Below are 144,179 nucleotides of genomic sequence, written 5' to 3' on the forward strand. Positions count from 1 at the left end.
GGAGGGGGGATCATTACTGTACAGCCTTTACGTTACTGAACCTCATTTTCTCGATCTCTAAAGGACTGGAAAAGACTACTTTCATTATGTTGTTCTGAAACTAAAAAGCAAACTGAACACAGTGAAATAAAATATATGAAAATACTTCATAAACTAACATAAAGCAATATTGAAACAAAAACTTATTATTTAAAAATACAAATGAAACAAATCCTTCAGTAGATTCCTACTGCCAGCCTTAGCCTCTCCACCTTATAATTAACCAGTTTTAATCAGGGCAAACCGGTTTTCAACACAGATTGCCTGGAAGGGCATAGTCAATTATCTTTTTTAATATGAGCAATACCTAAATACTCTACTTACCATTCAGGATTTCTTTTTTTCTTTTTTTTTTTTTTTTTTGCAGTATGCGGGTCTCTCACTGTTGTGGCCTCTCCCGCTGCGGAGCACAGGCTCCGGACGCGCAGGCCCAGCGGCCATGGCTCATGGGCCCAGCCTCTCCGCGGCATGTGGGATCCTCCCGGACCGGGGCACGAACCCGTGTCCCCCGCATCGGCAGGCGGACTCTCAACCACTGCGCCACCAGGGAAGCCCACCATTCAGGATTTCTGTTGCGTCCTCTGATCCAACAACTGCACAAACCTACTTTTCCAAAGTAATGACACTGAATCACTGTTTATAAAGCATGCTTTCCTTTTAAAAAATTTTTATTTTCCAGGAAGACCAATGGGTTATGATGAGTTACCAACTCTTATGTTTACAGAGTCTGGTATTAGGAAAAATGTGTCTTCATGCGAAATGAACCTAATCCCCAGGGAACCACACCCAAATAGAGTAATGTTCAAGTTACTGGAGCATTCTGAAGTTGATTTTGACTCCTGATACCCATAAGGGATGGTTTGTCCCTTTCCACCTCAGCTGAACCATGGCCCAATAGTTATTCCAAAAACTCTCCTCTTATAAAAGCCAAATGTGCTCAATAGACGTCCCTTAAACTACTTGATGCAAAGAAATGCAGGCCGTTGACTGAATCAACCATGATTAACCTTCAACATGTTTCCTTTCCAGACAAATGTTTATTATGTGTAAAATACACGTCTATTAGTATAAAATTTTCTTACATGAATCAGCAATTCAAAATGTTGTAGATCAAGCAATACCAATAATATCCTAAACGGAAGTTCTCAAAACTCACTATGGTCTTTAATTTTCAGAAGACCTGGATTCTATGTAATAGTATTTTTCAAGGTGACTGAATATTTTATATATTCCCCAGGGGAATATCATTCATGAATCTTTAGTTTTAAATATTCACTTTTTCTAGCCAAATAAACCACTTATTTTAAAAAGGCTGGTGGTATTTGGATAGCTATCCAAAATCGGTTTAACGATTTCATACATTAACTAGACAAGAAAGCAATTTTGTGAGCTGTAATAGGTAACCTATATAAACGAACAAGCTTTCAAACTACTAAAGGGCTCCAAGGCTTAAAAATAAGTACAGTCACAGAAAAATGTCACTTTTTACAGAAAGGTTTTTTCTATTTTGTAAAAAGTAATGTTTTGAGTATATTTACTTTACTCTTTTAAACCAGTACAAGTACAATGATAAGCACTGAGTAAAAAGTACCCTGCTTTATGAACTTATTTTTAACACACTGACGGCATACTGCTCACTGAAGACAGAAACATGTGATCCAATTATAAAACATAACATGTACGTGTAAACACATACAACTGAATAGTTGTGAAAAAATAGAAGATTAATCAAAATTCTCTGTTTTAAAATATTAAATTCAAGTTATGTGGAAATTTTATGCATAAAAAATCATACTGTATAATCAGAATAACTCTTTAATGGTCATTTCTGAAAAAAATATTAACTTTAGTTAAAAAGTTAAACTTTTCTCTTCAAAGTACTTTCAAAACTTCACTACTCAAATGAAAAATAAAATATTTTAACAATTAATTACATGACATGTTATATAGTTCTTATTCCAAGAAATCTTCTTGCAAGGTATAACTAAATCTGCTAACGGAAAAGAGTAAGAAAAGCCAATCTAGGAAAGAAAATTGTTCCATTAAGTGAAAGTCAAAGTGTGATCTCAAATTATTATCTTTTTTTCCCCCTCCCCATCATTTCTTTTCATGTTACCTTTTGAGACTGAGAGTGCCCTGCAGGGAGTTCACCTTGATCTACATTTTCTCTCAAATCTCCTCCCATCTGGGACACAGCACAGGGAAGCACTAATATCACCCTCTCTATTTCACCAGACTGAAAGCTAAGCCCAAACCTCACTCCTATCCCTGGGCTGCAATGAGTAACATTAAATAAATGCCTAAAATCTATAATTATTTCAGCAACAAAGTGGACTTGCTAGGGATGATTTTGCTCTACTGTTTTGTTGCCTTAATACCAATTAAACATTAAAAAAAAAAAAGCCCACACACATTAAAAAACCTGAAATTAAAACCATCCCTAGACAAATAATTTAAACGTTGGGAAAATGAGAAGTATAGGCCCAACCACTTATAGTCTCCCTCCTCCATTCCTACTTCACACAATTCACCCTAAATAGAAAGAAACAAGTTTTCATCCCAACTGCATCGGGAAACAGTGCCGCTTATTTGTATTAAACGGGTTGTAAGCTCGGAGAGGCAAACGGGACACCCTGAGTCCCCGTTTCCATCAATCGGTCTGGCCCTGCCCGTTCTCAGTCCGCGCGCCCAGGGCGCTGGGGGCGTCGGGGGTCGGCTCTGGGGGCCCCGCCGGCCTGGCCGCGGTGCAGGCGGGCGGGGAAGGCCCCGCAGCGCACAAGGGAGTCCGCTTCAGTTTTATCACTCGGTGCGGGGTGGCCTTTTTGTCGGAGAGCAGAACCTTAGCTGGAGGTGGGTGCGTGGCCCCGTTCTCAGCACCCTCGGTCCCGTGGGCAGCCTGATGCCCGGGCAGGCCTGTGCCCACCGGGGACGGGGCTTTCGACGGTGCAGAGCGCTGAGCTGCCCTTCCTCCTGCATCCGGGTTCACGGATGCCCGGGACCAGGGCTGCGGGGCACTGGCCGGAGGCACCCTGACGGAAGCCGAGTTCTTGACTTTAATTTGGGTGCTGGTGGAAGGCCCCAAAAATCGGACTGGCTTAGGACCAGTCTTACAGTTCACGCCTTCTTCTTCCTCCTCATTGGGCACTAGCAGTCGCCTGTAAATAGAGAAACAGGTTCTTGTCAACCAGCTGGTCCTGTAAACCAGCATTTACAGGTTTAGTAACTAAGGAAAACGTCTCCAAAGTCTACCTTCAGGGTGAATAAAAAGGTTTTCGTCAAGAATTTGAGCCAAGAGGTATCAACCTACCTCATCTCTCATCTCCCACCAAGGTCAATAAGTAAATTAGCAAGTTTACAAAAGATTGTTTCAACTGGAATACACTCTTTCAAACTCACACATAATGTTAATACCAGCAAGTTAAAATTTGGAGTGTCACACTGGAATTACACAACACATTACTCAGTTCTCACAAATTCTGATGTGATCCAGAGGATAACCAGGAGTATCCCAAGTTGTTTTTCCCAGAATAGCAGTTTCAAGAGATTTACTGAGGAAAAAAGGGTTTCACAAATAAACTTGAGAAATGCTACTGCATATTTTATTCTCCCCCTAAAGCTTTAAATTCTATATTAACAAATTAAAGATTCTATAGTAAAGACACCTATTTAGCTTTGTTGAATCCATATTTCCCAATCATTCTGTAATGCACCCTTTGGCACCCAGTAAAATTAGCATGCTATGGAACACATTTTGGGAACTGCTAGAATAGTCGAACTCATGGTACAGTTAGATGTATTTTGAATTTGAAAAGTATTGGACAAACCTTCAAAGATTCCTCAGCTGAGCTGCCATTCACTATAAAAAGCCTGAAGTGGAAACACTGTTTTACCTTATTTTATTTTTTATTCATTTTGTTTAAACTAAAACAAACAAACAAAAAACAGTTCACCCATTTCTCCCACTGCCCCCCCCCCCACCTCTGGCAAATACCAATCAGTTCCCTGTTTTTTTGCTTTGGATTTTGTTTGTTTGTTTGTTGTTTGTTTTTAAGATTCCACATAAAAGACAGCTCATATCGTATTTGTCTTTCTCTGTCTGACTTACTTCACTTAGCATAATATCCTCAAGGTCCATTTGTTGCAAATATATATATATACACACACATACCACAATTTCTTTATACCATCATCCATCAATGGACACTTAGGTTGTTTTTATATCTTGGCTATTGTAAATAATGCTTCAGTGAACATGGGGATACATATATCTTTATGAGCAGTGTTTTTGCTTTCTTTGGATAGACACCCAGAAGTAGAATTGCTGGATCATATGTTAGTCCTACTTAGAATTTTTTGAAGAACTTTTACATTATTTTCCATAGTGGCTACACCAATTTACATTCCCACTAACAGTGCACAACGGTTCCTTTTTTTCCACATCCTTGCCAACATTTATTTCCTGTCTTATTGATGACAGCCATTCTAACAAGCATGAGGTGATATCTCATTGTGGTTTTGATTTGCATTTCCCTGATGATTAATGATGTTGAGCATCTTTTCATGTACCCATTGGTCATCTATATGTCTTCTTTGGAAAAATGTTTATTCAGATCTTCTGTCCATTTTTGAATCAGATTGTTTGTTTTTCTGCTATTGAGCTGTATGAGTTCTTTATATATTTTGGATATTAGCCCCTTATCAGATATATGATTTGCAGATATTTTCTACCATCCAGTAGTTTGCCTTTTCATTTTGTTGATGGTTTCCTTTGCTGTGCAGAAGCTTTTTTAGTTTGATGTAGTCCCACTTGTTTATTTTTGCTTCTGTTGCTTTTCATGTCAGATTAAAAGATCATCACTAAGACCCGTGTCAAGGAGCTTACCACCTATTTTTTCTTCTAGGAGTTTTATGGTTTACATTCAAGGCTTTAATCCATTTTGAGTTAATTTTTGTGTAGTATGGTGTAAGATAGTGGTCCAGTTTCATTCTTTTGCATGTGGATATCCAATTTTCCCAACACCGTTTATTGAAGACACCTTTCTCCATCGTATATTTTTGGCTCCTTTGCCGTAAATCAGTTGGCCTATATGTATGGGTTTATTTCTGGTCTCTCTCTTCTGTTCCACTGATCTGTGTGTCTGTTTTTATGCCAATTCCATACCATTTAAATTACTATAGCTTTGTAATATAGTTTGAAATCAGGGAGCATGATGCCTTAAGCTTTGTTCTTCTTTCTCAAGACTGCTTTGGCTATTTAGGGTCTTTTGTGGCTCCATACATATTTTAGGGTTGTTCGTCCTACTTCTGTGAACAACGTCATTGGAATTTTGATAGGGATCGCACTGAATCTGTATATTGCTTTGGGGAATACAGGCATTTTAATAATATTAATTCTTCCAATTCATGAATAGGGACTATCTTCCCATTTATTTGTGTCTTCTTCAATTGCTTTCATTAACGTCTTACAGTTTTCAACATACAGGTTTTTTATTATCTCCTTGGTTAAATTTATTCCTAGGCATTTTATTCTTTTTGATGCAACCATAAACTGGATTTTCTTAATTCCTCTTTCTAATAGTTCATTATTAGCACATAGAAATGCAACAGAATTTTGTGTATGGATTTTGTTTATTAGTTCTAACAGTTTTTTGATGGAGTATTTACGGTTTTCTATATATAATATCATGTCATCTGCAAAGAGTGACAGTTTTACTTCTTCCTTTCCAATATGGATATTTTTAATTTACTTTTCTTGCCTAATTGCTCTGGCTGGGACTTCCAATACTATGTTTAGTAAAAGTAGTGAGAGTGGGGGTCCTTATTTTGTTCCTGATCTTAGAGGAAACGCTTTGAGCTTCTCACCACTGAGTATGTTTGCTGTAGGCTTGTCATATAAGGCTTTATTATGTTGAGGTACATCCTCACTATACCTGCTCTGTTAAGAATTTTTATCGAAAATGGATGCTGAATTTTGTCAAATACCTTTTCTGCGTCTATTGAGATGATCGTATGATTTTTGATATGATATAAAAACCATTTGATAGATTGTTTCCAGTTCAAGATGACAATATAGGAAGATACTGAACTCACCTCCTCCAATGGACACACTGAGTTTACAGTTATATATGGAACAATTTCCTCTTAAATAAAACCTAAAGGCCGGCTGAGTGACAACTACATATTGAGCAAATGAGAAGAAAACAACATTGAAGCAGGTAGGAGAAGCTGGAACACAATCTTGCCATAAACCCGTCCCCCAATGCAGTAATCCGCAACCAGGAAGAAAGTCAAAACCTGCATCTTCTCCCTGAGGAGGGAAAGATTCAAACCCCACATCAGGCTCCCCAGTTTTTAAGACATGCACTTGAGAGATGAGCCCCTAAAACATTTAGCTTTGAAAATCAACAGGGTTCAAGTCCTGAGGCCCACAAGACTATAGCAATCTGATAAACAGCTCTTCAAGGGTCCACATGCTCAGATTCACCCACCCCAGGGCCCAGTTCAAAGGCGGCCAATTGCACCCAGACTTAAATAGTAAAGTAGCTCACCTGCTGACAGAAAAGTGCTGGCCTGAGGGGCAGGTGTCTAATTTAACACACACATCTAGAAGCCCGCTGGAACACTCTCTGGGAATGAAGACTAGCAGGTACCATCTTCATGCTCTCCCTTTGCTGTGCTCCAGAGCACCAGTATTTCCTGGAAGAGAGCTTTTACACTCGTCTGGAACCCTCACTTTTTATGGCTCTTAGCCAGGGGACACCTCCTGATTGCCTGGCTCTGGAGGCCAGTGGAGCTTGCATTCCTGGTCCCATGGGACTGTAACAATTGGTGTTACCCAGAGAGGAGCTCATAGCCTTGTCTGGTACCCCAATTTTTGCAAATGCTGCCAAGAGACACCTCTACATTGCATGGCTCTGGTGGCCAGTAGGGCTTATGCTTGTGGGTCCCACAGGACTGTAACCAATGGAGAAAGAGTTCTTAAACAGCCATCACCCCAGGACACAACAAGAGGCAACAGACCCAGAAGCTCAGTCTTTCCGTGAAGGAGGTCTGTTAGCTGATCATCCTGACTGCAGCCTGAGGGGCAGACTTCTAATTAAACATGCATCTAGGGGCTGACTATAATCTTTCACAGAGACCTCGTAGGGTGGGTGCTATCTTCGCACCCACCTTCTGCCACACTCCAAAGTGCCAGTGTCTCCTGAAGGGGAAATTTACATGCATCTGGTGCCCTGGTTTTTGTATTTGCCACCCACAGCATGCCCCTTGATCCCTTGATCCCCTGGCTCTGGTGGCTGGTGGGGCTTGCATTCCTGAGTCCCATGGGACTGTGGCAATCAGAGAGATGGTTCCTGGCGGGCTAACATCTACAGGACACTGCACAGACAACAGACTGAGGAACATCCCCCAGTCTTTCTGCAAAGGAGGCCTTTTTGCTTGTCCTAGTGCTTTGGCCTGAGGGGCAGGCCTCAGGTTTGGCACATATGTATTGCCAAACAGAGCTGCTCTCAAGGAACATAGGCTGTGAATGCCATCTTGGTGCTCTCTCTCTCTGCCTTGATCCAGCTCCTCAGAATCTTTCTGAAAAGAGCTTATACACTCAGCTGGAACCCCGATTTTTGCAGGTGCCACCAAGGGGGCATCTTCAGATTGCCTGGCTCTGTTGGCCAGCAGAGCTTACACTTGCAGTCCCACAGGACTGTATATATTTGTAAAGCTCTAAAAGCTGCTGCCTGAGGGTCTGGCTTCCAAGCAGCCTCAATCTAGGTGATGAGATCCTCCCCTTTGGGACACTGACAGGTCTTGGCTCATCCTCAACTACTGGGAGCTATTAAAAATATAATAGGCTGCTTGGACAGTCGCAAAGGTTTGACAGTCAACTAAGAGCTGGGGCAGGGCCAAACAATAAGGTTCATCCTCTGCACAAGGCTACTCTTTCAAAACTGAGTGAGGTGGTTGTTTCATCTACTGTATAGAAACCAACACAGAGAGTCAAGTAAAATGAAGAAACTGAGGAATATGTTCCAAATGAAAGAACAAGATAAAATCTCAGGAAAAAACCTTAATTAAACAAAGATAAGTAATTTAGCTGAGAAGGAATTCAATAATGGTCATAAAAATGCTCACCAAACTGGGGAGAAGAATGAATGGACACAGTGAGAACTTCAACAAAGAGATGAAAAATATAAGAAAGTACCAAATAGAAGTCACAGAACTGTAGAATACAACAACTGAACTGATAAACACACTAGAGGGGTTCAACAGCAGACCAGATGAAGCAGAAGAAAGGATCAGTCAACTCAAAGGCAGGGCAGTGGAATTCACCCAATCAGAGCAGGAATAAAGAAAAAGAATGGAAAAAAGTGAAGATAATTTAAGGGACTTACGGGACAACATCAAATGGACTAACATTCACATTATAGGGCTCCCAGAAGAAGAGAGAGAGAGAAAGGAGAAGAAATCTTATTTGAATAAATAATAGCTGAAAACTATATAGCTGAGAAAGGAAAGAGACATCCAGATCCAGGAAGTCCAGAGAATTCCAAAAAAGATGAACCCAAAGAGACCCACACTAAGACACATTATAATTAAAATGTCAAAAGTGAAAGACAAGGAGAAAATCTTAAAAACAGCGAGAGAAAAATAACTTGTTATATACAAAGGAACCCCCATAAGACCATCAGGAGATTTTCAGCAGAAATTTTGCAGGCCAGAAAGGAGTGGCATGATATATTCAAAGTAGTAAAAGAAAAAAATCCAACCAAGAATACTCTACCCAATAAAATTACCATTCAGAATTGAAGGAATAATAAAGAGTTTTCCAGACAAACAAAAGCTAAAGGAGCTCATCACCACTAAACTGGCCTTACAAGAAATGTTAAAGGGACTTCTTTAAGCTGAAAAGAAAGGGCACTAATTAGTAACAACACATATGAAAGAATAAATCTCACTGGAAAGGTAAATATATAGTAAAGGTAGTATATTAATCACTTATAAAGCTAGTATAAAGGTTAAAAGAAAAAAGTAATAAAAATGACTATGATTACAATAATTAGTTATGGAATACACAATATAAAAAGATATAAAATATGACACCAAAAACCTAAAACGTGGCAGGGGATAGTATAATGTTGAGCTTTACAATGGAATCAAACTTAAGTTGTTATCAACTTAAAACAGACTGTTATAGATATAAGTTATTATATGTAAGCCTCATGGTAACCACAAAGCAAAAACTTATAGTAAATACACAAAAGATAAAGAGAAAGGAATATAATCATACCACTAAAGGAAGTATCAAACCATAAAGGAAGAGAGCAGGAGAAGAAAGGAACAGAGAGGAACTATAAGAACAATAAGAAAACAATCAACAAAATGGAAATAAGTACATACCTATCAATAATTACTTTAAATGCAAATGGACAAAATTCACAGAGTGGCTAAACAGATCAAAAAATAAGACCCATCTATATGCTGCCCACAAAAGACTCACTTAAGTGTAAGGACACATACAGACTGAAAGTGAAGGGATGGGAAAAGATATTCCATGCAAACCACAAGAAACCAAAAGAAAGCTGGAGTAGCTATACTTATATCAGATAAAACAGACTTTAAAACAAAGACTGTAATAAGAGACAGAAAAGGTATTACATAATCTTAAAAAGGTCAATCCAACAAGAGGATATAACATTTGTAAATATTAATGCACCCAAAATAGGAGCACCTAAAAAATAAGGCAAATATTAACAGAACTAAAGGAAGAAACAGAGAGCAATACGATAATAGTGGGGAACTTCAGTACCCCACTTACATCAATGGATAGATCCTACAGATAGAAAATCAATAAGGAAACATTGGCCTTAAATGACATGTTAGGCCAGATGGACTTAACAGATATTTACAGAACATTCCATCCAAAAATAACATAGTACACAATCTTCTCAGGTGCACATGGAACATTTTCCATGATAGATCATGTGTTAGGCTACAATACGAGTCTCAGTAAGTTTAAGACAACTGAAATCATATCAAGCTCCTTTTCTGACCACAATGGTATGAAACTAGAAATTAATTACACAAAGAAAACTGGAAAATTCACAAATACATAGAGGTTAAACAACATGTTACTGAACAACCAATGGGTCAAAGAAGAAATCAAAAGAGAAATCAAAAAATACCTTGAGACAAATAAAAATGGAAATGTAACATACCAAAATTTGTGGGATGCAGTGAAAGCAGTTCTAAGAGAGTTCATAGCAATGTTTACCTCAAGAAATAGGATAAATCTCAAATAAACAACCTAACTTTACACCTCAAGGAACTAGAAAAAGATCAAACAAAAGTTAGTAGAAGGAAGGAAATAACAAAGATTAGAATAGAAATGAATGAAATAGAGACTAAAAAGACAATAGGAAAGATCAATAAAACAGCTGATTTTTTTAAAAAGATAAACAAAACTGACAAACCTTTAGCTAGATTCACCAAGAAAAAAAGAGAGAACTCAAAATCAGAAATGAAAGAGGAGATGGTGAAACTGATGCCATAGACATACAAAGGATAATAAGAGGCTACTATGAACAATTACATGCCAACAAATTGGACAACCTAGAAGAAATGGATTAATTCCTAAAAGCATACAACCTACCAAGACTAAATCATGATGAAATAGAAAATCTGAACAGACCAATGACTACTAAGGAGATTGAAATCTCCTAACAAACAAAAGTTCAGGACCAGACAGCTTCACTGGTGAATTCTACCAAACCAATTCTTCAAAGAATTAACACCAGTCCCTCTCAAACACTTCCAAAAAATAAAAGAGGAGGGAACTCTCAAATTCATTAAGGCCAGTAGTACCCTGATACCAAAACCAGACAAGGATGCCACAAGAAAATTACACACCAATATCCCTGATGAACATAAATGCAAAAAATCCTCAAAAAAAAAAATACTAGCAAACTGAATTCAACAATACATTAAAAGGAACACACATGATGATTTACTCCAGGGATGCAAGGATGGTTCAACATCCACAAATCAGTCAATATGATACACTATATCAACAAAATGAAGGAAAAAAATCGCATGGAACATTATTTTAAATGACCTTAAAACTGTCAAACTGTCAAGCAGCCACTGTCAAAAGCCTGCCTGCTCTTTCCACTGCTTCCATCAGTTTCACTTCAGGAAGATCACCTTCTGAACATGTGTAATGGCAATCCTCCAAGTCTTCTCCCTCTGACTCAGCACTGTTGTGTTTTCAGAGGCAAATATAAGATACTGAACTCTGATTTTTGGAAATGGGATCATAATAGCATAGTGATTTGAAATATAATATAATATATTCAACCTCAAAACTCTACTGAACATAACTAAAATTTTGTAGGTGAGAAATGGTTCTTTGGGACCTCACAAGTGCTTCTAAGTCACCATTACCTGGTCCGTGAATCAAAAATGATGCTTAATAAAATCCCAGAGGAAAAAGACAACTAACACAGAGGAGAGTTTCCATAAAACCATTTCTGCTTGCTTTATATTTTGTACACATCTTCCACTGGACTCTAGTCCAAGGCTGCTCCACCTGAGCACTATTGCCATTTGGGATTCAACAATTCTTTGTCATGGGGGGGCTGCCCTCTGCATTCTAGGACGTTTAGAAGCAACCCTGGCCTCTACCCTCTGGATGCCAGCAACATCCCCCACCTGACAGTGTCTCCAAACGTTACCAAATATATCCCCTGGGGAACAAAACTGCCCCCAATGGAGAACTACTGCTCTAGACCCAAATAATATTTGCTAACTATAAGTCCGAACACCAAAATAAATAATGATAATAAAATGAGAGCCTTTAAGCAAAAAGATCTGCTTTAACATATGATTTACTACTAAAAACTGAATAAAATTCTCTGCACCTCTGTGAAAGATCTAGAGGGCAAAAGTAAGAAAGCAGTCTGAAATTTCATACGGGCACTGAATCAAATTCTAGAATAGATGATCAAGAAATCAGAATGTCTGAAAGTCATGAATACTACCCAGACAATGAAAATGAAATATAACTTTAAATGTATTTAAACCACAGTGAAAGACACAGATGTGGAGTGAATTCAGTGCTAATGATTTCATAGAACACAAGATAATACTGCTAAATAAAAATGTTATTTGTGGTAACAGGAAGGAGAAAGGGATTCAGAATAAATCACAGGAAATTTCAAATATTAAGTCTAATAAATTTCTTGACTATTGCCAGTAAAGTCTGGGATTTCACTTTAGTGGGGAAAAACACTTACCACAGCATTCCCACTGTGTCCAGTAGTATTTTTTTTTTTTTTTTTTTTTTGCGGTATGCGGGCCTCTCACTGTTGTGGCCTCTCCCGTTGCGGAGCACAGGCTCCGGATGCGCAGGCTCAGCGGCCATGGCTCACAGGCCCAGCCGCTCCACGGCATGTGGGGTCTTCCCGGACCGGGGCACGAACCCGTGTCCCCTGCATCGGCAGACGGACTCTCAACCACTGCGCCACCAGGGAAGCCCAGTATTTTTAAAATCATACTCTCCCCAAAAGAACATACCACATAACTCAGTTTTAAAGAATTACTTCCACTTTTTACATAGTTCTGGTAACTTTGCATTTAATTTTTTTTTTCTGGCCATGCCACACGGCTTGTGGGATTTTAGTTCCCCGACCAGGGATTGAACCCGGGCTCTCGGCAGTGAGAGCGCAGAGTCCTAACCACTGACTGCCAGGGTATTCCCTCAAGATTTACATTTTGGGGCTTGCCTGGTGATGCAGTGGTTCAGAATCCACCTGCCAGTGCAGGGGACACAGGTTCAAGCCCTGGTCTGGGAAGATTCCACATGCCGTGGAGCAACTAGGCCCGTGCACCACAACTACTGAGCCTGCGCTCTAGAGCCCGCAAGCCACAACTACTGAGCCCATGTGCCACAACTACTGAAGCCCGCACACCTAGAGCCCGTGCTCCGCAACAAGAGAAGCCACCGCAGAGAAGCCTGTGCACCGCAGCGAAGAGTAGCCCCCGCTCACTGCAACTAGAGAAAGCCCGCACTCAGCAACAAAGACCCAATGCAGCCAAAAATAAATAAATAAATAAAGATTTATACTTTGATGGTAAGGCAGAATATTCACCTAGGTGATTAATAAGCTCAATGAAGTCAAGAACCATTATTCACTCCCCCAGTAGAGGCAGTAAAAATATAGGTCATAGATTAATTTTTTAAAAAATCAACAAAGAACAGATAACCTCTTTCGAATTGGGGCCATGTGACGCAGGCTTCCATGTAAAGGCCGCTCTTCCAGAGTCCAACATTCTATCAGTTCATGAGGCACCCGCCAGTAGCTAACACCTGGAAGATAAAAAGACAATTTAGAGAACCACTGTCCACTGCCAAAGCCTCAGCAACACTTTTGTATAAGACCAGCCAGATAAAGTTTAAGGTTCATGACTCCCATTTGATGAAGAGAAATATAAGCAGGAAGTGCTCCCAAGAAGAGCCAGGGCAATAGTGGCACAGCTCATGATCTGGGTCCAGAAAGAGCTGGCTACCAGCCGCCCCAGCTCTGCCACTGATAACCAGAGGTGGCTATACAGACCTTGGGCAACTGAGTGTATGCTGGTTAAGGGCACAGGCACTGGAGCCAAAACTGCCTAGGTCTGGATCCCATTTCTGTCATTCACTAATCATATCACCTTGGGAAAATTTTCTCATCTGTGAAATGATGACAATAATAGTACATACCTTGCTGCGATGATTAAATGAGAAAATAAAAACAAAATGCCTAGAACAGGGCCTGGCACAGACTTAGCACTCAAGAGATGTTAGGTGCCTTTATTATAAGTCATAGTGTTGGTAGTAATGTGAAAGGATTGGACAGTAGGGGTTCTAACACTTGCCCTGTCTACCTCACTAGGTTGCTGCAATCATCAAATCAGATAAATTTTGTGAACCACTCTGTAAGAGGCAACCACTATATGAATATGAGGTATCAATACCTTATAGGCATCTTTTCAAACAAGAATAATCTGTGTTAATGTGGCAGGCCAAGATTCCAGTCAAATTCACTTAATTTTTAAATCTGATATGTTTCTTTGTTTAAATTTATTCTATTGAAGTATAGTTGATTTACAATGTTTTGTTAATTTCTGCTGTACAGCAAAGTGATTCAGTTATACATACATACATATGTGTATATATATATTTTTTCATATTCTTTTCCATTATGGTTTATCACAGGATATTGAATACAGTTCCCTGTGCTATACAATAGGACCTTGTTGTTTATCCATTCTATATATAATAGTTTGATATGTTTCTGATTGAAACCTGAAAACGTATTCCTTTTTTTTTTTTTATTTATTTTTGGCTGTGTTGGGTCTTCGTTGCTGTGCGTGGGCTTTCTGTGGTTGCAGCGAGCAGGGGCTGCTCTTCGTGGTGCTGCGTGGGCTTCTCAGTGCAGTGGCTTCTCTTGTTGTGGAGCACAGGCTCTAGGTGCGTGGGCTACAGTAGCTGTGGCACGTGGGCTCAGTAGTTGTGGCTCGCGGGCTCTAGAGCGCAGGCTCAGTAGTTGCGGCGCACAGGCTTAGCTGCTCCGCGGCATGTGGGATCTTCCCGGACCAGGGAACGAACCTGTGTCCCCTGCATTGGCAGGTGGATTCTTAACCACTGTGCCACCAGGGAAGTCCCTGAAAATGTATTCTTATGAAGCTTAAAAACCTTTGGCTAAGTGAAAGAAGCCAGACACAAAAGGTTATATATTGTATGATTCCATTTATATAAATATCCAGAATACACAAATCCACTGAGACAGAGAGCAGACTGGTAGTTGCCAGGGGCTGAGGGGAGAGGGAAATGCAGAGTAACTGCTTAATGGATACTGGGTTTCCTTTTGGGGTGACAGAAGTGTTTTGGAACTAAATAGAGGTGCTGGTTACACACACTGTTAATGTAGCAAATGTCACTGAAATGTATACTGTAATTAATTCTATGTTGTATGAATTTCACCTCATTTTTTAAAAAAAGAACCATAAAAATTATATATAGACACATTAAAAAAGGCTTAAAGAATGATGCTAAGTAAAAACTGCTTGGTATTAAAAACAACAGTAACCTTTAAGTCCCAAGAAGGAACTTGGTGTCTTCTTTTTTAATCATTAAAGGGCTAGTAATAACAAACAACTTAGCAAGCTGGGCACATATATTATTATATATAATAGACATGTCCAAATACTCGAAGTCTATGAACCTCATTTTAAGACAACAACTTTCTAGAACTGCTTGATCATACTCCCAAACCTACTTATGCTACAAAAACATCACCAAATCTCATCCATTAACTTTTATTTTAAAGTCAGGTTTATTGAGATATAATTTACATAAAATAAAATTCACTCTTTTTAAGTACACTGAGTTTTGACAGATGTATACAGTCATGTAACTATGGCCACAATCAAGATACAGAACATTTCTATCATCCCCCAAAAGTTCCCTCCTACCCTTCTACAGTTGATGCCCTGCCCTCCATTCCTTAGTTTTGCCTTTTCCAAAGTATCATATAAATGGAATCATACACCACATAGCCTTTTGTGTCTGGCTTCTTTACCATGATGTTTTGAAGATTCATCCATGTTGATATATGTATCAATAATCATCTCTTTTTATTTCTGAGTATTCCATTAAATGGATATACTGCAACTTGTTTTTAAGACTTTCATTTTTTTTCCTGCCTATAATTCACATTCATTGTACAAAACTTGGAAAATATAGAAAAGTATATATAAAAAAAAATAAAAATCACTTCTAATCCTAAAACTAGGAATCATGGCTCATGACATTTTGATGTATCTCATTCCAGTATTTTTTCTATTTGTATGATATGCACATAATTGAAAACACATTGTATTTAATTTTGTTTCCTGCTTTTGACCATTTCTTACTTTATCACGGGCACTCATCAACGTAAAAAGTTTTTCAAAATTATTTTATTTTATTTTATCATTATTATTTTTTCAGCCATGCAGCATGCGGGATCTTAGTTCCTCAACCAGGGATTGAACCCATGTTCCCTGCAGTGGATGCGTGGAGTCCTAACCAAAAGACCACCCAGGAATTCCCTCAAAATAATTTTAATAGCTATACTCATCTATAACCTGTGGATGTGCCAATATGTATTTAACCCTGTATTATAGACATTTAGATTGCTTTTATTTTTTCCCTATTATGAATAATGTTTAGTTGAACATCTCTGTTCACAAGCGTTTGTCTGCATTTGATTATGTCTTTAAGGTAGACTTCTAGAAGTAGAATTATTGGCTCAAAGAATATGAACAATTTTGATGCTATTGATACATACTGATAAATTATTTCCAAAAAAAGTAATATGAATTTTATTCCTGCCAAGAATTCATGAGATCTTTACTAATCTGGTATATAAAAAAATAGTTCTCATTTAATGTATAGTTCATTGATAATGAGTTTGAACCTCTGCCACGTTTATTTCCTTTTCTGGGAATTTTATGGCCATGAACCTTATACATTTATTTGTAGTAGGGTTGAGCTGGTTTTCTAATCAATTTAAATAAATCCTCTTTATTATAAGGATAATCTTTGTCCAGTTAATGCAACACTTTTATCCAAGTTTTTTTATTAGTTTCTAAATTTTATTTATAATGTTTTATGTTTTAAAGTTAATATATTAAATATTATGTAATCAAATTTGTCTTTACGTTTTATTTTATGCTTATAATTTCTTCCCCTATTAAGAAATCAGTTATTTGCTTACATTTCATTATAGTCTATAATAGTTTCATTTTTCATTCATAAATCTACCTGGGATTATTTTCATAAATGATGTGAGGTTAAAGTTCTGTTTTTCTCCCAAGCATATTTCTCAAATAATCTATCCTTTTTAATTGGCATTTAATGCTTTCTTATCACATAGTAATTTTATTCTTATAAATTTAATGGATTTTATTCCTGATCTCTGCATCTATTCTTGTACCAGAGAGACATGGTTTTATTAGTATAGAGCTACATATAGTATTTTTACCATCAAACAGAGTTAAACTCATCTCTCTAATGACTTCTACTTCCCAAAATGCTTTTGGGTATTTCACATGTTTATTCTTTCAAAGGAATTCTAGAATCATTTCCTCAAGATTCCCAAAGAGGTCCATTGATATTTTGGTAGGAATTGTGTTAAACCTATAATTTAATCTGAGAAACACTGACATCTTTATAATATTCAGATTTCCCATTCAGGATCATGGTATGTCTCACAGTAATCTTCATCTCTTCTTTTTTATAGATGGATGGATGGATGGATGGACAGATAAATACATTTTAGCAGTTTTCTTCATAAAGGACCCAAGCATTTCTTGGTGGGGCAGCCTAGTTATTTCATTTTGTTTATTGCTATTGTGAATGGGATTTTCTCCTATAATTTCTAATTAATTTACCATAAGTAAGCTGCTAATCTTTATTTATATTGTATCTAGCTAGTTTAGTCTACTAAACTCATCATTTGAAATACCTTTAGTCGATTCTTTTCCGGTTTTCTACAAAGACATATTGTCCACAAATAACAATAACTGTCTTCTTCCTTTCAACAGTTCTTTCCTTACTTCTGTTTCGTGTATTATGGCTTTCCACAGGCCTTCCAGAACTTTGTTAGATAACAATGATACTCTATTACATGCTTTCTAAAAAGTTAAAATCAGTCACACGCTTTGTTAAAGTCAGTGATCCCAGCTCTCTGCTCCAGCTTCCTGAGTCAGTGGAGAAAGAATCCCAGCCAGGCCCTCCCAAAGCTTCCCAGGCAGCCTGCTAGTCCAGCGGCACAAAAGGAGACAAGAACACCAGGGGGGTTGTTCTTCAACTTAAGCCCAAGTGTCTCAAAGTCAATTAAATCTGAAGTAATAAGCTTAAAGAGAATAGCATTTTGTTCAACACACTTCATCCTATCTGTTTGAGGGGCATGATATGAAAAGGAAAAGGAGGAAAAGTGAGTGGGGCAAAGTTGAGGAAAAAAAGGGTTGGTACTAGCTCCCTGCCTGAAAGAGGAACAGCTGATAGAGAGTTTTAAAAAGCCTTTTCCTTTCCTTATTCAATCTTACATGACTTGCAATGTCTGTCTCTACCAGCTTTTAAGCTCATTTGAGGACTGAGATGTGTCTTATTTATCTTTGGACAATTTTAGGACTTCATTATAGTGCTTGCACCTAATTGACACTCAATACATGTTAATTAAGAAAAAAAACCTTAGGCGTAGAACAGTTAACCCTCTGTGATCTTTAAGCAAGTGGCATGTCTCTCTGAGACTTCTTTTCCTCATCAATAAAATCGTAAACAGCATACAGGGTTGTTTTAGGACTAAGAGATACTGAATGTAAACTACATATCACACTGAATATCAAGCAGCATTACTATTATCAACTCACATAAGCAGCTTGGTAAAGATAGTCAAATTTCAAAGTGTGCATTTAAAGAATATTTGTTTTCTAAGGGCTCTTTAGATATCTTCCCAGCATTATTTTCATTTTCTCTCTCTCTCTTTTTTTTTTTTGATTACACATTTTATGCTTAATTTAGAGGTATACTTCCTAGGACAATGCTAGGTACACGGTAGGTGCTACAGAAACTCTTTTTATTATTATTTTTGTAATAAATTTATTTATTTATTTTTGGCTGTGTTGGGTCTTTGTTGCTGGGCGCGGGCAGTCTCTAGTTGCGGCAAGCGGGGGCTACTCTTTGTTGTGGTGCGCAGGCTACTCTTCATTGTGGTGCGCGGGCTTATCATTGTAGTGGCTTCTCTTGTTGTGGAGCACGGGCTCTAGGCGCGTGGGCATCAGTAGTTGTGGCGCACGGGCTTAGTTGCTCTGTGGCAGGTGGGATCTTCCTGGACCAGGGCTTGAACCCGTGTCCCCTGCATTGGCAGGCGGATTCTTAACCGCTGCGCCACCAGGGAAGCCCCAGAAACTCTTTTTAAATTGAACTAAATAAGCATAACTAACAAAAGTGTATTTTAGGTTACTGTATTATAGATTATTAATAATATCTAGCAACTCATGGGGTTTAAAAATTTGTAAGTAAACTGCCTCAGTGTTACTATAAGGTGACAACTACCTGGACCCACACCAAAAACATTTTCTCAAAAAAAGAAATGCTGTATTTGAACTTGCTTTGTCTTATTAAGGAAAAGTCTACTTTCTGCCATGAAATGAAAGAATTGTACTGTACCTTTTCCTTCCCAGGCATCAAAGGCATCCATCATTTTCTTCAATTCTGCTACTGAATAATAGCTCCAAATATACTGAACATTATTTCCTGCCTCCCTAGAAATATTACAAAAGGTAATGAAAATATACTACCTAGGTATGAATGTGTATACATATATACAGCTAATAGACACTCAATAAGTGCTTGTTAACTAAGGAAAAAAATATGTAGGTAATGAGTAGTTGTTCTTCTGTGATCCTTAAGTATATATATATGTATATATATATATATTCTATATACGACATACTAGATGAGTATAATATACTATACTTACGTACTAACCTACATTTGATCTTTTTTTTACTGCGGTAAAGTATTTGTTAATTCCACAATATAAACTGTGCAGACAAATCAACAAATCCTTAAATTGGTTTTCTTAAAAAAATCACCTAACTCCAGTAAAGTTAGAAAAGATTCAACTTTGACTAAAACTTTCCTAGCACTATGTCAGGCACTTATATATCATATATAAACATCCCTGCCTGTAAAGAATTCAGAAAATGATAACATATTAATTATCTAAACAGCAAGCTCATGTGGTCATGCATTAGTCACTGACATGTGACCCAATCCAATATCTCAGAGAATTAAAAAAAAATTTTTGCTAAGTGAATTGACTAGTATAAATGAGATTACAGGGAAAATATGAACAGAATAACCCTTAAGAATTTAACATGTTCAAGGCATAGAATTTTAAAGTTGGGAGGGACCAGATGAAAAGTCTTTCAGCATTTCTCAAACCAGGACACCAAGACACAGGCCAGTCCTGGATCCTTCAGTGGGCCTGCTGACTTCTAGGCCAGGCTTCTGTCCCTGGACTATAGTGGAGGGGAGATACCCAGGCATGTGGCTTTTCTTTTCTTTCTTTCTTTTCTCTTTTTATAATGCCTCTCAGGGGATTCTGATGACCACTCCCAGTTGAGAACCACTGTACTAGACCAAGTAGATGGCCTATTGCTTATACAGATGTGAAATGGTCTGAATTACAACCACCTCATGAAACAGGCCTATCTCGACAGCTATGAGATTCACTGTCTGTTGAGAGGTACTGGCTTCTTTCCTAGTCAACCACATATTCCATTCAGTAACACCTCTTAGAAGAGACCAAGACTTAATTTTGTTCCTTTTCATATTTAAACGCAGACATACCTTTTAAAAATGCTTTTACTGTGAATTCTTCCTCCCAGCTGCTTATCAATTGCATCTGTTCCATCAGTTTTTGTGGAATATACACCAATAATTCTACTCTCACAGCTTGCACCAGATGTGTTAAGATAGTGGAGAACCCAAACTGTTGGTTTATTGCAAACTAAACCATAGGAATCACAGAAGTCTGTTAAAGCCTGGGGCAAAAAAAATATATAAAATTTGAATTTAATTCTGGAGTAAAGTAAAAATGAATTTTCTCTATTACTTTCATGTAAAGTTGTAATTTCAGCTGGTCATAAGGGAAATAAAAAGATTATATATCTCAGCCTACTGTTTATGCCTTTAAAAACCAAACCATTTGTTGAATTTGGGGTATTGGGGGAGGTGAGACAAATCACCACCCAAAAACCCAAAACGTTTTCAGCTAGAGAATCTTTCTCCACATGGAAATTATGTTTTACTTCCTCTTCCTTTAGACTCACTACCAACATCATTTTAAAATCTTCATATAATAAGTAAAAGTTAAAATTCTTTCTTTTCCCCCCGATTTTCCATTTGACTCAATCTTCCTTTTACCTCTTACTGACTTGCCCCATGGTTGATGCTTATTCTTCACTCCAAATCCAATCATGGATTAACCAGATTAACTTGTTCTTTTACACTGAAAGATATGAATATATGAACTCGATATATACTGTCTGAACTCATTTGGCATTTATCCACCTATTCACTCAATCACTTGAATTCTAAGTACCTATGTGTGAATACTAAGCACTGTCTAAGGTCTTGGGGACATAATGGTGAGCAGGAGACAGGGTCCCTCCTTGAGTTTATAGCTGATGCAGAAGACAGACATGAAATAAGCCATCGGCACACAGTGTAAGAAGGGCTCCCAGGTAAGCCTATGAGGTGCTAAGGGGCACCGAGGAAGAGGGCTTCACCCAGCTGAGTGGTACAGGCCTTCCCTGGGAGAAACAGCATCACTGCTGTCAGCTCTCTGAGGACAGGCATTCTTTTCTGTTTTGCTTTGTATCCCAAGTGCCTAGGAAAGTACCTGATACAAAGGAGATGCTTAATATTTACTGACTCAGTGAAGGAAAAGAGGACCCTAACATGTGTTGCACTTTCATTTAATATTGCCATCTAACTCCTGTATTGGCTTTTATCTTCACTTGCACATCTATGAAAATCACCAACAGCATTATAAACCATTCAAGGGCAAAGACTGCGTGTCATATTTCTTTGTGTCCCACACAGTCCCTAGAACAGGGTCCTATATGTCAAAAACATTTGAAATAAATAGGAGCTGGCTGGCAGAATGAATGTTCCCATGCTGTGTCTGTTGTGCATACAAACCAAGAATGAAAGACTATAAAGGTGAATGTTAATCTGTCCCAACTTTCCAGTTAGGCTTTTTTAGCCCCACTCTGCAGATATGGCAAACAGCACCAAAAGACTGTTCGACAACTCAGTTTATAAATAATTCCAATAGCAGAACCCATACAACCATGCAAATTCCCGAAGGGGATCTGGAACCAAATCAACTTTCTCTTCACTCCTAATAACCATACTGTCAGCTTCCTCTCCTAAACACTGACATCCAACTCAAAGAATTCATACCAATTCAGATCACTTTTCACTATGAACAATTATCTAGGAAAAATTTTTCTTAGATGTTCAAAAGTGCTAATTAATAGCAAATATAATACTTATCAATAAGACAAAAACAGACGAAGCTGTTCAAGTCATGTAAAGACATTTCAGGGGCTTCCCTGGTGGCGCAGTCGTTGAGAGTCCGCCTGCCGATGCAGGGGACGCGGGTTCGTGCCCCGATCCGGGAAAATCCCACATGCCGCGGATCGGCTAGGCCTGTGAGCCATGGCTGCTGAGCCTGCGCGTCCGGAGCCTGTGCTCCGCAACGGGAGAGGCCACAACAGTGAGAGGCCCGCGTACCGCAAAAAAAAAAAAAAAAGGCATTTCAAATGTGATTTAAAACAGAAGCATCTTAAAAAAAGCTTTACTGATCTCAAGGTGAACTAATCAAACTAATGTTTTAACTTAGTAACAAACTGCTACACTCACTAAATCAGGTAAGGGATTTTATACAGTCATTTATTTATCATGACCATCCTTTAAAAATATCATTTCAGTAAATGAATTAATCCCACTATACCCTCACATACTACAGTACTGCTCTTAATTTAAGAAGAACTTCAAAAGAAGAGTTCTATTTTAAAAAAGCCATCAAAAAGTGTTAAACCTTCAATGAGGAATAAAAACTCCATGAACTTTTGAGTGGCGTGGTAATATACTGTCCTAGAATACAATTTTGGCTTTAAAAAATGAGCAGTGGTAATTAAGAAACATGTCTTCAAACACTGTAAGAAGTAACAATATGTTACTAAATAACCAAGAGATCACTGAAGAAATCAAAGAGGAAATCAGAAAATACCTAGAGAAAAATGACAATGAAAACACGATGATCCAAAACCTATGGGATGCAGCAAAAGCAGTTCTAAGAGGGAAGTTTATAGCAGTACAATCCTACCTCAAGAAACAACAAACATCTCAAATAAACAATCTAACCTTATACCTAAAGGAACTAGAGAAAGAAGAACAAACAAAACCCAAAGTTAGTAGAAGGAAAGAAATCATAAAGATCAGAGCAGAAATAAATGAAATAGAAACAAAGAAAACAATAGCAAAGATCAATAAAACTAAAAGCTGGTTCTTTGAGAAGGTAAACAAAATTGATAAACCTTTAGCCAGACTCATCAAGAAAAAGAGGGAGAGGACTCAAACCAATAAAATTAGAAATGAAAAAGGAGAAGTTACAACAGACACTGCAGAAATACAAAGCATCTTAAGAGACTCCTACAAGCAACTTTATGTCAATAAAATGGATAACCTGGAAGAAATGGACAAATTCTTAGAAAGGTATAACCTTCCAAGACTGAACCAGGAAGAAATAGAAAATATGAACAGACCAATCACAAGTAATGATATTGAAACTGTGATTAAAAATCTTCCAACAGGACTTCCCTGGTGGCGCAGTGGTTAAGAATCCACCTGCCAATGCAGGGGACACGGGTCTGAGCCTTGGTCTGGGAAGATCCCACATGCCGCGGAGCAACTAAGCCCGTGCACCACAACTACTGAGCCTGCGCTCTAGAGCCCGCGTGCCATATCTACTGAGCCCACATGCTGCAACTACTGAAGCCTGCAGGCCTACAGCCCGTGCTCTGCAACAAGAGAAGCCACCGCAATGAGAAGCCCGTGCACTGCAACGAAGAGCAGCCCCCGCTCACCATGACTAGAGAAAGCCCGCATGCAGCAACAAAGAACCAGTGCAGTCAAAAATAAAATAAATAAATTTATAAAAAAGAAAACTAAATAAATAAATAAATAAAATAAAAAATCTTCCAACAAACAAAAGTCCAGGACCAGATGGCTTCACAGGTGAATTCTATCAAACATTTAGAGAAGAGCTAACACTCATCCTTCTCAAACTCTTCCAAAAAATTGCGGAGGAAGGAACACTGCCAAACTCTTTCTAAGAGGCCACCATCACCCTGATACCAAAACCAGACAAAGATACTACAAAAAAAGAAAACTACAGAGCAATATCACTGACGAATATAGATGCAAAAATCTTCAACAAAATACTAGCAAACAGAATCCAACAACACATTAAAAGGATCATACACCATGATCAAGTGGGATTGATCCCAGGGATGCAAGGATTCTTCAATATACGTAAATCAATCAATGTGATACACTATATTAACAAACTGAAGAATAAAAACCATATGATCATCTCAATAGATGCAGAAAAAGCTTTTGACAAAATTCAACACCGATTTACGATAAAAACTATCCAGAAAGTCGGCATAGAGGGAACCTACCTCAACATAATAAAGGCCATATGCGACAAACCCACAGCAAACCCCATTCTCAATGGTGAAAAACCAAAAGCATCTCCTCTAAGATCAAGAACAAGACAAGGATGTCCACGCTCCCCACTATTATTCAACATAGTTTTGGAAGTCCTAGCCATGGCAATCAGAAAAGAAAAAGAAATAAAAGGAATACAAATTGGAAAAGAAGAAGTAAAACTGTCACTGTTTGCAGATGACATGATACTATACATAGAGAATCCTAAAGATGCCACCAGAAAACTACTAGAGCTAATCAATGAATTTGGTAAAGTTGCAGGATTCAAAATTAATGCACAGAAATCTCTTGCATTCCTATGCACTAATGACAAAAAATCTGAAAGAGAAATTAAGGAAACACTCCCATTTACCACTGGAAGAAAAAGAATAAAATACCTAGGAATAAACCTACCTAGGGAGCCAAAGACCTGTATGCAGAAAACTATGGGACACTGATAAAAGAAATTAAAGATGATATAAACAGATGGAGAGATATACCATGTTCCTGGATTGGAAGAATCAATATTGTGGAAATGACTATACTACCCAAAGCAATCTACAGATTCAAGGCAGTCCCTATCAAATTACCAATGGCATTTTTTACAGAACTAGAACAAAAAATCTTAAAATTTGTATGAAGACACAAAAGACCCCAAATAGCCAAAGCAGTCTTGAGGGAAAAAAACGGAGCTGGAGGAATCAGACTCTCTGACTTCAGACTATACTACAAAGCTACAGTCATCAAGACAATATGGTACTGGCACAAAAACAGAAATATAGATCAATGGAACAGGATAGAAAGTCCAGAGATAAACCCACGCACCTATGGTCAACTCATCTATGACGAAGGAGGCAAGGATATACAATGGAGAAAAGACAGTCTCTTCAATAAGCTGTACTGGAAAAACTGAACAGCTACATGTAAAAGAATGAAATTAGAACACTCCCTGACACCATACACAAAAATAAACTAAAAATGGATTAGAGACCTAAATGTAAGACCGGACACTATAAAACTCTTAGAGGAAAACATAGGACATAAATTTGTGATTTGACATAAATCACAGCAAGATCTTTTTTGATCCACCTCCTAGAGAAATGGAAATAAAAACAAAAATAAACAAATGGGACCTAGTGAAACTTAAAAGCTTTTGCACAGCAAAGGAAACTACAAACAAGATGAAAAGACAACCCTCAGAATGGGAGAGAGTATTTGCAAACAAATCAATGGACAAAGGATTAATCTCCAAAATATATAAACAGCTCATGCAGCTCAATATTAAAAAAACAAACAACCCAATCCAAAAATGGCCGAAGACCTAAATAGACATTTCTCCAGAGAAGACATACAGATGGCCAGGAAGCACATGAAAAGCTGCTCAACATCACTAATTATTAGAGAAATGCAAATCAAAACTACAATGAGATATCACCTCACACCAGTCAGAATGGGCATCATCAGAAAATCTACAGACAACAAATGCTGGAGAGGGTGTGGAGAAAAGGGAACCCTCTTGCACTGTTGGTGGGAAAGTAAATTGATACAGGCACAGTGGAGAACAGTATAGAGGTTCCTTAAAGAACTAAAAATAGAATTACCACATGACCCAGCAATCCCACTACTGGGCATATACCCAGAGAGAATCATAATTCAAAAAGACACATGCACCCCAATGTTCATTGCAGCACTATTTACAATAGCCAGGACATGGAAGCAACCTAAATGCCCATTGACAGATGAATGGATAAAGAAAATGTGGTACATATATACAATGGAATATTACACAGCCATAAAAAGGAACGAAATTGAGTTATCTGTAGAGACGTGGATGGATCTAGAGACTGTCATACAGAGTGAGGTAAGTCAGAAAGAGAAAAACAAATATCATATATTAACGCATATATGTGGAGCCTAGAAAAATGGTACAGATGAACAGTCTGCAGGGCAGAAATAGAGACACAGATGTAGAGAACAAACGTATGGACACCAAGGGGGGAAAGTGGCGGGGGATGGTGGTGGTGGTGGGATGAATTGGGAGATTGGGATTGACATATATACACTAATATGTATAAAATGAAAAATAAGAACCTGCTGTATAAAAAAATAAAATAAAATAAAATTCAAAACAAAGAAAACAAAACAAATAAAGATATATAATACAGTTAAACAAATACTGTAAGAAGTAAAACTGTCTCATTTAGGTTTATGTTACAACATGGGCTATACAAAATAACATACATTGCTTTGTGCATAATAAATGCATAATAAATGAATATTAGATAAACATTCATACATATATTGTAAAACTTAAGAAAATGCCAAGACCTTTTTAAGTTCTATATTTGACCTTAAAGAATATGTCTCCATTTCATTGGCCAAGTGGTCAGACAGGCTGTACGGATAAGGGATGCCAAAGTAATCAGCCTCTTCCTGCAGAGCAATGCGGGTTCGCTCCTCTGTGGGAATGTGAACTTCTCCGTGAAGATAATCCAAAAGGTATTTAAATAGATGTCCATCACGGTCAATAACACAAGCCCCTAGAAAATATTCAGTTCAAAAATGATTGAATAGATACCAACGACCACAGTAAAATTTCAACATGTCAAACTAGAATTAGACTGAAGACCTCTACAATTAGAAATGTTTCTTTCTCAAAAGAAAGTTAAATATCTAGTGTTTAAATAGGTTTAGTCAAATTTGGGGAGCCTCTGTATTCTGACCTGCAAGGAAAACATATTCTGAGCTCCATTAGAAATCTTGGATGCAAGGACTATATTCCCACTATGGCCTCTGCAAAAGCCATGGAGACCTTAGACTGCTGGTAGAAACAGAAGCTTACCCCTAATCTCAACCCAGCTGGGCCAGGAAAGGTGTATGGAGTTCCTCCCTAATGAGGGTATGATGGGGTCCAGCATTTGTATGTCAGTGACCCTACAAGTCGACCTGCAGTGTTGCCAACAAATAAACCCTGGGTTCCTGGCTATGGGCATGCCATTTGTTCAGACTTATTAGGTTAGTTCCTTTGTATGAAACTTTAGAAGAGAAATACTATACTGGTACTACTTTATGATAAAAGACTTTTTGTAGACAATTCAGCAGAATTAAAAAAATAAAAAAACACTTCGGTATGAGGTTACTCAATGATTTCCTTCCTCCCTTGATTAGTTTAAGACGGGATTAAGAAGGTAAAAACTTAGAGGCAGAGGAAACAACTCAGTCCCTGCTTACCACCTTTACACCAACAAACTTTCTGTCCAGATGGACATCAAGTCCTGGGCACCAGACATCAGTGAGTTTTCCATTCTTCCAACTGCCATTCACCTGGCAAAGCAATCTCTCCAGACCCAGGGTTACTAACAGCCCCTCACGCTCTGAGCTCCTCAATCCCTTTTTTCTAACACAGAAGCAAGAGTGGGTCCTACGAGCCCCAGAATGCCTAAGATGTACAAAAAGCCTTACTTGCTCTGCTGAAGTTTCTTTACCACCAGTAGTAGGTTCAGTGAACCCCAGAGCACTCAAAGCAGAGAGTGGCCCCAGGACCCTAGCCCTTGTATTTTACAGTTTGTTCTGAAACACCAATTTTCAGTCCTGGGTGACTGACAGTCTCACTGAACTGATGTTTTCTTAGGCATACACATCTGCCCACACAAGGCTCTGCAGCTGGACTAGATGTGAGTTTAACACTAATTCTACACTGACAGTACCTGCCCTGTTAGCTATGAGGGCAGCTCCTTTCTCCAGAGAAATACATTTTTTAACTTGAAGAACACAGAGAGAAGCTAATATATTTAATCAGGCTCAATACCTTTACCCATTGAGTTGTATGAATGGAACAACTTTCAAAATATGATTAATCCCCATAATTAGGTGATGGTTGGCCTTTACACACATTCACTTTTTTGTCAACTTTTAGCAACAGCATCACAGATTCTAGAAACTGGTATTTAATTTCTCCATGTACTTAATGAATCTCCATACAGTCCCAATGATCTCAGTAATTAACATACTAAGCTAATACATTCTGTTGTAATTCGAAAAATTAAAGGGAATTTAAACTAGACTCTTATTTTAATGAATATTCATGATAATGCTTACAGACTTTAAATATTTACCTGATTCATCTGCTTTTAGAGGAAAACGACCACTGAACATGGATGCCAGCATTGAGTCCTTAAAGCGGCACAAGGACTCCCGCCTGGCTGTGTAAATACAGCCACCCACGTTCAGTCGAAGAATATCCAACGCCTCTTCTTCTACCTTGTGACCTTCCATTGCTCTCTCTGACACCTGAAGTTTTCCCTGGAAACACTTTCAGAAACTGCAAAACAATGGTGGTCACAGTACCCCTCTGTAAAAACAAAGGACAATCACCACTGACATTTCCAACAATACATGAAATAGGTAATAAAAATAAATACATTCTAAAGTGGTTTAAAACAAATTCCTCAGCACCTGCAATACTGAATCGAAGGATTTAATGTAATACAAAAGGAGTCTGAGATATGCTGAGAAGCTGGAAAACTCTGGCTCAGAGGATTTGTAAATGATAATAAAGTATTACCAACCAAATCAGAGCTGTTGAAATGACTGTTTAAAGAATTAAACGAGATAATGCATTGTCTGTTACATATAAAGCAAACGTGAGGTGTGCTTATGATCTTCAGTATTCAGATATCTTTTTAAACTACAGTAAGTCTGAGGGAGCTGTGTAGACTTGCAGAGGGGAATAGCATGTAGCATGGAATCAGGCTATTAGGCTCTACCACTTACTAGCCTGGGACCTTGGGCAAATACTTATCCTCCTCTGCCTGTTTCCCCATCTCTAAATTGGAGGGAAGGATGTTGCCTACCTCAAAGGACTATCAGAGGAGTAATTGACAGAAAATATAAAAAGCGTATAGAACAGTCTCTGGCTCAGAGTAAGTACTCAATAAATGATAAATATTATCTATAATAATATAAAAATTTACAAGAGGGTATATACTGAAGGACTTTATATTGGCTCTGGAGATTTAAGGAAACATAAGAGCAGAAATTATTAACAACAGTAGTTGTAATTCTTAAGTTAGGTAACTAAGGGATATATAATTTATCAACTGAGATCAGAATTCCATGTATACCAAAAGCCAAACTGGTCCAGAAGAACAACAAATGACATCTCTAAACCATCTGGCTTCTTCCCTCTGAAATAGCTGAACCTTTAGAGACATTTTAAGGATTTTATTTCTTAATCCATTCTGGAGATAGATGAACCACAGCTGACTGTGGCATTCCTACAGAACCTAAAACAATACCCTGAGGAAAAATGTACTCCCAATGTATCTTCACATTTCATAGCAAGTGTAAAATGGCTACCAATAGGCTCAACTACATCCATGGCCATTCACTTTGCCATCAACTTTGAGCATCCTTTCATAGATGCTCCAGTTTAGCCAATTTCTAATAAGAGAAAGAGACCGTTAGAGTCTGAGGAACACCATGTGTGTGAAACACAGTAGACAGAAACTATTATGGGCCAACAGTCCAGCCTTCAAAATCCACTTATCAATGTGACTTCCTACACTGCCTAAAAGTCCAAGGAGCAGCCCAACAACGAACCATGTGAAAGAACCACTTCTGAGGCCTGGAATGGGACTGGTTCACGCTGTCCCTGTTATCAGCTCCCTGGAATCCTATCTATTCTTCAAAGCTGCAGGCAAACCTCACTGCTTACATGACCTTCCCAAGCACCCCCAGTTAGAATCCTTGCACCCCCAGTTAGAATCCTTGCACAGTTCTCCCAGATATACTACCCCTGACCACATATTATTCCACTTGACTAATCCCTAATTTGGGGGACTATAAACTGCATCACCCTTAACAATTCCCATTTACTGAATGCTATGTGCCAGCCACTGTAGGAGACACTTGACAGACATTACCTCATTCACACAAAAGCCCTACTGGGTAGGAGTTACTGTCCCTACTGACAGGTGAGGACACTGGAGAAAGAAATAGTAATGTGTGCAGGGTCTACACTAGGGCTGCCCTGCCATAAGTGGTGGCGTCAGCCCCAATCCAGGTCAGCAGGACCAACTCCAAGTTCTTCCAGCTGCACCCCACACCGACTCCTTCAGCACTGTTTCACTCCTAAGGCTCCTGACCTGAGCACTTCACTCACTAAGCGTCTGTCCGTCTGAAGACTCCGGTGGATGGCAATAGGAACACAGCAGCATCCTGGGCGCAAGGATTCAAGAGATACCCCTAAGGCAGAGGACCATCAGCATTTCAAGGCCAGTCACAGGGCCGCACCTTCAAATGCACCCACTTGCACTCCCTGCTGGGTCGACAGTGCCCAGCCCTCTGGGGAAGAGTGCCCAGACTGCGGTTCCGTGACCACCTGCACCAAAACCATCAGGGACACTTGCTGAAAATGCAGATTCCCGGACCACGACATAGACTCTGGTTCAGAAAGTCTTAGGTGGGGTCGGGAGTCCCCCCGCGGACCCTATTTTGAGAAACGCTCAAGGGACTCCCACGACGCGGGACGAAAGGGGAGGGGCTGGGACACCACAAAGCCCCGCGGGGGTCTCCCCGCGGTCCGGGGATCCCGAATCGGCCTGAAGCCCGAGCCTGCAGCCCCGGGCGCCCGTGTTATCAGCGCGGCCCGGGCCCTTCATCAGGGCGCCCTGCCGCCTCCCGGGCCCGCGGCCCACACGGCGCCCCACTCCTCCGCACGGGATGGGCGGGGTAGGCAGCCTCCCCGACTGACCTGCGGCCCGCCCGACCCTTGGCGAGGGCGCCGGACGCCACGGGGCCCGACACGGAAGTGAGCGCCTCCCCGGCTGCTCGGCAACTCGTGCAGCAGCGCGGCTCCAGGGCCGCCTCAGTGCGCCTCAGCCTGGCGGCGACGGCCGGGAGAGGAAGGCCCCACCCCGGACACGCCTCGGACACGCCCCTCCATAGCCCCGCCCCGGGGCTGGTCCTCCCACCTCCGGCCGCCGCCGCCGCCTGCTTTGGGGAGGACGCGAGGTCTGGCAGTCTCAGTACCATGCCGGGAAAGGAAAGGACACGCAGAGAGACGCAGGCTGGATCCCCGAGGGACGGTCTTGTCCGTTCAGAGGCGGCTTTTACACATGAAGAAAACAACACCGAAGTTGCAATCGGCCAGGGTCAGTTAATAAGCGGTAAGAGGATGAGTTAGGTCTTTTCACTTCTAGATGAGGAAGGGCCCTTCCCTCCAAACTGGGTTGCTCAATGCCAAGAGTCATTCATATGTTGCACTTGAATGTTTGTGCATTTGGATAGTGTTTGTGGCTTACAAAGCTGTTTCACACAGAGCATTCTTGTTTTATTTAGTCTGTGTGACAGCCCTATATTTTTATTCCTGTTACAGTAAGGAAAATTGAGACAGGAGCAAACATTTATTGAATACTTCTGTACCCCTGAGATTCTGCTAAATGCTTTGCGTGCACTAATTTCCTCTTAACAGTAACCCCAAGAGTTCTTTTGGTTTCCAGCTGCAGCCTACCTTGTGCAAGAGGCGTTGCTAGGTATTTCAAAATGAATAAAACACAGTCCTATTCTCAAGGTACTCTCCCAGACTCAATAATAATTGGTTCCTAATTTTTCTCACTGTGTCTTAGAAGGGAATAAGCCAATGAGGGGTAAGCCCACCTACCCCCTCAGATATTGATAGTACCCAGGAGAGGAAGAAGGTTTGTTCAGCCTACAATTATTGAGCACTAGCTATGGACCAGACACTGGGAGTGGAGGACTGAACAGGACAATCAATGTCCCTGACCTAATGTCCCATGTCATTTCCATTCTAGTGCAGCAGTCAGAAGACTTTATCTGTAAATATTTTAGGCTATTATATATTTATATATAAAATATTTTTAAATATTATGGGCCATACATAACTACTCAACTTTGCTGTTGTAGTGTTAAAGCAGCCATAGATAATACATAAACGAATGAGAGTGACTACGTTCTAACTTTATTTATGGATACTGAAATTTGCATTGCATATAATTTTCATGTGTCATGAAATATTCTTAAATATTTCAAACACTTAAGTATGTAAAAACCATTCTTAGAGCGTGGGCCACCCATGGATCATAATTTGCCTGCTCCTGTTCAAGTGGCAGAAACAGACACTAAGCAAAATAGTTACAGACAGTGATAACCACTTGGGAGGAAGTAGGATAATGTTGGATGGAGATGATGGCTTGGGAGAAGTTCTCACTAATGAGGGGACATTTAAGTTGAGCACTAAGGGTGAGAATGAGCCTATCCTCCGAAGAGATGGGGGAAGCATATTTTAGGAAAAAGGGAGACCAAGTGGAAAGGCCCTGAGGCAGGAAAAGACTTGACAGTTTGTAGGAAGGGAAAGGACACTAGTATGTCTGGAGCTTGGTGAGCATGGGGACCAGGGGGAAGGTGATAAGAGATGAAGCTGAGAAGAGGGGCAGGAACCAGCTTTTAAAGCATCTTGTGGCAGAAGTAGTTTAAATTTTACTCTAAGCATATGGGAAACCATTAAAAGGTTTTAAGCAGTGAAATGGCATGATCGATTTAATATTTTTAAAAACTCACTCTGGCTACTGTGATGAGAATGGATTGAAAAGGCATAAAATGAATGTAGGCAGCTGTTGCAGGAATCCAGGGGACAAATGGCATAGCTTCTACTCAAGTGGTGATGGTGATAGAGAGAAGTGGATGAGGGCAAGAAATGTGTTTAGGAAATAGAAATGACATTAAATATGCTGAGGATCAGCTATGATGTGTTAGTTCAGGTTCTTTGTAAAGTGGACAGCAAGATCAGATTAAACCTACAAAAAGTTTATTGGGGGAGACACCTGTGAGGAAAAAATCGGGAGGGATCTGAAGGGGACCGAGAGAGCCTTTAGACTAGATGCAGATTAGGAAAAGTGGATATGATGCAGTTCAAGAAAGTTTCAGGAAAGCCAATGAGGAGTTTTCAAGCCAATGTCCCTCATCAAAGGAGTCTTATGTCTCCTAGGAATAGGCCTGCCTTAGTATCCCTGCCAAACTCAGTCACTGGCTGGGAGCCGTCAGTGGGAAGTGCAGCCTGGAACACGGTGATAGATTTCAGAGCACAGTATGTGGAGTACATCCGTCAATAATGCTCCCTGTAATCAGACATCTGAGAGGTACGTTTTCGTGGCTGCCACATATGAGGGAAAGGGGAAATGCAGGATTACGTGTCAATTGTTGGCTGAACAGCTGAATGATGGTGCCATTTACTGAAATGCTGGATTATGGGAGAGATCAGAAGCTGTATTTTAAACTATTAAGACTGAGATGTTAAACAGGCATACAAGTAAAGCGATCAAATAGCCACTGAATGAATCTGGAGCACGGGAGTGAAGTATGGTGGTGCTGAAGGTGTGAATTTGGAAGGCATCAGCATTTAAAGCCATGGAACTGGATAAAATCACCGACATAAAGGGCAGGTAATTAAGAAGAAACAGGATGGAACACTGACTCCAATACTTAGATTTCAGGCTTAGAAGAAAGAGCCAGAGAGCCGGAGAGTATGAAGCTACAGGAACCAAGAAAGTAAAGTGTCATTTATGTCAAATGCTGCTAGGAGATCAAGAGTCCACCAGATTTGATAAGATAGGAGTTCTTGGTGACCTTGACAAGAGCAGTTTCAGTGCGGTGATAAGGAAGCAAGCCCAGAGGAAAGTGGGTTGAAGCGTGAATGTGAGATGGCAGACTGGATATAACTGTAGAGAAGAAAGAGAAGGAGAAAAATAGGGCTGTGGTTGAGGTGGGAGACAAAGTCAAGGGATGGAGTTTTAGGATGAGAGTCACTAGAGCAGGCTATGCTGATGGAAATGATCCAATAGGTAGGTAGAGATTGGTGATGCAGTGGAGAAGGGGGGACAACTGAGGGAATGAAATGCTTGAGAAGGCAAAAGGGTCCTGGAGCCAGAGCAGGAGGAATTTCTGTTTGGCAAGAGCAGGGATAGGAGGTAAAACAGACAAGATAGATTTCAGTTCAGGTAAAATGGTAGATTTCACAGTGGGAAAATGAGGAAATTCTGATTGAATGGCTTCTACTTCCTCAATTAAGTCTAAAGCAAAGTCAGAGGCTAAGAGTAAAGGTGATGAGGGGTGGAAGAGGTTTGAGGAAGGAGGATAATGTATGAATTACTTTTCTTGAGAAATTGAAAGGGCAGACTTTCTATAGAAACATGACGGGATTGCTCGGAGAGAACGAGAGCCTGTTTGAAGATTATAATCATTATACATGGATGGCAAACTAGTCATCCCAGTTATGTGACTTTTACCCAGCAACACTCAACAGCTTCAGTGTAGGTGCTGCTGAGGAAGTAGATCATTGGACTCAACTAATGTTGAGATTTAATCAAGTGATGTAATACAAGGAGAGAGGGGTGAGAGTTGAGGATGTTTGTAAGTGATTGAGTCCCACGGAGGACCATGGACTCTAAGCTGGATAAGGAGAGAAATAACTATATAACGGTGGTGATGGATAGTGAAAAAGTAGTGAAGTTAATGGATTGGAGATCTCAGAGAAATTGAGGAATTATTTAAATAGGAATACAAGAGTAAGTGAGCTGGAAGAATTGGAGGCAGTGGTCAAAGAATATCACACTTGAATTCAAGATTTTGGAGGTCATTCAATGACCATAATGCCAAGGTTCCAGACTGAGATGGAGTGGAAGAAAAGTTAATGGAGGTGAGAAGTTTAACAAATGATTATTATTAGATGAGTTTCCCCATAAATAGCAATGTCCACAAGAGTGGAGCAGGTGTAGAGAGAAAGATGATGAAACAGAAGCTAATGTCATCAATAATGGATGATTAGAAGAACCTTAGCAGACTACATTGCAGAGACAAAGAGAGATACTGTGTCCAGATGGCTACAGTTCAGATCAGCTAGGGCTTAGAAAAAGGAAGGAGGAAAAATTGTTTGTTAGCAGTGATGGGAGAAGAGAGGACACCAACCCTGGCCCTGAAGTATGTGGGGAGTGGAAGGAAAAGCAGTCATTTCTTGAGAGGGCTACAGGCCACAGAGGAAGTAAGTAGGTCCTCTAGGAGCAGAGAACGTGCATTAAAAAAAAAAGATGGGGGCTTCCCTGGTGGCTCAGTGGTTGAGAGTCCGCCTGCCGATGCAGGGGACATGGGTTCGTGCCCTGGTCCAGGAAGATCCCACATGCCACGGAGCGGCTAGGCCCGTGAGCCATGACCGCTGAGCCTGCGCATCCGGAGCCTGTGCTCCGCAACGGGAGAGGCCACAACAGTGAGAGGCCTGTGTACCGCCAAAAAAAAACAGAGCCCTTTCTACTAAAGCACAAATCATTCTTAGGGGGCGATTAAAAAAAAAAAAAGATGGGACATTTAAAAAAGGGAATTTTAAAGGGCTCAGAGGAAGTGTTCGAGAGGAATAGGAAGAATGGGGGATTGGCTCAGAGGGGCAGACATACTGGCAATATGGGACTAGGACCCCAGATAACAGTGGACAACTTGAGGGTTTGGAACTATTGGGGTGATTAAAGTAAACAGGGATCTGAGCCATGATGAGAACAGTCCTAATGTTCTATTAGTGCAAAGTTGAAGCTAAAACCCAGGTATTTAGCTCAGTAGTATTGGGTCACCTCACCCTCTGGCTGCTCCCAATTCTATGGTAAACTGAGTGAATGCACAGGTCTTATAAGGAACCCAAGCGTTAAGAAAGCCTTTGGGTGACTATTCCCTCCACCAGCTCTCGCAGAAGTAAAAGATAATCCTAACTCTGATGCATAGGAGCTTGAGGGGAAGGGAGATAGGAAGCACCAGATAAATCAGAGCCTGAGTCATAGACCTGATCAGACTCAAGACTACCCTCCTCTTCTGGTTCTTCCTGGAATGGGAAACATATGGACTTATCATGATTGAGGAGGAGGCAATAACTTTATGTTCATCCTTTAGGAAAAGATTCCCAAACCATAAGCAGCCCCCTCCTTCCAACCCAGGACAAGGTATTGGAAAGAGAATGAGGTGTCTGGTTGCCCCTTTACTCGCAAAACCTGGATGAGCTGCATTGTTTTTCTTTTAAAAATTCCTTGTGCAGAGTATTATTTTTCATCAGAATAACACTAGGGGTGGAATTCCTGAGTAGCCAACATAATAGCAGCCATCACAGTGTAAATCTGAATCTCCCAAATCATTCTCCAAAAAGCTCAATACAGAATAGATAACAAATAAAACTGCACCAAACCCATGCCATCTGTATAACTAAGAATGCCCAAACTTCAAATTATCTGGAAGTAGAAAAATAAAAACCAGATCTTGGCAAGCTGTGTCCCATTCTCCTGCCACAAAAAAAGAAGAAGGCTCTTGGTGGACCTATGATTGGTCTAAGATAACCACAAAAAAGAGAAAGTCTGCTTTTGTGCTAAAATACTGGTAAAGAACCCTCATAGATCAAAGCACTTACTATGTATTTTTAAAAATTAAAGCTGCACATAATTCAAGGTGACAGTGTGTGAAAACCATTGCTTCTGGTATCGAAGGGAAAAAAAGGAATGGAGAGGCACCTTTTGGAACTTGGTAAAGAGGAAAAGAAGTAAAAGGAAATTTAGGGTCAAGTAAGAAAAATGAGATCCAAAGCTGTGAAAATATGCAATCTTTAGCCCATATCACTCACACACACACATACATACATACACATAAATGCACAAGAATCATCCATTAAGAAAGTATTTCACTGCAGAAGAGGACACCCTTGAACCTGAAATCTTATAAACCATTCAAAAATCTTTGAAATGAATAGATGAAAACAGAGTAAATATACACAAAGCTATTATAAGAAGAAAACAGAAAACAAGACAACTTCAGCTGATAAAAGTGCTTCCCCCCAAAAAAACTAACCCAAAGCAGAAAAAAAAAAACCAAAAAAAAACTACAACAGGGCTTCCCTGGTGGCGCAGTGGTTGAGAGTCCGCCTGCCGATGCAGGGGACACGGGTTCGTGCCCCGGTCTGGGAAGATCCCACATGCCGCAGAGCGGCTAGGCCCGTGAGCCATGGCTGCTGAGCCTGCGCGTCCGGAGCCTGTGCTCTGCAAGGGGAGAGGCCACAACAGTGAGAGGCCCGCCTACCGCAAAAAAAAAAAAAAAAAAAAAAAAAAAAAACTACAACACAAACTCCAAAGTGAATTAAATATCCACTTTGGGAATATGAAAAACCACCTTGAACCAGAAATTCAAAAATTAAAAAAGAGAAACAAACAAACAAAAAAAGAAACAGGAAGAAATGAGAAGGGAATAGGTTGAATCCAGGAAAGAAAATAGGAGAAAAAGACAAAAATTATCACAGAAGTGAAGAAGAAATTGCAAAGATTCTGGGGGGAAATAAGATCAAGTGAAAATTTAATAAGGGAAATTGAAAAAAGGCAGAAAAATAACCAAGATAATGAAAATGAGATACAAAGTTAAAAGTAATTAGGAACAGAGAGAAGTGGTTGAAATGAAAGAGAAAGAAGAAAAAACATACAAATAATGGCAGTCCCTAAACTGCCTAAACAAAATGATGAAACAGAACTATATTTAAAATCCAAAAAATGTTCAGAATGTGAAAGAAGATATATTGATAATTCTATATACCCGTAAATTACATGGGGAAATTAAACCATAATTGTCAGCGCCCAAACATATGCAAGTAAAGCTATTGGACTTCAAAGATAAAGAAAAATTACCTAAGCCTTCAAACAAAAAAGATAAGAAATTACAAGGACAAGAGAATTAAACTGGGACCAGCCTGCTCAAAAATAACATACAAGAAAGACAGCAGTGGAATAGCATTTTTTTAAAAACACAAAGAAAAAAAAAGTGTAAATCAAGGATATTCGGTCAACCTGTCCTTCAAGTATCAAGGCAATAGAAAATGAGTTTTTAACATGAAAAATTCAGGGAATTTTGTATACATGAGCCTTTCTTGAAGAATCTTTGAAAAAGTGATTTCCATTCAACCAAGTAGCAAAACTTCATCAAAAGATGTGATGGCAATCATTCACTATATTTAATGTAGACCTAAAACTAAAGCCAGGTGAGAACAAGGCTCAAAGAATAATGTTATATGTAATGTGTAACTGGTTCTAACATAGCAGAAATAATGCAAGTAAAAATGGGAGGAGGGAGAGAGAAAGAGGAAAGTAGAATAAGTTCATTGATTGTGATATAGCAATAGGTGGGGGTTAAAGGATAATATTAAAATTGACAAATCAGATAATAAAAGGTTAGAAAGACAACTAAGGGCTTTATAAAAGGTATGAGGACAAAGATAACCACTAGAATAACATTACAAACTTTCCTAAACACAAAAAGAAACTTTAAAAATCAAAAGAACAAGGAAAAAGCATTATGTACAGAAAGAAATGTAACTGTAACAATATTAATGTCATTAATATTAGATAAAATAATTTAAACATAAAATAATATGACAGTGGGACTAAAAATATGCCATATTAATAAATATGGATAGGTTTAACTTATTAAAAGAAAAAAGATTTTCAATTTGATTCTCAAAGAAAGCTGCTGAAAATGAGACATGCCTAAATCAGAATGTCAGAAAGCCTAAAACTAAAAGAATGGGCAAAGGTTTGCTAGGCAACTGGAAATGATAAGTAAGTAGAGGTTATGATCCTGATATCAAAGTAGAATTTAAACGAAAATGCATTAAATTAGACAAAGAAGGACATATTTTAATGTCCCAATTCACAATGAATATATAACAGTTATAAATTCTATTCACCAAATAACTCAGCAACACATTTATAAAGCAAAAATCATAGGACATGCAAAGAAACAAGGAGAGAAATACGTTAGTAGCAGGAAACTTTTAATATGCCACTTTCAGTACATGCAGACCAAGTAAACAAAAAATGTAAGGGAAAGAAATATAGATGTAAATAGCATAATTAATAAGGTAGATCTTATGGATATTTTTACTTTGGACCCTGAAAGCAGAGAATACAGTAGTAACAGAAGACAAAATGTTTTAGAATTAAGTTATCAAGAAATGTGCAAATCTTGTATGAGAAAAATTTTGTAGCACTCCTGAAAGATACAAAAACAGACTTGAAACAAATGAAAGACATTCCTTAATGTCATAAAGATACCAGTTTTATCTAAGTTATTTTATAAATTTAACAAGTACCAATAAGATTTTTATGGAGTTAGACAAGTTGTTATTAAAGTTTATATGGAAAAATAAGCATGAAAAAATAGCCAGGAAAACATTGAAAAAGAAAAGTTTATGAGGGATACTAGCCCTACCAGTTGTTAAAATACACTATAAATCTGGTTTGTTTATCTACTCATGGTGCTAGTGCATAAATTGACAAATAGACCAGTGTAATAAAATAGGATGTCCCAGAAATAGATTCAAATACATATGGAAATTTAGTATGTGACAAACATGGTATCTCAAATCACTTGGGAAAAGATGGACATTTTAATAAATACTGGTAGGACAACTGGTTCGCTATTTGGAGAAAGATAAAATTAGAACCAAGTCTCACATTGTAATCAAGAATAAACTCCAAATGGACCAGGGATATAAATGTCAAAGATGAAACCTTGTAAGTACTAGAAGAAACCATGTATGATTTTCTCTATAGCCTGGATGTAGGAAAAGACTTTCTAACTATGACTTGAAATTCAGATGCAATAAAAAATAAAACTGATTTGACTATGTTAAAAAAAAAACTTTTGAACAACAAAAAATAAACAATGATAAGAGACAAATTACTAACAGGGAGACAATTTGCACATACACATTTCTCAAAAATATGAAAATATCTTCAAAAATCACTCATTATAAGTGAAATGCCAATTAAATCTACCCCAATGCTACAACTCCAACAGTATGAAAATTCCATACACAAAGTTAGTCATTGTAGTATTATTTGTAATTACAAAATATCAGAAAAAACCTAAATCCCTATACATAGGAGAGTGTGTGGATAAACTGTGGTACATCCATACAACAGAGTACTCTGAAGGTGTAAAAAGAATGAGGTCATTTTCTGTGAACTAATGTAGAGTGATTTCCAGGATATTTTGTTAAGTGAAAAAGACAAAATGCAAGCGTTTTTATACTATGTCACCTTTTGTGTAAGAAAGAATGGGAAATGAGAAAACATACATGTATCTAATCATTTGTACAAATAGAAACACAGGAAGCATAAACAAGAAACTATTAAGATTAAATACCTACAGTTGGCTAAGTAGTGGCCACCAAAAATGGCCACCCTGGAACCTGTGAATGTTTACCTTATATGGAAAAAGGGTCTTTGTAGATATCATTAAATGAGGTATCTTGAGGCAATTCCCTGGCAGTCCAGTGGTTAGGGCTCCGCACTTCCAGTGCAGGGTGCAAGGGTTCATTCCCTGGTAGGGGAACTAAGGTCCCGCATGCCCTGCGGCACGGCCAAAAATAAATAAATAAATAAACAAATAAATAAGGTATCCTGAGATGGAGAGATTATCTGGGATTATTGAGGTAGGTCCTAAATGTAATCACAAGTATCCTTATAAGAGGCAGGCAGAGGGAGATTTGACTACAGGCAGATGAGAAATGGAAACAGAGGGAAGCAGAGTCAGAAGATGTTATGCTGTTGGTTCTGAAAATGGAGTTGAGGAATGTAAGGAATGCAGCTCTAGACACTGGAAAAGGCAAGGAAACAGATTCTCCCCTAGAGCTTCCATGGGAGCTTGCTCCTGCTATCACCTTGATTTTAGCCCCATAAGACTCCTTACAAACTTCTGGCCTCCAGAACTATCAAAGAATAAATTTCTGTTATTTAAAACTACTGAGTTTGTGGTAATTTGTTACAGCAGCAATAGGAAACTAACACAGATGGTAAGGAATTAGGAGTGAGAAACAGAAAGAAGAAAGGAAGAGAGTGACACTTTTGAATACACCTATTTATAAACTTCTGGCTTTTGAAACTAGTTAATGTTTCGCATACTAAAACATAAGAAAATAAACATACATGCACATAAAGATAGGGAAAAACTCTAAAGCTATATGCAAGTAGACCTAAGTAAACCTAACCATAATTCAAATGAATAGCGTAGTCATGCTGAAGCGAGGGGGAAAACTTGGGAATCCAAGTAACTTTAGATCACTGTATTTGATGACATACCCTTAAACTTAAGATTTTAAAAAGAAGAGTAAATAAATTTTCAAGTCTAGTTAAGTTTTCACAGAGGTACGGGGTAGCAACTCTGAAGTTACTTTCTATGTATTCTAGGACGGAGCAAAAAGTAAATATATTGTAAATAATAGGAACCAAATTTCTCACTGTTAGAAAAGTAGTTATATACATTAAAAAGGAAAATGCTAGAATGAACCCTATGGTTTTTATTTGGAATGGAAAGTATTGGTGTGAATGCATGGGTTTTAAAATAGATGATGGATAGGTGGATCGATAGATAGGAAGAAAGAAATGTGGATATGTTTATATTCATGCATGTATGTATATACAAATGTATATAGATTTTCAAGCTCTGTCCCCTGAGTGAACCTAGAACCAATGACACCCCAGTAGCAATGGGCATATCGAGTGCCTAGATTTTGGTTTCTAAACTCATTCTGCCCCATTCTCCAGGAAAAGGAAACAGAGCTTCTTGGTGAAATGGTTGATTGACTGAGGCTGGGACTGAGAAAGTACAAAATGAGGCAGAAATATCCTACTGTTTCAGAAAGTAAGATTGTTCAGTGAGTGATGGGGACTGTCAAAGGGACACAGGAATCATCTTGAAGGGCTACTGGCCAAATATGGGACCATTGGCTTGTGAAAATTAATTATGATTAATTTATAATGATTAATTTAATAGTAATAGATTATAATCTATTGAATAAAATAAGAATCCATGAGTCCATACTGATAAATACTGATAGGTGGTGATAAATACTGATAGATGAGCCCATATTGTTTGATGGATATGTATACAGACAGATAGGGGTGGAGAGGAAATCTCTTGCCAATCAGTAAAAGAAATAATAAAATTAGAAAAATCACCATTTGGCAACTATCACAGAAATACTTGATTCAGGCAAGATACATCAGTAGAGGTTAAAACTACTGAGTGAAAATTTTGATTAGTAGCAGAATAGTTATATACACTCAACATGTCTCCCTACCAGATTCTTATTAATCATAAAGGAAATAATAGCAAGTCGACAGTGGAGAAACCTGGCAGACGGTACTTAAATCAAGTGATCAAGGTAACGTTGCAAACCAACATTATGTGCTTTTGATATATACTGAGAACTCAACATCACTTCCATGCTACTTTTGCCCAATAAGAAGCTGAATTTAATCCTGAGGAAATATCAGACAATCCCAAATAGAATGACAGTATAATTTAGTTGGCCTGTACTCTTAAAAATGTCAAGGTCGTGAAAGACAAAATAAGAATTTGTAACTTTTCCAGATTAAAGGAGTCTATAGAGTGAAATTGTCAGAATAAAAAGTATCATAATAAAAATACAAGTTTATTTCAAAATAAAAGGTTAAAAAATGTAAATATAATTCCATGTTATATAGACTGTCTATAAATTATTCCAACAAGTCCAGAAACCTTTCTGCAAGCTGATAGAAGTATATCTTCTGCATAGGACTGATTATGTCCTTTTTCTGCTCAAAAAATATACCTGTGTCCTTATTGCAAAATAACTGCCCCATCTTTCTTTTCCTACCTAGCCCTCTATATTTACATCATACCTGAGCTGAACTATTCGTTAGAAAATTTACTCATTTTTGTCCATATTATTGCCTTTATCGTACCCTTCTCTCAAAATAAACTGCCCCTTTCCACACGCTGTAGTTCTCATCTGGTGAAACCCTCCTCATCCTTTAAGACCCCTGTATTAGTTTCCTGTGGCTACTATAACAGATTCCCACAAACGGGGTGGCTTAGAGCAACAGAAATTTATTCTCTCACAATTCTGGCAGCCAGGAGTCCAAAATCAAGGGGTCAGCATATCTGCACTCCCTCTGAAGGCTCTAGGGGAATCTGTTTCTTGCCTCTTCCAGCTTCTGGTGACTGTTGGCATTGCTGAGATTGTGACTGCAGCTCTTTCTGTTCCATCCTTCTCTGCATGTGGGTTTGTGTGTCAAATTTCTCTCTGCCTGTCTCTCATAAGGACACTTGTGGTGAGATTTAGGGCTCATCTGATAATCCAGGATAATCTCCTCATCTCAAAATCCTTAAATCTTCAAGGACTCTTTTGCAAAATAAGGTAACATCCATGATTTTGCCTTATAAGGTAACATTCACAAGTTCCAAGGATTAGGAAGTCAATATATCTTTGGGGGGGCATTTTTTCAACCTACTACAACCCCCAGGTCACATGAACTGTCCCCTGTGTGGCTTCCTGGGTCTACAACCAAGTAGGAATCATTCTTTCCTTTGCTACTGTCGTGGCAATGAACCTGGACCACCTTGTGTTGTTATCATTGTATGTGTCAGTTCTCGTTGTCTCTAAAATTCTTTGACAGCTCAAACTTTCCATCATTATAACCTCATAGGACCTAGCACCTATTAGCCATTTATCCTTTTTTTCTAACCTCTGTCACTCTACATAGTGCATTACTTACACATTAAAATGGCAAATATGATCTTAAGAAAACCACCTATGTCATCAACCCTAATAAAATTAGGATGATAGAGAAGATACATGATGTTTTGTGAGTTTAAAAAATTGAGTTGTCCTTTAATTGAGAAAAGTACTTCATATTTGCTTTAAGGGTGAATGTAGCAAAGTTTTCTACAGCCAAATGTTATGATAAATATTTAGCTACTTATAGGCTCCTGCCTTGGCTGAGAAAAATTTGATTTGATGACCCTATTTGTTTGAGTTTATTTATACTCATCGTCTACATTTTTACTTTGGGAGAAATCCGCAATCTAGTGTATTTATCTTTTCCCTCTCAAATTCCACAGTGTTTTAGTCAGTAGGCAACCGAGTTTGCACCCAGTGCTTTTTATGTTTCTTTCCATGACTAATTGTACCTTAAGAGATCCTCACCTCGTATAGTGGTTGATACGATAGCAGCTGAGCGTTTTAGGCACCAACTAACTATTTCCTTTCCTTCTGTTAGAGAAACTGTTTACAGAGATGGGGAAGTTTTGGTTCTTGTCTAAATAATGTCCCTGATCTTAGTTTTTACTAACTTAAAGCATCAAAATGTTTTAAATGTAGAGATGGCTTTTTAAGGAAGCAACTGTTTTAAATAAAATGATAGATAATAGTCTTATATTCGTATGACTTTGAAAGCTTACAAAGCACTTTTGTTTTTAAACTCATCTATGTCTACATCTGGTCTTTCATCTTTTCTTCCCGCCCCAGAGGAAGAGGCAACCCACCCTTCAGCCCATGGCTTAGCCCTTGTTCCAACCTCTGCATCCATGGAACTCTGCTCCACCATCCTGTATCCTCCATTCTCCTTTTCTACCGACCCTTCCCCCAGCCTATGCAAAGAATACAAACCCTCCTTCCACCTGCATGCCCCAGAGCTATTGTCACTTCTCTTTTCATCTTCAACGAATTGTCTGCTCCCTCATCTTTGCATCCTCTCTGCTGCATCCTAACTGTTGACCCCGGAGCTGTTTGTGCTCACATCTCCAGCTGCATAAGACAAAGCTGGCTGTCTCCTCATTGAAATGAGCTCCTCTCTTGGTCTCTGTGAAGCCTATGTCTCCTCCTCCCTCTCACTGCCTTTCTTGCTACCCTTTCATCTTTCCTCCTTGCACTGATGCTTACCAGGGTTGTACCTTCTACTCTCCCTGGGCTTCTAAACACTCTCCCTCCTTAACTTAATCGATTCCACTGATTTCTGTTACTGTTCACTGCCGACTCCCAAGCCCAGACATCTCTCTTGAGCTCCACGTTTTATACCTGTGTGTCTGCTGGACGTTACCTCCTACACATCCCAAAGGGACTTCAAAACAGCAGAATTCATTATTATCCACAGCTGCTATTCCTTTGCATTTGCAGTGAGGGATAGAAGGGAGATGGGATATGTGATAAGGAAGGGGTGTGGACGGAGACCTCTTGGGACCCTCTCCAACAGGGGAATGTCCTCATGGAGAGAACTCTGGAGATGTGGGCTTCAGGGTCCTGCGTTGTTGGATGGTGCATGTAAATGTAAGCCCCTTAGTAAAGCTAGTGAGCCCAACAACTGACTTTGCAATCCCTCCCCAAGCTTCCAGCTTGTATGGTTTGCATTTTATCACTGGAAATCTTGAGGAAAGAAATGCTTAAGTCTTTTTGGAATTCCCTGTGGAGGCACAGAGTAGAGGTTGGGAAGTAGACACTGCCCCCACCCCCTCCCTCTCTCTCAATATAGTCCAGCACGTGGACTAGTGTCGTGTAGGTGAAACAGCTGCAGTGAGAACTACTGCTAGAGGTTATGCGGCCAGAAATGATAGACCAAGACCCCTGATTATTTTATCCTTCCCCAGAGAAGCCTCCTTCCACACATACATATACCTTGAGCAGAGAGAAGAATGCTTGGTGTCCCTATTACATCTTCCCTGTCCTTGCCTAAATCAAAGAAACAGTCTCAAATCACCTCCAGTCTCTACTTAATAGAAACGTATGGGAATGGATAGTTTGCCTATCAGCCTCACTGATCTTCACCTCTAGCATAATGCCAAAAGGGACTCCCCAAAAATGTATACTGAAGAAAAAGAGGAGGCTGGCAAGCAGGCAGCCTGATGAAATTCACATGATGGACACCATGCCTCGAAACCGAAGTGGCAGATGACAAGTCACTTATCCTCTTTCAAAGAGGCCCAGGCCAGACTGCCTGGGTTTAAATCCCAGCCTATGCTGCTTACTAAACTTTGCAGAAGTTACTCAAATATTCTGTGCCTCAGTTTCCTCAACCATAAAAAGGAAATAATAGTACCTACCACATAGGATCGTTGTGACAACTTAAAAGCCATATAAAGGGCCTGACACAGGGCTTAGGAAATGGTAAGCACTTGATAAATGTTGTCTGTTGCAATTATAATTATTACCTGTCCCTCACCAGGCATAGCAGGAAGTCTTCTCATTAATGAGAATAGAACTAATGGTTGTAGTAAGGTAGCATCAAATACTGAAACAAACCTTTGTCATTCTTTTGGTTGCCCAGCTCAAAATGCCCTTCCTGAGTCTAGGTGGGAGGCAGAGATGGCCTCTCACTAAGAATCTGATAAAGCCAGATACAGGCTGAATGTTCAGGACTCCCTTGCAGCTAGGGTTTGTAGTCTGTGATTCAGGCTTGACCAGTCAGGCACACCCAACCCAGGCCTAGCAACAGGAGCTGGTGATGCCAAGTGGCAGGGATGGAGGGCACTGCCATACAGTATGCCCACTTTTCCCAGACATAGCAGCAGTGATGGTCCCAACAGCAGCATTCAAAGCCACTGCTGGCTTCACAGGCTGTGACTGTGGCTGGGTCCTTGTCCGCTGCCAGAGCCCCTGTTCCTGCCTGTTTTCCAAGCCTGTATCTCTATACTCTCCAGAAATGCTTTAAATAACCCAGTGTCCTTTTCTGCTTCTATCAGATTAGGTTAATTTTTCTTGGGCTGATTTTCAACCTGCCAGACTGATATGGATTATCAGATCAGATGGTTTAATAAAATATACGTACACTATTTCTACTTTGTTTTATTGGCTTATTGATTTGCAGCGTGCTTCTATGTGGCTCCTGTTCAGGGACTGTTTTTCCTGGATGATTTTTGTTTTATTAGTGCTGAGATGGTAAACAGGATTGTTCATTCTTACTGTTGTTTGGCAGGAAGCTTTCCTCTTCTCCCTTTCCCTCCTTCCTCTTTTTTGGTGTGTGTTTGGGGTATGGGTCAGGACAATCAAATTTTAATTGACTGGAATCTACTCCTAGGTAGAGAAAATTAGGTAACTAATGAGTACGAAAATTAAGGAGATGGAAAGGAGCAAAATCAGTGCCCTGTGCAAGAGAGTATCCCAACACAACTGTGAGCTCATTTAATTTATAGATAAGGAGCTTGGAACAAAGAACCCAAAGGTAATGTGTGTTCAAGATACAGCTAACTGTATCTTCAAACTCGTAGCCCAGGGCTTCTGGCTCTATCCATTTACCTCCACCCAAGAGGCAAATGACCTAAAAGCAAGCTGAGGTCAGGTTAAATTCAGCCCAGTCAATTACACTTTTTAGGTTTATGATTTTGTATGATAAGAATTTACATTTTCAAGAGCTTTTTATAATTCACAGGCATTTGGTTCATGAAATTCCCTGAACTGCTCTGAAATAAGGTACATATAATATATATTGAGCATTTAATGTGTCAGGCTGGGTACACAAGATAGAGAGCTAGTTAACCCCTTGATAACCAGAAATTTCTATAATCGATGTATTTCATTTTAAACCACTATTATTGAAATTTTTACCGTAGTATAGACTTATTATAGCAGGCAGCCAATCAATAAAAACTGTTCTACTTACACAATACTCACGTAGCTCGATCTCTATGGAGACCAATCTTGAAATATATTTAAGATCTAACTCAAAACCATGTTTTGCATCATTTGTCTAGATTCTGTAAAGTAAAATGGAAAGTTGTGATTCTCAAATGTCCCCAAATGAACAAAATATTGACAAGAATATGAAGTTGACTGCATCACTGTATAATTAATTATTAAAATCTAGATTTAACAAGCTATTTTCGTTTTCAGTCTAATGGCATACAAAGAGGAAATTTTATTCTCTGTACAGTTTTTCTAAATTCTTTGTATGGATTATGAAAGTCACTCGTGAAAGGAAACTAAGCTAATTGACCTGTAACATAAAGTGAGTAATATATATTTTTGTGTAGCTCTGAATCACAGAAAATGCCATTCTTGTATATTTAGCTAAAACAAACCATTAGTATAAGACCTAAGTATTAATGAGATCCAGGATTTTCAACGAAATTTCATTGCCGCTCTCCCCTCGAAAAGTTAAAAGAAAAATGGGGAGGGCTTTTAAGTGTAAACTAAATGACGCTGCTGGCATCATAGTGCAAAGATGCAGAAGAACTGGTAAAATGTGGGCGGGCAGTCTCACAGTAACGTCAGAAACAACAAAAACTTTCCAACAGGCTTCAGGTGGCTGTCAAGCCTTTTAAACATCTGACTGACAAAGGTAGCTTTGTCAAAGGAGCGTTTTCTTTTTCAACAACATTAGGAGACAGCGCAACAGAACCTGCTCAAGGCCTAACACCCAAGCTGAGTCGCCCCTGGCTTGCCTGGCTACGCCCCCTTCCATCGCCCGCTGCGAGATCCCGCCCCTTCCACCTCCCACTTCCTGGTAACCAAGCTGCTTTGCGCCGCCTTCTCGGGACCTGATTGGCTGACGAGGCAACCGCTAACGGCTACGGAGTTTAAACCCAAGCCCTGGCCCCGAGCGCCGGGCTCCGGGAGTTGAGTGGCGGTCCCACGACGCTGAAAAAGCGGTAAGTCCGTGACCTGTGACATTTGGCGTGGCCTTGCCCTGTCTGGCGGGACCCATGCCCTTCCCGAGCCGAACCTCCCGGCGCTGCCCTCCCGGGTCTCTGGTCCGCCGAGCCGCGGGCGGCCCCGCCCACTCCGCCTCGGGTATCCCGGCCCCCGGGCCCAGTGCTGGCCCGGAGGGGCCTCTTGAGGAAGGCCCTGGTTTGGATCTAAGTCACTGCTTCTTGCCCCTGGGACTTGAGCTCTCGGCTCCGTGAGGGGGGCCAGCCGGCAGGCAGAGACCCAGCTCCTGTAGGAAGGGATTTCTGTCTATCTGACTGCTCTACTGCTTTTAGAACAGTATCTGGCTCACTGTGAGCGCTCAGTAAATAGGCTGAATGAATGTTAGAGACTGCTTACTCAAGTTCTTGGAGGAGCCCTTTCCTTTTGGAGTGCTCGATTAAAAGGGAGACTGACTGAAGGCGAAGCGGCGATAGACGACTGGGAAGAACTTAGAACCAGAACTGGGTCTTGACGCACAGGTAGGATTTCGGTAGGCAAATAGGGACTATGATTTTTCTAGATGAGGAATCCAATTCAGGAGAATTGGATGTGGGATTGAGTAGTTCTGCTTTAGCCGAGATGCTAGCCAGACAAGAGCTACAGAGTAATAATACATCGGTAATGTTAGTGAGCGCTCTGTGCTACGTCCAGTACTAGGCACTGTATATGCGTTGGCTCATTAAGTCCCTACAATGAGATGCTCTGACTTTTTATAATTTTCTAAGTCTGGAAATTGAGACTTGGAGACGCTAGGATCACGTAGCTATGAAATATTAGAACTGGGGCACCAACACAGACTAACCACTATTTATAATACAGTCAGCTCTCCTGTCCGACTCTCGGGTTCCGAATCATCTCCTTCAACCGAATCACTGAAGGAAAAAATTGGGGAAAATTCCAGAAAGTTCCAAAAAGCAAAGTTTGATTTGCTAATTGCCGAACAACTATTTACATAACATTTATATTGCATTTACAACGATTTACATTGTATTAGGTACTATAAGTAATCTAACTATGCAGAAAGATGTGCCCAGGTTATACGTAAATACTATGCCATTTTATATAACGGACCTGAGCATGGTGGATTTGGGTATCTGTGGGAATCCTGCAACTAGTACCCTGCAGATACCAAGGAATGACTGTACCTCAATCTCTGTGTGGTAAGTCACCCTGGAATGGGTACTCCCAATACAAGGGACCTGAAGCTGAAGAATGCCTGGCATATGTCAGGAGCAGTTAGATCTTGGTGGCCACTGTGGCTTGAGAGGAATGGACTAGGGGGGAGAGGAGGAGGAGTTTAAAGTTATAGAAATGGGAAGAAGAGCAGGTGGTGGAGAGTTTTAGATAGTATAGATTAATACACTGTAGTGAGGGCAGGAGTGGAAGTAGGGAGGTAAGAGGCTATTGAAATAATTCAGGTGAGACATGTTAGTGCCTTAGTCTAGGTTGGTAGCAATGGAGATACTGAGAAGTCGTCAGATTCTAAATGCATTGTGAAGGTAAATTGGGATGTGAGAGATTTTTGACTAGAGCAACTGGAAGGATGGAGTTGCCATTAACTGAAGTGGGGAAGGCTCTGAGTGAAGCAGGTTTGGGCAGGTTAAGTTTGATGTGCGATTTTAGTTATCCAAGTGGAATTGTGGAGTAGACAGCTATATGAATCCAGGGAAGTTCAGGAGAGAGATCCAGACAGAGGACATAAATTTTGGGGCTCTTGATATCTAGGTAGTATTTTAAGCCACTACTTAAATACATAAAATACACCAAAAGATTGAGGGTAGATAAAGAGAAGAAATCCAAGGAGAGAACTTATGGAAGAATCTGTAAAAGAGACTGGAAAGAAGCAGCTAGTTAGCTAGGGGAAAAAAAAAAAAAAAAAAAACCCAGGAGTTTGGTGTTCTGGTACCTGAGGAAATATCGTTTTTGAGGAGGAAAGAGAAATTAACCACATTAATGCTGCTCTTAGATCAAGTTAGATGCGGACTGAGAACTGACCATTAGATTAGCAGTGTGGAGGTCATTAGAAACCTTGGCAAAAGCAGTTTTGTTGGAATTGAGTGAAAGCCTGAGTGAAACAGGGTTACAAAAAGATTGGAAACTGAGTATAGGCAATTTTTTAAAGGAGTTTTGCTGTAAAGGCTGCAGAGAAATGGGGTGTATGTCTGAGGATGAAGTGGGAACAGTCCCCATAGGATTAGGTATATCTCTTCTGTGCATGTCTCTAAGGTTACACTTCTTACGTTGCATCACAATTGAGTCTTTGCCCACACTGGATGTGCATTCCATGACTGTGCATTCCTATGCAGCTGTATCCTGTTTTTTGTCCCCAGTGCCTAGCCTAACTCCTGGCAGGCAGAAATAATGATATAGGTTTGAACGAAAAAACAAAGTCATTTACCTTTTTAGGATTCTACTTTTAAACCACTTTTGATTATATTCATACTCTCAGATTTTATATGAAGGGTTCTGCAAATACTTATGTACAAAGTATATTATTTAAGTCATGATTTACTTCTTAGAATGTATTTATCAGTTATCCTTTTTCCCTTTATTAATCAATACTATGATTTCCTGCTTTTTTTCTTTTTTTACTTCAGTGATGGAGTACCCAGTGATGGAAACTGGTTCACTTTTTACCTCAGGAATTAAAAGACATGTGAAAGAGAAAAGAATGTCAAAGGCTGCTAAGTTGAATGTTTCTCTTGCTTCAAAAATCAAAACAAAAATAATAAGTAAGTGTTACTAGTCTTAAAGTATACTCACATTTTTACTTTTTTCTGGAGAATTGATATAGTATTTGATACTTTTTCAAGTATAGAAAATGACTATTTTGTTAAATGAGACTTTCTCTATTCAATTCTTCCTGTCTCCTTCAACTCCTGTTGGGTGGTTATGATGATTTACTGTCAATGGTGACAGCTGAATTTTCAGCAGTGAGGCTGGGGTGGCCCAAGGCAGCTACCTCCTCCACTGCAAAGAAAATACCAACGTGACATTTCTGAAAAAGAGCTGAAAAAAAAGTGACGGATTGTCCTTCTGACATGTTGCAGCATTTGGATGATGGGTAATCTAGAGGTGGTTGGCCCAGTTAGTGTGCTGTAGTGGGTGATTTTATGTAACCAAAGCTCATCATGAGGGCACTGAGCTCTTTGGAGATGGTGTTTCATGGATTCTGGAGCTAAGATGTCAGAAGGCAAAGAAAAAAAAAAAAGGGAAACGCCCCAAGATAAATTTTCATTACTTCTGAAAATTATCTCAATGGTTCATTTCCATCGTAGCAGGATTGGGGGAGGTTTCCTGTTGATCAACACGTGTGAAAAGTAATTGTGCCTTGTGAGATAGCCCAACCTCCTGAGTATCTTTAAATCGTAATGTTGCTCCTACCCAGGTCTCTAGGACCATCTTTTGTATTAGACCGCTTTCTATAGTGGCAGTTTCCTATTCTCTTTGGCAGGACCATTGCACGCCCACTGCTATGAAGGAATACACTGAGTCTGAGGAGTGCAACAGGAAAATGTTATTAACCTTTAGCTTCTGGAAGTCCTAAACTGGTTCTAGTCTGTTTCCACTTGATATGTCAAAGGTGGCTGTCTGAATCTACTTTCTTTGTGCTAAAAATAAAGTACTTTTTGCACTCTGTTTTTTTTAGACGCCCAAGCTTTCCCTGAGTATTTAAAAAAATATTATTAGTATTATAAACTATTACTACCATTACTATTACTATAGCTATTAATACTATTACATAAAAATATATATTACTATTATAAAACATATTACATATACTATAACTTTAAATCCACGGGATGTGTTATTGAAAAGTGGCATGTAAATCAAAACTATGAAAATATAATTATGCTTTAGGTGTACTAAGGGAACACTATATGTAAGGTGAGCGTTACCAAGGAATTCACAATTAAATTTCTTTTGCTAACAACAGGAAAGCATTCTGATTTAAATTATATTTACATAGTACTTGTAAAGAGAAGGGGTCAAGTTTAGATTGCAATAGATGCCTAGAAATAAGAGATAGGATATCTAAGGTGGAGGTAGAAGGTCCCCCAGGGTTTAGATGATCTGTCCAACATTACAGTAAGTATGCTGCCTTTCTACTTGAGGTTTTGAAAAATGGACTTTGGGAGCATTAATTCAGTTCTGGAGCCACAGAAACTGGCTCTAAAATTTTCACAGATTGACTACCCTAATTTCTCTAGGACATCTTTAGTTAGGGCTGTGGGATCAGCTTCTCCATTTTACCTCCTAGTCAAAGGTAGGAAGGAAGGCAGAGCAACAAGTATCAAGATTTAGTTTTTGTGACTGATCTAATTATCTAGAGTACTGTGTCTATATTAGAGTCCTCTTTTTTTTTTTTTTTTCTTTTTTTCTTTTTTTTTGTGGTATGCGGGCCTCTCACTGTTGTGGCCTCTCCCGTTGCGGAGCACAGGCTCTGGACACGCAGGCTCAGCGGCCATGGCTCACGGGCCCAGCTGCTCCGCAGCATGTGGGATCTTCCCGGACCAGGGCTCAAACCCGTGTCCCCTGCATCGGCAGGCGGACTCTCAACCACTGCGCCACCAGGGAAGCCTCGTATTAGAGTCCTCTTATTCCTAACTCTGTATTCACAAACATTCTGCATTTCTCACAACTCTTATTCACCTTCTATCTAGCTTTAATTTCTTCAGCTCCAAACTTTGGGTACATTTTTTTCAAAATTCCATCTGTGTTGTCATGCTCTTCTTTTCTAACTTCAGCTAAAACTTACAAACTGAAATATGTTTTGTCCAAAGTAGTTTTATTAAGGAATATGAAAATGAATTAAGATGTTCAATATTAACTCTTACAATTTTTTTACAGACAATTCTTCTATTTTCAAAATTTCTTTAAAACACAACAACAGGGCATTAGCTCAGGCTCTTAGCAGAGAGAAAGAGAATTCTCGAAGAATTACAACTGAAAAGATGCTATTGCAAAAAGAAGTGGAAAAATTGAATTTTGAGAACACATTTCTTCGTCTAAAGCTAAATAATTTGGTATGGAAACTATACTGTGTTTGAATTCTAACACTGTATTATTTTAGAAGCTCTAAATGTTTTTCAAACCTGTAATTAATATAAAAAAATTATTGAAAGAGTGTGCCATGTTAATGGACAAACTGTTAATGGGTAATAAAATAGGTGTCTTGAATCTACATTCTAAATGTGTACTTGTGGCTCTGCAAACTAATATAATACCTTGATCAACATTTGATTGCTTATCATAAGCAAGACTTGATACATTAATTTTTTTTTTTTGCGGTACTCGGGCCTCTCACCGTTGTGGCCTCTCCCGCTGCGGAGCACAGGCTCCGGACGCACAGGCTCAGTGGCCATGGCTCACGGGCCCAGCCGCTCCGCAGCATGTGGGATCCTCCCGGGCCGGGGCACAAAGCCGCGACCCCTGCATCGGCAGGCGGACTCTCAACCACTACGCCACCAGGGGAGCCCTACATTAATATGTTTTAAGAAGATGGACATAATTCCTCCAGTGAATTGAAAGGAGGGAAGTTCCCTGAGTGTTTGTATTCTCTCTTAATGGCAACATTCCACTGGCTACAAGCCAAATAGAAAGAAGATTGTAGTCCTTGCTTTTCCTTCCAACTTCCAACTCTGTCCACAGCAAGGCAGTTAGAGCCAGTGCTTAGCTAGGTTACAGCTACAGCTATAGCTCTAACTCCAAAATGAGTAGAAATTAATTTAAAATGGAAAAATGACTTACTCTGCTTCTTGGAGGTTAAATTCCTGTGGCTGACAAACTGTGTTCAGTTGCCACATGATGTGTTATTATTATGAGAAGATTAAAAACTGTAGGAAGGGACTTCCTTGGCCGTTCAGTGGCTAAGACATTGTGCTTCCAATGCAGGGAGCTCGAGTTCGATCCCTGGTCAAGGAACTAAGATCCCACATACCGCGTGGTGCTGCCAAAAAAAAAAGTAGGAAAATTTATGACTGATAGCTCAAAAGCATTCAAAACGTGTGCGTATGTGTCTGTGTCTGTGTCTGTTTGAACTGTGCAGTGTAGCACCTTTTTAGCCTAATGTGATCTGTTATTTTTTAAGTCTTCTCAACTGATGGTATTTGTAAATGTATGGTATAATAAACTCCAAATCTTAGTTGATTAGAAGGCTCTTTATTTCAGAATAAGAAGCTTATAGAAATAGAAGCACTCATGAACAGTAACTTGATAACTGCAATTGAAATGAGCACGCTTTCTGAGGTAAGTAGAATTTGTGTCTAAATAGTGTAATATTTTTAGCATTACTGAGGATAATTGAGATTAGTTAAGTAGCATCAAGGTTAGAGATGCATATCTTAAACTTTGTACCAAGGAATGGAGATAATATTAATTTTAATTGGCTAACAGCACATTATTATTTGATATAATTGGTTATTGAAATTTTTATATAAAAATTAGCTTTCAATTAAAAGTAACACAGGATTAGACAGCTCATGGAACACAAGACAAAACAGACTCAAAAACATAAAAGATATTAGTAGAAAAGTCATATTTCAAATTAGGGAAGAATTTGTATTATTTTTAAAAAGATGTACACAATCGAAAAACTATTGGGGAAGAAAATAGAGGTAGATCCTAGATCCCCATGTTCTTCAAGGGTCAAATGTATATGTAGAAATATTGTATATGCATGAGTATAGACGTGTGTATTTATTCATAGGCATAGAATAAGGTTTGGGAGGTTATATACCAAAATATTAGTAGTGATTATCTTTGTATAGCATGATTAAGGATGAACTGTGTTTAACCTTATCATCACATTATTCTCATTAAACTATTGAAGGCTACACGTAAGAATTGTTCTATTACTGTTAGTATCCTTGTATAATTTGGTACTTTAATGACAAACATGATCTAATGAGATTAGAAATTTCATTCATTTTCATTTTCTTTGTCCTTTTCAAAAATAGTTCCATCAGAGTCCCTTTCTTCTGCCAAGTAGCAAGAAGAAACGGGTTAGTAAACAGTGCAAATTGATGCGTCTTCCATTTGCAAGGTAATTGCTTCAAAACTTGGTTAAATACTGACTGGTGCACTTTTACCTGAATTGGACTTCGAAAAGTTTTTATTTGGTTTGCTTCCTTGAAACAGAAAAACATTTAAAAATAAATAATGAAATACTTGTCAATATTGTACCAGTGAAAGAAATTGAAGATATAATCTAATAGAATTCAGTTTTAAACTTTGAAATAATATTCAGCTTTCCCATAGTTTCTAGAGAAGAAAGAGGCACAGGTAGACCTTGAGTTACATAGGTTTGAATTACACTGTTTCAGAATACTTAGATTTTCATACAACATAATCTGTGTGTGTTATGCAATGTTCAGGTTTCATCAACCTGTAGTTGCCTGTTAAGGTAGAAATGAGGTGGTTTGTGGTATCTTGCTACAGGTTGTATTTCCAGGGCTCCAGGGAAACTTACCCATCAATTCAATAACCAAGGTCATCTATAGAACCCTGCTACTCTTCAGTTCTTTCTTTTCCTCCAGGTCACCACTGGCCTCATGTTTTCTGCTGGGTAAATCTGATAACTATTTCTACCTTTATTATCTTGCATACTACTCAGACTTTAAAATAAACGTTCATCATTACTATTCTCCTGACCAAAATTCCCATTTCTTGATTAATTTGATTATAATCTTAGTAAATACCCTATTTCAAACCTATCACTTTTAAAGACAGTTGCTGAGGTCCAGAGAGGTAAAATGACTCATTGAATTAATAGCATTGATCAGAATTGTCTCTTTTAGACAGTATTCTTTCTGTTACATAAATTATAGGTTTAATGCATTTTTAAGTGTACAAAGTGCACTTATGTATTGAAGTGGTATCTGTACTATAGTAAAAAAGAATTCTTTTATCCACTTTGTCATTTTCTATTCATTCCAGTTTGTTCCATTGTTTTTTCTATTCTGTACTGGTGCCACATTGCACCTGTACATTTTAATTAATATAGTTTTAAAATAGTACATTTTGTTGTCTTGTAGGTGCTCAGTTCTTTTTCAAGAAAATCTTGGCCGTCATTATGCATGCATTATTTCATGTAAATGTATAAATCAAGTGTTAACTTGCCCTCCAGAAAATTGTATCTTGTTTTTTTAAGTAAACTTTTTTTTTTTTTTTTTTTTTGCGGTATGCGGGCCTCTCACTGTTGTGGCCTCTCCTGTTGCGGAGCACAGGCTCTGGACGTGCAGCCTCAGCAGCCATGGCTCACGGGCCCAGCCGCTCTGCGGCATGTGGGATCTTCCTGGACTGGGGCACGAACCTGTGTCCCCTGCATCGGCAGGCGGACTGTCAACCACTGTGCCACCAGAGAAGCCCTTAAGTAAACTTTTGTTTGAAGTATAATGTACATTTTAGAAAAGTGCAAAAATCTTTAGAGAATGGTGAATTTTCACAGTGAACACTATATGGTATAGCCAATACCCAGACCAAGAAACAGGTTATTACCAGTACCTCAGATAGCCTTGTGCCCCTTGCCAGTCACTACTCATCACCCACCCAAGGATAAATATTATCCTGACTACTGACATTGTAGATTAATAAATTTTGCCTAGTTTTGAATTTCCTATAATGAAATCATACAGGATGTATGATTTTGGTCTCTGGCTTCTGTAACTCAACGTTGTGTTCATGAGATTTCATCCGTATTGTCCTGTGTAGTTGTAGATCAGTCATTCTCATTGCTGTGTAGTATTCCACTGTATGATTATTCCATAATTTATCCATCCTTCTGTTATTAGTTTTTTTGCTAGGTTTGGTCTATTATAAATAATTCTACCTTGTATCTGCCTTTTGATTAATATATGTATACATTTCTGTTGGGTATATACTTAGGAGTAGAATTGCTGGGTTTACATGTATTTGGCTTTGGAAGGAACTGCTAAACAGTTTTCTAAAGGGATTATGCCAGTTTTCCTTTCTAACAGCGATATATGAGAATTCCTGTTGTTATGTATCTCCAGCAACACATGTTATTATCTGTCTTTTTCATTTTAGCCATATGGGGTGTAGAGGTATTATGCTGAAGTTTTAACTTCCCGATACTTAATGAAGTTAGGCATCTGTTTATATGTTTATTTTCTTTCTATCAGGTTATCTTTTTGTTTTTTGCAGATATGTAGGAGTTCTTTCTATACATTGTGTATAAATTCTTAGTGCATACAAATGTCTGTTACTCTGTGGCTTGCCTCTTTGCTCTCTTAATGGTATCTTTGGATGAACCCAATTTATATATCTATATCTATTTGTCCCCCTCCCTCTTATGGTTATGCTTTCTGTGTCTTTTAAGAAAGCCTTTACCAATTACAAGGTCATGACGTGTTCTCCTATGTATGTTTTCTTTTAAAAGCTTTATTATTTTCCCTTTCATGTTTAGATCTTCAGTCTACCTAGAATTTTGGGTATGATGTGAGAGAAGAGTCATTTATTTTTTTAGTGTGGAAATCCTGTTGACCTTGAACCATTTATTGAAAAGACCATCCTTTCCCCATCTCATTGCAGTGTCATCTGTATAAAAAAATCAAGTGACTGGATATGTATGGGTCTATTTCTGGACTCACTATTCCATTACATGAGTCTTTTTGTCAAAACCACTATCTTAATTACTAACTTTATAATAAGTCTCGATATTTGATAGTTTGAATCTCTATTTTAGTTACTTATGCTTTAAAAAATATATTAATTGGCCATTCTTGGCCTTTTGCATTTCCATTTGAATTTTAGAATCAGCTTGTCAGTTTACATACACACACACCTGGAATTTTGATTGGGATTACGTAGAATATAGTTCAGTTTGGGGAAAATTGACAGTTTATAAAATTGAGTATTTCATCCATGACCATGGTATATCACTCTGTTTTTTAGATATTATGTATGTAGTTTCAGAGCTTTTAGAATACAGTTATTGCACATCTTACATTTATTCCTACTTATTTGATGTTTTTAGTGCTATTCTTGATAGTTTTCAAATTTTCTTTTTCTTTTTGATGATAGTATATAGAAATACAACTAATTTTTGAATATTTACCTTGTTTACATTGACATTGCTATTTTAATAGTTTATCCATAGTTTTTTTAAAGTTTTCTATTGATAGAATTTTATTATTTGTAAATAAGAACAGTTTTCCCTTCACCTGCCTCTCCAGTTTATAGGCCTTTTATCTTTTGTTTCTTACCTTGTTGGACTGATTATTTCTTGTTCAGTAGTGAATAAAAGTACTAACAGTGGGTATTCTTTTTGTATTCCCATTATTTAATATGTTTTCTCTCAGGTTTTTATAGATTCTCCTTATCAGATTAAAGTAGTTCCATTGTACTCCTAGTTTGCTGAGAGTTTTTTCATCAATGGCTGTTGGATTTTATCAAATGCTTTTTCTGTCACTACTGAGAAGATAATATTTTTCTCTATTTTTTCTATTAATGTAATGAATTTTTTATATTTTTTCTACTAAGGTAATGAATTATAATTGATATTTTTAATGTTAAATCACTTACAATCCTGAAACGAATTGCTCCTGATGATATATCCCTTTGATATATATCACTAAATTTATTTTGCTAATCCTTTAAAGGATTTTTGCATATATTTTAATAATGCAGATGATGTATAATTTTCCTTTATTATAATATATTTTGTCAAGTTTTGATATTTATATTATGCTGGTCACAGTAAGTGAATTGATAAATACCCCTCTTTCTATTTTCTGGAAGTATTTGTGTAAAAAAATTTTTTTTCTTTAAATATTTGGGAGAAGTTATCTGGACCTGAAGTTTTTTTGTGGAAACATTTTTGATAACATCCCATTTTAATAGATGTAAGAATATTCAGCTTTTCTATTTCTTCTTTTGTCAGGTTTGTTAATTTTTAAAAAGATTTGTCCATTTCATTTAAAATATCAAATTATTGGCATATAATCATTCAGAATAGCTTTAGTTACACGTTTAATGTCTGCTGTAGGGTACAGAATGATGTTCTCTTTCAATATTGACTATTTGTTTTTTCTTACTTTTTTCTTGATTAGTTTTGCCCTAGAGATTTATCAGTGTTATCATCTTTGCAAAGATGATTCATCTTTGCAAAGTTGAATCATCTTTGGGGTTATGTTGATCCTTCTTTTAGTATATTTATTTTCTATTGCATTTATTCTGCTTCTTATTATCTCTTTTCTTTTTTAAATTTTATTGAAGTATAGTTGATTTACAGTGTTGTGCTTATCTTTTCAATTTAAAAGTTTTATTATTACTGTAATTATTTGTTTCTTAAAATGGTTTAGATTATTGTTTTTAACCCTTTTCAAAAATACGAAGTTGTTGGGGCATAGCTGCCTAAATTTAAGGCTATTTTTCTCCTTTAGCTGCATCCCACATTTTTTGATAAGCTGTATCCTTATTATCATTTATTTCAAAGTATTTATTACCTTCGGTTCAGACACATTGTTTGACTCATGGATCATTTACAAGATTATTTAATCTCCAAGCAGCTGGGTGTTTTCTTCTAATTACTTTTTCTTGGTTTCTAATTTAATTCCTTTGTGATTACAGAATATAGTTCAAGTGATTTTAGTCGTTTTAAATTTATTGAGACTTGCATTAGAACACAGCTTGGTCTAATTTGGTAAATATTTTTGGTACACATGGAAAGAATGTGTATTTTGTGGCTGTTGGGTGCAGTATTTTTTATACGTCAATTATGTCAGGTTTGTTGATTATATTGTTCAGACTTTCCATATCCTTCCTGCTTCTCTTGTCTGTTTATCAGCTGTTGAGAGAAGTGCATTAAAGTCTACCACTGTGATTATGGATTTATCTATTTCTCCTTTTAGTTCTGTCAGTTTTCTGCTTTATATATTTTAAAGTTGTTACTAGATGCATATAAATTTAGGATTGATTTGTTTTCCTGATAAATTGTTTTATCAATATGAAATATTTCTGGAAATGATACTGCTTTAAAGTCTACTCGTCTGATATAACATTGCCATGGTATGTCCTTTTCTATACTTTCAAACTCTCTGTTATATTTAAGATGCATGTACGTTTACCTTTATTAAAAATGACTTTAATGTAATATCATCTCTTTTAATTAGAATAGCTGTTATGTCTACATTTAATATAATTCCTTAGAGAGTTGGATTTATATCTGCCATCTAGTTATTTTCTATTTGAACCACCTGTTTGTTTATTTATTTATTTATTTATTTATTTATTTATTTATTTTAACATCTTTATTGGAGTATAATTGCTTTACAGTGGTGTTAGTTTCTACTTTACAACAAAGTGAATCAGTTATACATATACATATATCCCCGTATCTCTTCCCTCTTGCGTCTCCCTCCCCATCCCACCCCTCTGTGTGGTCACAAAGCACCGAGCTGATCTCCCTGTGCTATGCGGCTGCTTCCCACTAGCTATCGGTTTTACATTTGGTAGTGTATATATGTCCATGCCACTCTCTCACTTTGTCCCAGCTTACCCTTCCCTCTCCCCATGTCCTCAAGTCCATTCTCTAGTAGGTCTGCATCTTTACTCCCGTCCTGCCCCTAGGTTCTTTGGTTTTTTTTTTGTTATTTTTTTATTTTATTATTTTATTTTATGTTTTTTGCTTTATAACAAATTTAACCAGTTATACATATACATATGTTCCCATATCCCCTCCCTTTTGCGTCTCCCTCCCACCCTCCCTATCCCACCCCTCCAGGCGGTCACAAAGCACCGAGCTGATCTCCCTGTGCTATGTGGCTGCTTCCCACTAGCTATCTACCTTACGTTTGGTAGTGTATATATGTCCATGCCGCTCTTTCACTTTGTCACAGCTTACCCTTCCCCCTCCCCATATCCTCAAGTCCATTCTCTAGTAGGTCTGTGTCTTTATTCCTGTCTTACCCCTATGTTCTTCATGACATTTTTTTTTCTTAAATTCCATATATATGTGTCAGCATACAATATTTGTCTTTCTCTTTCTGACTTACTTCACTCTGTATGACAGACTCTAGGTCCATCCACCTCATTACAAATAGCTCAATTTCATTTCTTTTTATGGCTGAGTAATATTCCATTGTATATATGTGCCACATCTTCTTTACCCATTCATCCGATGATGGACACTTAGGTTGTTTCCATCTCTGGGCTATTGTAAATAGGGCTGCTATGAACATTTTGGTACATGTCTCTTTTTGAATTATGGTTTTCTCAGGGTATATGCCCAGTAGTGGGATTGCTGGGTCATACGGTAGTTCTATTTGTAGTTTTTTAAGGAACCTCCATACCGTTCTCCATAGTGGCTGTACCAATTCACATTCCCACCAGCAGTGCAAGAGTGTTCCCTTTTTTCCACACCCTCTCCAGCATTTATTGTTTCTAGATTTTTTGATGATGGCCATTCTGACTGGTGTGAGATGATATCTCATTGTAGTTTTGATTTGCATTTCTCCAATGAGTAAAGATGTTGAGCATCCTTTCATGTGTTTGTTGGCAGTCTGTATATCTTCTGTGGATAAATGTCTATTTAGGTCTTCTGCCCATTTTTGGATTGGGTTGTTTGTTTTTCTGTTATTGAGCTGCATGAGCTGCTTATAAATTTTGGAGATTAATCCTTAGTCAGTTGCCTCATTTGCAAATATTTTCTCCCATTCTGAGGGTTGTCTTTTGGTCTTGTTTATGGTTTCCTTTGCTGTGCAAAAGCTTTTAAGTTTCATTAGGTCCCATGTGTTTACTTTTATCTTTATTTCCATTTCTCTAGGAGGTGGGTCCAAAAGGATCTTGCTGTGATTTATGTCATAGAGTGTTCTGCCTGTGTTTTCCTCTAAGAGTTTGATAGTGTCTGGCCTTACATTTAGGTCTTTAATATATTTTGAGCTTATTTTTGTGTATGGTGTTAGGGAGTGATCTAATCTCATACTTTTACATGTCCCTATCCAGTTTTCCCAGCACCACTTATTGAAGAGACTGTCCTTTCTCCACTGTACATTCCTGCCTCCTTTATCAAAGATAAGGTGACCATATGTCCGTGGGTTTATCTCTGGGCTTTCTATCCTGTTCCATTGATCTATCTTTCTGTTTTTGTGCCAGTACCATACTGTCTTGATTACTGTAGCTTTGTAGTATAGTCTGAAGTCAGGGAGCCTGATTCCTCCAGCTCCATTTTTCGTTCTCAAGATTGCTTTGGCTATTCGGGGTCTTTTGTGTTTCCATACAAATTGTGAAATTTTTTGTTCTAGTTCTGTGAAAAATGCCAGTAGTAGTTTGATAGGGATTGCATTGAATCTGTAGATTGCTTTGGGTAGTAGAGTCATTTTCACAATGTTGATTCTTCCAATCCAAGAACATGGTACATCTCTCCATCTATTTGTATCATCTTTAATTTCCTTCATCAGTGTCTTATAATTTTCTGCATACAGGTCTTTTGTCTCCTTAGGTAGGTTTATTCCTAGATATTTTATTCTTTTTGTTGCAATGGTAAATGGGAGTGTTTTCTTGATTTCACTTTCAGATTTTTCATCATTAGTATATAGGAATGCCAGAGATTTCTGTGCATTAATTTTGTATCCTGCAACTTTACCAAATTCATTGATTAGCTCTAATAGTTTTCTGGTAGCATCTTTAGGATTCTCTATGTATAGTATCATGTCATCTGCAAACAGTGACAGCTTTACTTCTTCTTTTCCGATTTGGATTCCTTTTATTTCCTTTTCTTCTCTGATTGCTGTGGCTAAAACTTCCAAAACTATGTTGAATAAGAGTGGTGAGAGTGGGCAACCTTGTCTTGTTCCTGATCTTAGTGGAAATGGTTTCAGTTTTTCACCATTGAGGACGATGCTGGCTGTGGGTTTGTCATATATGGCCTTTATTATGTTGAGGAAAGTTCCCTGTATGCCTACTTTCTGCAGGGTTTTTATCATAAATGGGTGTTGAATTTTGTCGAAAGCTTTCTCTGCATCTATTGAGATGATCATGTGGTTTTTCTCCTTCAATTTGTTAATATGGTGTATCACGTTGATTGATTTGCATATATTGAAGAATCCTTGCATTCCTGGAATAAACCCCACTTGATCATGGTGTATGATCCTTTTAATGTGCTGTTGGATTCTGTTTGCTAGTATTTTGTTGAGGATTTTTGCATCTATGTTCATCAGTGATATTGGCCTGTAGTTTTCTTTCTTTGTGACATCCTTGCCTGGTTTTGGTATCAAGGTGATGGTGGCCTCGTAAAATGAGTTTGGGAGTGTTCCTCCCTCTGCTATATTTTGGAAGAGTTTGAGAAGGATGGGTGTTAGCTCTTCTCTAAATGCTTGATAGAATTTGCCTGTGAAGCCATCTGGTCCTGGGCTTTTGTTTGTTGGAAGATTTTTTATCACAGTTTCAATTTCAGTGCTTGTGATTGGTCTGTTCATATTTTCTATTTCTTCCTGATTCAGTCTTGGCAGGTTGTGCATTTCTAAGAATTTGTCCATTTCTTCCAGGTTGTCCATTTTATTGGCATAGAGTTGCTTGTAGTAATCTCTCATGATCTTTTGTATTTCTGCAGTGTCAGTTGTTACTTCTCCTTTTTCATTTCTAATTCTATTGATTTGAGTCTTCTCCCTTTTTTTCTTGATGAGTCTGGCTAATGGTTTGTCAGTTTTGTTTATCTTCTCAAAGAACCAGCTTTTAGTTTTATTGATCTTTGCTATCGTTTCCTTCATTTCTTTTTCATTTATTTCTGATCTGATTTTTATGATTTCTTTCCTTCTGCTAACTTTGGGATGTTTTTGTTCTTCTTTCTCTAATTGCTTTAGGTACAAGGTTAGGTTGTTTATTCGAGATGTTTCCTGTTTCTTAAGGTGGGATTGTATTGCTATAAACTTCCCTCTTAGAACTGCTTTTGCTGCATCCCATAGGTTTTGGGTCGTCGTGTCTCCATTGTCATTTGTTTCTAGGTATTTTTTAATTTCCTCTTTGATTTCTTCAGTGATCACTTCGTTATTAAGTAGTGTATTGTTTAGCCTCCATGTGTTTGTATTTTTTACAGCTCTTTTCCTGTAATTGATATCTAGTCTCATAGCATTGTGGTCAGAAAAGATACTTGATACAATTTCAATTTTCTTAAATTTACCAAGGCTTGATTTGTGACCCAAGATATGATCTATCCTGGAGAATGTTCCATGAGCACTTGAGAAAAATGTGTATTCTGTTGTTTTTGGATGGAATGTCCTATAAATATCAATTAAGTCCATCTTGTTTAATGTATCATTTAAAGCTTGTGTTTCCTTATTTATTTTCATTTTGGATGATCTGTCCATTGGTGAAAGTGGGGTGTTAAAGTCCCCTACTATACTTGTGTTACTGTCGATTTCTCCTTTTATGGCTGTTAGTATTTGCCTTATGTATTGAGGTGCTCCTATGTTGGGTGCATAAATATTTACAATTGTTATATCTTCTTCTTGGATCGATCCCTTGATCATTATGTAGTGTCCTTCTTTGTCTCTTCTAGTAGTCTTTATTTTAAAGTCTATTTTGTCTGATATGAGAATTGCTACTCCAGCTCTCTTTTCGTTTCCATTTGCATGGAATATCTTTTTCCATCCCCTTACTTTCAGTCTGTATGTGTCTCTAGGTCTGAAGTGGGTCTCTTGTAGACAGCATATATATGGGTCTTGTTTTTGTATCCATTCAGCCAATCTGTGTCTTTTGGTGGGAGCATTTAGTCCATTTACATTTAAGGTAATTATCGATATGTATGTTCCTATTCCCATTTTCTTAATTGTTTTGGGTTCATTATTGTAGGTCTTTTCCTTCTGTTGTGTTTCTTGCCTAGAGAAGTTCCTTTAGCATTTGTTGTAAAGCTGGTTTGGTGGTGCTGAACTCTCTCAGCTTTTGCTTGTCTGTAAAGGTTTTCATTTCTCCATCAAATCTGAATGAGATCCTTGCTGGGTAGAGTAATCTTGGTTGCAGGTTTTTCTCCTTCATCACTTTAATTATGTCCTGCCACTCCCTTCTGGCTTGTAGAGTTTCTGCTGAGAGATCAGCTGTTATCCTGATGGGGATTCCCTTGTGTGTTATTTGTTGTTTTTGCCTTGCTGCTTTTAATATGATTTCTTTGTGTTTGATTTTTGACAGTTTGATTAATATGTGTCTTGGTGTATTTCTCCTTGGATTTATTCTGTATGGGACTCTCTGTGCCTCCTGGACTTGATTAACTATTTCCTTTCCCATATTAGAGAAGTTTTCGACTATAATCTCTTCAAATATTTTCTCAGTCCCTTTCTTTTTCTCTTCTTCTTCTGGAACCCCTATAATTCGAATGTTGGTGCGTTTAATGTTGTCCCAGAGGTCTCTGAGACTGTCCCCTGTTCTTTTCATTCTTTTTTCTCTATTTTCCTCTGCAGCAGTTATTTCCACTATTTTATCTTCCACCTCACTTATCCGTTCTTCTGCCTCAGTTATTCTGCTATTGATCCCATCTAGAGTATTTTTTATTTCATTTATTGTTTTTTTTTTTTTTTTGCTGTACGCGGGCCTCTCACTGCTGTGGCCTCTCCCGTTGCGGAGCACAGGCTCCGGACACACAGGCTCCGCGGCCATGGCTCGCGGGCCCAGCCGCTCCGCGGCATGTGGGATCTTCCGGGATAGGGGCACGAACCCGTGTCCCCTGCATCGGCAGGCGGACTCTCAACCACTGCGCCACCAGGGAAGCCCCATTTATTGTGTTTTTAATCGATGCTTGATTCATCTTTAGTTCTTCTAGGTCCTTGTTAACTGTTTCTTGCATTTTGTCTATTCTATTTCCAAGGTTTTGGATCTTGGAAATAGAATCTTGGATCATCTTTACCATCATTATTCTGAATTCTTTTTCAGGTAGACTGCCTATTACCTCTTCATTTGTTAGGTCTGGTGGGTTTTTATCTTGCTCCTTCTCCTGCTGTGTGTTTTTCTGTCTTCTCATTTCGCTTATGTTACTGTGTTTGGGGTCTCCTTTTTGCAGGCTGCAGGTTCGTAGTTCCCGTTGTTTTTGGTGTCTGTCCCCAGTGGCTAAGGTTGGTTTAGTGGGTTGTGTAGGCTTCCTGGTGGAGGGGACTAGTGCCTGTGTTCTGGTGGATGAGGCTGGATCTTGTCTTTCTGGTGGGCAGGTCCACGTCTGGTGGTGTGTTTTGGCGTGTCTGCAGACTTTTTATGATTTTAGGCCACCTCTCTGCTAATGGGTGGCGTTTTGTTCCTGTCTTGCTAGTTGTTTGGCATAGGGTGTCCAGCACTGTAGCTTGCTGGTCGTTGAGTGAAGCTGGGTGCTGGTGTTGAGATGGAGATCTCTGGAAGATTTTCGCCGTTTGATATTATGTGGAGTTGGGAGGTCTCTTGTGGACCAGTGTCCTGAAGTTGGCTCTCCCACCTCAGAGGCACAGCACTGACTCCTGGCTCCTCAATTTGGGATGATTTGTTGTCCATTCATGTATTCCACAGATGCAGGGTACATCAAGTTGATTGTGGAGCTTTAATCCGCTGCTACTGAGGCTGCTGGGAGAGGTTTCCCTTTCTCTTCTTTGTTCTCACAGCTCCTGGGTCTCAGCTTTGGATTTGGCCCCGCCTCTGCGTGTAGGTCGCCGGAGGGCATCTGTTCTTTGCTCAGACAGTACAGGGTTAAAGGAGCAGCCTCTACGGGGACTCTGGCTCACTCAGGCCGGGCGGGCGGGAGGGGCATGGAGTGTGGGGCGAGCCTGCAGCGGCAGAGGCCGGCGTGACGTTGCACCAGCCCGAGGCGCGCCGTGCGTTCTCCCAGGGAAGCCGCCCCTGGATCCCGGGACCCCGGCAGTGGCGGGCTGCACAGGCTCCCGGAAGGGCGGTGTGGACAGTGACCTGCGCTCGCACACAGGCTTCTTGGCGGCGGCAGCAGCAGCCCCAGCGTCCCACGCCCGTCTCTGGGCTCCGCGCTTTCAGCCGCGACTGGCGCCCGTGTGTGGAGCCCCTTTAAGCAGCGCTCTTAATCCCCTCTCCTCGCGCACCAGGAAACCAAGAGGGAAGAAAAAGTCTCTTGCCTCTTCGGCAGCTCCAGAGTTTTCCCGGACTCCCTCCCGGCTAGCTGTGGCACATTAGCCCCCTTCAGGCTGAGTTCTCGCCGCCAACCCCAGTCCTCTCCCTGTGCTCTGACCATAGCCTGAGCCTCAGCTTCCAGCGCCGCCCGCCCCAGCGGGCGAGCAGACAAGCCTCTCGGGCTGGTGAGTGCCGCTCGGCACCGATCCTCTGTGCGGGAATCTCTCCGCTTTGCCCTACCCAGGTATGTGGGGAGTTTCTTGCCTTTTGGGAGGTCTGGGGTCTTCTGCCAGCATTCAGTAGGTGTTCTGTAGGAGTTGTTCCACGTGTAGCTGTATTTCTGGTGTATCCGTGGGGAGGAAGGTGATCTCCGCGTCTTTGAACCACCTGTTTTATGTTCCTTTTTTCTCTCCTTTATTTCATTTGAAAGAAAATACTTTTCATAATTTAATTTTCCTTGTCTATTAACTTCTCTCCCGTTATGATGACCCTAATGATAGTAACACTCATCCTTCATTTATTATACTCTAATACTGATTATTATATTAACATTCCTCAGTAATGCTATCACCTTCGAACACTTCAACTCGACATTCCTGTGTCCTGCCTTTATGTCATTATTATGTATTTTCATTTTGCATATATTTTAATCCCACAAATTAACTACTTTCACTGTTTTGTGTAGTCAATATTCATTTCCAATTTCTTCATATTGCTTCCTGCATTTTTTAATTGTATGCTCCTTTTTAATTGTATTTTATTTTTTGTTTTTCCAGCTTTATTGAGGTAAAATTCACAAATAAGCTTCTTGCATTTTATTTCCTTCTGAGATAATTTTCCTTCCACCTGAAGAAATCCTTTATTATTTAGTGCAGGTACTAGCAATGCATCCATATCACCTTCATTTTTAAAGATTATGTTTGCAATTATAAAACTTCAGGTTATTAAATTTTAGCAATTTAAAGGTATCATTTCATTGTCTTCTGTCTTTACTGTTGAAAAGTTGGCACCGTTTCTGCAAGTTGAGGAAGGTCCTTTTTATTCTGGTTTGCTGAGAGTTTTAATAATGAATTTGTATTGAATTTTATCAAATTTGTTTTTTCTGTATCTGTGGAGAGAATCATAACTTTTCTCCTTTGTTCTATTAATGTGACTTTGATTTTTTTAATGTTAAACCAACTTTACATTCCTAGAATAAATTCCACTTGGTCATGGTGTATAATAATGGTGTATTATTCTTTCTGTGTGTTGATGGATTTGATTTGCTAATATTTACTTAAAGAATTTTGTACTTATTTTCATAAGGAATATTGGTCTATAATTTTCTTATTATATATTTGATAGGTTTTGATAATGGTTATGCTGGCTTTGTAAAATGAGATAAGAAGCGTTCCCTCTTCCTCCATTTTCTGAAAAAAATTGTACAATTGGTATTTCTTCCTTAAGTATTTGAGGCAATTCGTAAGAGAAGTGGGTCTGGAGTTTTTAATTATTAATTTCATTTCTTAGATAGATATGGAGGGCTTTTCAGATTTTCTGTTCTTTTCAGGTCAACTTAGAAAATATTTGTCTTTTTAGAAAATTATCCATTTCATCTAGACAGTAAAGTTTGATCAAACTAGTTAGAGATTGTCAATTTTACGGATCTCTTAAAAAAACTCAGCTTTTGGTTTCTTTGATTTTTTTTTCCTCAATTTTTTTTCGGTTTCATATTTCTTTGGTGTCTGCACCTTATTATTTCCTTTTTTCTACTTATTTTTTAAAAATTGAGATATAGTTCACATAACATAAAATTTCTCATAATATGAAGTTTATTTTTTAAAGTATACAATGCAGTGGTTTTTAATATATTCACAGAGTTGTGCAACATTCACCACTCTCCAATTCCAGAATATTTTCATCACTCCAAAAAGAAAACCTATATCCATTAGTGGTCATTTCTCATCTCTTCTTCCCCAGCCCCCAGCAACCACTAATCACTTTCTGTCTCTATGGATTGCCTATTTTGGACATTTCATATGAATGGAATCACACAATATGTTGCCTTTTGTGTCTGGCTTCTTTCACTTGGCATAACATTTTCAAGTTTCATCCATATTATAGCACGTATTAGTATTTCATTCTTTTTAATGACTGGTTAATATTCTGTGGTACGGATAAACTACGGTTTGTTTATCCATTTATCTGTTAATGAGCATTTGTGCTCTTTCCACTTTTAGGCTGTAAATGAGTAATGGTACTATGAATATCCATATAAAAGTTGTTGAGTGGACATATTTTTCACTTTCTTGGGTGTACCCTTACCAGTGGAATTGCTGGGTCATATAACTCTATGTTTAACTTTTGGAAGAATTGGCAAACTGTTTTCCAAAGGTGCTGTACTGTGTTACATTCCCACCAGCAAAGTATTTGGGTTCCAGTTTCTCCATATCCTCACTAACACTTGTTATTACCTATCCTTTTGATTATAGCCATCCTGGTGGATATGAAGTGGTATCTCACTGTGGTTTTGATTTGGATTTTTTGGGTGACTAATGATACTGAGCATGTTTTCATGTGCTTATTGGCCATTTATTTATTTGGATCATTCTCTGTTGATTATCTTTTTCTCTTGAGTTTGAATCATGCTTTTCTGTTGCTTCATATATTGAATAATATTGGATTGTACCCCCAACATTGTGACTCCTGTGTTGTAGAAAATCTGGATTCAGGTATATTCCTCCAACAAGTTTGATGTTTTATTTTAGTAGATAGTTACCTTATCTAAACTCAGTCTTGTTATTACTTCCCTGTGATGAACAACATATGAAATCTCAGTTCAGTTCTATAATCCTTAGCTGGGCCGCTTGGAATCTTTCTCATATATGTGATTCAGGAATGAGCTAGAGATTTGGAGAGAGTTTATGCACAAAATTTGGGGCTTCCCTGTCTACTTTCCCTGTTATTTCTCCCATCACACATACTTTACAGCAGTTGTAGTTGCCCTGAATTCTGACCTTGAACTAATAATAATAAGACTGGATTTCTAACTTCTAGAAAATGTGGCACTGACTGAGGTTTGTAAACAGTGAGAAGCTCACCCTTTTTCTAAGTGCCAACCCCTCTTCTGTATCTAGTTGCTTTTTATTCACTCTCCAGTGACTTCGGGTAGTTGTTTTTTTTATATTTTGTCCAGAATTTACATTCATTATGTTTGATAAGGTTGATTCAATAGTACCTATTTGGCCATTACCTGAAGCAGAACCTCTCCTCTGTAAAATAAACAATTTTTGCTAACCTGTTTCTTCAAGTGGTATAGACATTTCCTCCCAATGGCTATTCTACTAATAGGTGCCTTTAAATTTTTAACAAATATTTTCTAGTATTTATTTTTATCATTATCAAAAATTTTGAAATATCTATGATTTGTGTGGCATACAAAGCAAAATCCTTATCATTGGAGCATATTACTCTTTCGTCTTTGAATTCAAAAAGGTCATTTTGTCTATTTCCATAGATTTCTTTTTCCCCCCATAGATTTAACTACTCTAGGAATATGGCTTTAGTTTACATGGATACCTTTTGGAAACATAGCAGACTTTATTACACACAAAACTTTACATACAAGTTGTACTTGTTTGAAACCAGAGGAAGAGTTTTGGCTTTTCCATAGAATTAATTACAGGAAAATTATAAATATTATACATGAATATTTATAAGTATGTTTGAACTTTATTCATTTCATTAATATTATTGTCCTAATAGCTCAACCAGTGATTATATCATTTATCTCCTTTTGGAGTCACTGGAGTTAAGGGGATAAGAAGCATTCCTGTTTTACTCCTCTGTACTATTAGAAACTACCATTTCCTACCTTCATTGAACACAAAATGGTATAATTGCCTTCACTGAACACAAAATGGTATCAGGGTGGGTTTGTGGTTGGATCTTAAATGGAATATAGAAAGAACTATCCATGTAATTTTCTAAATAATTTTTGTAAAATACAAAATTCCTCATTCATTCTTACTTGCTCTTAGGGTACCATTAACTTCAAATGATGATGATGATGAAGATAAAGAGAAAATGCAGTGTGATAATATCATGTCAAAGACATCACCTGATAGCCCCTCTTTGGTATCAACTCAGCATAACTTGGAATTGTTATTTCTTAAAGAAAATGATATGAATGTTTGTGGTGTAAATGATTCAAAACACATTTCTTCTATTGTTGATACACTTCCCAAAGGTGAGATTTTTTTTTTAATTCATTTTGAGTGTCAGTATTAAATAGTTAACATTCATTGGATTTTCTTCTTGGGAGCCATCATGTATAAACAGTTAATAAGTTAGACTTCTTATGTTACAGATTTCCTAACTTCTACTATTTAAAATTTCTGGTGAAAAAATTAGTTTAAAAGTATATATGCCAGGACTTCCCTGGTGGTACAGTGGTTAAGAATCTGCCTGCCAGTGCAGGGGACATGGGTTCAATCCCTGGTCCAGGAAGATCCCACATGCCATGGAGCAACTAAGCCCATGCGCCACAACTACTGAGCCTGCGCTCTAGAGCCCGTGAGCCACAACTACTGATCCCGTGTGCCACAGCTACTGAAGCCTGTGTGCCTAGAGCCTGTGCTCCATAACAAGAGAAGCCACTGCAGTGAGAAACCCATGCACCGCAATGAAGAGTAGCCCCCACTCGCCGCAACTAGAGAAAGCCCACGCGCAGCAACAAAGACCCAATGCAGCCAGAAAAAAGTAAATATGCCAACAAATGTCAGGTCTACAGTGGCCTAATACTACTACTCTGGAAACAGTATTTAGAAGTGAGCTGGCCTAAAGAGCTTTTCTTGGTATCTTAGCTTATGAATTGAAAGACATGATATAGTATTTAGTTATATCTTCTCTTTTTCATAGATATAAAAATAGAGGTTCTAGATACGTGTAATGACTTTTTCAAGATCATAACCAATTGGTGATAAAGCAAGAACTTGAGCCTAGGTGATGGTTGAGCAAGAAAAAATGATGACACTTATATTTTAATTATATGGTATTTAAAAATAATAATCCTGTGGTGTAGTCTGGTTTATATATTTGACATAGAATTTCAGATTGGGATATGGAACCATAACTATATTGAATTTGGAGTTTGAATTATTTTTCCTTTCTAAAAGGTATATGACTGTGTGTATATAATTTTTATAAACTTTAGCTACCTGCTAATAACATTTTGATAGTAATCCTTATCAGAGTTATCACTGTTACTTGGGTTCATTTCCCAGACTCCTCTCACTTGGAAACATATGTTAATGTTAATGGCTCTATTGTTGGCTATTCTCCACTCTACTGCTGAGGCCAAGGCAGAGTGAATTCCCAGTATATATTTTCTGTAGACAGAAATGTAAAATGTGACTTATGACTACTCCATTCAGTTCTGCTTTATTTATTTGTTAAATATTTATTTATTTATTATTTTTGGCTGTGTCAGGCCTTAGTTGTGGCACGCGGGATCTTCATTGCGACATGTGGGATCCTCTGCTGTGGCACGCGGGCTTCTCTCTAGTTGTGGCACACAGGCTCCAGAGCGCGTGGGCTGTGTAGTTGTGGTGTGTGGGCTCCAGAGTGTGTGGGCTCTGTAGTTGCAGCATGTGGGCTCTCTAGTTGTGGCCCACTTGCTCAGTAGTTGCAGCACGCGGGGTTAGTTGCTCCACAGCATGTGGGATCTTAGTTCTCTGACCAGGGATTGAACTCTCATCCCCTGCATTGAAGGCAGATTCTTAACCACTGGACCACCAGGGAAGTCCCCTACTTTATTTTTTATCAACATAGATTCTTCATAATATTAGTGTCTGAAGAGAACACATTGTCAGAAATCCTTTCTCTGAAACAGTTTGATTCCTAATCTCATTTGTTTAAAATAATAAATTCCTTGTTACTACTTCTTTCTGAATTTTGTTTCCCTTTATTTTATAGAAAGCCATTCCCACTCAGACCAAAGTTCCAGGAGTTCTCTAATGAGTGAGATGAAAAATGCCCAATCGATGAGCCACAGAGAAAAGTCATCTCCGAGTAATGTAACTAAAAGGAAAAAACGTGTATCATCTTGGGAATCAAATAATCCAGCAGACATTCCCTGTGTAACAGATTTGGATCAACAACAGATTTCAAGTCCAATATTAAATTGGAATAATGAAATAAAAGATTGTACTAACGAAGCAAATATTAAAATGCAAAGAAACATAATGTGCCTTCCTGCCTCATCTGAGTCTGCAAGTGAACCTATTGCAGAGGGCATGAATCCAGTTCAGGGTACTGATGACTTTCAGTTGCAAAAAACTGTGTATGATGATGACATGGATTTAACTGCTAGTGAAGTAAGCAAAATTGTTACAGTTTCAACAGGCACTAAAAATAAAAGAGATAATAAAAACCCAAATGATTGTGGAATGAAAACTTTCAGAAAAGTGAAAGATCCAAGCTCTGAAAAAAAGAGAGAAAGATCAAAGAGACAATTTAAAAATAGCTCAGATGTGAATATTGAGGAAAAGATCAAAAATGGACCGGAAAGAAGATCTGTTGTCCTGGATGGCAAAGGGGATTCAGAAGAACCAAATTTTATTTTCAGTACTGAACAGCTGACTCAGTTGAACATGCTGAAGAAAATAACCCTTCATAATGGCTTTGATCAGGATGACAGACAAAGTACACAGTATAACAAAAAGAGGAAAAGAATTCATGTAACAGATGATCAAGAGGAAACATACTCTTTCTCCCAAAGTTCATATAAATTCCAGCAGGACAGTAAATTTGATATGGGTCCAAGTTCTCTAGCTTACAAGGAAAGTAAAACTTCTAGACAGACATTTGTGATTCATACGTTAGAAAAAGATAACTTATTCCCAAACCAAAAGGTTAAAGAAACCACCTCTGAAAACCTAGGAGTCACAAGTGAATTTCAAACAGCTTATCTTTCCAACAAAGATAATGGAAAGTTATGTGATTATGAGACCCAAAATATGTTAGATTTGAAAAAGCATGTCACTGATATGCAACCCACTCAGCAAAATGAATCAAAAATAAATAAGAAGCTTAGGCAGAAAATAAATCGGAAGACAGAAATAATTTCTGAAATGAACCAAATACTTAGGGATAATGCCAAAGATGTGCAAGGCCCAGAAAAAGGTAACTTTTCCTTCCAAACCCGAGAGGATAAAGAAATCATCTCTGGAAACCTAGAAGTTTCAAATGACTTTCAAAAATCTGGTCTTTCCACTAGCAATAATGGAAACCTGTGTGATTGTGAGACCCAGAATGTATTGGGTCTGCAAAAGCAGATCACCGACGTGTACCCTGTTCAGCAAAATGAATCAAAAATTAATAAGAATCTCAGGCAGAAAGTAAATAGGAAGACAGAAATAATTTCCAAAGTGAATCTTTTAGATAATAACAAAAGTGGGTATTGCCCAGAAAAGGGTAACTCTTTCTTCCTAACCCAGGATAAAGAACTTATCTCTGAAAACCTAGAAGGCACAAGTGAGTTTCACACACCTGCTCTTGCTTCCAAAGATAGTAGAAACCTATATGATTATGACACTCAAAATGTTTTGGGGGTGAAAAAGCATGTTTATGACATACAACCTGCTTGTCAAAATGAATCAAAAATAGATAAAAAGCTTAGGCAAAAGGTATGTCGGAAGACAGAAATCATTTCTGAAACCAACCAAATATATGAGAATGATGACAAAGGAATGCATAACCCAGAAAAAGGTAACTTATTTTCTCTAACCCCAAAAGATAAAGAAATCATCCCTGAAAACCTAGAAGATGCAAATGAGTTTCAGATAACTGATCCTTCCCTCAGAGGTAATAGGAATCCATGTGATTATGAGACTCAAAACCTTTTAGGGGTGAAAAAGCATGCTACTGATACTGGGAAGCAAAATGAATCAAAAATAAATAAGAGTCTCAGGCAGAAAGTAAGTCGGAAGACAGAAATAATTTTGGAAATGAACCAAAAAAATGAATTTAACGACAAAGGTGTACATGACACAGTAAAAGGTGCCTTCTTTTCCCTAACCCCAAAGGATAAAGAAACCATTTCTGAAAACCTAGAAGTCACAAATGAATGTCAAACGATTTATCTTCCCACCAAAAATAATGGAAATTTATATAAGACCCAGAATATGTTGGATTTGAAAAAGCATGTCACTGATAAGCAACCCGCTCAGCAGAATAAATCAAAAACAAATAAGAAGCTTAGGCAGAAAGTAAATCGGAAAACAGAAATAATTTCTGAAATGTACCAGATATATGAGGATAACGATAAAGATGTGCATGGCCAAGAAAGCTGTACAAAAGATCTTAATTTTAAAATAAATAAATCTAAACAAAGACTTGAAGGCCAAGGTATTAGTGGATACTGTATGGAAATCAACAATAATGAAAAAGAAAATTGTGGTCAAATTTCAAATCCTTACAAACCAGTTAAAAAACATGGGAAAGAATCATCAGGCAAGGCAAAGAACATTTTGGCAAAAGGTAACAACAAACCTATTTTGCACTTAACAGGTTCTTCACAGACGTCTGTTTCCTTAGAAGCAGGTTTAAAACACACTACTGATGAGACAGATTCTGACCCTGGAAACCAAATGGAACTACATAAGAATCCAAAGCAAAGCACTACAACTCTGAATAAAAAGAGAGATATCCCCTTCATGGAAGTGACAAAGGAAGGAGAGTGCCAAGTCAAAAAAGTAAATAAAATGACATCCAAATCAAAGGAAAGGAAGACCTTCGTAGATCCTTCTCCAGATAGTCATGAACTAATGGAGATAATATCTGACACCGTTCAGGGAATATCAGTTGAATCTGAATATGCTGTTAAGGAAAAAAATTTGGAAAATGAGGAAATTGTCAAAATTAAGCCAGACTTTCACACAAAAATGTTGAAATCTTTATCTCAGATGAATTCACCTAACAGACAAGATTCTTCCTTTAACAGTATTCCTGAGGGTTCAAAACCTATGAGTATTTCTTCTAGTAAAAATCTGAAAGAAAATTTTGCTCTGGAGAGCTCACCCATCTTTCAAATAAGTGATGATGTGCATGAGAAGATGAAAAAGATGAAATTTAAAGTCAACCAGAGAACACAAAGATCAGAAATAGGTATGTCCATACCTGAAGTGATCAAGTTTTAAAATTCTATATATTTTTTCATTTAACCAGTAAAGCATTTCCTGTTACAACTGATTTTTATGGAATTTTAAAACAATGTATAATTATGTAGCCCTATCTGTAGAAGCAATATGGAGGAATTTAAAGAAAGTTTAATACTTTGAGAAGATAACAATGAGAGTGGCTTGGACATTTATACACTAAAAAATGTATTTGGCCTTTAGCACAAAGTTGTCTGATAATGGCATTAGGCAGATAATTTCCTTTTTCATATTTTTGAAGGAAATTGGGTGTTTTAAATGTATATAATAATGAATTGCCCTGGTTTGATTTTACCAAAGACAATTGCAAATTTCTTAAGGTTGGGACTCTCTCCAATAGCATATATTTAATATGATCAACACTTATTCTAGGTATTTTAGAAGATTAAAAAATAAACAATACCAACTCCCTTTCCTCAAAGTACATGTATGGAAAAGTAACAGGTACAGTGTTTAAATATGGCAAATGCTTTAATAAAACCACACATGTTAAGGGATGTAATGACGGGGAATAATTTTGGCTAGAGGAATCTGCAGAGGCATCATCAAATAGATAGCATTTTAAGCCCTAAAGCATAGGTAGGGTTTTTACCTTTAGTGTTTATTTCTTATTTTCCCCAGTTATTAAAATAATACTCATTGCAGAAAATTGAAAGTAGAGAATCAGAAAATAGTAGAAAAAACAATCACCCAGAAGAACTGCAGTCAACATTTTGGCATATGCATGCAGGCTTGAATCTATGCATTTTAAAATATATACTTGAAATCATACTATATATAACATTACTTACCTCACTTTTTCCCCTTAACATTGATGTTCTTTTGTTAGCAATTTTGCAACATTAGACATTCCCGTATCAATTAAAGTTTTCTACTGGGAGCCTAACATTTCAATGTATGTATATAGAACACTAGGATTTTTATGGGTAAGACTTCAGGTAAAAGGAATACTGACGCAGAAGAAGTGCCAAGGTCTAGAGTTGCAGGACATTTGAGAGACTGGTGAGCCGTCTTTCATCTCTGTTCCTCATGGTGCCTTTCATAGCGTGAGCAGTCGATGACAAATGTTAAATGAATGTGCAGTAATTTGCGTGATTCGGTGACTAGAGTTGAATTCATGAAGAATTTCTGTCAGCCTAAATGTGATTTCAGTATAAAAATATTGCAGGCTACTACTTGCTAGTTTGTCTTAAATGGTAGGTCTCTTTTCCTCTTATTATTGCTAAAAAAAAAAAAACTGATTTACAGATAATTTCAGTGCTACTTTTGTAAATTTTAACATTATAACTTGATTATTAAGTTTAAAAATTTGCTACCAATAATTTGCAAACCAGTAAATATCCTATATGTAGTTCCATATCTCTATATATACTGTTAAAAATATTTTTGAAAACAATACTCTTTTCAGGTGTTAGAATGCTACAGGACTTGACAAATACCAGTTTTGTTTCAAATAACACTGCTAAATCTGAAAACAAGTTAGAAGATCTATCTTCAGAGCTGTCAAGCCGAAGAAGAAGATGTACTCCTCTCTCTTTAAAAGAGCCAAGTCTCAAAGGGTGAGTATTTCAATGACATAAAAGCGATTTCAGTGCGGTACTGTAAAATACGTGCTTTCAAAAAGATTCCTGCCTGAATTAGTATTTGAACACTTCTGAGTATCAGTGAAGCATGTATTGTTGACATGTAACAACCACAGTATGACCTGGGTAAGATTTGAAGAAGCGTCTTCTTTTATTCTTTGAACAGGCTTAAAAAAATTTTTTTGTTGCCTATAATTTGTAAACCTCATTATTTGTTACCCCCATTTATTGATTTTCTACCTTGTCCTTAGGAGAATTCAGCGTGTTTATATGTCCTTTGGTCTCAAAGAATAATAGTCCTTTTTCTTTTTTTTTTTTAAACCTCAAACATATACCCCAGGGCTTCCCTGGTGGCGCAGTGGTTGAGAGTCCACCTGCCGATGCAGGGGACACGGGTTCGTGCCCCGGTCTGGGAAGATCCCACATGCTGCGGAGCGGTTGGGCCCGTGAGCCGTGGCCTCTGAGCCTGCGCGTCCGGAGCCTGTGCTCCGCAACGGGAGAGGCCACAACAGTGAGAGGCCCCGCGTACCGCAAAAAAAAAAAAAAAAAAAAAAAAAAACATATACCCCAAAAGAGGGACTAGTACTCCCCCCACCATTTATCCATCCCTTAGCTTTGAGAGTTATCAATATTTTGCCATATTTACTTCCGCTATCCGTTTTTTGTTGTTGTATCTTTAAAGCAAATCCCTAATATTGAGTCATTTAATTCCTAAAACACTTCTGTATATATCTCTAGAATATAAAAACTTAACAAAACTGGACAACAATGATCACAACTAACAAAATTATCATAATTCCTCACTATCATCTAATAGCAAATCCCAATTCACATTTCCTTGATTATCTCAAAAAAATGCCTTTTACATATGTTTTATTCAGAATCTTATTTTTCCAAGGATAAATGAAGTTACTATTTCAGAGAACCTGATCATATTTGGGATGGTATTTCCAAAAGGATAGAAGTATCCTCAAATTTTCTCTTTGCATTTGTTTCAGTGTTTGCTTTTATAAAATTAAAGACATTGATCGTTTTGACAGGTATTTTAAAACAATAACCAGCAGGTGGCAGCAATGCAAGAGAGGGTACAAGAGAAGCCAGTTAACCAAGGGCTTTTTTAAAAAACAGCTTTATTGAGCTATAGTTCACATATCATATGTTTCACCCATTTAAATTGTACAATTCAGTGGGTTTTAGTAGAGTCACAGATACGCACACCATCACCACAGTCAATTTAAGAACGTTTCTTCATTTCAAAAAGAAACCCCATGCCCTTTAGCTGTCATTGCTGTATCCCCCAGCCCTAGACAAGCAACCAATCACCTACTTTCTGTCTCTATAGACATCCTCTTCAGACATTTCATATGAATGAAATCATATAATATGTGGTCTTTGTGACTGGCTTCTTTCACTTAGCATAATGTTTTCAAGGTTCGTCCCTGTTGTAACATGTATGAGTAGTATTTCATTCCTTTTTATGACTAAATAAAATATTCTATTGTATATATACACCACATTTTATTTATCCATTTGTCTTTTGATGATCATTTAGTTGTTTCCACCTTTTGGCTATTATAAATAATGCTCCTATAAACATTTGTGAGTTTTTTTGTGTACATATGTTTTCATTTCTCTTGGGTATTTGCCTAGTTGTGGAACTGCTGAGTCATATGTTAGCTATGTTTAATCGTTTGAGGAACTGCGAGACAGTTTTCCAAAGCTGCCGTACCATCTTATAGTCCCACCAACAGTGGGACTCTGTGGGGTTCTGATTTCTCTATATCCTCACCAGCACACTTGTTATTATTTGACTTTTTGATGATTCTAGCCATACTAGTGAGTGTGAAGTGGTATCTTATTATGGTTTTGATTTTCAGTTCCCTAATGACTCATGATTGAGCATCTTTTCATGTGCTTATTGGCCATTTTTATATCTTCTTTGGAGAAATGTCTGTTCAGATCCTTTGCCCTTTTTTCAGTTGGGTTATCTTTTTCCTATTGAGTTGTAAGTTAAACTTTTTATTTTGAACTAATTTTATACTTACCAAAAAGTTGTAAAAATAGTAAGAGGTTTCTCATATGTTCCTTACCCAGCTTTTCCCAATTCTAACATCTTACATACCTGTAGTACAATTATCAAAGCTAGAAAACTAGCATTGGTACAATACAAGATCTGGGCACTAGGTATTCTCACTGCTTATGTTGTGTTGTATTATCTGTTGTTGCATAACAATATTATCATAAACCTGGTGGCTTAAAACAACACACATTTATTTTCTTTTGGTTTCTGTGGACCAGGAATCTGCACTTAGCTAAGTTGGGTGCTCTGCTTAGTGTCTCACAAACCTGCAATCACAGTGTCATCCAGGCTGATTCTCGTCTGGAGGCTCTCCTGGGGGAAAATCCGCCTCCACGGTCACACAGATTGTTGGCAGAATTCATTTCCTTGTGGTTATAGGACAGAGGGCCCCAGCTTTTTTGCTGTTGGCTGGAGGCTATCCTCAGCTCCTAGAGGCCACCATTAGCTCCTTGCCCCATGGGCCTCCCAACATGGCCACTTACTTCAAAACCAGAGAGAGTCTCTAGAGCAAATCCTCTGGTAAGATGGAGTGCTATATAATGAAACATATACTCAAAAGGGAGACACCCCATCACCGTTGCCATTTCTCTTGGTCAGATCCAACTCACAGCTCCTGTCCATACTCAAGGAAAGGGTATAATACAAGGGCATGAACACCAGTAGGCAGCGATTGTGGCGGGGTCCTCCACAGAGTCTGTCTACCACTGGGGCAATTGATATTAGGCCCCATCAGCAGACAGAGCTAGGAAATGTATGTATTATACTAATCCATGAATATGCATACTTTTATATTTATCTATCTGTGTGTATAGTGAAAACCTTGAGTTTAGACTGATACCTCTGATTCCTGTTCAACATCACAGGGTTCATTTTAGCTTTGCTTATTTGTAATTTCTTTCGCTATTGGTAAGTAGCCTGGCTCTCATTATCTATGATATATTTATTTATTTGTTTGTTTGTTCAATTCTAGCATACACATAAAGTAGTTTCAGAATTGCTGACCCATACCCTATGAGAAACATACTAACTAGATCATAACATTTAGGTACAGTTCTTTTTGTCTTAGGTTAGTTCTTTTCTTACCACCCACCTTCAACATAAATTATGTTATTCATTTGTTATTGTTTGTATTCCATTTTCTTCTCCCACATCTTGGTAGGTTTAGTTGTTTACTTTTGGAGTATGTGAGTCATTTCTTGGGTTGTACAAGTCAGAGCTATACAAAGTGGCATATGCCAAGAAGTGTCAACTATATTCATTCCTGCTACCCCATTCCCATTACTCCCTCTTTCTATCCTATTTTCACCACCTCCTGTGGATAATCAGTTCCTTTAGTTTCTGGTTTATTGTCCCTGTGTTTCTTTTGCACAAGTAAGCAGATATATGTATATCACCCTTTTTCTTACATAAAGGTAGCATACTTAACTACTTTTTTGGGCTTTGCTTCTTATCATTTAACAGTATGTTCTGGAAGTCACTCCATATCAATCTGTAGAGACTTTTCTCATTCCTTTTTACTGCTGAATAACACTTAATTTCATTAATTCTTTTAAAAGAGCTACCTATTCTAAACTAAATATAGCAAAATGCTGTAATGAAATAGTATTCTATTTTAGTTTAGATCTTCTGGGCATGCAGATTATCTGGTAATCAGTTTAGTTGGCAAATTTTTTAAAACCAAATATCACAATGTACATTAGTATAAATACTAAGAGTAATAACAATCCAGCTGCTGTTTTTTTCCTTTTGGGTTGGGAATGGCATGCAGCAGGTATATCACAGCTTTTGATAGGCCCCCACTGAGAATAAATACTGATGGAAACTGCTTACAGTATATTATGGAGTGGTCATCATAGGCGTTGAGAGTAGGAGCAGCAGGAGTTACCAGGAAGGTAATACAAATATATTTTTTAAAGTCTTTATCTCTTAAGTCCCAAAGTACTGAACATAACAAAAGGGGACATTTTAAATAGTAAAAGCCCTAATCCACAAAGAGTATGTAATAGTTATGATATTTATGTACCAAATAGCAGAACAACTACGTTAATGAAGCAAAAACTACAGGAGATACATGGAGACAGATAGGAACACACTAATAGATTTTAATATACTCAGTATAAAACAAATAAAGTGGGCAAAAAATAAGTAAGGAGATGGAAGGTCTAAACAACATAATGAATAGGGTAAATCTTATGTATACATATCAAACTCCACACTCTGATAAGAGAGAATACATATTCCTCTCAAGTGTTCATGGCACAATTACAAAAGCATATCCACACCATGCTATGAAAAACATATACCATGACCGAGTAAGGTTATTCCAGGAATGCAAGGTTGGTTCAGTATTAGAAAACCTATCCTCATATACCATATTAATAAACCTAAGAAACTAAAGCATATGATTTTTTCATAGATGCTGATAAAAGCCTTTGACGAAATTCAAGTCACTCATGATTAAAACACTCGATAGACATTGAGGGATACTTTCTTATAATGATAAATTGTATATACATACCTTAATCCTAAAGGCAGTATCTTGTTTAATGAGGAGACAGTGGAGGTATTTCCACTTAAATTAGGAACAAGGCAAGAATGCCCACTGTTTCTGCTACTATTCAACAAGGGATTGATGAACTAAATTCAAACTGGTGGTTACTTCTTGGGAGATGAGAGAACTGTGATCTCGTCTCACAAAAAGGAGCACACTGGAAAGGGGCACACTGGAGGCTTGTGAGGTGTGGTAAGAGTTTATTTCTTAACCTGGGTGTAGGTGTATCAGCATTTATTTGAGTTTTTAAATTGTACATTTTTACATATTCTTATATGTATGCTAAAGTTCATAATAAAAAGGAAATATATAGTAAATCATGAAATGTATAAAATCTATGTTGATTAATTTCTCTTAAACCTTATTTATAATTCCCACTATCATAGAGTATTTTAAATATATGACAAAGCTTTGTGGTTTGAGGAAACTGCTTTCTACTGGTATGATGCAGCAATTTTCCTCTCCATACTTTGCAGCAAAAGCATTAGCTTTAGGTTGTTATTATTGTTAATCTTCCTTTTTTTTCTACTTTGCAGGAAGATGAGAAGATGAGTGAATTTATACATTCTGGTTTTTCTGAATCCTCAAACCATAAGAAGTCAAAACAAGGGTATAACTAAGATCAAGAAGATGAAACGTATGACAAAAAGTTTTGGGTTTTTTTTTTCTTTTTCATTTTCTACCTTTTCATGGAGTGTTTATTCTTATGTATAGATAATATGCATAAAATAGCTATTTTGTAATACTAACCTTTTAAAATTATTTTGGTCATCCTATAACATCTTCCTGCTCATTTAAGCTCCTTTCAACCAACCTTTAATAGCTATTAACCTTTTAACCAAATAAAATGTATTATAAATACTTTTGCATTGGTTACCTTGTCGTACACCAAGCTATCTTGTTTTGTTTTGTTTTTAAAACCATTCAGTAAATGTGAACACCTGAAAGATTTTAAAAGTCACCTTCTGCCCTGGCCAGTTGTCTTTCACCCTTCGTTCTTCAACTTTCAAAATTACTTCTTCAATTGCAGCTTCTGTATTACTTCCATTATGTGTAATCTGATGACTTGTCTGAGGGGTTAACCTCTCAGGCTCTTTTGAATTTGGTTTTTATAACTTTAAGTAGTAAATCCTATTCCTATCTGAGATTAATGAACATAGCTTACTGTATTCAGATGACTAGTCAAATTCTATTCTGCCTATATGGAAAAGTTTTCTTAAGACAATATCCGACAACGAAAAGGGTGGGCCCAGAAATCTGCATTTTTAACAAACACCGCAGATAATTCTGGGGCAGATTGTACTAGGACCAAGCTTTGAGAAACTGCTGTAGGACTACAGAGTCCCACAGAACTTACTCATTATCAACAGTGTTGGCTGAATGGAGGCTAGAGGCTTTATTAAAGGAACAGTTTACACGGCGGTTAAGAGCTTGGCATCCTGACAGTCTGTTCCTTTCCTGTACTCCTATTACTTTAAGGCTTCGGACCTCCTAGAGTCATTCTCTGGTATTATGTTTCCTATTGTTTAGTTCTATTTTTTTCTCCTTTCCATGAGGTTTGTCTTTTCTTTTTTTCTGTTCCCATGCAAATTATTTTTCATTGTATGTATCACACTTATAAACCTTTTCTTTTATTGTTGGTGGAATTTGGTCACAGCAAGAAACAAATTTCCTATTCCCATATTATAAAGACATCTACCCATGGTTTCATTTTGTTTTTACATTTAAATTTCTGATTCACGTGGATTTTGTTTCATGGTGTGAGATACGAATGCAATTTTGACCTTTTTCCAAATGATTCCCCATTAATTAAAAAGTCCGTGTTTTCCACTACTGATTTGCAGTGCCACATTTTTCAATGTTGTATTTCCATGTACACTTAAATTTATTTCTCAATTTTCTGTTCCCTTTACTTGTCTGTGTTTCTTTTGACGCCCCACTACCATCCTCTTTAAATTATAGAGACTTTGTGGGAGTTTCAAAGTTTCCCTCATGGAGGTTTTCCACATTTCTTGATGCCTAGGCATTCTCTCTTTTTTCCTGGTAATATAAATGGGAAATAAACTCTGTTACTGTTTGCAGTATTTTGTAGATCTATCTCCTGAAAACCAAGCTATCTTTACTCCCTTTTTCTCCCCAATTCTTAATGCCTCTTGTTGCTTTCTCTTGTCTAATTGCATGGCTGCTACCTTATGTTAAATGTTAAATAGCAGTGACAATAGTGGGTATCCTTGTCTTGTTCCTGGTTTTCATGGGAATGCCTCTGGTTTTATCCCATTAAGTAAGATGCTGTGGTTTGAGCTGGTTATGTATGTTTATAATCACATTAAACTATTATCTATTGATTATTTATTGAGTGCTTTTTAAAAAAATTATGAATGAATGTTGAATTTTGTCAAGTGACTTTTGTTGCTGATGGAGACTATTAGTTAAGGTCCAGCCAAGAGATAAAAACCACAGATATAAATTGTTAACCATATTCTAGGGAATTGAACAAGAACTGAAAGGGCAAAAGGGACTAGGGGAGTATCATAGAGGAAGTAACTATGGGAAGCACCCACCATCTCTGGGGCTGAGGGAACACAGAGAAAAGGATGGAAGTATTGAAACTTAAAGGCTTAGAGGAAGACTTTAAAGGCTTAGAGGACTCTAGGGGGAGGGTGTGCAACTGGTTGGTGCTGTTTCCCTGAAGGGCCACACAAGACTGGTCCGATAATGTGGAGAAGCTGCAAATTGGAGCCAGCTGTGGCTGCTGAAGTCAGTTGTTCCCGCCGCGTGAACCACTCTGTGGTGACGCTGACAGGAACAGGAAACAAACAGGAACAGCAAATGTCTCTCTCCTCCATCCTTCCAGTTCCCCTCTATCACCTATCGCCAGAGACTGGAAGGGAACCTGGCAAAGGAGAAATGTGGTTCGCCAAGGCTTAGCCTTACAGTGGAGTAGAGAGGTGTGGATTTGAAGTCAAAACACAATAGCTTAATATGAATCAGCACAAAAAGATACATGATTATCCTCCTTTGATATATTCACATAGTGAACTATATTCATTAATTTGTTGATCCTGAAACAAATTCTTGCTCTCGTGGAATAAACCCCACTTTTGAATGTGTGCCAGCTCTTGTCTCAACTCTAAGCCCATCTCTCTATAGTTTGCTGTGTGATGCCAGAACTCTGCAAATCACGTTTCTTCTTTGCTGGCTGACTTTTAAGCTTCTGTCAATAGGGGGCGATAGAAGGAGATGGAAAGTCAGAAAGAGGGAAGAGGGACTTGCTCCTTCCTGCTGGCCTGCTCTTCCCCTCAGCATCACCTCAGCATTGGCGCTTCACGCGGGGGGCGGGGGCTGGGAGTGGGGTGACACGTGGTCCCAGTCACCAGCTGGTTAGGACTCCTAGAGCCCACACTGCTTGGGCTGTACCCCCTCCCGGGCCTCAGGCCTAGCTCATCAGGGAGCCGCCTCCAGGCGCCTGAGGGAGCAGCACCCTCCTTGCCACACGCCATCATTTGAAATCTGAGTGCCCACTGACCCCCGGAAGCCCTTTTCCTACCTCCTGAGGTATTAACAGCAGCTGAACAGTGCCCTCCCCTCAGAGGTCTCCTCTTAAGTTTCCAAGTTCTAATAATCCCAGCCTCTTCCTTTTTTCCCTGGGGAGGTTCCTGTTCATTGCTGGAGGGAATGCAAAATGATACAACATTTATAGAAAAGGTTTTGACAGTATCTAGCAAAATTATTCAATACACATGCGTATAAAATCATTTGACGCAGCAATCCCACTTTTAGGTAACTATACCAAAAATTCTCTTGAAAAGAATACAAAAATTTCACTATGGTATGGTTTGTAATAACAACAACAAAAAAGGAACAACATAAGCAGCAATAGGGAGCAGCTAACTTGAAAAACAAGTGAAAATGAAAAGTATCAAGATGGTGACAAACAGAGATAACTGACCTTAGAAAAAGAATTTTAAATGTGTATCTTTATTAGGGTATACTCTAAGAATAAAAGAACTGTAAAGAAATCTTAAACTTTTATTTACTAACCTTATTGCGGCCATAGTATTGATGTGGTTGTTTTGAAATCGATCTAAGGACAAGATAAAGCAATTATGTTGAAGTTTTAGAACCAAGATTTTTGGCATAAGCGAAAAGAGATACAATTGTAAAACCCAAGATGGTTAAAAAAAATTGAACCTGAATTAAATCAAAGCTTTAGATCCGTAAGCAGGGTTCAAGAAGTCAGTAGCATGGAGGAACAAAGAACACCAGGGAGAAGCAACCAGTCATATTCAAAATGTGGTTCATTCTATAGGACAGCTGACCTAGGTTTCTTCTTCAACGTGTTGATAGCTTTAAAAAGGAGGAGTGGATGAGGAGACTATTCTAGATTTAAAAAGACTGAAGAGACAACAAGGACGTACATCAAGTAGAAATCAAATGTAAAAAGACATTTTTTTAAGACACTGGGAAATTTGAAGATATTAAAATACTTATTTTGTTATATTTGATAATGGCATTTGCCATTGTAAGAAAAAAAATTTTAATGTATACTGAAGTATTTAGGGGTAAAAATAATGTGCTTGACATTGGCTTTAAAATACTCCAGAAGAGACATGGGAGTGTGGCAAAATGTTGCGAATTTTTAAAGCTCAGTGAGTCAGGCGTATGGGGATGCTAGTTGTACTCTTTTATGTACAAATTTTAGAAATTTTCACAATAACGTATACGTTTACATAAATGAGATGGCAAATGTTCTAGGTATGTTAAGAGAAGTCTGGAAAAGAGTGTGAGTCCATTTGAGCTTTTAAAAGGTGTTATACTGCAGATTTCAAAAATGTAAAAATAGACTCAGAAAGTTAACAGGGGTAAGTTCTAAGTTGTGGACACAGGTGACTTTTCTTTTTATGCTTTTCAGTATTTTCCAAGTTTTATTTTTAAAAAGTTTTTCGAGATGTTTTACATCTCTATTGACACTCATCAGATAAACTTTATAGTGATTTACTGGATAAACTGAATAACGATAAAACTTTTAAAAAGTTTATATCAAGGTAGCTCTTGATATAAAAAACTGGAATAATTGTTTGTAAAACTGTGAGGTAAAGTTGTAAAACCATCCATTGTCCTTAAATTCCTCTCCTGCAAAGCTGGAATGAATGTGATTGTTTACCAACTATTAAAAGTACAGGATGAGGCAGCCGTGGTGGCAGGAAAGGTACAAAAAAAACCCTACTGTTCCCGGACTTCAAATCTAGCTGGAAAGCCATTAAAATACGTACTAATATAAGACAATCGATCGAAGAGAGTCACAGGACCCGCCCTACCTGCTAAGAGGCGGGGGAGTGGGGCGCAGACGCCCACCGCCGCAGGCGGGGGAACGAGGGTCTCAGCCAATGGTCTCAGGCCGGAGGGAGCGCGGCGGTGACGTCCTGATATCCGTGGGAGAGCTTTCCTGGCCGGGCGCTCACCGCACTTTGGATCTGAATTGGGACTTTATCCCTCGGGGGTGGCTGGACTTTAGGCCTCTGCAGCCCGGTCTGCGTCGTCGGGTCCCAGGTGCCGGCGACTCTTCCTCGGGATCCTCGGACCGCGGGCCCGCGCGGTGGGACCGCGGGCCGCCACCATGGACGGGACGGCCGAGCTGCTCTTCTACGTGAACGGCCGCAAGGTGAGCGCGCCCCGGGGCTGCCCGGCCGTCCCGCCGGACCTCCCCGGTACTGGAGCGCTGCTCACGCGCCGGGCCCTGGGCTGCACGCGGGTTTGCCTGCGCGTCGGGGCAGGGAAAGGATGCGTCTTCAGGGACTGCCTGGATCTTTGGGTCCCGCCTTCCTCATGTTCCTTTCTCCTCTCCTTCCAAGACGCACAGGCTGAGTAGTATCAACCGCACCCTGCCCCATAAACAGGAAGAGAAATGACTGTCCTTATTCGGCAGTCAGCACTCCCAAATCCTCCCTCCGTCAAACCCACCCCCAAACGGGAAGGTCTTTCATTAGGCCTCAGCTCTTGGGTGTGTTTGGATGAGGAGAGACCGGTTTGGAGTCAGGACAGGACCATAGAAATGAATTCATTGAGACCTCTCACTCCCATCGTTTCCAAAGTCACAGCTAGTTCCTGGCAGCGCTGAGCCGACACCCTCCTCTGGGGACTCGAAGGTCCTTAGTGGGTCCACTGCTGGCGCGGCAGCTGCCCTCTCAGAAGCCGTGCTGGCTCTGCAGATCCTCTGGGGCAGTTCCAGCTATTGTCCGATGTTTGGAGGCAGCAAAGCGCCCGGGGAATCCTTTAAAACACTCCCACAGACGTGACCATAGACTGCTCACTCTTCATGTTCTCCCAGCACTTTGCAAGGGGGAAACCGAGGCAGGAGTGTTAAAGGGCTTCCTTAAGAGCAGACAAGGGAGCAAGGGCCGTGATAGCGGCCTTTCCACGCGCCGGGGCCTTCAGAGCCCCCCTGTGATCCTTGCTTCTGGGCCGGGATAGCCCGACTTTCCCTGACTGGCACAGGGACTCACCAGAAAGCTAAGGAAGGTCAAGCATCAGGGCCTCTCACTTGTGAGGCCTCTTCTAAAGCCCTGAGCCTAATTTCGAATTTGGATTTTGTATTATTTTTCTTAAAGAGGATTCCCTCCCCCAAACTGTGCAAGTTCTAGACCCTATAAAATCTTCCTCTGTTCCTGCTGCCTGGATTCCACCCTGGGTAAGATGAGCCTGTTTTTCCTGAACCGCGTTGGGGGCCGTTAGGACCCCGTCGCAGGACTGCTATGAGCGTGATCCATGATAAGGGTGAGGATGGCAGATGGGAGTTGGGTTTGAAGTGATCACGTGATGTCATTTCTTTTTTTCTTTTGCATAACTGAATGGTATAGTAGACACAGCTCTGGCCTTTATATTTGGACAAACAAGTATTCATTTCCAGCTCCAATTCTTAGGGAGACAACCTAACCTAGCCTCAGTTCCTCTGTTAAACAGAGATAATACTGCCTACTTCAAGAAGAGTGATAGTGAGTTTTTAATCCATTTATTTAAGGGCCTGCTCTATGCCAGTGTTCCAATGCCCTCAGGGGACACAACAGAGCACAGAAATGACCAAGTCCCTGTCTGCACGGAGTTTATGTTGTGCTGGGGAGACAGACGACAAGCATATAAATAAATAGAAATGTATCAAGCCAGGCAGTGATAAATGCCAGGATAAAAAATAAAGCAGAGTGAGGGGCCGGAGAGGGGCGAGAGCTGGTTCTTCAGGCGGGATGGATGCTTAAGACTTTCTGAGAGGCTGACATTTGAGTTGTGGCCAGTATGAAGTGAGGAACAGACGTCTGAGGGAAAAGCATTCCAGACCGAGGGAGCGGAGGTGCAAAGATCCTCAGACACGAGGATTTCTTCGTGCTCGGGGGGTTAGCAAGGAGGCCGGTGGGGCTGGAGATGTGGCCAGGGGCTCTGGAGGAGATGGAAAGGGTTTTGGTTAAAGGAGGAAACAGGTGTTTGAGTCTAGCTGCTTCTCCCCCTCCTCCCTTCCCTGCTCCCAAACAAACTGTAGTGGAACTTTTAACAGAATGGCTAATAATAGTTCGTGCTCTGTTGATTTTTTTTTTTTTTTTGCGGTACACGGGCCTCTCACTGTCGTGGCCTCTCCCGTTGCGGAGCACAGGATCCGGACGCACAGGCTCAGCGGCCATGGCTCACGGGCCCAGCCGCTCCACGGCATGTGGGATCTTCCCGGACTGGGTCATGAACCCGTGTTCCCTGCATTGGCAGGTGGACCCTCAACCACTGCGCCACCAGGAAAGCCCGTGCTCTGTTGATTTTTAAAAATAGATAAGCTGGTCCTTATCTGTGGGCTTGTTTTATCTATGGGCCAAAAGCCCTGTGATCATTTGGAAAGTGCATTCTAGAAATATTGATTTAGTTTTTGCAATTACCCTGTTAAAAGAAATTATGTCACCCTTTTCCATTCCCGCCCCTCCCTTCCAAATTCTGTTAGGTGTGTGCTTCAATCCCAGAAATCAAGCCTGATTGACACATGGATAGAATTAGAATAAAGTCTCTGGTTCAGAGGGTGAGTGGCTGTCGAGAAAAGTGAGGGAAGAAAGCCACCAGGAGAGGGGGTCTTGAAGTCAAACATAACCTCTGGGATTAAAATCCTGCCCTTGAAAGGAAGCTTTGAAACCAGTTAGGAGACTCTGGGTGATGTCATTGGCCTCCAGTCTGGGTTTTTTGCAGAATCCCCCCAAGTCGCCAAAAGGTGTCATTGGGTAGGGGCTAAGGCCATGCACGTTGGTCAGAGATCTAGCTGCGGAGAGATTTCTGAAATCTCACTCGCTTCACCAGCAGCCTCCAAAGCAGGTGACCCAGTTAACACGGAGTTTGCGGGAGGCAGAACCCAGGAATAAATTACATCCTGGATGCCACTCTCAACACATCTCAGGAACTGTAGCAACTCGTTTTATGAAGCAGTGAGGCGTAGAGATCAACGGTGTGGGCTTTGGAAATGGTGAGGCGTGGATTTGAGTCCTGTGCTCTCTGCTCTAACACTCAGCAGCTTGAGGGCCTCCTCACTGGTTGTCCCCTCAGGCCTCTTTCCCTCTTTCTCTCCTCACCATGTCCCACAATACACACCTCTTTCTCCTGTCTTCTTCCTCTCAGCTTTCCTTATTTTCTGTTCTTTTACCCCTTTCTCTCTCCTCCTGATCTCTTTCTCTTTCTTCTTTCTGCCTCTGTCTTGTATCTGGCAAGGCCCCCTTCATGCACTAGTCACAAGCCCTGCACAGAGGAAAGTGATTTGTCAGCCTTGTGCAATGTGAACTTACCTCCCAAAGGGCCAGTGGAGATACAGAGGGACACATGCCACCCTTGCAACATGCAAGGCTTTACTGAGACAAAAACATGCAATGACCCTGAGCTGAGAGCTGGCATCATTTCTCCCAACCAGAGTCAGTGAGAATAACTCTGTCCCTCATTCCCGCCCTCCCTCCCCACCCCCTGCCAGCTACCATCTGAGTCCTGACCTCCCTGTTTCACTCCAAGACCTGCCGGGACAGGGTACATGCCAGATCCCTGCCCCACTTCCCTCCTCCAAATGTGCCATCCACCAAGTCAAGAAAAGTAAACACATTTCAAGCCAGTGGCACTTTGAGCCAAAGTCCACTCTTGAGACATCTCCGGGAACAAATCTCTTGAGACATCTCCGGGAACAAATACCCAAGCAAGCAAGGCCTGCTCTGCCATTAATTCCTTATGAAAATACAAATATCTCTCAAGCCTAAAGTGCTCTTTATTACCCAGATCCTGTCTCTCCATTAAGATTGGGCTTCTGAGGATTCATCATCATATGTATGAATTAGAATTAGTTTCACCTGCAAATGGCACAAATTCAAAACTAAGTAGTTCAAAAAAGATATAATTCATGTTTACTTTTACATAAAGGATACTGTATCTGGGGATAGACATGGCAGAGCTGGTCTAGAAGCTTCTTGGTATCATCTGAGACCCAAGTTTCTTTTCTTTTTTTTCCCCTGTTGCCATTAATGTGTTGCCTTATGGTCTAAAATGGTTGCTGGCATTCTAGCCACGTGATCTTTATTACAGACAGCAGGAAGGAAGAAAGGGAGAAAGCATGCTGAGATAGACAATCAGTAGTTTCTGCCACCATTACTGGTTCTTCTGTTTTTCTTTCTTTTCTTCTGTTCATAAGTCCCAGCCTGTGAGAAATCATCCCTCCTTCCTTAGTGTTCTCATAGCAAATTGTACATATCAAGTTATTCATTTAGATTAACATTTATTATGTCCTTATCATATATCCCCAGCACCTAGTTCAGTGTTTGACCTAAAGAATAATGGAAGGTGGTTTCTCTCAGGATCAAGAGAGGCTTATACATACACAACTAATTATGCTGCCGAGTAACACGTTCTGTGAAAGATGTGTAGATGTTGACCACGGGAGCACAGAGGAGGACTGTTTCTTGGAGCAGAGAGTGGGAAGCATATATTAAATGGCAGCACATCCCACAGGAAAGAACATTTGAGCAGGGCTTTGAGTGGCATACAAACTTTGGCCAAGTAGAGAAGAGAGGAAGGACTTTCAGGACAGAGGGAATCCTATAAGCAAATGTAGTTAAGGGTAAAAGTCCCTGCACTGCTGGGACCAGCCAGTTCTCCCACGTGACCAGAGTTCAAGATGCATGTGTTGAATGACAAATGATGGAAAGTCTCAAAGAGGCCTTGTAGGCTATGCTCAGGAATTTGAATTTCTTCTTGTGTTCCAGGGGCTCTTGAGTAGAAATTCACCTAAGACCCGCTCAGTGTATTCATGAAAGATGCACATTTTCTGGTTCCCTGTCCCAGAAATCATGATTCGATAGGGGTTTCATTTTAACAAGCACCCTGAGTGATTCAGGAATTCCCAGCAGAGCAGTTTGGCATCCAGGAGCCAGTGTTGGATTTAGGCAGATACAGGACATGATCAGACTTGGATTTTAGAGAGGTTGCTCCAGTGGTGGTATAGAGGGTGGCATTGCGGCTGCCCGGAATGGAGGCAGGAGACCTGTTAGGCAGCTGTTATCATTGTTCAGGCTGGAGGTGATAAGGGTGGATTTCAGGGAGTGACAGTAGAAGTGAAGGGTGTTTAGAGAATCGTTTTGGAAGTGTAAATGACAGGACTTGATGATGCTGACTGTGGTGGATTGAAGGAAAGAAAATGTCGAAGGTAGCGCAGTTTTTTTAAGCTTAGGTGACCCAGCAGATGGTAAGGCTATTAAACAAGTTAGGGAAAAGAAAGGAAGAAGTAAGTTTGGGAAATAAAGAGTTCCATTTGAGGACCAATTTACTTGGGGATGCCTGTGGACGTCCCACAGTTTTCCTTGTATTCTAGTATGTGTACACACACACACACACACACACACATAATCACTTCTCTCTTACCATATTGCACATTCCTCTAGGGCACAGATCTGACCTTGGTAATTGGCACGTGCCTCACTTTGCCCAGACTATGGCCACTTAGAATTAAGGGTGAGGAAGCATGTGTCCCCTCGTCACCTACTTTCCAGAAGGGAAAATTAGTATAACATGGTGAAGGATGATTTCTAGTTCTGAAATTGTGAAGTAAATCATGCTTCTGTTTGTGAATCTAAAAGAAATCCAAATTTGTCATCAAAAAAGAGAAAACACGATCACTTTGGAAAACATAACCAATCGTGACATTTCAGTCATGCCATCCATTGGGTGCTGCTGTTCTAACTGCCATGCTGCTAGGCTGCCCACACAAACTTCTTAAGTGTGTCTTTGCTTGCACATCTTTGGATCATTTTCTCTTCTCCTTTGTCTCTTAGATTTGGGAGCCATGGTTGGTTGTGATCTCTTTCTGGAAAATGTAATTCTTTGAACATGGTGAACAAACAAGTCTTTAAAAAAAAAACTATATCAATTTCTCAGAGACTGTTCTAGTCCAGGAGACCTCCCCCACCTCTCTCTTTCTCTTCCTCCCCCTCCTATATTCAGTTCTACTGTTATCTTTACCCTCACTTGCTTCAGACTTTCTAGGAGAAGTTGGACAGGAGTCACTAATGTTTTGTTAGTAGAAACACCCACTGCCTTAGAGAACAGTGATAATTCAGGACCAAGGACAGTGGCAAAGTAGTGGCCGGGCTCAAGATGTAGACTTCACACTTCAGAGAGGTGATTTGTATATCACAGGTGTTCCGTAAACATTAAATCAAGTTTAGAATATGAGTAGAAGAGTGCATGAAATTAGCATGAGCCCCCCAATGTAAATATTCTAGTTCTCTCAGCTTTGTGAGTTAAACTCTTTCTTTTGGTACAGGTGATAGAAAAAAATGTCGATCCTGAAACAATGCTGTTACCATATCTGAGGAAGAAGCGTATCCTTTGCTTTCAGTGTGTATATGTGTGTATGTGTGTATATCCCTGATATCCTCATCAAGTGATATTTCAAATATCTTTTTAGAGCCACACTGAGTCATATTCCCTACTACGGTTTTATGTTCATCTTTAAGAAAGTCCTAGATCGGAGTTTTGTAGGCAGTGAACAATTGTGCTTATCAGAGAACCAAGTTCTTTCTAATCTCTGTTTTGGCATTAAATATGTTGAATAAAATGGAGAAGCTAACAATGGGAATTAAAGCAATGGGTGCTAAAATGGCTTAATTAAACATCCTTTAGAATTAAGAGTCACAATATTGATATTCTACCTTCAAGGACTAATCATCATGCCCATTAGAAAAAGCGAGCACAGGAACTTCCCTGATGGTCCAGTGGTTAAGAATCCACCTTCCAATGCAGGGGTCGCGGTTTGATCCCTGGTCGGGGAACTAAGATCCCACATGCGGCGGGGCAACTAAGCCCGCACGCTGCAGCTACTGAGCATGTGAGCCACAACTAGAGAGAGAAGACCACGCACTGCAGTGAAGAGCCTGCACGCCGCAATGAAAGATCTCGCATGCTGCAACTAAGACCTGACGCAGCCAAAAATAAAAAATAAAATAATAAACAAATAATAAAAGTTATTAAAAAAAGAAAAAGAAAAAGAGAGCACAGAAATCTCCTGAAATGAAAGTGAAAGAACAATAGAGAAATTAAACCTGAAAATGTTACCTTGGAAACACTTTCTCAATAAAAGTCATCTAAGGAATGGATTCTTATCCTGCTACACATGAACTCCAGTGGGCTTCCAGAGGTCTGTGGACCCCACTACATTATATGCAAACTTGTGTGACAATAGGAATTTGTACATTTTTCTCCCAGAGAGAGTGAAATTCCCAAAAGAGCACACAACTCAGAAAATATCAATAGCTATTTTCTGAAAGTCATTCAAGGTTTTTTTTTTATTATTATTCTATTAATTTAATTTATTTTTGGCTGCATTGGGTCTTCATTGCTGTGCACAGGCTTTCTCTAGTTGTGGCGAGCAGGGGCTACTCTTTGTTGAGGTGCACAGGCTTCTCATTCTGCAGTGGCTTCTCTTGTTGAGGAGCACGGGCTCTAGGCGCACGGGCTTCAGTAGCTGCAGCACGTGGGCTCAGTAGTTGTGGCACATGGGCTTAGTTGCTCCACGGCATGTGGGATCTTCCCAGACCAGGGATCGAACCCATATCCCCTGCATTGGGAGGTGGATTCTTAACCACTGTGCCACCAGGGAAGTCCTCAAGGTTTTTGGACATAAAAGTAATTAATACTAATTTCCTGGTTATCCATGGTACCAATGTGATATTTAAGACTTGGTTCACTTGTGAGTGACAGAAAATCCCAATAGCAGTAAACAAGATAGAAGTTTATTTCTTTCTCATTGTGTTATCTCAGGTTCTCTGGGAAGCACACACCAAAAAATGAGATTAAATATGCAAGGGTTTTATTAGGAAAAATGCCTGAGTGAAATAGGGAGACAGCCATAGAAGACTGAGACCTGTAAGGAAGAGAGGGGGAGAAGGCTGAGTTGAAGGGTCTCAGACTGCTGTGCAGTCTAAGGCACGTTCATCAAAGCCACTGAGAATGGTTGACAAGGACTCCCATACCTCTGCATAGCACTGAGCCATTGGTGGGAAGCAGCCCATGTGAGGCATGGCCTTGATGAAAAGTGGGGTGATGGATATCAAAGTGCAGCAGTTGGGTCTCTTGGTCAGCTACCCTCTATGTTGAAGGAAGTCTCTGAGGCACATTCTCATGGTTGTCATACTCACACAAAGGAATTCCAAAGGTAGGTAGATCCAGGCTAGCAAAGCATTGTCACAACACTATCAGGAACCAAGCTCTTTCTATCTTGCTGCTTCACCCTCCCCAGCATGAAGCTTTCTCCTCATGGTCAGAGATGACTAACTGAGGTCCAGCCATCATATCTGAATTCCAGCAAATAGGAAGAAGTAAGGGATGAAGGAGGGGCACCCCTCTCCCTTTGAGGACATTTCCCTCCTGGATGTCAAAAACAGCCTTTATGCTTACATCCATTGGCCAACATTGTTAATGACCCCACCAAGCATCAGAGGAGGCTGTGAAAATGTATTTTTTTAATTCTGGGCAACCATGTGTGTAGCTCAAAAATTAGGATTTCTATTACCAAGAAAGAATGAGGGAAAAGATATTGGGAAACAACTAGCAGTTTCTGCCACTGAGAAGCAGAGAAATATGGCACACTTGTATAACATGACACAAATATTCTAAGAATTATTTACAATTTGACATCCCACTTTGTATGTCATCAAAGACACAGATAAGGATAAGAACAGATATACAGTGTACTCATACCTTCAAATCCTCAAGGCCTTATATGTGTAGACTCTTCGTTTTTTTAAGTTTGGCCTTATTTTTGGCAACCTGGGGTCCAGTTGTTTTAAAAAGGAAGAGACTAGATATAACACGCAAATGGAAATAAAGAATTTACAAGATTATAAGTAATAGCAGCTAAGACATACATACATTATTTGATAAATAAGTATCAAACTTAACTGTACATTGAAGAGTCTTTGATGGTGTTGTCTCCTAAGGTCAGAGCTATTTCACAAAGAGAATTATGGAAAACACACTATCTTTAACTGTGCTTTTTCCAGTCCGACTCACAGGAACTAAATATGGCTGTGGAGCAGGAGGCTGTGGTGCCTGCACGGTGATGATATCACAATGTAACCCCATTACCAAGAGGATAAGGTAGGTACCTTGCTGCAAAGTCCAGATATGGTTGAATTTTTGTAGCTTTGAACTTTGTTTTTCTTCTTCCTTTGGTAAATATGCATTGAGCACCTACTATGTGACAGGAACTGTGATAGGCATTGGGGATACATTGATGGGCATCAAATCATTCCGGTTCCAGCAAAAATGTTACATTCTCAGCCCTCCCTGATCACCTTCTCCATAGCAGTGCCCCATCTCACCTTGGCAACTCCCTACTCCCTTCGCCTATATTAAGGTATTCATAGCACTCCTCACCGTATGTTTGTGTATGTATGTATTGTCTATGTACCTATGTATTGTCTATCTTCCCTCAACTAGAATATATACTCTACAAAGGCAGGGATTTTATCTGTCTTGTTCACCAATGAGTCCTAGTGCCTGGTACTCCACCTGGCACACAGTAGGCACTCAATAAATATTTACATTTATTTAATAAATGAAAAATATTCTTCCAGTCTTTCTTTTGTGTGTATACTTAAGGAAGCATACTGCCTATACAGCTTAGAAACCTCTATTTTTTGCTGAACTTCTCATGAATATCTTTGCAAAATAATAAATGTAATTTTAATGGCTGTATATGTTCTGTTGTTTGGGTGTATCAAAACCAACCCCCAAATAGTGATCACTTAGATTATTTTTTGGTTTTCACTATTATGAGGAGTGTGAGCATTCATGTGTATATATATGTTTATATTTATGTTTGTGATGATTTCCTTATGATAGATCCATGGAGATGGAATTAGAGGATAAAAGAGTGAATGCGTCTTTAAGTTTTTACGCCTTCCAGCAAAATGTCTCTCAGAAGAGCTCTATCAGTTTACATTCTTTTCAGCAATATGTGAATTCCATTTTCCCAAACCTTTGCTAATAATGCATATTACAATTTTTTAAAATCTTTGTCATTTTCTTTGATAAAAATGATTTTTCATTGCTTAATTTGAATCTCTCTTGATTGCTTTTGAGGTTGAACGTTCATTTCATGTATTTATTGTAATTTTGTTTGGTAAATAGAACATTTTAGGAGTCGTTTTGAGTTAGACATTTTCTAGCAGTAGGTTTGTGGGATTGAGGAGTTCTGTATCCACACCCTATTTCTTCTTCTGAGGCACAATATCAATTTAACTTTATTGCCCAACTAACCCCTTGCCCAGCATCTGCTTGGAGGATGAAATATGCTCTAGGTGATTGTCACACGTGACTGGAGAGGAGAATGTCAGCCCCTCAATCAAGAGAAAAAAACAAAGTTAGTGGAAACTGTTCTGGAGTTAGAATTAGGAGGCCTGATTTGAATCCTATCTGACACTCCAGTTGTGACCCTGAGCAACTCACTCTGACCCTCAGAGTCTTATTCTGTAAAATGGCCATGAGCTAAGGACAAAATGTATATGCAAAACCTGGGACATTATACAAAACCTGCCACGTTGGTGGTGCTCCTTTCCCACCAGATACAGTGTAGTTTGTGCTTCTCTTTTTCATTCTGAAGACATTATCCAGCCAACGCCTGTCTGATTCCCATCTGTTCTCTGTATGGGGCTGCCGTCACCACAGTAGAAGGCATAGGAAGCACCAAGACCAGGATTCATCCTGTTCAGGTGAGGATGCACCTCTTCTTCATAGGGTTTCTGTGCTTCGAAAACCATTAATGACATGATGAGTTCTTGAAATTAATACAGTAGAGCAATGAGCCCTGCTGCTTGATCACAGCCAACAGATGACACCAAGCTGCGGGCCAGGAGTGAAACCTGGGACATGTGACTGACTTCTTAGAAAAATACTTTTGAAAGACTAGAGAACTTTCTCTTTAAAAAAAAAAAAAATCTTGACATCACTAGCATTGTTTTCTATATTCTAATTAGATGGGACCTGTCCATTTTACATTTTCCAAACTTATAAAAAAATGAGAGCCAAGTGCCTTGGGGTATATAATCTTAATATTTTTTTTCTATAAAGAGGAAGATAACATGATTTTAAAGCTGAGTGAAAATCTCAGCTACCAAAAAGATTTGTTAAATTTAGGGCTTGTTTGGAAGATATATAATAGGAGTTGTTAATGAATTTTGAGGCTTTTCTCCTAAGGAGGCACCTTGTTAGAACTTTGCCTTAATGAAAGGGCACCTCAGACTCCTGACTCTTTCAATTATTTATACATTGCCCAGAAAAATGCAGTTGCTACTTGTTTTTATCTAAGTTAATGAGTACTACTTAAGAGGAGAGGGTGGAAGAGGAAAAAGATAGGGGCAACATAGAAAATGGCCAAAGTTCAAATTCTCTGTGCTTGAAGGAATCTTGGGTTCTGTTTATTTTCTATGAAACCTCTTTACCTAGAAGGAGCAGATTCTGCCTGGGTATGCTTGTGGGACTCGCTGTTCGGAGGCATGAAGACACCCTTTCATTTAGTACCTGCCGCCCATCTCCTGGCTGCAGTGTAGACAGATGACAGCTTCCGAAATGGGGTTGCACGTTTGAAGTTAGACTCCAAAGAGAACAGGCTGGGGGCTAGGGGGAGATTTGGAAGAGAAATCAAGGCAATGTTTCCTTCTTGATTGTTTTTTGGATTAATGATGGCACTTTGTAAAAGAATTCCTGTGTGCTGAAATGTTAGGGCAATAGTGGGCAGATAAAGGCACTTGGGAAATAAAAATTTTTTTTTCCCTCAACCTGAATATAATTCAGTTCATTTCTTTGAAGGACTTCCTTTATCTCGGTGATTTCCCATTCTGGACTACAGATTGAAACACCTGGGAATCTTTAAAAAATATATGTCTGTGCCCCACCCCCAGAGATTCTCAGTCAAATGGTCTGGGGTACTGCTTGGACCTTGGAAATTTTAAAGCTCCCCTGGTGATTCTGAAAGCTGAGAACCTTCAGTGAAGCTCAAAAGCTGTTGAGGATCAGTCATCATGGCCACCCCAGCCCAAGAAAGGGAGACACCAAGGCTGAGAAGGATTTTCCAGGGCTTCTTCTCCAACTTTAATGTGCATGTGAACCACCCAGGGATCTTGTCAGAATGCAGGTTCTGATTCATTAGGTCTGGGGTCAGGCCCAAGATTCTGCCTTTCAACCTTTCTGTGCTTCCAGGAGAGGATTGCCAAGTGTCATGGCACACAGTGTGGCTTCTGCACCCCTGGGATGGTGATGTCCATCTACACGCTGCTGAGGAACCACCCAGAGCCCACCCTGAGTCAGTTAACTGATGCTCTTGGTGGTAGGTTATATGTGTGTGCTTTAATTTTTAAATGATGTTGACAATGATAGCTAACATTAGACATTTATCAGGTGCCACGCACTACATTAAGTGCTATATAAAAATTACCTCATTTACTCTTTATGATAACTTTATAAGGTAGGCATTATTATTATCCCCCATTTCATAGATGGAGAAACTGAGGTTTAAAGAGAGTAATTTACTAAAAATGATGCCACCAATAAGTGGAGGAGTTAGTTTGTTCAAATCAGGATTCAAACACGATCCACACATTGCACTTGGCTGATATATTTCTCAAGTCTCTCTTAATCTGTAAGAGTCTCCTCCCTTTTTTATTGTGTGCTTATTTTAATAATAATTACAAAGCCAGTTTATTCATTTACCCTTGGAAAGGGTCCAGTTATCTCCACATGCTGCTCTCTCCTATCAGGTGGGTGCTTTCAGGGCAATATGAAGTTATCAGAGGGCTCCTGATGAGTGCAACATGAAATCAAAGAGACTGACATCTTCTGGTGATACTTATTTCAAAGAACTGCCTTTATCTGGAGCTAGTTTATCAAATTCAGGAACTCAGTGTGTGTGTGTGTGTGTGTGTGTGTGTGTGTGTGTGTGTGTAGCGGGGGATAGGGGGAGGTCTTCATTAACAAGACTCTGAACAATTCTAAAGAATGAGTGCCTCCCAAATCCTATTTCTGGTGAAATTCTCCATGGCTCTACTTGTCTGCTGTCTCCCAGGGACCTTATTTCTCTGCCATGTTACATGGGCCTAAAGCTCATGTGTTCAGCTCCTCTGCGAAAGTGTTCCAGGGAAGACAAGACTAAACAGAAGTAGAAAGGGGAGGTGCATAAGACACAAACTGTCTTCCGCCTTATTTCCCTTAAGTCTTATTATGCATTTGATCTCGTGGCCGTTTGTGATGTGAACAAGTGACATGGGGTTCTCAAATTTTCGGGTGCTTAAGACTTACATAGGAGTTTGTAAAGAATGAAGATTCCTGGGACCGAACCCCAGACAGCTGGCTTCAGTGGCTTTGTGTTTTAAATAGATGCCAGATTTGGGGATTGGAGGAGAACATGGGATATGGACCACTGTGGAGGAACACTGGCCTAATGGTTTACTGTAAATAAATTGTGTGCCCAATTGCTTCCAGAGTTTGAAAATTATCTTTGCTGCTATATAATGCCTTTGATCTTTCTATCGACTGCAGCTTAACTCTTTTTTTTAAATATCAAAAAAAAATGATGTACAATGTAGCTTTATTTACATTGTCTTTTACTACATATGGAAAATAAAAATTTTTATTGAAGTATAGTTGATTTACAATATTGTGTTAGTTGCAGGTGTACAGCATAGTAATTCAGTATTTTTGCAGATTATATTCCATTGTAGGTTATTACAAGATAATGGGTAAAATTCCCTGTGTTATACAGTAAATCCTTGTTGTTTATTTTATATATAATAGTTTGTATCTGTTAATCCCATACTTTTAATTTGCCTTTCTGCTTCCTTCTCCCCTATGGTAACCAAAGTTTGTTTTCTATGTCTGTGAGTCTGTCTCTGTTTTGTATATTTGTATTATTTTTTTAATTCCACATATAAATGATATCATACAGTATTTGTCTTTGTCTGACTTATTTCACTTAGCATAACATTCTCTGGGTCCATCCACATTGCTGAAAATGGCAGTATTTTATTCTTTTTTGATGGCTCAGTAACATTCCATTATATGTATATGCACCACATCTTCTTAACCCAGTCATCTGTTGATGGGCATTTGGGTTGTGAAGCTTAGCTCTTGAATGTGCCTATAGACCAAGAGTTCTTGGCTTGAAATCATTGTATTCTTTTTTTTTTTTTTTTTGGCCTTCTTCACTCCCTCTCCTTCCATTCCCTCTTTTTTTTTTTTTTTTTGGTGGTACGCGGGCCTCTCACCGTTGTGGCCTCTCCCATTGCGGAGCACAGGCTCCAGATGCACAGGCTCAGCGCCCATGGCTCACGGGCCCAGCTGCTCCGCGGCATGTGGGATCTTCCCGGGCCGGGGCACGAACCCGTGTCCCCTGCATTGGCAGGTGGACTCTCAACCACTGCGCCACCAGGGAAGCCCCGAAATCATTGTATTCTTTGAGCACCTATCACAAGCAGAGGATATAAAAACTGTTTACAGAGAGAAAGTACAAATAGCTGAGTTGTTAGACTACCTCAAGACTATCAACCAGGTATCCCAAGTAGCTGACAAAAAAATAATCCGACTTTGTGGATTTGGGGACCAAAATGTCAACAGGGTTTCCTTCTTGGATGGGGTCCTTATTTCCAGCATGCATTTGGCAGAGGGTGCCTCTCTCTAGGTTCCTTGATTAACAGAGTTGGGTTTTTCCCTTTCAGGTAACTTGTGCCGTTGCACTGGATACAGGCCCATAATCGATGCATGCAAGACTTTCTGTAAAGTGAGTAGAAAGGAACACATTTCTGAGTATATTTTTTCCTCAATGAAACAAAATGGTGCGGGTTGGCAGGTGTGATTAAGAAAATAGCCCGTTGTCACTAATGCAGGGCTACTTCTTATCTCAAGGTCCATAATTGCTGTTTGTTACTTGATCTTGAGCAGGGCGCCTACCCTGGTTCATTGAGCTTGCCCTGGTAGCCACAAAGGCAGCACGTGAGCACTTCGACATTGGCTGTGGGTCATTGTTCCAAGGGGTCTTAACTGACCTGCTTGTCTGGGTTGGGTACCCTGCCCCGCTGCTCCCGCAGCCCTCTGAGCACACCCCTATCACAGCACTGGGCACACGGTGGTGTAATTGCCCATTTGCTCTTCCATCTCTTCACCAGAAGGTGGTCTGCTTGACGCAGAGGCTGAGTCACTGTGCACCAACGGAATAGGCACTCAATCGATGCTTGTTGAATGAATAGATGAACAATGTTGAAATGAGGGACATAAGGCGGCCCTTTGGAATTTAAATGATGAAAGCAGTGTATCCTAAGAACAGAGTGATAATAATAATATTTGTTATTAATATTTATTAATAAACTATTAATAATAAATTAATTATTTCTTATTAATTAAATATTAAATATTAAACCATTGTTAATATTTATTGCCATGTGCCAGACTTTGTTATAAGATCTTTACAGCCTGGTGACTATAGTAATAATACTGTGTTGTGTACTTGAAATTTGTGAAGAGAGTAGACCTAAAGTGTTCTCACCACACACACACACACACACACACACAAATGGTTAACTATGTGAGGTGATGGATGTGTTAATTAACCTGGTTGTGGTCATCATTTCACAAAGTATATGCATGTCAAATAGTCATGTTGTACACTTTAAATATACACAATTTTATTTGTTAATTATATCTCAATAAAGCCGAAAAAATATTTAGTAGAATCAACAATAAATTCTTGGTTATTTGTTTTTTTCACCCACTAGACTTCTGGCTGCTGTCAAAGTAAAGAAAATGGGGTTTGCTGTTTGGATCAAGGAATAAATGGATTACCAGACTTTGAGGAAGGAAATGAGGTCAGTGAAATGTAAATTTTTTATAAGATTTTCTCAGGACATGAGTAGAGACCAACTTACCTTTAGGAAGACTAAATGGCTGCGTAAGGTAACTAATTTGAGGTGTGTCAGCATGTCCCCTCCCCCATCTCTATCAAAAAAAAAAAGAAAAATCTAACCTAACAACTTCATCCCTCACTCCTGATGTTACTCTCGGTCACATCCAGCTACATATAGGAGGGAGAACACATTGATCCCTTATTGTCTCTTAGTTTAAAAAAAGCCTTCTTCAAGTCTTTTTTCTAGTGGAGATGTTAGGGAAATGGAAGGGCAGGGAGTGATAAGAGAGGTGGCAATTCAGGGGAGTGTTCTGGTTCTCAGCTGTGTCTCACGCTGCTGCCTCCTGTGCTCCCCCCAGGCTCCAAGGAGCATGTGCAGGGTCTGAGGGCTTTGGAGGGCCACCAGCATCTGCGCTGAGATGCTGGTGACCTGGTCTGTGTTAGAGCCTTTGGCTTAGAGCCCAGGTACCATAGCTGACCAGTGGGGTTTTTTGTCTGTCTGTCTCTTCTATGCCTACCTTCATCTGACCTTATTCCACAAAGGATTTAAAGTAGGGAGAATTGCCTGATGACAATAACTTCTGGTACTTTCTCTGTTTAAGACAAATCTAAAATTCTTCTCAGAAGAGGAGTTTCTGCCATTGGATCCAACTCAGGAATTGATATTTCCTCCTGAGCTAATGGTAAGTAAGACAAAGTTGAGCTCATCCTAGAGGAATTCACAGTGAAATGCCAGGAAGGATATTTGCTTATGGATCCTCTCGAAAGCTGATTGGCGAATAGGTAATATCCACCTGCCATTCTCAGTCCAAGGTCTAAAGAGTATGGGACCAGGGCAGAGATGGAGGAATGAGGGTGGAGTCACCACCAGGGGACAGTTGAATGTAAGAAGCAGCAGATAGTATGTATTAAAAAATGTCCTGAGGGCTTCCCTGGTGGCGCAGTGGTTTAGAGTCCGCCTGCCGATGCAGGGGACACGGGTTCGTGCCCCTATCCCGGAAGATCCCACATGCCGCGGAGCGGCTGGGCCCGCGAGCCATGGCCGCGGAGCCTGTGTGTCCGGAGCCTGTGCTCCGCAACGGGAGAGGCCACAGCAGTGAGAGGCCCGCGTACAGCAAAAAAAAAAAAAAAAATGTCCTGAAAAGACATCACAGCATCTGTAGATTTAGACGTGTTTTCTATTTCCGGTTTTGCTGAGTTTTATTCTTCCATTAAATGTTTTGACGAAATTAAGCATGTAAAGTATTTTTAAGCATTGAAATGGATTCTTTTGAGATATAAAAGCACCAAAGGGAGCTGTATTGGAATAGTCTCCAGAGGAGTAAAATATTGTCACATTTTATCTTGTACTCTGATTCCTAGTAAAGCTCTACTTTTAAGTGACTTTTATTTTATTTTATTTTGTTTTGCTTTTTCCAATGATTTTTTTAAAATATTTATTTATTTGGTTGAGCTGGGTCTTACTTGCAGCCCATGGTCTCCTTAGTTGTGGCATGCGAACTCTTACTTGTGGCATGTGAGATCTAGTTCCCTGACCAGGGATCGAACCTGGACCCCCTGCATTGGGAGCGCCGAGTCTTACCACTGCGTCACCAGGGAAGTCCCACTTTTATTTTATTTTTTAAAAAGATCTCTATCTCCTTTCTCTGTTCCTGTAAAGACAGAGAAGAAACAGGCGGAAATATTATCATGAGACGATCTTGAATCTTTATTGCTTTTTCAATAGACAATGGCTGAGAAACAACCACAAAGGACCAGGATTTTTGGTGGTGATAGGATGACATGGATTTCTCCAGTGACCCTGAACGAACTTCTAGAAGCCAAACTCAAGTATCCCCAGGCCCCGGTTGTCATGGGGAACACCTCTGTGGGTATGTAGATCCCCAGGGACTTCTTATGAGGAAACTGAGGAAAAGGCCTTTGGGGAGGAGAAAACCTCATATATGCATGTTCTCCGAAAAAGCAGTCTGAAATAACATTTTAAATCATTTATACTTGACTTCCCTTGAGCACTGCTCAAGAGACTTTTACAACTTCCATCACATAAGTGAATTCCTGTTGCCCTAACCAGAGCAGTGCACAGAGCTGTACCCAAGAGGCCTGCTCCGTAACAAATTAGCAGCAGCAGCTCCAGTGACAGCTGTCCTGTCTTTCCATGTAGAGACTGATCTGGAGCTTGTATTTGAAATTGCTGTTTCCTCTCTCAGTGGTGTCTCAATGGCCATAATAGGTTTTCTGAAACTGCAGTGACAGGCTCTTTCTGTAGTGTCCATTGTAAACTCTGTTTGACTGCCTACTTCTTTGAGGAGTCTCCTAGAGTCTTCCCAAGGAGAATTTTGAGTATGCCACAAGTGGTCTTGGACGTGTCTGCCAAGTTTTAAGGCTGACGAGTCCAAAGAGTTCCCCAAGTTTAGTGAAAATCCACCCGTCGGTTCTCTGTTTGTGCGATTTGGCAATGAACAGACCAATAGATATGTAATTTTTATATATTTAAAGACATCAGTTTTAATCACAATTTCAAAATCTAAAAGGCAGTTAACCCCCTTCATCTCAGTCTGCTTATTTTTTTTTCCTAATCCTTCAGGGCCTGACGTGAAATTTAAAGGCATCTTTCACCCAGTTATAATTTCTCCTGATAGAATTGAAGAACTGAGTGTTGTAAACTATACAGATAATGGTGAGTTCTTAAGGTCCCTATTTTCTTAGTTAAAATGCATTAATCAGCTTATTTGCTTTGCTCAGCAGACAAGCAAAAAAAGTCTTATTCATAATTTTAAGGTACAGAGAGACTCCCTTGTAAGGTGATAACACTCTGGAGGAGGCTCAGGGAAGAATTCTCTCTAATTATACGAGATACTAATTGTCTGAAGAGTCGGATTTTCACTGAAGAACTTTTATGTCTGCTGTGTGAGGGAAATGTAACAGCTCTTCAGTGAAGGGTACTGTGCTAAGTGCTGGGTAGAAGATAAAGATGGAGTCTTTGCCCTCCAGAAGCACAGTAGTAACCAAACAAGTTTACGTATTAAGCAGCTTACAAACTGGCTTTTCCATTTCAATAAAGGAAATTGATTTAATGACGCTGATGAGAAGCAATGAAATGTGGGTTTGGAGTCTGGCTCTGGAGTCCAATTCCTGACCATGTCATATATTAGCTGAAAAACTTAGTCAGGTTACTTAACTGAATCTCAGTGTGGGGGGGAGGGCTATTAATACTTCAAAGCTTTGTTAGAATCCAAGACGATTCTGTGAAGCATTCAGCATAGTGCTTGACACAGTGAGTATTCAGAAAATTTAGCCTCCATGACAACCATCACTCTCACCCCCTCTTCTGTCACCAACACCATCACCTCCTTCACCATCATCATGAACACCTCCATTACCAACCACTATTCCCACCGTCACCACCATGACCACCAGTAAGCAGGGTAGCATGTATTTAGCATAAAGATCCCATATCTGTAGTCTAAAATCTAATGGACATTTCCAGGTCAGCAGTGATCACGTTGCGTTATCTACAAATGATTTCATTTCAGGACTGACCTTAGGTGCCGCCCTCAGCCTGGCTCAGGTGAAGGACATCCTGGCTAATGTGATCCTGAAGCTCCCGGAGGAGAAGACACAGATGTACTGTGCTCTCTTGAAGCATTTGGGAACTCTGGCTGGATCCCAGATCAGGAACATGGCTGTATGTATCTGACGACAGTAACATCTAGTATGTGTCCCATGAATGACTGTCCCTGATAAATCATGACATTTTCATTCTTTTGGAATAGACAAAAAGAATAGTTTTCCAAAGTCTTGCTTGATTCTTATTTTACCACTTGTGTCTTTATAATTACATAAGTGGAGTGAAAATAACCCATTATTTTAAAAAGTCTTTAGGGGGCCACATAGTGAGCAGGCATCCAGATTCAGATCTGAACCCCCTCCTGGCCGTGGGCAACTGTACCCTCAACGTGCTATCAAAAGGTAAGTGACAGCTCCTTCTTAGGGATTATTAAACCCTGTTCCTCCTACCCTTTTGCCTCTCTAGGGATGCAGGAAGTCCAGTTTTGAAAATTACTATCCTTTATAATATTAATAATTCCTCTGCCTTTCTGGATGCTTGGAAAGTTGGTCTGTCTGGTCCTAAATGCACACACACCCAATGTCTTCATCTCTTTCTTTTTGAGGACTTGTGCTAGATGTTTTCCCATACTGGTCACCTGACATCGACCAGTGTTGGTTAGTGTCCCGGTGTGATCTGAACAGTGGTGAGAACTCTAGGCTATTGACAACGATTGGGCCCCTTTGTCAAAGACTTTCTCCAGGTGGTACAGGAGTGTGTGACACCCATGTCATGCTATGTGCTCATGCTCAAGCTGCCATTGATGGAAGCCTGCAGACCTTTTTCTATTGAACAGTGGTTGGGCTTCATTCTATATTTATTTACTTGAGTTTTGTTTTTTGAAACTAAGTCCAGGACTTTTCATTTATTTCTTTTATTTTAACTTTGTCGACAATTATTAGGAAGTTTTCATTGGTCCTCTATACATCTGTTGCTTTTTTTTTTCATTTAGAAATATGTACTAACTTTCTGTTACCTGCATTGTTAAATGCCCACTCTTCATGTCATCTAAACCACAAAATTATCTTAAGGAAGAAGATGTACATTCAGTTATCAATTTAAGTAACATCCTTTAAAAAATCATTTATTGAGAAATAGGTTTTGTGATATAAATATGAACATCAAAAGCTTCTTAGCTTTATCCCAAAGTCCTATTTCATTATAGCTTTAAACAGTTCCTCCCCCCAATATACTGATTAAAGAACAGAAATTCTTTTGGTGCTGAGAAAAGATATAAACAAATAAGACTGCATCCCACTAGTATAAAAATTCATTAAAGGCAATTTATTTATTCACTACCGTTTCAAGTAGGGTTCATGGTTATAAATAAATGTTTGTTGAATGACTTTATTAGAATATCAAAAGGGATATTAATGTACTCTCCCTTCTTACAAAGCTCAAAATGAATCATGCTGCTCAGAAAGAGTGCTATGGTCCGATTCTACCTGACCTCTGGTCTACTCTGCTAGACATTTTTATTTATAATCAAGCAAGGAAGGCAAAAAAAAAGGTGGGCCCTAGATGGGAAGAAACATTGCAAGATGCCATTTCATGGTGAAAGATTTTTTTTTTTTTTTTGCGTTACGTGGGCCTCTCACTGTTGTGGCCTCTCCCATTGCGGAGCACAGGCTCCGGACGCGCAGGCTCAACGGCCATGGCTCACGGGCCCAGCCGCTCCGCGGCATGTGGGATCTTCCCGGACCGGGGCACGAACCTGTGTGCCCTGCATCGGCAGGCGGACTCTCAACCACTGCACCACCAGGGAAGCCCCTGCGCCACCAGGGAATCCCCATGGTGAAAGATTTTTAAACATAGGAAGAGCCCTTTTTTCCTCAAACAATAAATTTCCTGTGATATTTGGTAGAATTATTTCCCAAGTTTTGGGAGTTTGATTGTTTAATAGAACAGATTCCAGGGAAAGTGTCATTTCTTTCCACAGAAGGAAAACGACAGATTCCTTTAAATGAGCAGTTTCTCAGGAAGTGCCCCAGTGCTGACCTTCAGCCTGAAGAAATCTTGACCTCAGTCAACATCCCTTATTTGAGGAAGGTGAGAACGTCCTTTCAATTTCTTGGTTTTACTTGTGAGTGCACAGCTTGTTAATTCCAACATAGGGCGGGTTAAGAAAAGGTGTTGAGTGTTTGCAGTGGAGAATATGAGGATTTGTGACTAGGTATGTTTCACTTGTGTTATATACCCCCCATCATTGCTAGAATCTGGAGACCTTAGACTCTGCCTTCCTCCCCAGCCCTGCCCGCCACCTCTCTCTCCCTCTCTGTGTCTCTTTCTCCCTCCCCACCTTCCCGCCACCCAAACCAAACTCTAAAGTTACTTTCTTACAGATTTTTAAAAATTCTTTGTCCCGTGAGGCTTTTTCCTAAATAAGACTTAAAATGATACTTCTACTTATATCTTGAGGTTTTGAAGAGGCTATACATTGGCAATAGAACTTACTGGTAAGAAGAAGGGTTTTGGAGTCAGACTCAAGAGTGAATCCTAGTTTTAGACCTACTTTGACCCTGAGCTCATTACTGAATCACTCCTAATTACAGATGCCTCATCTGTAAATGCGAATAATCAAGCTTGCCTTGGAGGGTGTATGAATTTGCTAGGGCTGCCATAATAAAGAACCACAGGGGCTTCCCTGGTGGCGCAGTGGTTGAGAGTCCGCCTGCTGATGCAGGGGACACGGGTTCGTGCCCTGGTCCGGGAAGATCCCACATGCCGCGGAGCGGCTGGACCCGTGAGCCATGGCCGCTGAGCCTGCGCATCCGGAGCCTGTGCTCCGCAACGGGAGAGGCCACAACAGTGAGAGGCCTGCGTACCGCAAAAAGAAAAAAAAAAAAAAAGAACCACAGCCTGGGTGACTTAACTACACCCTCACTTGTGGAGGCTGGAAGTGTGATATCCAGGTGCTGCAGGGTTGGTTTTCCTTTGGCTTTTCTCCTTGGCTTTTTCATAACTATCTTCTCCCTGTGTCTCCATGTGCCTTCCCTCTGTGTCCGTGTCCAAATTTCCTCTTCTTGGGAGGACACCACCATGCTACATCATCGCCCACCCTGATTATCTTATTTTAACTTAATCACCTCTTTAAAGACCCTGTCTCCTGATACAGTCACATCCTGAGGTACTGGGAGTTAGGACTTCAACTTATCGATTTTGAGGGGGACACAATTTGGCCCATAACAGAGAGTGTGACAAGGGTCAAATGAGGCAACATAAACAAACTGCCTTGTGCACAGTTGTCCCTCAGTGTGTTTCTACAGGTGCCACTTCACTTTTGCTTTCAGTGGGAGTTTGTGTCAGCCTTCCGACAAGCCCAGCGGCAACAGAATGCGCTAGCGATAGTCAATTCGGGAATGAGAGTTTATTTTGGAGGAGGAGATGGCATCATTAGAGAGTTATGCATTGCATATGGAGGCGTTGGTCCAACCACCATCTGTGCAAAGAATTCCTGCCAGAAACTCATCGGAAGGTATGGATTCATGTCCTTAGTCTCCAAGTAATAGAGCAGCTCTTTTTGTGGTATCATGTAATTACAAGAAGAAAAATGCTTACTACCTTTCTGTTTAACGACATGGAATTCCAATAAGATCTCATGATTATTCCCATGTGTCGTAGTGAATTCTGAAGTGGACACCATATAGTGTGTGTGTGTGTGTATGTGTGTGTGAACCCATCTCCCAATAGTATATAGACACAGTAAGCAAAATGAGTAAATCTGCATTCTTTATTGTAAGAGAATAATTTACCATTATGAAAGATAGATTATGGGAGTTTGTTTTATAATAACTTGCTAAATGCACATGCATACCTAACTTTTTTATTTCTATACTAGTCGCCAATATTTCTTGAGCATTTACTAGGTACCAGTTAACATTTCAGAAGTAATAGACTAACGGTTAAAACCACAATCTTGATTGAACCACACTGCCTGGGTCCAAATCTCAGTTCAACTCCTATAAATTATGTGATCTCTGTCAGCTTACTTAATCTTACAGTACCTCAGTTTCCTTATCAGTCAGGGAGATAATCACACCTCATAGGACAGTTGAGAGGATTAAATGAATGGATACATATAAGGTACGTAAAACAGAACCTGGCATGCAGTAAACGTTCTAGTGATACAGGGAGCAGTTACTCCTGGGCTGAGGACTTAACATGAGTTGTCATTTCTTTCTCACGACCATTCCAGGAGCTGTGTTCTACCATTACTGCCCTTTTACAGATGATGAACTGATGGGCCCAGGCCAGACACCTTGAGAGTGGTGGACTGTGATTTGAACTTGGGTTGCCTGACTCTGGAGTTTGTACTCTTTTTCTCCTGCATTAAACTGTCACTATTTGTCTTACAAGCTCACTGAGCCTGTGAGGTAGTGAGTCCTGTTGGGCTAGGAGTCTTCTCTTTTGACGCCCATAGGCGCTGGACTGAAGAGATGCTGGATGCAGCTTGCAGGCTGATTCTGGATGAAGTCTCCCTCCCAGGCTCAGCCCCAGGTGGGAGGGTGGAGTACAAGAGGACTCTCATCATCAGCTTCCTCTTCAAGTTCTACCTGGAAGTGTCACAGATTTTGAAGAGGATGGTAAGTGGACCTGACCATGCGTTACCTTTCCCAGTCTTGGGGGCTCTGGGGATACACAAAGTGGCGGCAACAACTCCCTGCCAAATAGCTGTAGAATAGAATAGAAAAGACAACCCAAATCAGAGACTCACGGGCTTGCTGGGCGTATGGCAGGCCGTCTGTCGATGGGGTGTGTGTTTGGGGAAGAATGGCAAGTAGAGCACAGAGTTGTGCGGGATTTGGTTTAATACCACTCAGTTATTTTGTTTCTGACCTGTTGTATGTCTCCATGGTGTTCAGAAACTTGTTAATGATTTGAATATATTTTCCCTTAGGAAAGCATTTCTTCCACCTGTCAAGGTTTACCTTTGTACGTTTGGCTTTCTTCTCTGGGTTCAGCTTTGTTTTCTCTCACTTGTAAGATGGCAATGGCAGCCACTCCACAAGGTTATTGAGAAATGGGTCATCATAGGAAAAGGCTTCATATGGTCCCTAATGCTTCGGAGAACCATGGTGAAGACTGCCTACTGGTAGTCATAATCACAGTAGTAAGCATCCGGGCATTCTTTCACTTGGCCTCCCGTATGACAAACAATTAGAGTTACACAAGACTTGGCTAGGGAGGATACAACTGAAAAAAGTTTGGAATAAATTTGCTAGACCCAAAGGGAACTTCAACCATATTGGTTCATTAATCCCAAGCTACAATCAGCAGACCAAACTAGACTAGAAGCCAAGAACATTCCTCATGTGGTATAGAAATTAGTATGATCACTTTTTTTTTTAAATAAATTTATTTATTTATTTATTTTTGGCTGTGTTGGGTCTTCGTTGCTGCACGCGGGCTTTCTCTAGTTGTGGTGAGTGGGAGCTACTCTTCGCTGTGGTGCGTGGGCTTCTCACTGTGGAGGCTTCTCTTGTTGCGGAGCACAGGCTCTCGGCATGCGGGCTTCAGTAGTTGTGGCATGCGGGCTCAGTAGTTGTGGCTTGCGGGCTCTAGAGCACAGGCTCAGTAGTTGTGGCGCACAGGCTTAGTTGCTCCGCAGCATGTGGGATCTTCCCAGACCAGGGCTCGAACCCGTGTCCCCCTACATTGGCAGGTGGATTCTTAACCACTGCGCCACCAGGGAAGCCCTAGTATGATCACTTTAAATTAGAGGCAGAGTTCTCTCTTATCATTGCTTCTGAAGGTATCTTCTCATTATATATGAGAACTAAGAACCAGAACAGTTGTATCAAAGTTTTTAGAATAGAAGCTTGAAATCATACATATGTGACATATTGTCACTAGGTAATCAAAAGAGAAAAAGTAATAAAGCCAACTATACACTCCTCCAATTAATAGCAAACTAATACAATTTATTGGATGAATCAAATGATATAAATTACAGCTTCCATCTTGTAGTCTTTTACCTTCTATTCAATTTCCTCTATTAATATTCCTCTGCTATTAAAAATAATAGCCTTTGTTGGCTTTAATTTTCTGTTAAAAATTTTAAATTGTAAAAAATAACCATTAGGTGCACTGTTTAAAGTCTTGCCTAAGGACCAAATGACCCACTTTTCCTCAGCTCTAGGAAGTGTTCCTCCTGGGGCCCCAGAATGCTTACTGCTGTGAGGTTGTGGCAGAGATGCAGCCCGCCGCATTTTCTCTTCTTCCTGATTGGCCAGGTGGTACAAAGCAGAGCTTGATGCTCATTTGCAGTGGTGTACCTTGGCTCTGACTTTTTCCTGGTTTAACTACTCTCTTCCTTTCCAATTACTTACTTAGCTTCTGCTTCCCTGTTTTACTGGTTTGTAAGCCCTCAAATCATTTAGGAAAGCATGTGAAAGTATCATAAGAAACATAAAGATATTGGGAGTCAGTAATCTACTGTTTTCACGTGGCTCTTCATAATATGTGGTTATATGTGTGGACCTTCCAGAGTGTGTGTCCTGGAGGTCAGGGAGAACCCTGCTTCTACTTCCAGGATTCTGAATTAGGCAAGTACTTAACAAATGTTAGACTTCACAGTAGAGCTGCTTGCTAAGAGCCATGCTAGCCTCCCTCCCCAGACCATTCTGGCATATTTTAAATATCTGCAGTGGTTCTACTTTTCAGGACCCTGTTCACTATCCTAGCCTTACAGACAAGTACGAGAGTGCTTTAGAAGAGCTTCATTCCAGACATCACTGGAGAACATTAAAGTACCAGGTTAGTGGCTTTTTTTCTTCTTTTTAATTCAGAGGTCCTGGGCTAAAGCTTCTTCACTTACCTCTCAGTGATTATCAAGATGTATTAGCCCGAGCTCCCCTTCTGGTGAACCCACAGCCTTCTTTACTGTTAATTAAACTTTCAAAATCAATGCAGTATTGTGATTAAAAATAAAGCTAGCAGTGGTAATTTTTTTAAATGTCTGTTTTCAACTTGAGGGCTGTGTGTTTTGTTCTGTGGCCTTGTACCACTGACATGAACAAGCTGCCTAGTTTGCCATATGCTCTTGCCCTTGGCATTGTGGAAGTCAGAACACAACCAAAGTCAGAGCTGCTGATTTATTTTGTTTGAATGTGGAGATACTCGGCTCCCCCAGTCCCCATTCTCCAAGTGTTTTCTCTGTGAGTTAGTTTTAGAGTTGAATCAAACGTTAGGTTCTAAGAGCTAATTTCAAGGTCTCCTAATGAAAGCTGCCTGTTAGAACACAATTCCTCGTGACCTTCAAACAGAATTTTCAGCTACAACATCATAAGAGTATCGCCTGAAGTCCTCCTGTCAGTAAACTGGATAAGATTCAGTGCTTCTCCTTGAAATTGTTCTCAAGAAACTTTACCTTGAGAGTTTGATTAAGCCAAGAGCATGAAAAGGCTTTTTAAAGATTCTTTTAAAATAGATTCAGTTCATTGGATCTATTGTTGAATTTAGTTGTAAAAGCTTACAGTATGTCATAACAAACAGTTCCCTGTTGGTATATATCTCTTCAGTTTATAGGTTCAATATATTCAAAATTCAAATATGCCAAACTCCATTGAAAGTGTTGAAAGTGATCATTTTGAAAGTCAAAAATAGCTTCCCTCTTCCCCGGTGTAAAATACGACCACTGCAACGTTTGGCTTATTTATAAATACCCTAACACTGCCTTGACCATGGAATAAACTTCAACAACCATAGGAACAACAAATTAATGGGCTTTCAAATCGTCCAAAGAAAAGTGATAATCTTCACATAGTTTGTTATTATAGATTGCAAGACCAAGTTTTGGAAGTAGTGTATCTCTCATATTTATGTTTTATTTTTGTTTTTCCTCTGGGTTTTCACACATACACACACGTGCGTGGGCACACACACACACACAAATACCCACATTGCTAGAGGAACTTCAGCAGTCATGACCAACTTTTTTTTTCCCCAAGTCAGTTAATTTGCTTAAAAGCCTTTTGACAGAGATCACCAGTTAGAGGAGACAACAGTCTTTCCTCCATGGTATCTTTAGCCATATAACAAGCACAAGCAAGTAATCAAATACAACCTCTTTCATTAGTAGATTCATCACAACTGACTTTTTTAAAAAAAAGTTATAGCTTCAGCTAAATTAATCAATTTTAAATTTATAGATATATATGTGAAAGATATATTTTGGGATTTATCTTCAACCTTTTGGCAGGCAGGGCTCACAGCAAGGTTCCAAAATGCTTTTTTCCCAAAGCAGTGATGTGTTTCAGTATTTATAGTAAAAAGTATTATGTCATAGAAAACTCCCAGAGCCTATGTAGAGACCTATGAATGTGTTTCCTTAGTGTCTAAGCTTATGGATTACCTGGAATTTTGCTCTTCAGGATAGAAAAAATCTCTTTGGATTAAAAAAAAAAAGATGTGGGTGATTTTTCATTCAAATGTTGTTCAAATGGAGAACTCAACACAGCATTATAGGTAGCACTTCGGGGGCATTTCACAGCAGGCATCAGTCCCTGCCATCTGAAACAAACCGGACCTGATACATGTTTTTATTTGGATCACCACCTCAACTTCTCAGAGAATGGGGAGAAGAAGCCTGCTGAGAGCACTTGGCCGTGAGGATGGGGCTGGTGTGCATTGGGGCTGATTCAAATGCCTGTTCATATTGCCTGAACCCCAACATGTAAAATTTTCTCTCATTTCCCCCCTTCCCCTACATTTGTGGCCTAATGTCCACCTTTATTTAACGGTGCCTAGGCCAAGTTCTAAATTATTTTTCTTCATAATCTTCTGCTTTCTAGTTTATAAAGTCAGGATGAACACAACCACCACAAAACAAAACACAAAGACTTAGCCAATATTCCTTTTTTGGTGCATTGTCTTGTACTAACTACAGAATTGAAGTTTACATTTAAGTGAAGCAAATATGGTCTTTAAAACAATAAATGTTTATCAGTAAGTATATATTTTACTGTAAAACAGTAAATTTTATATGAAATAATAAGTTCAGAGCATCCTACACATATGTCTTATGCCAAATTCATTTGAGAAATGACTCTACTTTCTACATATAATTGTCAGGGAAAATTTGGCTGATATCTTACTTGTTGTCATTTATAGTATAAAAACAATAGGGTTTTTTTCCTCATTTCTCTAATAACCAATAAAAATGCTGAATGTGTTTTCGGATTACATGTGCCACTCTCCTTTTCCCTCTGACAGATCAGAGGTTTCTCCAGGTTCCTGCCTAGAGAACCTCTGATCCATCTCAAGCTGAAGGTTTATTTTTTGAGTCCCTCAAGTAGGCTGGCAGTGACTGACAAACATTCTTCTTGGGTCTCGTGAGCAGCAGAGGGGCTTGGGGAGGTGTCTTTTCACAGATACCTTTATGTAAAGTTCCCAGTCGTAACCATGCTGGCTTTCCTCCATTCATAGTATTTGGTAAATGGAATCTAAACGTTCAGAAAGGCAAAGAAAGCAAAACACCTGCATGAGAAGAAAACATGACAGTTGATCAGTGGGATCCCAGACAGCTAGGGTCTTTCCCTTCCATGCTGTGGAGCAAGAACCTCAGAGCACTTTCACTGAACCAAGGGAAGCTCTGACTCTGCAAAATCTGCAGCTATGATGGACATGAGCTACCACTCTAGGTGGAATCAAACATCTCATGTATTGTCAAGATGTAATAAGTAGGCTTTCTCAAACTGCACATTCTGGGAATCAAATACAAATGTATTTACTTTTTTAAAATTTCTCAGATGCCTTACATGATGCTGAGCTGGAAACAGGTCAGCTTCTATGGCTTCTTTTCCTCTCAGTAGAGGTGCTGACCAGCATGTGTTCTGTTGGTGCCTTTGCTTTTTTTTTTTTTTTTTTTTTGCGGTACACGGGCCTCTCACTGTTGTGGCCTCTCCCGTTGCGGAGTACAGGCTCCGGACGCGCAGGCTCAGCGGCCATGGCTCACGGGCCCAGCCGCTCCGCGGCACGTGGGATCTTCCCGGGCCAGGGCGCAAACCCATGTCCCCTGCATCGGCAGGCGGACCCTCAACCACTGCGCCACCAGGGAAGCCCTGTTGGTGCCTTTTCTGTCTTCCCTCCTGCTGTGTGATGCAGTGGAGCACTGTGAGCCTCATCTCAAAGAAAGAGTCCGTGCCTCCCCCGGCTCAGGGTGACCCCGTGAACAGCAGTGTGGAGCAGCAGATGGGGTGGGAAAGGGAACCTCCATAGCTTTTTCCAGGCCTTACCTTGGCCGACCCTCCTCCTGCCCGGGTCTTCCTGAGAAAGCCTAGGGGGTCTGGCCTCAGCCCTGGTGCCGGATGCAGTGCTGACCCCACGAGGTGTGGACGGGGCAGCTTGGCGCTGCTGCAGAGCTCCAGGCCCCAGAGCTGCCTTCTCCTTTGAGAGGAGCCTTTGGGGAGTGGCCGCTTGGCTGGCAACTTTCCTGGAATTTCCACCTCCCACAGTCCCATCACCAGACCCCTCGGCAGCCTCAGCCTTGCCCCTGGTCTCTGAGCTTGGTCTATACCATGTCTCTTAACCCTTCTTTCTTCATACCTCCAATTCTTCTTCTCCCAACCCAGAAAGCTAACAACTCTCTCATATTTAAAATACTGGAGGAGATGTTATGTTTCTTAATTTCGACTTTGGTTAATGAAGCACATTTAAGGTATTTATAAAATCAGTGGCAAGACATTTTACTCCGTGGGTCTCTAAGAAAAGGTAATATTAGTGACTCATTACTCAAAATGCAGCTTCCTTTGTCTTCATTCTTTATCAGGATTGTCTGAGTTATGAGTCTTACCAATTATTTCTTAGACTTCCTCACTCAAAGTAGAAAATAAAAAAAGCTCTTGTGGTTGAATGCACGCACTCATTTTCTATAAACATGGTCATCAGGCTTTTCTGCAAAATAGTACATGTGCCGTGCTTAGCTACAACAGTAAAATAATTTTGATAGTACAAGTTAAAGAAATGCATGAGCATTTGCAAAAGGACATCATTTTATATTGTCAGGAAGAAAGATTTATATTCATTTACTTACACAAATAGAATTTGCATTCGAGATGTTTGTGGTCTATATCAAAATAGTGGGGAAAAAAATAAGAACAACATCGTAGCTATACATCCCAGTTTGCCTACTGAATTATTGAAATAGGCTGACTGTCCTGGTCTTATTAATAGTGACGTTTTTATTTTCGAAAGTGTTCTGGTTTGGATGTAAATTATATAGCTCCCCTCTCATGAGAGATGTGCATAATATGATTATAAAAATGATATGTTGATTATTGATTAAACAGAATGCAGACCCAAAGCAGCTTCCTCAAGACCCAGTTGGCCATCCCATCATGCATCTGTCTGGTATTAAGCATGCCACAGGTGAAGCCATCTACTGTGATGACATGCCTGCAGTGGACCGGGAGCTATTCTTGACTTTTGTAACAAGCTCAAGAGCTCACGCTAAGATTGTGTAAGTGATAAGGTTTTTACCCAGTAGACAGAAATGATTGCCTTTTTGGCCAAGTCACATTAGTGAAAAGTAACGGTTTGAAGAGGATAAGCTATTTGTTGGCAATGTCCAGTGTATTAGATTTGAAGTGAAATGGGATCAAAGTGTAGGCTTCACCACAGTTTGTCCCTCCATATAATAACTTCATTGTCCCAGGAATTTTTTCCCAATTGTCTGGCATAGAACTATTGGAGTTTTTTTTTTTTTTTTGCGGTACGTGGGCCTCTCACTGTTGTGGCCTTTCCAGTTGCGGAGCACAGGCTCCGGACGCACAGGCTCAGCGGCCATGGCTCGCGGGCCCAGCCGCTCTGCGGCATGTGGGATCTTCCTGGACCAGGGCACGAACCCTTGTCCCCTGCATCGGCAGGCAGACTCTCAACCACTGCACCACCAGGGAAGCCTTACTGGAGGGTTTTGGAGGTATCTTCTCTCTCTCATATCTTATTCTCCGATTAAGCACGTTCTCTGTGGTCTGCAGGCTGCGGGGCCACTCTGAGTAGCCCTGTTCTGTGTGTTCTTATCTAGGTCTGTGGATCTGTCAGAAGCTCTCAGCCTGCCAGGTGTGGTGGACATCCTGACTGAGGAACATCTTCATGGCATCAACTCCTTCTGCCTTTTAACCAAACCTGAGAAACTTCTATCGACAGATGAGGTACTGCATTTTTGCTTTCTGTTTTAAAAGTAACTTCCTCAGTTTATGACACTTCGTATTTTCTTAAAAGATAGCATTGAACTTGGCACATCATAAAGGATTCCAGTATTCTTTGAAGGCTTATTATAAATCACTATATTCTAATAGTGAATTAGTTCAAAAATATTCATTTTCCACGTAAGTAAAGAAGTTGACTAGTTATATAAAAGATACTTGAGTGTTTTATATTTTCTAGTAGTAAGATCATGTGTTGCTTTCATACTTATGAAAGGATATATGAGAAGAGAATAATGACTTTTGTTTTCTGATACTTTCCCTGAGAATCCCTTGCCATTGCCCCAGTCGCAGTCCAACGTCCAAGTTCAAGTGGTAGCTCCACCATGAAGTCTTTCCTTATCCTTTAATCCAGGAGTTCTCTCTCCCTCTCAGAACTCACTCTCTCTCATTCATTCATAGGCCATGTGTTCAACAGGCATCTTTTAAGTGAGCACCTACTGCCGTAGGTGAACAAGACCCCCGTGGTTCTTGCCCTTGCAGAACTTAAAGTCTGGAGGAGAAGGCAACGTGGACCTTTATTGCACTTTCTATCTTATATTGAGCTTATGTATTTATGTCTATGTCTTACCTATTTCTCCTACCTAGTAAAATGCCTTGAGTGAGAGCCCACGTCTGATTCATCAGCATATTCCATACACTGCTTCCTACAAAGCAGAGTAAATGAGCAGAGGAACAGTGATAGCATTGTTGCCATTTGAACGTTTCAAATGATTAAAACATTGACTACTGTATCTCAGGTTATCAGAAAATGCAGCAAGGGCAGTGTCCAGAAGGTTTTCTGCATAACTCCAGATTCTCAGTTCAGTGTCCAAAAGAGCTTTATCATTTGGAAGAGTCCCTGCCTCTGGCTCTCACTAGCAGACTTAGTTGATAAAAATGAAAGTTTGGTGGCTGAGAGTCTGAAGTCAAGGTTGAACCTCCCCCAAGGCAGAGGACAATGAGGACTATGGCCTTTGCGTAAATGTTAATTAACCAAGCAAAGCCCTCCTGGGCCCTGAGGTGTGTGCGCTTTGATTCTGAGCATCTCAGGGGCGTTTCTGTGTACCAGGTCACAGGGCAAGACCCACGTCTGTGGAGAGCGGAGAACAGAGCTGTTGCGCATGATTGCCTTCGTTAGTTTCATTCCTTTTTTTTAGTATTTGTCCTTAGCACGCTATATCTTTAAAAAATCATTTCATTGCAGAAATTTTAAACACACACAAAAATAGAGACTAGTACAATGAATCCCCATAGGCCCATCACCCAGCTCCAACCATTATTAACACTTGCCATTTTTGTTTCATGTGTCTCCCCACTGCCCCCGCCCACCCGTACCCAACACACTTTTGTGTGTGTGTGCTGGATTTAACTTTTCTTTAACTACCATTTTTGTTTGGTGATAAAACTACTATATGGTAATTGTAGAAAAGACCTAATAATCTAATGTCGTTCTTAAAAATGAGTGTGATTATGTTTTGATTTGGATCACAGTAAAAGGTGGGAAAGAGAATCAAAAGGTCGTACGACTTCTTCCAGTCCTGACTATTTTACCTCTCTGGAGCCTTAGTTTTGTTGTTCCCCATCCGCTTTCTACCCTGGTCCCTGGGTGACCTCCTTAGGCCGCCTACCTACGCCACCTGCTGGTGAACCGAAGAATGCTCCGGGCTCGCTCTTGGCTCCTGTAGTCACTTCTCTCTGTGAGAAGCCTGTGTGTGCTCCACCACAGTTCAGGGCAGAGATGGGCTCACCAGCAGTGCTGCGTTATCACTCTCTCCCTCCTTCCTCTCTGGGTGAGATGGTCTGTGACCTTCTGGTGCTCCCGGTTCGTGAAGGAGAAGACACTTCTCGGAATGGCCCAGCTCGTGGTGTGGCAACCCCAGGTCAAACCACGGGACTGACTCTTCTGCTGTACATGAGGCAGCCTCAGACCTGTCCCTCTTCAGCCACTGCTGCCAATGATGCAGCGCAAAGACCTGCACTCTCCCAATGCCTGAGGTCAGCACGCCAACTCTGACAGATGTGCTTCCCTACCAAAGCCTTCGTTAACCACAGCGCTGCGGTTAAGTCACACGTGAAGGGGTCATTTACTGTGTGTCTAGCTCTGTGCTAGCAGGGAGGGGGGAAATGAACGAAAGGAGAGGCCCTGGTGCCTGCCCTCCTTGGAAACAGAGGTCTTTTCTGTGTTGTAGGTATTTTGCGTGGGTGAGCTTGTCTGTGCCGTGATTGCTGATTCTGAGGTTCAGGCAAAGCGAGCTGCGCAGCGAGTGAAGATTGTCTACCGAGATTTGGAGCCACTGATCCTGACCATCGAGGTAATGAGTTCAAAGGTTGGGCCAGAAAAGCAGATTTCAGTGGCATATCACTTAAAATGCTTTTGACTGCAGAAACAGGAAAGAAAATCCAACTCAAAGTGGCTTCCAAAAAACAGGGGAGGGGCTTTGTTGGCCTCAAACTCCATCAGTGTTAGCAAGAAAGCTGATCTTCTGCCTCTCCTCCTTGCTGCCCATGGTACAGGCTTTATCTCCTGTGGTGACAGGTTGGCAGCCAGGAGCTTCCAGTTCATGTCCAGTAAGCAAGAAAGAATGCCATTGTCCCAACATCCCACGAGTCCTGGGATCCGGCCTCATCAGGCACTTAGGTCACATCCCTCTCTGGATTCATGACTGGCAAGAACTGGTGGTTACTACTGGCGGGGGGGTCAGATTTCTTGGCGGTTTATGGGCTGTATGGGGGAGTGATGGAGACCTAAACAGAAATCTGAGCACTATTTGGAAGGGGACAGGTGAAAAGAATGCTGGATGGGTAACCAACAATGTTCAGGAGAGGGGACACACCCTAGGACTCCATATACACCTTCACCCAGACTCTTTCAGGTACCCGGTGAGAACCAACAAGATGCTCTATGAAACATATATTAGAGACACTAGTTTTAGATCCTTTAATGCATATCTTAAGTAAGTATGAGAAATAGATCCTATGATGCCTACAGCTATTTTGGCAACGTAAACAAATTGGGGAACTGCTTTTCCTATCCTGTTTTTTAAAAAGGATTTTGAAATTTATAAAGGTTTTCAGACTCATCTCCATGAAATGAGTATTCTTCTGCGTATATTTCATTGGTTCTTATAATTTACTAAGTAATAAAAGCATGAAAGTTGGGAAAGCATCATGAATAGATAAGATTCAGCACATACAGACTCAGTGTAATCTCGGAATACAATATTATCTCCACAACATAATAAATAAGTTGGGCTCTAGGTGACTAGCATGCTCTGAGGCAGAAAATAAGGAAATGAGTTGGCCAAGATTAGTGTCTCCAGGAGAACTTGGCCTTGGGTATGTTTCCTATCATGCTGCTTTATGCCAAGGAACATAGAGTTTGTTTCTGGACAATGTCCTCTGTGTTCTGAAATTAAAATAAAATCATGTCAAGGAGACAAAAATATAAAAGTTTAGTTGGAGTCAAAGAGTGATTATGCTTTCCAAATTTTCCTGGCCAGTTTCAAATTCAAACATTCTGTTCCCTTCTTAAACCCTTTTCATTCATATGTTGCCTGCTCTGCTTGCTTACTTTATACATTCCTTCCTCAACATTTTGTTTTAGAGTTAGGCTTATTTCTTAGTAAGAAATTATGTCCGTAACACTTTATCAAAAAATCTTGTTTGTAATTCTTTGCCCAATCCCGGTAGCTAAATATCTTCCCTTCCCCCTCACCCCGCTTTCCAGCCAAATAAAACTCCAAATAAGCAAATAGATACCACTCTCTTCCCACCCCTTCCCCCCACAACTTGGACCGGCACATCTCTAATTGTCTGCCAGAGAATCCCAGCATCGAATACCAAACTTTGACATCGTGGAAAAGAACTACCTCATGTTTATATCAGAGGTTAAGCTCTCCAAGGTTAATCAACTAGATCAAGTAGATTTAATCAAACTGTATAGCAAGGAAATATGCCCTGCTCCCTACACATTACAGTTCTTTTTATCACTTTGCTGACCAAGAAATATTCAGGAAATTAGCTCCAAGTTACTCAAAGAGCAAGCAGCAAGGGAAGTGGAAAAAGATTAAACTTTAAAAAAAATTGGATTTATAAAACTTAATTTCTGTTTTGAACCTAGAATATCTGAGTCTTAGATTAATAAGAAAATCATATGAATTGATTCCATTAGGAAGTGTGTTATCAATCAAAATAGGATAAAAACAAATGGATCTCCATCACTATCACTACTGTTTAACCTAGCCTATGCTTTTTTGAATTTTTAATAGTTTGGATGGGGAAATGCTATCAAAACTCTTGGCTCACGGGGTCAGGCTGATGACCATGGTGAGAAAACTATGCTCTCGACCAGAATCTTTTATCAATCGTCATGGTCAACAACGTGACCATAGCTAATACCTAGAGTTCTCTGTGTGTTTACCTTGTTCTAAGCAGGTTTCCTTCATTAACTCACTAAACACTCACAACAGTCCTATGAGGTAAAAACTGTTATTATCCCCATTCTGATGCAGAAGCTGAAAGACACAGTTACCCAAGGTCCAGCAGCTGGTTAGCAATAGAAGCGATCAACAGACACTCTATCAAAGACCCTTGGCCCCATGGTAGTAGAAAAAAACCAACCCACTTTTTGAATGGGGGAAATGGCAGGATCACAATAGAACATCCCGTAAGGTATACTGATAGGTCTAGACACCGATTGGTGGCCAGAGGGAACCAGAGTTAGGAGAATCCCTAGCCACCAGCAGGCTGGAATTTCATAGATGGACAATAATCCATTGTAGAAATGCTGGTAGGAGCTGGCATGTCACGTTTGCCAAGGACCCAGGGATTACAGCAAGATGAATTCCTAAGGATAGGTAAGAAAACCAACCTAGATTATTATAGCTACATCCCTGATTATGTGTACCTACTACTGTACCCCTTCAGTAGGCATCTGGGAGAAGCCATTAGGAACCAGAATATAAGTGGATTTGTGGTACCCACTCTGGACTTGTAATGGAATCTTTCTTCCAGGGCTGGAAGTCCCAGGTGCAAATGCTGTACTCATACCCCCAGAGGAGCTTGGGACTGGCAGGCAAGGCCACCATGTCCTTATCACTAGAGTGTCTTCTGCTAACACTGACAGAGCTCTTATTATATGCCATGTAAGCTCTTTCATGCCTCATTTCATTCTTTTCTTTCCACAACCCTATTGGAGCTATGTGCACAACTCTACCTTCATTTTACAGATGGGGCTCAAAGAGGTGAAGTAATAGACCCACAGTCAAACAGCTGGTAAATGGAGAAAATGGACACAACTCCGACTGGGTCCAGAGCCCAAGATCTAAACCCCTGTGCCTTGTTACATTGGCTGCATAACATGGGCTGTGGAATGAAAAGAATAATCTGCCTGGAAATATTAGTTCCGTAATGGGACCACCTGGTGCTAGGTGTTTTCTGAGCATACTTTTTTTTTTTTTGATGCGGACATTTGCATTTGCTCCATGGGGAGTCTTTCTGCAGCCTGGTTCTCAGCTCAGCTCATGCGATTCCAGAGCAAGAGAAGCAACTCAGACGATGCAGCATCACATGTGGCTACTGCTGTCGGGGGCTGGGTCCCTTGCCCCGGGGGCCTCACTTTTCTGTTCTCTTTCTAGGATGCTATACAACACAAGTCCTTCTTCAAGAAAGAAAGGAAACTGGAGTATGGAAATATTGATGAAGCATTTAAAATGGTGGATCAAATTCTTGAAGGTAAAACTATCTGAAAAGAATGATGAGAGGGGAAGCAACCCCGGCCTGCCCAGTTGTTATACAGAGGGTGTCTGTTTTCCTGAAGGTCTGGAAACTGAGGCTCAGAGTGGTGAAGGAGCACCGTCATACAACAGCCACTAAGCCACGAAGCATTGTGGATTGGGTAGCTTTTTTAAGGATTTCCAAAGCCCATGTTTCTTTCTGTTTCATCCTTTCTGACTTCTCCCTCCCCCCTCCATCTCTGCTTTCTCCTTCCTTTCTTCTTTCCCTCCCTGTCTCCTTCCCCCACTTCCTTGCAGACTTCCTTTAGTTATGTATATATGTAACGAAAATTAAATTTCCCTCTTGGAAATCAGTTGATTTGAACTTTCCAATAAAATGTTTGTAACTTTTTATTTTGAAATAGTTTTGAATTTCAGAAAAGTTGCAGAAACATTAAAGAAACTCCTAATTATCCAGATTCCCCAATAGACATTTCATGACACTTGCTTTATCATTCTCTGTGTGTGTGTGTCTCTGTCTCTCTGCCTGTCTCTGTCTCTCTCTATATATATAAAGAGAGACATATACACACACACATACACACACACACATTTTTTTCTGAGCCATTTGAGAGTAAGTTACTGACTTGATGCCTCTCTCCTCCTAAATACCAGTGTCCATTTTCTAAGAACAAGGATATTATCTTACATAAACATACAGTTTTTAAAATCAGAACATTAACACTGACATAATACTATCATTTAATCTACATACTTTATTTGAATTTTGCCATTTGTCTTAGTGATGTCCTTTATAGCAGGAACAGAAGTGATTTACCGTGGGTCTTAGATATGCCGTGCTGTAAAATCTATCCCTAATGCCTGTCATGCAAGACCTGATTAACCCAGATGTGTTGCTGGGTGGGTATGGGCTGTCTGTACCATATCTCAGGGCAGAGAATAAGTCATTTGCATCTCCTGTCTTCAAGTGAATTTCCAGGATATTAGCCTCAAGTGCATGCTAGATGCTACCATCTCCTTAATTTTTCTCTCCAACCCTGATCTCAAGCACAGGAAGAGTCCTAAAACATACCATCCCAGAGCTGTGCCATATATAATCAGTAAGTTCAGCCACTGAGCTGAAAGCCTGTCATGTCTCTTCACTCCATGGCTGTATAAAACCTGAAGCTGGTCGGAGCTGAGTGGATAATGTCACCTGGAAGCTGTAGCAAAGACACCTTGTACTGTCACCCTGCCAGTATTCCTTGGCATCCTGTCTTACTAGCTGTGTGACTTTGCAGGGCACTTCTCTGGGCTCAGTCTCCTTGTTTCAAAACCACATGGATAGGGGCTTCCCTGGTGGCACAGTGGTTGAGAGTCCACCTGCCGATGCAGGGGACACGGGTTCATGCCCCGGTCCAGGAAGATCCCACATGCCGCGGAGCGGCTGGGCCCATGAGCCATGGCCGCTGAGCCTGCACGTCCGGAGCCTGTGCTCTGCAGCGGGAGAGGCCACAACAGTGAGAGGCCCGCGTACCGCAAAAAAAAAAAAAAAAAAAATCACATGGATAAAATAATACTGACTTCAGTGACCCATTATGAAAATTATAAGAGATAATAAATGTGTTCTTGTCACAAAGCTTGGGGCATAGTAAGAGAGCCATAACTGTGAACAATAATTATTATTAGGTTTGGATATTTTTGTTGTTCTGTAGAAAAGGTTGTCTACTATTGAGGGAACACACCGGCAGGTGTTCATCTATCAAACTCAGTGTTTCCCAGTTTTTCACACTAGAAGATGCTTCTAAGACCTGCCTGGAGATTCCTGTGGGTTTTTCTTGGAATTCTGGAGTTGAAAGACCCAGGGTAGCCCAGGAATTTGTTTTTGATAAATTTTAATTGTGCTCCAGGTGATTCTTAGGGTTAGTAAAATCTAGCAAACATTCATAGGGTGAGTTTGTTTTGTGGGAGAACAGAAGGAAGGAGCATTTTTGCACAGAGGCCCTGGCGAGAGCATCTTGGAAATATCGATATTTAGGGAAGTTCTTCCACTTGTGCCATAAAATGTCCTTGCTCTGTTCTTTCCATAATATGTTTGTGTGAGGATTCAGTTATTGTATTTTTACTCAACATCTTATTTAATTATTTGATTTAGTTAGGTGAAAGTTGTTCATTCTGTCTCTTACTTGAATTTTAACTTCCCATACCCTATCGACAAGTATAAAAGTGAACAGCAAGCTCTAAAAGGGACATTTATACTACTTTTAAGTTTTCATCCTCTTGACTCACTGGTTTGAGGGGTTTTATTCTTACTCTGCAGTTGTCATTTGGATGAAGAATTTTTGACTACTTGTTTCAATGAGAGATAACTGGAGGTACTGATCATAATAGCACTTAATTGCCCCTTAGGAAAATAGATGCTCCAAGGAAAAGCATATTTAAAAGATTAAATATGTCGAGCATCACATCAAGTCTTAGACCGTGTTCTTGAAGGGAATGATATTATTGTTGGCTTTTACCAACTGTGCAGATGTATCTCAGCCCTACGTAACGCTGGTGTCGTAGCCCCAGAGGGGCATTAAAGAACACAGTTTACAGATGAGCCCGCTAAGTCTAGAGAGGCAGACAGTTGACCAGGAATCAAATCTATCTACGTTTCCCACCTCTGAAGTTAGCGTTCTCTCCTCTGCATTACACCGCTTCTCATTCATCTCTTTAAAATTCTGTGATCTTGGTTGAGCTTTACACTGACGATTTCGTAGCAGGATTTGCAGGAGATCTCGAAGCCCTGAAACTGGGATTGTCTTCCCCACACCCTGTCCTGTTGGGCATAGTACAGAGAGACTCCTTCTTATCTTAATGGCTTTTCATCTTTAAGGAACTCATTAAAATGTAAATACGCCTAAAGGAATCACTCCTAAACCCATACTGGGGTAACATTTTATCTCAGGGGTTAGTTGAACAAATTGATTTCCAACCGAGAGAGTTGAGAGCAACACTGTGGGGTGAGGAGAGGGCACCGTGCGTCCAGGGCTATGGGGCTGGGCAGCGCAATGTACCAGGGCCCTAAAACATTGCCTATCTTACAGGTTTAAGTAGAAACAGCTCTGTCTAATACTTTTTAGCTCTGTATTTTTTTCAATGAAGTAGATACTTAACCAAATTAATTCTGAGTGGATAGGTGAAATCACTCATATTGCAAACCATGGATTTTAGCCTCCTGACAAATGGGTTTTTCAATGTACATTTTTGATAAGAGCTTAGATTGAAATTGAGATCTGGGTTCTTGACATTTTAATTTTTATGTTTTATAAAAGAAGTAGAATCTGTTTGTTCTTCTGTACTCTTTCTTTACTCAGATTTTGGATGAGATAGGAAGTCCAGATTCTAATACAAAAAATTTCCTTGGGAATCTCCCTCAAATAATTTACAAATCATTCTTATTGGGTACATTTTTAATTTTTAAAAGTCCTGCCTTCCACTTAACATGATGACTGACGTTGTCGTATTGTGTTGTTTTTTCTTCTGTTTTTCAAACAGTTTTTAGAATTCCACTTTGATTTATGAATAGTGGTTTGAGTGTATTTCTTTGTGAATTTTTTTAGTGGTAGTTCTAGAAGTGAAATTTAAATTACAGTATATCTGGTGGCAACACGTTATCAATTTGAGTAAAGTATAGAAACCTTACCTCCCTTTACATCCTTTTCCTCTCCCTTATTTAAATACAATTGTCTTTAAAAATTTATTCTTCATGCATTGAAAATCACCTGAAGCAATGTTATAATTTTGTTTCAAATACAATTTAGAAAACTCAAGAGGAGAAGGAGAGTCTATTGTGTTTGCCCATTGTTGTCTGCTTACCATTTCTCTCTCACCTTCCTGATGTTCCAAGATTCCTTTAAAAAAAAAAAAAAACTTTCCTGTTTGTTTCAAGAACTCTTAGCCAGTCATTCGTTTTGATAGGTCTGTTGCAGACAAACCCTCTCAGCTTTCCTTCATCTGAGAATGTCTTTTTTTTTTTTTTTTTTTTTTTTTGCAGTACGTGGGCCTCTCACTGTTGCGGCCCCTCCCATTGCGGAGCACAGGCTCCGGACACACAGGCTCAGCGGCCATGGCTCATGGGCCCAGCTGCTCTGCGGCATGTGGGTTCCCGGACCGGGGCACGAACCCGTGTCCCCTGCATCAGCAGGCGGACCCTCAACCACTGTGCCACCAGGGAAGCCCCCATCTGAGAATGTCTTTTTAGTTTCTTTTTTATCCTTGAAAGATATTTTCACTGAATATAGAATTCTGAATTGACAGGTCTTTTAGCACTTGAAGAAAGATGTTGTACCAGTTCTTCTGGCCTCCATGGTGTCTGATGAGAAATCTGCTGTCTTTTGAAGTATTTTTCCCCAGTAGGAGAGGCAGTGTTTTTCTCTCTCTTCTTTCAACATATTTTGTTTTTAGTTTTCAGAAGTTTGACTGTGATGTGTCTTGGCATGAGTTTCTTTGGTTTATCTTCTTCGGGATTTACTCAGCTTCTTAAATCTGTAAGTTGGTGTCTTTCACCAAGTTTGGGAAATTTTCACATATTACATCTTCAAATACTCGACTTTAATGACACAAATGTTCAGACTTTAATTTTAATCACAAATGTTTCTGAGGCTCTGCTCATTTTCTTTTCAGTCTATTCTCTCTATTGCTCAGGTTGAGCAATTTCTATTGTTCTGTATTCTTGTTCCCTGATGATTCCCACTGTTCTCTCTATTCTGTTGTTGAGCTCATCCACTGAGCTCCTTATATTTTGAGTGTTGTATTTCTTAGTTCTAAAATTTCCATTTTGTTCTTTTATATCTTCTGTTTCTTTGCTGAGATTTTCTATTTTTTTCATTTGTTCTGAGTGTTTATGTAAATTAAATCATTTTTATGATGGCTGCTTTAAAATCCTTGACAGATAGTTCCTACATCTGTGTCATCTCACTGTTGGCATCTGTTGATTGTCTTTTCTCATTCAAGTTGAGTTCTTGGTATGAATTATTTCTGATTTTATCTGGTTCACTTTGGATATTATGTTGTAAGACTTTGGATCTTATTTAAATCATCTGTTTTACCAGAACTCCTCTGACCCTGTGTTGGAATGAATGGGGGGTGATGTCTTGTTATTGCCAGGTGGAGCATGGAAGTCCAGGTTCCCTGTAGGGTCCCCATTAACACCACCCCAGTGGAAGGTTTGGGGTACCTCATCACAGCTTGATAAGGGTGGAAGTCTAAGCTCCCCACTCAACTTTTGCAGACAGAGATAGGTCCGCAGTTTTTTCTGTAGTGTTTGGCTAGAGCAGAGTAGGTATTACATAAAAGTTTTCTGTCTTGATAGGCTTCCGCTTTCCTCGTCCTTTGGCTAGAGAAAGTAGGCTTTTCTTGGGGGATTTTTTTTCTCTTTGCCTGTTGGTGTTTCTGGATTTCTGCTTCCCTGGCACCAAGTCTGGGATATATGAAGCAAAGAATAACAAAACCCACTGAACTCAACATTGTGTCTTTCCTTGGGTCCCAAAGTTCCTAGCTGGTTTGCCTTCTCCTCTACTTCTCAGAACCTTCTTATGTTTCTTTTATTACATATAATGTCCAGAATTGTTAGCTGTACTTAGAAGAAGGAACAGGGAGAAATGCATCTACTCCATCTTGTCTTGGAACTGGAATTCTCCTTGCTGTAGTATTTTGACTCTGAAAAGTCACACATCTTTCTCTATCACTCTGAGACCTACCATGCTGGCAGACATGACACATTCCCCTGCAGAACTCTACTTCAAATATGCAGGTATAATAAAAGCTAAATATTGTTGTTTGTGGCTCTTTACCGTGTAACCCACTGCCCCAGCAGAAGCACTGTCAGTGGAATTTCTCTGTAATGAGATAACATCTGAGGGGTGCTACCTGTCCTATCTCACTGCCTCCTTGATTCTGGAATATTTTCGTCTAACAGGTGAAATACACTTGGGAGGTCAAGAACATTTTTATATGGAAACCCAAAGCATGCTTGTTGTTCCCAAAGGAGAGGATCAAGAAATTGATGTCTACGTGTCCACACAGTTTCCCAAATACATACAGGTAATGTGGGGACCATTATGGAGGGGACATGGCTAAGTGGTTTCTGTCAATAAGATATACCAAGAACAATTTAGAACATTTTAGAAACTGAAGGAGTTTGGAATACTAATAGCCATATCCATTTGGGTATTAATAACCATACAACTTTAAAACTTTTAAGATAGTATTATGAAAGTAATGGCCTTCTGTTTGTGGATCTGTAACTTTAAAATCAGTTATGGGATCAGCCGGTCTCTTTTTCTATACTCTTGGCACTGTTAAGAACATGAAAGAAATGATGACTGTAGTCAACACTGCTGTATTATATATGAAAGTTGTTAAGAAACAGATCCTAAGAGTTCTTGTCACAAGGAGAAATTTTTTTCTTTTAATTGTATCTATATGAGATGGTGGATGTTAACTAGACCTATTGTGGTAATCAATATATGTAAATCAAACCATCATGCTGTGTACCTTAAACTTATATAGTGATGTATGTCAATTATTGCTCAACAAAACTGAAAAAAAACCCAAAATTTAACAAAGGAAGGCCTGCCCTCCAAAACTTACAGTCACCTAACTCACACGAAGCAATTAGGAAACAGTATTGGGCAGAATGCAAGCAACAAACTCAGAATTTACATAGGTGGAAGAATTAAGGGAATGGAGGTTTGTGAAGCCCGAGAATCATCCAGGAAGTCTCATGAAGATGAAGTCTTAAACTGGGATTTACAGTGGGAATGAGGTTTGTCTAGATGGTGAGAGGAGAAGCCATTTCCAGGGAGTTCCACACCAAGATCAAATGCCACTCATTCATTCATTCATTCATTCACTTGTCCCTTCTGCAAACCCTTTTTGCCTGTGTCCTATATGCCAGGCAGCACGCGTGTAAAGAAGGAGGAATAATACGAAGACTGCCCAAGCTGGATGTGCCTGGGGTGGCCGGTTTAAGCATCAGGGTGAAAGTAAGGGGAACAAACACTGGGGTCTTGATTCAGTAGGTCACAAGGAGCCAGTGTCATTACCAGAGCAAGTAGGAATGTGGGAATGTGGAGAATGAGGCCTCTTAGAAGGTGGAACACTAAGAAGGATCAGGCGAACTCCATTCCATTCCTGTTCTGCCTCTCACTCCCTGTGTGACGTTGGTCCCATCACTTCATTCCTCTTGGGCTCCCCACGTATAAAAATGAGTTATTAAGACTTAATGACCTGGACTTCCCTGGTGGTGCAGTGGTTAAGAATCCACCTGCCAATGCAGTGGACATGGCTTCAAGCCCTGGTCCAGGAAGATCCCACATGCCATGTAGCAACTAAGCCCATGCACCACAACTACTGAGCCTGCGCTCTAGAGCCCATGTGCGACAACTACTGAGCCCGCGCGCCTAGAGCCCATGCTCCGCAATAAGAGAAGCCACCGCAATGAGAAGCCCGCACACCGTAACGAAGAGTAGCCCCCGCTTGCCGCAACTAGAGAAAGCCTGCGCGCAGCAACAAAGACCCAGTGCAGGCAAAAATAAAAAATAAAAGTAAGAACAAATAAATAAATAAATAAACTTATAACAGCAACAACAAAAAAGACTTAATGACCTCAAACATTAGGATGGCAAGGAAGAGCAAGGCCTACATCCAGGAAAGACCCACCAGCCACTGAATCCAAATGGGAGGTGAGGAGTGCTCATTCTCCAGTGGAGACAGTGGTGTGCAGGGAAAAGACCCAGTCTGAGAGAGGCTTGGAAGGCCACGAAATCTCACTGCTGCAGGAAACATATCCCTAGGGGTTAGTCTGAAAAGGATACCTTGGGTGTAGTTCATGGGGAAAAATGTTTTTTAATTTTATTATCACAAAAATATCTCGTTGATATTGGAAGGACTACTTAATATTAATGATAGTGTTGGTGCTGTCATTACAGCTAAATACTACTGAGATCAGCATGGATGCATGCTTAGGTTACTGGAAATCATCCCATTATTTAGTATAAGCACACAATTTGTGTATCATGTACAACATTAAGGGATCAAAATGTGTAAGGACTATTCCCACTCCCTTGCTGCAGATGGGTCACATTAATGAGAACTGTTATCATTCACAGGACATAGTTGCTTCAACCTTGAAGCTCCCAGCTAACAAGGTCATGTGTCATGTAAAGCGTGTTGGCGGGGCTTTCGGGGGGAAGGTGATGAAAACTGGCATCATGGCAGCCATCACCGCATTTGCTGCAAACAAGTAAGTGGGGAAAATCTGTTAAGTAGACTAAAAATAAAATGAGGTCACATTGAATATTTTCAACATTGCGGTTAAGGAGGAAGAATCTGGGTCAAGGTTATTTAAAATCACATATAATATACAAATATACAAACAAGCTGCCAGCTTGTTACAACTTCTTTCTTTTATATTGTCAAACTACATACTATAAAAACAAAAATGAGAATCAATTACTGAAAAGAGTAAAAACCACAGTAAAATATATAATACCTGGAGAGTAGACAGAAGCAGATCCTGAAAGGGTGGGGTTACTTGTCCTTAGCACCTGTATATCTACATAGGTCAGCTCAACCTTTTGAGGTAGACATTTATATCTATCTATATATCTACACCTGTACATATCTCAAAAGGTTTATATACATATAGATAGATATAAATATGTGTATCTCTAAAGGTGTGTGTGTGTGTGTGTGTATTTTTTCCCCTTAATTTAAATGGAAAATTTGCTTCTGTTAGGCTTACCTTTATTTATAGTACCATTTTCCTTTAAGGGCGTCAGAATATAACCATAGGAAATTGTCTTTGGAACAGGCACACCTTTATTTCTTAGCTTAATTTCTTTGCTAAGTAATGTACGTCAGTTCCTCTGCCCCATGACACAAAAAGACCTTCATTCCAGACCTGTCTTATCAGGGAATACTTGGCAGTCAGACACCACTTGAGTTCCTCCATTTGTAACCATCTATAATGTGGCCTTGGGACTGTTTGCCTGTCATGGAGGGGATTATCACAGTGGGAAATAACCCCAAAGCAATACCCCAGAGCCTTGGGCCCGACAGCCCTCTTGCATAAGTAGTGAGTGCCAGGCACTGTGCCCTGACCCAAAGGAAGAGGAGGTCACTGGTGTATGCCTGAGAGCAGCACAGCCTGGGCTCAGGGAGTCACTCTGCTGTTCTGCAGTGTGTGTGGATGCCACCAGGCTCTCACTAGGAGTTACATAAACCCCAGATAATACCTGTTAGGTAAAAGAGTTTACCTCTCCCGATTTTTTTTTCTTTCCTGTTTTAGGCATGGTCGTGCAGTCCGCTGCATTCTGGAACGAGGAGAAGACATGTTAATAACTGGAGGCCGCCACCCTTACCTTGGAAAGTATAAAGTGAGTAGAAGGATGGGGGATTTATGTTGTAAATATAACATTACAGAAATGCAGAGGGCAGCATCTGGCTACTCTCTACTGGGGAATAACAGTGAGCAGATCAACAAATTGTGTGTCACACTTTCTCTTCCTCGTGCTAACTGATTACTGGCTGGTTCAGTGAAGCTTCTCTGCTTCCCTCAAAGATATCAGTTTGTGGAAAAAGTACGAGCTGGTATTGGCTGCTACAGAGAGCATAGCTGGAAAACATGTGAGTATATACATACGTCCATGAAAGTGGATCTGATAACCACACTATGCCCACAGTTTTGTACGTGGGAGGTAAAAACAGAATAATTTCTGTAACAATAATGTTATGCGAAGTTGCAAATGCTTGCCAACAGCTTTCTCATTTATCAATATGTCAAAGATATTTTGGTAAAACTCTGTACCAGAAATTCCTAATTCGTAGAAAAGTTTCCGTAGCAGAAAATAAGTATTCTTTTGCTTTATAAGAAATAAGTTTACTTGTCAGAATGGGCTAACTGCTCTAACAACTAAAAACTCTCTGGGGGGCTTACCTGGTGGCGCAGTGGTTGGGAGTCTACCTGCCAATGCAGGGGACACGGGTTCGAGCCCCGGTCCGGGAGGATCCCACATGCCACGGAGCGGCTTGGCCCGTGAGCCATGGCCGCTGAGCCTGCGCGTCCGGAGCCTGTGCTCCGCAACGGGAGAGGCCACAACAGTGAGAGGCCCGCGTACCGCAAAACAAAACAGAACAAAACAAAAAAAACTCTCTGGGACTTAGACCTTTTTTGTGTTAACTCTTGCTCAAGTAACAGCCCAGTGTAATCAGAGGAGGGTGGGAGGTGGGCGGAGAACAGGAGAGAACCCTGCTGCACAGAATCGCTCATGGACTCAAGCTTTTTCCATCTAGTAACACCACCATCCTCCCCTCAGACCGCACTGTTGAATACGGAAGCCACTAGGCACATACGGCTATTTAAATTTAAATCTACTAAGTTAAATGAAAGTTAAAATTCAGTTCCAGGGCTTCCCTGGTGGCGCAGTGGTTGAGAGTCCGCCTGCCGATGCATGGGACTCAGTTTCATGTCCCGGTCCGGGAAGATCCCACGTGCCATGGAGCGGCTGGGCCCGTGAGCCATGGCCGCTGAGCCTGTGCGTCCGGAGCCTGTGCTCCGCAACGGGAGAGGCCACGACAGTGAGAGACCCGTGTACTGCAAAAAAAAAAAAAAAAAAAAAAAAAAAAATTCAGTTCCACAGTTGCATTAACTATATTTCAAGTGCTCAATAACCACCTGTGGCTAGTGGCTGCCATATAGGACAGGCAAATAGAGAACATTGCCATCATCACAGGAAGTTCCATTCGTTAGCACTGCCCTAAAGACTCTTTGTCCTCCAGTGGATTTTCTGCAGAGGGCAGCAGACAAGGGAAGGGAAGGGAAGAGAGGGAGCAGAGTGTTCTGTGGGAGATGTTTTGAGCACCAGGCCTGGAAGTGGTGGCCCTTGCTTTAATCGCCACATTATTGGCCAGAACTTTGCCACCTAACTGCAAGGGAGCATGGGAAATGTAGTCTTCCTGCATGCCCAGGATGAAAGACAACAGGATTTGTTGAACACATCACATCGTTTCTACCACAACTGGTGTACCTGCATACATATTGTTAGAAGATAACGAATGTATCTATTTCAACTTACATTCACCCTAAGCTATATTTTGAATTGGGTTTAGTGCAACATAGATTTATTAGAGCAACCTTTGTCCTGAAGGAGGCCACATTTTAGCCGTTGAGGGGGAAATAAGACTTACACATATGAAGTCATTATGAAAACATAATAATCTCAGGTTAAAGGAGGAGGTGCACATAGTAAAACTATGGGGAGAGATGAATATGAGTTGGAGTGTGTACAGGAAACTTCTTAGAGAAGGTGAAACGTAAATGACCTTCAAGAATGGATTGGCAGAAAGAAGGCATACCAGGTGGTGGGAATAGTAGCAGCATAAATGCAGAGGTGGGATACACGTGGCCTGTTTGATAGGGGCAGGAATAAGGGGAGAAGGGGAATTAGAGCACAGAGCGCTTACTGGAAAGTAATGGGAAATAAGGTGGGTTGGGTTAGGTGATGCCAGACTCAGAGTGGCCTGAGAATCCCAGGATGGGGGGTTAAACTTGATCTCATAAGATACAGTGAGACTGAGTAGATGCTTGACCAGTCAAGTGTCATAACCAAACATGGGCACTTTGAGGGGGAGAATATGATGGCACTGGGCAGGACGACCTAGCGAGGAGGGAGGACGCACACCACCTGGGGGCAGCTGATGCTTTCAGACATGAAGCAGTTGGGGTCTGGCTATGATAGGAAGATGTAGAAAAAGAGCTGGGTCCAAGAGCTATTATAAAATAAAATAGAATTCGGTGACAAACTTAGCAAAATATAATGGAGAATAAAAACCACAAACATGCCTTGGAGGTTTCTGATAGAAAGAGCCAAGTTGGAAGGAGGAAACAGTCTAGATGGACAGGGATGAGTTTATTTGTGTGTTTGGAGAAGAAGTGACAGTGGGACATTTAAAAGTGGAAATGTCCTTTATCGATATGGGACTTTATTGAAACCATCAGCGTAGTGATGATTAAAACCTTGAGAAAATAATGTGTTCTGATGGAGGGTAGTATGAGGACAGGAGATGGTATTAATAATATTTACAGTAGTATTATTTAGGATACTTGCTAGGTTTCAGTCACTGGCTTATGATTTTCCCTGCATTACCTTACTTATTGCCAGGTCACAGATAGTCAGAGAGGTTATATGACTTGCCCGAGATCACAGAGTGGGTTAAGTGGCAGAACCAGGACTCAGACTTAAACTGCTGAATTCACAGTTCATGCCCTTGACTTCGGTTTGAATTTGGTTCCAGTCAACAAAAATCATTAAAATAAACTTTACTTTTATTATTATTATTATTTTTTTTTTTTTTTGGCTACGCCACATGGCTTGCGGGATCTTAGTTCCCCGATCAGGGATCGAACCCAGGCCCCGGCAATGAAAGCACAGAGTCCTAACCACTGGAGCACCAGGGAATTCCCAAAATGAACTTTAATAAGTTCAGAAATATTGAATACATCTTAAAAGCAAGGAAGATATTTATTTAAAAGACCTCCAGCAACACCAAATGCTGCTGAGAATTGTGATGAAATTGGGCCCTATGAGAAAAATGTGCAGAGTCCATTACGTGCAGGCCACCAGATTTGGAGATTAGAAGATCGCTGGCTTTAGGGGAAAAGGTTTTGGTGGAAATATGAGGATGGGAGTCAGAATTCAAGAGCTTATGGTGAGAAAAAGAGGTCAAGAAATATGCAGTTGATTTGCTTTAGGAGGAGAAAAAAGATTGAACAGTAGTGACAGATTAAACAGGAGGGGTTTTTTGTGTGTTTGTTTTGCTTTTATATCTTTCTCTATCCTTCCTTTTTTATTGTTATTATTTTTATTTGTGGCAAAATACACATAACATAAAATTTACTATCTTAACCTTTTTTTTTTTTTTTTGCGGTACGCGGGCCTCTCACTCTTGTGGCCTCTCCCGTTGCGGAGCACAGGCTCCGGATGCACAGGCTCAGTGGCCATGGCTCACGGGCCAAGCCGCTCCGTGGCATGTGGGATCCTCCTGGACCGGGGCACGAACCCGTGTCCCCTGCATCAGCAGGAGGACTCTCAACCACTGAGCCACCAGGGAAGCCCAATCTTAACCATTTTTAAGTGTACAGTCCAGTGGCATTATTAAGTACAGTCACATTGTTGTGCAGTCATCACCATCCATCTCTGGAATTCTTTTCACCTTGCAAAAGTGAAACTCTGTACCCATTAAGCAATAACTCCCCATTCCTTCCTCTCCCAACAGCCCCAGGAAACCACCATTCTACTGTCTGTCTCTGTGCATTGGAGTACTTTGGGTGCCTCACATAAACAGAACCATACAGTGTTTGTCCTTTTGTGACTGACTTATTTCACTTAGCATAATGTCCACAAAGTTCATCCATGTTGTAGCATGTGTCAGAATTTTTCCCTTCCTTTTTTTTGGCTGAATAATATTCCATCGTATGTATATGCCATATTTTGTTTCTCCACTCATTTATTGATGGACACTTGAGTTGCTTCTACCCCTTGTGAATAATGTTGCTGTGAACATAGGTATACATATATCTCCCTGATATCCTGCCTTCAACTCCTTTGGCTAAATACCCAGTTGCACCATTTTACCTTGCCACCAAGAGTGCACAAGGGTTCCAGTTTCTCCACGTCTGCACCAACACATTGTTTTGTTTCTGTTTTTTGGGTTTTTTTTTTTTTTGCTATAGTAGCTATTCTAATGGATGTGAGGTGGTATCTTATGGTTTTGATGGCATTTCCCTAATTATTAGTGATGCCGAGAATCTTTTCATGTGCTTGTTACCCATTTTGTATATTTTCATTGGAGAAGTGTCTATTCAAGTCCTTTGTCTACTTTTTAATCAGGTTGTTTGGGGCTTTTTGTTGTTGAGTTGTAGGAGTTCTTTATACATCCCAGATATTAACCCCTTATCAGATATATGGTTTGCAAATATTTTCTCCCATTCTCTGGATTGCCTTTTCACTCTGTTGATTGTATCCTTTGATACTGGGAAGTTTTAAATTTTGATATAGTCCAATTGATCTGTTTTTTCTTTTGTTGCTTATGCTCTTGGTGTCTTATCCAAGAAATTGTCAAATCTAATGTCATAAAATTTTTCATCTATATGTAGAGGGTTCACAAGTGACAGAGTAAACTTTAGAGAGACTTGGTCCCCAGAACCAGTATCAAAGGTCCATTCTCTTTCCCCAGGCTGGATTCATGCACGATGGCAGAATCCTGGCCCTGGATGTGGAGCATTATGGCAATGGAGGTGCCTCCCTGGATGAGTCGTTACTTGTAAGTGTTTTAATGAGCAAATTCACATTCTGGAAAGTGTTACATAAAATTATTTAATTCAGAAAAAGTGTTCAATAGTTAAATAATATTTCATTATAAAAGCATAAAGATTCGCAATGCAGGGAGCAAGTAGACTCATGTTACTTACTGGTGCCCCCAGGGTGAGCCCAGAGATACTGGCTAAGTCTGCATCTGTGTGTTATCTCCGTGTTTCCCAAACTTAGAGCTCTTTTCCCAGATGCAAGCATTAGACCTTCACCTTGACCCCACTGATGTTTTGAAATGGATACTTCTTTGCTGTAGGGCCACCCTGTGCACTATAAGATGTCCCTCAGTATCATTGGCTTCTATCCAGTATGTGTCAGTGGCGCAGCTACCCTCCAGACCTAACAACCCAAAATATCTCCAGACATTGGCAAATGTCCCAGGAAGGAAGAGGGGAAAATTGCCCCTGGTTGAGAACAAATGCATTAGGCCAAATACCAACATTTTTTTTCCTGTTTTTCAGGATATTTTATTCTGTAAACAGAGAGAGACTCTACATTCTGTAGACTGAGAGGGCCTATGAATGCTTCAAAGGCTTTTGGAAACTTTTAAAACCTGGGGGAAAATGCATTAGCCCTAATGTGAAAATGTAAAAGTAATGATTTCAAAAAAAATTATTCAAATCTTTAAAAATCATTTTACAGTAAAAATGCATTTAATTTGAGACATGGGTCAAGGTTAGCATGTTTGATGTGACGTAGGTCATTTCTGGCCTGATTTTGGTCCGAAGTCTCAGGATGGTAAAACAGGTGCAGAAGGATGAGGTCTCATCACATCAACTCTGGATTTCCCCAGATGATAGAGATGGGACTTCTGAAAATGGAAAATGCCTACAAGTTTCCCAACCTGCGCTGTCGGGCGTGGGCGTGCAGAACCAACCTTCCATCCAACACGGCTTTGCGAGGGTTTGGCTTTCCTCAGACAGGGCTGATCACCGAATCCTGTATCACGGAAGTTGCAGCCAAATGCGGGTTGTCTCCTGAGAAGGTAAAACTGAATTAGTTTCACAGACGAAAGATAGTGAATTTTAGAGGTGGGAGGGCCACTGGGAGTCTTCATGTTGAGGAATTTGTGGTCCATAGGAGCTACATGATTTGCTGGAGGTAACCCAGCTAACTAGTTAATACAGAGCAGGACTCCAGAGTTCAGGGGCTCTTGTCTCACTCGGGCTCCTCAAAAATCCTGGGGCAGAGGGTGTTGAGAAGTGAGCTCTGGATTCATTGTTAGTGAGAAGTCTCCATGGGTTAGAAGTATAACTGCTACTAATAAGTTCTGTCAAACCCTTCTTTCCTCTGCTTCCTTAACATCTTAGGGAGCTGTCATCTGAGTCATTTCAGTTACTAAAATGGCCTCCTTTCTGTTCTTTAAGTCTTGGTCCCAATTTCATTCATTAACAAGCTCGGTTCCCTTCCCAGGATCCTGGAGTAGAGTTGGGGTGGGCAGAAGGTGTGCCCTCTGCCCCCGTCTCCCTCCCATGAGGACCAGGGAAAACAGACAGCATCTCCCCAGCTGACTTCTCCCAGCAAGCTCTCTGTCCTCTTCTTGGTTAGATGGAGCCACTTTTCAAGTATGTTGTCTCCGGGCTCCATTTCTGCCATCCCTCTCAGAAATCGACAGTCCCCTGCAAGCATTAAATCTCCTACTGACCCTCAGCTGGCCCCTCACGCAGCATCCCCTGAAGCCCACGCCTCTTGGCCCCATGCTGCAGCCATCCATGGAAAGCCCCAGTCCCTGATTCATCTACCTCCTTCCCCCCCAGCACAAGAATTTGTGACCATAGGCAGGAGCCATCATCTTTATGTCTCTTGAACTTGGGGGGGGCCTTGCCCCTCCCTTCCTGGCTGTCTCACCATGGCCTCTTTCCCAGATGTGCTGTCACATTGGTAGCACTAGGAGGAGGATCAGCTAATGACCTCCCTTCATCCCCAGAGAAGATGGAGGAGAGAGTAGCCGTCCTTCAAAACACCACAGCAGGGATTTCCCTGGTGGTCCAGTGGTTAAGATCCGCACTCCCCATGGAGGCGGTCTGGGTTAGATCCCTGGTCAGGGAACTAGGTACCACATGCCGCAACTAAAGATCCCACATGCTGCAACTAAAGATCCCATGTGCTGCAACTTAAGATCCTGTGTGCCACAACTAAGACCCAGCACAGCCAAATAAATAAATAAATTTTTTTAAACCCCAAAAAACAACAACAAAAAAAACACATTCCCCAAAATGGCACAGCTCACTAATTTCCAGTCATCCTTTTATAATGATCTGAGACTTTTTGGAGGGGGAGATGGGAAGAAGATATGTCTATAATGGCCCCTGTCAGCTTGGGGAGAGGGCTGGCCTCAACTGCTGAGAGTTTTCTCAGCTGAGAATGTGAAGTACTTGACCTTTTGTTCTCAGCTGGGCGCCTTAGTCACCAATTCCTGGGAATTCAGGAAGAATTCTACTCTGCTTCAGACATCCTGGGATAGAATCTCTTAATTGGCTTTTCATCCTAGTTATGGGCTATATTTAAACAAACTTTCATAGTTTCCTGTTTGGAAGTGAGTGGTCTTCTCTTGCCTCAGCATCTGAAAATTGAAATCACACGGATCATGTAGCCTGGAATTAAATTCAGCATTACCTTTCAACAGATACTCACAAGTACAACTGGAATTAAGAGTCCACGGTGTACCTAGACTGCACTGTTGAGTTATATAAGGAATTTGAGGCAAGGAGTCCTTCCTCTGAACTCACACAAGAGCGGCATTGAAGGCATATAAGTGCTAACACATTTGATAGAGGCTCTGAGTAGAGGAAGAGGAAGATGTTATGTGTTGGAAAAGGCTTCAGCAAGGAGTAGATTGAACTCAGTTTGGGTTTTCTATGATGAGCAGAATTTGACGAGGAGGACAGTGGGTGGGAGAGACTACGTCTGCCTTGTGCCCCCCCAACCCTTTTGATCTCCTTCTCTTTTGTAGGTCCGAACGATAAACATGTATAAGGAAATTGATCAAACACCCTACAAACAAGAGATTAATGCCAAGAACCTGATCCAGTGTTGGAAAGAATGCATGGCCATGTCTTCCTACGCCCTAAGGAAAGCAGCTGTAGAAAAATTCAACTCGGAGAATTGCTGGAAGAAGAAGGGGCTGGCAATGGTCCCCCTCAAGTTTCCTGTCGGCCTTGGATCAGTTGCTGCTGGTCAGGTCAGTTCTCCAAACAGACAAATCAAAAGGTGTTGAGGAAACTTTCCATTAAGGTGGATTAGCCATATGGTTGCAATATCTAATTGTTCAACTTCCCCAAAGCTGTGCTCCGTCCAACTAGTTTTTCTCCAGAAGAGACGAGAGCTACTTTGCCCACTTCCCCAGGGTTGGTGACAAGCATTCTTGCTGGGAAATTGGGAGACCCAGCACCTATTCCTGGCCTTGGAATTGAACAGCTGAATT

General features: G+C 40.0%; 3 protein-coding genes across 4 annotated transcripts in view; 2 read left to right on the forward strand and 1 right to left on the reverse strand.

Annotated features, from left to right (window-relative positions):
* Positions 1-544: 544 nt before the first annotated feature.
* On the reverse strand, positions 545-31,296 carry KCTD18 (potassium channel tetramerization domain containing 18). The gene is made up of 7 exons (XM_081241814.1): positions 31,164-31,296; positions 28,525-28,760; positions 26,738-26,949; positions 20,477-20,670; positions 19,289-19,383; positions 13,297-13,399; positions 545-3,194 (listed from the first exon to the last, which is right to left on the reverse strand). The coding sequence occupies exons 2-7, from the start codon at positions 28,682-28,684 to the stop codon at positions 2,690-2,692; spliced, it is 1,269 nt and encodes a 422-aa protein (XP_081097940.1). The 5' UTR covers positions 28,685-28,760; positions 31,164-31,296; the 3' UTR covers positions 545-2,689.
* Positions 31,297-31,447: 151 nt separating this feature from the next.
* Positions 31,448-85,746, forward strand: SGO2 (shugoshin 2). The gene is made up of 10 exons (XM_081242327.1): positions 31,448-31,563; positions 48,631-48,898; positions 51,536-51,670; positions 53,790-53,965; positions 55,110-55,187; positions 55,898-55,983; positions 72,005-72,213; positions 73,941-77,132; positions 78,591-78,741; positions 83,933-85,746. The coding sequence occupies exons 3-10, from the start codon at positions 51,538-51,540 to the stop codon at positions 83,946-83,948; spliced, it is 4,041 nt and encodes a 1,346-aa protein (XP_081098453.1). The 5' UTR covers positions 31,448-31,563; positions 48,631-48,898; positions 51,536-51,537; the 3' UTR covers positions 83,949-85,746.
* A 3,049-nt stretch (positions 85,747-88,795) lies between these two features.
* The window catches only part of AOX1 (aldehyde oxidase 1), a 77,151-nt gene continuing 21,767 nt past the window's right edge, over positions 88,796-144,179 (forward strand). Inside the window, exons 1-26 of one of the 2 annotated variants that reach the window (XM_081242430.1) lie at positions 88,796-89,058; positions 95,206-95,263; positions 97,943-98,039; positions 99,547-99,655; positions 101,142-101,268; positions 103,652-103,713; positions 104,705-104,794; positions 105,435-105,515; positions 106,559-106,703; positions 107,417-107,509; positions 108,366-108,517; positions 108,708-108,801; positions 110,379-110,488; positions 111,730-111,914; positions 112,860-113,022; positions 115,103-115,195; positions 119,728-119,897; positions 120,462-120,588; positions 122,814-122,936; positions 126,261-126,357; positions 132,301-132,425; positions 134,495-134,628; positions 135,676-135,763; positions 140,622-140,708; positions 141,549-141,740; positions 143,709-143,936. In XM_081242430.1, coding sequence (XP_081098556.1) covers positions 89,014-89,058; positions 95,206-95,263; positions 97,943-98,039; positions 99,547-99,655; positions 101,142-101,268; positions 103,652-103,713; positions 104,705-104,794; positions 105,435-105,515; positions 106,559-106,703; positions 107,417-107,509; positions 108,366-108,517; positions 108,708-108,801; positions 110,379-110,488; positions 111,730-111,914; positions 112,860-113,022; positions 115,103-115,195; positions 119,728-119,897; positions 120,462-120,588; positions 122,814-122,936; positions 126,261-126,357; positions 132,301-132,425; positions 134,495-134,628; positions 135,676-135,763; positions 140,622-140,708; positions 141,549-141,740; positions 143,709-143,936 — 3,075 coding nt within the window. In that variant the 5' untranslated portion in view covers positions 88,796-89,013. The remainder of the gene's footprint in view (positions 89,059-95,205; positions 95,264-97,942; positions 98,040-99,546; positions 99,656-101,141; positions 101,269-103,651; positions 103,714-104,704; positions 104,795-105,434; positions 105,516-106,558; positions 106,704-107,416; positions 107,510-108,365; positions 108,518-108,707; positions 108,802-110,378; positions 110,489-111,729; positions 111,915-112,859; positions 113,023-115,102; positions 115,196-119,727; positions 119,898-120,461; positions 120,589-122,813; positions 122,937-126,260; positions 126,358-132,300; positions 132,426-134,494; positions 134,629-135,675; positions 135,764-140,621; positions 140,709-141,548; positions 141,741-143,708; positions 143,937-144,179) is intronic. The other variant, XM_081242431.1, reaches the window with a different exon arrangement.

This window comes from Mesoplodon bidens (genome assembly GCF_964165515.1).
Source record: "Mesoplodon bidens genome assembly, chromosome: 8".
NCBI classification, from domain to species: domain Eukaryota; kingdom Metazoa; phylum Chordata; class Mammalia; order Artiodactyla; family Ziphiidae; genus Mesoplodon; species Mesoplodon bidens.

Coding starts and splice junctions, on each gene's coding strand:
- SGO2 (XM_081242327.1), top strand. CDS start 51,538: ATGGAGTACCCAGTGATGGAAACTGGTTCACTTTTTACCTCAGGAATT. Junction 53,966..55,109: donor GTCTAAAGCTAAATAATTTG/GTATGGAAACTA, acceptor TCTTTATTTCAG/AATAAGAAGCTTATAGAAAT. Junction 55,984..72,004: donor ATGCGTCTTCCATTTGCAAG/GTAATTGCTTCA, acceptor ACTTGCTCTTAG/GGTACCATTAACTTCAAATG.
- KCTD18 (XM_081241814.1), bottom strand. CDS start 28,684: ATGGAAGGTCACAAGGTAGAAGAAGAGGCGTTGGATATTCTTCGACTG. Junction 20,671..26,737: donor CAAATATAGAACTTAAAAAG/GTCTTGGCATTT, acceptor TTTTTGCCCCAG/GCTTTAACAGACTTCTGTGA. Junction 3,195..13,296: donor ATGGCCCCAATTCGAAAGAG/GTTATCTGTTCT, acceptor CTCTATTTACAG/GCGACTGCTAGTGCCCAATG.